The 144179-nt window shown below is 40.1% G+C and overlaps 4 protein-coding genes across 7 annotated transcripts in view; 3 read left to right on the top strand and 1 right to left on the bottom strand.

Annotated features, from left to right (window-relative positions):
* Positions 1-40985, bottom strand: part of adam19a (ADAM metallopeptidase domain 19a) — a 240780-nt gene extending 199795 nt beyond the window's left edge. For both annotated transcript variants that reach the window (XM_028564941.1, XM_028564942.1), the window contains exons 1-2: positions 40780-40985; positions 6940-7019 (exon numbers count right to left, since the gene is read on the bottom strand). In XM_028564941.1, coding sequence (XP_028420742.1) covers positions 6940-7019; positions 40780-40909 — 210 coding nt within the window. In that variant the 5' untranslated portion in view covers positions 40910-40985. The remainder of the gene's footprint in view (positions 1-6939; positions 7020-40779) is intronic.
* Positions 40986-79012: 38027 nt separating this feature from the next.
* On the top strand, positions 79013-81612 carry LOC114545456 (macrophage mannose receptor 1-like). Its single transcript, XM_028563723.1, has 4 exons — positions 79013-79046; positions 79258-79647; positions 80616-80849; positions 81269-81612. The coding sequence occupies exons 1-4, from the start codon at positions 79013-79015 to the stop codon at positions 81610-81612; spliced, it is 1002 nt and encodes a 333-aa protein (XP_028419524.1).
* A 13087-nt stretch (positions 81613-94699) lies between these two features.
* On the top strand, positions 94700-98586 carry rwdd (RWD domain containing 4). Its single transcript, XM_028564313.1, has 8 exons — positions 94700-94914; positions 95649-95729; positions 95953-96062; positions 96674-96824; positions 97057-97156; positions 97463-97512; positions 97645-97647; positions 97736-98586. Exons 1-8 carry the CDS (start codon positions 94891-94893, stop codon positions 97772-97774), a joined length of 558 nt encoding a protein of 185 aa, XP_028420114.1. The 5' UTR covers positions 94700-94890; the 3' UTR covers positions 97775-98586.
* A 743-nt stretch (positions 98587-99329) lies between these two features.
* Positions 99330-137948, top strand: LOC114573893 (uncharacterized). 3 transcript variants are annotated; one of them, XM_028606105.1, is made up of 31 exons: positions 99330-99406; positions 99985-100044; positions 101685-101795; positions 101956-102286; positions 103806-104005; positions 104111-104526; positions 106429-106583; positions 108686-108900; positions 109678-109811; positions 109902-110012; positions 111089-111247; positions 111350-111473; positions 111543-111746; positions 112295-112639; positions 114536-115056; positions 118074-118213; positions 118397-118525; positions 118923-119131; positions 120327-120452; positions 120799-120932; positions 124031-124159; positions 125371-125618; positions 126403-126568; positions 128904-129105; positions 129745-129800; positions 130159-130295; positions 131321-131469; positions 131706-131912; positions 132609-132703; positions 133615-133739; positions 137060-137948. In XM_028606105.1, the coding sequence occupies exons 1-31, from the start codon at positions 99353-99355 to the stop codon at positions 137305-137307; spliced, it is 5640 nt and encodes a 1879-aa protein (XP_028461906.1). In that variant the 5' UTR covers positions 99330-99352; the 3' UTR covers positions 137308-137948. The 3 variants fall into 3 exon arrangements, with proteins under 3 accessions (XP_028461906.1, XP_028461905.1, XP_028461907.1); XM_028606104.1 differs by having other exon boundaries at positions 129667-129800; XM_028606106.1 differs by lacking the exon at positions 120327-120452 and having other exon boundaries at positions 129667-129800.
* Positions 137949-144179: the final 6231 nt, after the last annotated feature.

Below are 144179 nucleotides of genomic sequence, written 5' to 3'. Positions count from 1 at the left end.
GTTTTTGAAACTCCCGTTTATGCAAAATTGTACACCCCACCATTAAGACATTAAGACTAAAAGAGTACTATATAAATGCAGACCATTTACATTTTTTTAAATGCTGACATTCAAGCATCAATATTCACTCGTTAACATGCAGATTTGCGCCAGGACTCTGGTATGCAGATGAATGCATGGGTTATGTTTCTCAGCAGGGTTCCACTTTCTCATTATCATAAACGCCTCCACTGATCACCGTCAATTACATGGTGCCCATCAGGGGAGCTGGCCTGAGCCTGTCAGTAAATCATCAACAGGAAGATGAGGATGAACTGGCTACGGCCTGATGTGCTGCCAGAGTTAGATTAGACGCTTTCAGGTTTGTGCTTCAACCCATAGCTCCAGTCATTTCACTGTCCTTTCTGTGTCAGGCAAGCAATTATGAAATCAATAAACTTTTTCTTCCAAACACTTTGCTGCAAACCTATGTTATCTCCTAATTAAATAGTGATAGATAAACTACTTACCTTTGAGCAAATATGTAAGGAGTATAGTATACCAAAAAAGCATTTTTTCAAATATTTACAACTGAAACATTTTATATCATCAATAAACAAAGATCTAATGTCTGAGCCACCTTTGACAAATCTTGAAAACCTAATCATTACAAATCTGGCTAAACGGGTCTAGTATCTCTGTTTTATATTATATATTATTACTATAAGACAGATGAGAAGCATGGAAAATCGATATTGGAGAGAATATACCGGAAGAAGAATGGGAAGTGGCATGCTTAAAGACACAGCTAAATACAATTAATACAAGGTTGAAATTGCTCCAATATCAATGGCTAATGCAAATTTATATCACCTCAGTAAAGCTGAATAAAATCCTAATATTCCAGATATTTGTTGTAAGTGTTTAGAGGAAAAAGGGCACTGTTCCACTGTGTTTGGGAATGCTCCAAAGTACAACTATTTTGGCAGAGAGTGATGGGGGCCATTTCCCAGATAGTAGCTAAGAATGTTCCCCTGCAAGCGAAACCTTGTATCCTGGGTATATACCCTGAAAATTTGGTCGTCAATTCTAAACAATCAGTGTTGATTGATTTTGGGCTTCTTCAAGCTAGAAGACTGATCGCTCTTTTCTGGAAAAATATACAGTTGCCCTCTGTAAAGTTGTGGTTGAAGGAGATTGCAACATACCTTTCACTGGAAAGACTTGTATATATTGTTAAAGGGAAAAGAAAACAGTTTGTTAAAATGTGGAAACCTTTTTTGGAATTTTTGGAGGATGAGAATGTATTACTGCTGCTTTTTCAGTTATTTATTTTTTTATTTACTTGTTGTTTTATTTGTACAATTTTTTAATTTGTTTTGCATCTTTTGATTGTTTTGTTGTATTGCACACTTGATACATTATTTGTATTGCTGTGGTCATTTTTATTTGTATGTTTTCTATATGTGAAAAACTTAATAAAGTATTGTTTAAAAAATAAAAAATAAATAGCCATAGACGACAAGAAAGCAGGAAGAGAGATGCACCTGGGATCCATGGTCAGTTCCCCTAACCCCTAAACCACAATGGAGCCAAGCTTTGGCTACAGTCTCTCTTTTCCTCCTGCCGCCTTCAATCCCTCCCCAACTTTTCCTCTCTAGCCAAGGCAACCATCTGTCCCTGCATGGCTCAGTGCCTTGATGGAGCCATGTTTCCATGCTTAGCTGGACAAGTCCAGCCGATTCAATTCCATGTAAACAATACCAAATATCAATGATGTCTTTTCCTTCCACCAAACTTAGGTCCTCTACCAGAGGCTTGGGGGCCTGAGGATTGTGTGCAGTACAGGTATCTTAGCTGTTACTAGGACCGCGCTCTTCTGGACAGAGATCTCAGATGTTGTTCCTGGAATTTGCTGGAGCCACTGTCCCAGTTTGCGGGTTACAGCCCTGAGTGCTCTGAGTACAATTGGAACTCACTTTCCACATCTTTAATAGCTCCTCTCTAAGCCCTTACAGTATTGCACATCCAATGTTTGGGTCAGGTAGATCAATTTTGACCCTCATAAATACACATGTTGTGTGTGTATTGAACAAACAAATATGTACTTGGTTATTGTTTGGGGGTGGTAGTAGCTCAAATGTGAATTTCCCCTTGCGGGATAAATAAAGGCATGCCACATCACTCTCAGAATTGCACTACACTTCTATGCGGAAGCAACTACACCATGCTATTCTAACTCTGCCATTTCGGGCTTCCGGTTATGACGTGCAGCTGATAAGTCGCACGAGTTGGGCTCGCAGCTAAATACTTACAAAAATCCTCAGAAAGACCACCAGAACTCGTATAAAAGTATTAAAAATCACTTAAAAGTTTTGCGAGACGAGATGCCACCATAAACCATCAAATCTGGACACCATTCGAAGCCGTCTGTGCAGATGGAGGAGGAAAGCGTGGCGCTAGCAAGCAAAAAGCTAACCGAGGCACAGGTCGGATTTAATGCGGCTACAAACGATGACATCCTCAGCGCAATCCAGTCTCTGAAAGATGACTTTACAAAACAATCTGCTGACATGCTCGATGCAATAAATGGCATTAAAACAGACTTACTGTCACAGTCGCAAAGAATAGGAGAGCCAGAAGAGAGAATCGCACAAACGGTCTCAGCCCTTCAACACAAAGTTAAAAAACTTGAAGAAACAACTGATTTTCTACGGAACAAAGTGCAAGATCTGGAGGACCGCGGAAGGCGTTCTAACCTGAGATTAGTAGGCCTGCCCGAGAAATCAGAAGGATCTAACATGCGCTTTCATGGAAGGCCTGCTCTCCAAGGTTCTGAACGACACATTCAGTTCCACACCAGTCATCGAACGAGCGCATCAGGTTGGACAAGTTAACCCAAATCGCCCGACGACTTCAAGAGCAATCGTGATGAAGTTCTTGAACTACCAGGATAACGAGAAAGCTTTGAGAGCAGCATTAGGAAAATGAAGGAATTACGATATGAAGGACAACGGATCAGCTTGTTCCCGGATCTATCAGCTGAAACGCGTCAGCGCCAGCGGCAGTTTGATGGAGTGAAGGCTCAACTTAGAGGCATGGAAATCCGCTACGGTATGCTCTACCCAGCGCACCTGATAGTTACACACTCCGACCAACGCCACATTTTTAAATCGGTCTCGGAGGCAGAGGACTTCATTCGGTCATTGCGTAGGCCTACCACAGCTTAAACGCTGTAGAAAAGAGGGGACTTGTTAACAGGACTTAATTCCTGTGTTTATTTAGCAAAGGTAAAGTTTTGAGTTTTCTTAATTTATTTGACAACAGTTATAGTAGCTCATTGTCCACTTCACTAGGCCTATATGTTTGTCAGTAGCCTACTTAAGTTTAAAAATAACTGGACATCAAAATTAAGTTTTGCCTATGTTCTATTAGGGTTGAAATTATATTTGAATAATGTTAGTGGTCAAGTTTTGTTCAGTATCTGGTTGCGAGCCCTGAGTGGTGAATAATGATAGAGAGCTTGCAAAATGTTGCTCCATGTTATATGGATCAAAAACCAGGATTAAAACCAGGCACAGCCCCCAATGAAAAATCATCTTAATGGCCCATATCTTTAATGTCATGCGATAAAAAAATTCTCTGTAAGGTCCTAGCTAAGAGAATTGAAGGATTTATATCGAACCTTATTATGAATGATCAAAATGGGTTTGTGCTTGGAAGACAAGCCCTCCATAACATACGTAGAGTCCTAAATATATTATATAAAAAACAAAATGAAAAACAAAAACAATGCAGTCCTGTCATTGGACACAGAAAAAGCCTTTGACAGGATTGATTGGGGATACCTTTTTGAGGTGCTTAAGAGATTTGGCCTGGGTGATGGGTATATTAAATGGATTAGGCTACTTTATAATGATCCACTGACAGAAATAATAACAAATAACCAAATATCAAAACCCTTTCATTTAAGTAGAGGTACACGACAAGGATGTCCATTGTTCCCTCTGTTATTTTTATTTGCAGTAGAACCTCTCGCAATGGCAATCCGGAGTAGTCCTGAAATCAAGGGCATAACAATAGGTGAGAGGGATCGAGGGATCACTTATCCTTGTTTGCAGATGATATTGTGGTGTTTATTATAAATCTAGACCCTTCTATTCAAGCACTCAATAATATATTAACTGTATTTGGAGAGTTTTCAGGTTACAAAGTTAATAATAATAAAAGTGCCTTGCTATTATTGAATGGGGATGAAAGGAGAAACTGTCTGACCTTCAGGCAATTTGCCAGCTCCCCTGAAGGTTTTACATATTTAGGAATTAAGATAACCCCAAATATAAAATAAATTATTCCAATTAATTACAACCCATTAATAAAGAAAGTTATAGACTCACTTGAGAGATGGAATGCATTGCCAATTTCTACTATAGGACGTATAAATATTTTAAAAATGTCAATTCTACCAAAATTTGTATACCTTTTCCAATCAATTCCACTTCCTCTTCCAGCTACCTTCTTTGCTATACTCAAGAAAACATTCACAAGATTTATATGGAACAACAAACGTCCTTGATTACGTCTGTCCTTACTCTATCTACCATACGAACGGGGAGGGCTTAAAGTACCAAATATAAAACTTTACTATTGGGCAGCTCAACTTTGTTATAAACTTTGAATAACAATTCCATTACAGATGTATCTTTACTCATCTTCAATTAAAATGCTCAAAAAAGCTACGCATAATCCTTTCCTTAGGAATACAATTTCTGTATGGTATGAAGCCCATACGTTTTTAGATGAAGAAATTACATTGTCAGGTTTGTCACCTATTTGGGGTAATACAAATTTTGTGCCGGGGAGAAGTGATCAGGGATTTAAAAATTGGATGTATAAAGGAATAAGTCAAGATTTATACGAGGAAGGTATAATGTTGTCTTTCCAGCAACTGATGAGAAAATATGATATCCCTCAGAAACATTTTTTTAAATATTTACAAATAAGAAGTTTTATACACTCTAAAATAAAAAATTATTTAGAACCCCCTTTGTCAATTATAGAAAATCACACTTTTAAACATTTAAAGGATAAAGGCAATCTGTCATTCTTTTATAATATACTTTTAGAGGGATCAAAAGAGAGTTCGTTGTCCTATTTAACAGCATGGAAGAATGATCTTCAGGAAGACATTTCTAAAGAAGAATGGATGGAATCTTGTTTATTTGCCCAAAATCACAGCATCAATACTAGGTGTAAATTGCTGCAATATAAATGGCTTATGCGGACCTACATTACCCCAGTCAAACTACATAAATTTAATCCAAATATTCCAGATAACTGTTTAAAATGCAAACAAGAAATCATTGTATTTGGGAGTGTAATGAGATTCAAGGATTTTGGAAGGAGATTATTTTTATGATTGGTAAATTGGTTGAAGGAAATGTCCCTCTTGTACCTAAATTGTGTTTGTTTCATTTATACCCAGTAAATCTTGAGGTGAATGCAAGAAAGCGCAAACTAATTGATTTTAGTTTGCTTCAGGCCAAGCGTGCTATTGCTTTAAAATGGAAAGAGACCCAAGGACCCACTCCTAGTCAGTGGTTTAAAGAAATGACCAGCAACCTTGCCTTGGAAAAACTGACTTATGTTGTTAAAGGGAAACTAAAAGACTTTTACAAAATTTGGACTCCCTTTTTGCACTAATGTAACCAAATTGATCAGACAACATCGGATGACTGAAATAGCAAATTAAACCACACAATGTATGGCTGTGAACTGTGATATCCAAATGTATAATTTATTTATTTTATGGTTTAGTTTTGTTTTGGATGTCCTGTAATGTTTTTATTTATTTTTTATTATTTTATTTTTTGTCTATTTGTTTATATTATTGTTATATTATATGTTCAAACAAAAGCCAATAAACATTTTATTGAAAAAAAAAAAAAAATCTCTGCCATTTCCAAGCTGCTGCTGCGCTCCACCTGATACAAAACCTTACTAAACCTTCTATTGCAAATGTCCTGCAGTTAATCTTTTTGGAATATGCTGTGCTAAGTTAAAACGATCTGTTATTTTGCTGCTGGTGCAAAACTGGTGAGGAACTCCTCATCATTTTTCTAATGGGCACATTAGTTTTTTAATGTGCTTGTCCTCCCACCTACGTGTGCATGTACAGTACAGACAGTGTGTGTGTGTGTGTGTGTGTGTGTGTGTGTGTGTGTGTGTGTGTGTGTGTGTGTGTGTGTGTGTGTGTGTGTGAGCGTGCGTGCGTGCTTGCGTGCGTGCATGTGCAGCTGCATGTTGACCAGTGAGAGGGTTGTGGATGATGAGGTGGTATGTGGGCTGAAAATGAGGGCGGTAAAAAGCTTCCACATCAATAATCATACCACAGAGTCAAGCGTCCCCTCAGGATAGAAGAACAGAACCACAAAAACAGACGTCCTTCATTCATCCATAAAACCAGACAGTGACTAAAGTGTGTTTCTTTTCTTTAAAGCGTCTTGTAGTCCTCTGTGATGATAAACTATGTAAGCTACCAAGGCCATAGACATTCTGACAGATAGTGTAATTAGACATTTGATTCATTATGTAAGCAAATGTTTAGACACACTCCAGAGTATGTATGAACCCGTTTGATGTTCATGCCCCCATGGCCTTTCCACCCACAACTCTACATTTGAGGTACTAACCGGTGAGGCTCTAGCTATAGGAAAAATGACTGTTTTGCTGGCTTTTTACAACACTTTAATCTTGTTAGATGTAATAAGCACTGCTAGCTCTTGGGGCCACGAGCAGACTTTAGACTTTTATTAGTTACCAGCCAGATATATTGGTGTAATCATAAACTGTTAAACCAATGGCCAAAGGCAAGGCAGTTGTAGTGTTTGGTTGCTTTTGATGTAGCAAGACCAGTGTCAGGGAAAGAAAGACCAGAGAAAGGTTGATGAGATATCTGACCTGTGTTGAGGTTCCGGCCTCCCTCTTGCTTCGGCTTTGAGAGAGCCACTGCGCCACCACTGTCTTTCCCCCCCGCAGCCCTGCAGGACACAAAGCAGGGAAATGTAGGCTGGGACATTAAAGGCAGGTCAACACAGATGGGAAACGCTCACAGGTAAAAGGTTAAACAGAGCAGGGAAATCAACAGGGTACACTTATTGCGCAGTGTTGTGTCACTTTGTCACTGAGAAAAAAATAATAGAAATGTCCAAAATGGCCTAGTTTTAATGTAAAAAGACTGGGGGCATTACAATGTACCTGTTGTATAAAGTCCAGGGGAACCCACACTGTTATAGAGTGGATGCACCCCACTTCGCCTGAATAAAGAGAAGAAATTGCTTAAAATAATATTATGCTTTAGGGAAAATTAACAGTGGTATTACATCACACACAAAAAGGCCACATATTGTTATGAGAGAGGCAGCTGTTTAGACCATCATGTAGTAACTACATTACTACAATGATAACAAGAAAAATAGATAAGTACTGTAGGTGACTGATCAATCACATTGTCCGTTCACTTTATACTTGATCAGAAGAGCATGCTGCAATGTCAGGGAAAACAAAGCTTCCCAGTTAGGATCACAGTTGGTCACAATCAGGAGCCGATGTGTCTTACCACTTTGCTAACCAATGTCCTGGGGAAAACCTTGAACTCCATTGGCCAGACGCATAAAATCATGTGTAGACAGAAATAATCTTACTGCAGACAGAAGAAAATAAAACCTCTGATGGAAATAAAAAGAATGATAAAATTGATCACAACTATTAATCAAATTCAAAACTGCAATAACAGATTTTTTTTGGCCACTTAAAGGCAGAGGAAACAAGTTCACCTTTTAGGTAAATAAGGTAGTAAAGTTTTGTTTCTATAGCACCTTTCAAAACCTAGCTTACAAAGTGCTTTACAAAAGATAGAAAGGTGACTTCCGCCTACGTCATGGCCGAGAACTGTAGGTAGACTCCTCAGCTCCGACAGACCCATTAAAAATAGTGGGTCTGTCTGGAGAGGGGGTGGGCTTGTATTTGATCTTGGCCTTTGGACGGTCTGAATGCAACCACAAGTTTGCCTGGAAGATCGTCTCCACTGCACAATGTGCACTTTACCCGGAGAGCAAGTGCTCTCTGCCCAATGGACACCAGGAGTGGGATGCCCTTTACTTGTTCTTCAGTTGTTCTTATTTCAAGGGTTAACCACTGGTTTTCTGGAAGTTTATAAAGATTTGTTCATCATAGCTATTCACACTGTTATTATCTCTGTTCTCTTTGTTTCAGCACTCGGCAATATCATGTATGGTGATATTTGTTTTCTATCTCTAAAAACATGGTATGAGTAATCTCAATGTGGTTAGTTATAACATAAATGGTATCAATCATCCCATCAAAAGGAAAAAAATGTTGTCCCAACTAAAAAAACTAAATTGTTCAATTGCTTTACTTCAAGAAACCCATCTTGATGATAAAGAGCACCAAAAGTTACGGAGGGAATGGGTAGGACAGGTTTTTAGTTAAAGTTAGTTAAAGAGGGAAGAAAACGAGGGGTTGCCATATTAGTGCATAAAGCTCTGGGCCTCACCGTTGAGAAAACGCATGCGGACAAAGCAGGTCGGTACATTTTGATTGTTGGAACAGTAGGAGAGATAAAAATATCCATTTTAAATTTGTATGCCCCAAACGAAGACGACATTGCTTTTTTCAAAGACATCTCAGTCGTTCTAACCTCATTAGTTGAAGGGTTGCTCATATTGGGTGGGGATTTCAACTGCGTGTCTGCTGGTCCAATATCAAGAAAAACAAGGGTACTGCGGAGTATGATGGAAGAGATGGGTTTAGTAGATGTATGGCGCCAAAAACATCCTAAAGAACGAGATTACACATTTTTCTCTAAAGTACATGGTAGCTACTCCAGAATAGATATGTTATGTATGTTAAAAGGAGATGTTTACAAAGCGACCAGCTGCCATATTGAATCAATAACAATCTCGGATCATGCTCCGTTAGTCCTTTTGTTGGTTCTGGATAAAAGTAGCAGTTTAAAACAGTGGCGGTTAAATGTTTCCCTCCTTAATAATTTGAGTGTTGTACAAAGGATTAAGCAAGAATGGTAGATCATAATGAGCAGCGGGTGTGGGAGAAGTTTGGAGAAGACATGGAGAAGGACTTTCGGTCGGCACCAAGGTGCTTCTGGAAACTTGTTTGCCACCTCAGGAGGGGGAAGCAGGGAACCATCCAAGCTGTGTACAGTAAGGATGGGACACTGTTGACCTCAACTGAGGAGGTAATAGGGCAGTGGAAGGAGCACTTTGAGGAACTCCTGAATCCGACTAATACGCCCTCTATGTTAGAGGCAGAGCTGGAGGATGATGGGGGATCATTGTCAATTTCCCAGGTGGAAGTCACTGATGTAGTCAAACAACTCCACAGTGGCAAAGCCCCTGGGATTGATGAGATCCGTCCAGAAATTCTCAAGGCTCTGGGTGTGGAGGGTCTGTCCTGGTTGACACGCCTCTTCAACATTGCGTGGAAGTCTGGGACAGTGCCAAAGGAGTGGCAGACCGGGGTGTGTGCCAATTACAGGGGTATCACACTTCTCAGCCTCCCTGGTAAAGTCTACTCCAAGGTGCTGGAAAGGAGGGTTCGGCCGATAGTCGAACCTCGGGTTGAAGAGGAACAATGCGGATTCCGTCCTGGTCGTGGAACAACGGACCAGCTCTTCACTCTCGCAAGGATCCTGGAGGGAGCCTGGGAGTATGCCCAACCGGTCTACATGTGTTTTGTGGATCTGGAAAAGGCGTATGACCGGGTCCCCCGCGAGATACTGTGGGATGTGCTGCGGGAGTATGGGGTGAGGGGGTCTCTTCTCAGGGCCATCCAATCTCTGTACGACCAAAGTGAGAGCTGTGTCCGGGTTCTCTGCAGTAAGTCGGACTCGTTTCAGGTGAGGGTTGGCCTCCACCAGGGCTGCGCTTGGTCACCAATCCTGTTTGTAACATTTATGGACAGGATATCGAGGCATAGTCGGGGTGGGGAGGGGTTGCGGTTTGGTGGGCTGGGGATCTCATCGCTGCTCTTTGCAGATGATGTGGTCCTGATGGCATCATCGGCCTGCGACCTTCAGCACTCACTAGATCGGTTCACAGCCGAGAGTGAAGCAGTTGGGATGAGGATTAGCACCTCTAAATCTGAGGCCATGGTTCTCAGCAGGAAACCGATGGAGTGCCTACTCCAGGTAGGGAATGAGTCCTTACCCCAAGTGAAGGAGTTCAAGAAACTTGGGATTTTGTTCGCGAGTGAGGGGACAATGGAGCGGGAGATTGGTCGGAGAATCGGTGCAGTGGGTGCGGTATTACATTCAATCTATCGCACCGTTGTGACGAAAAGAGAGCTGAGCCAGAAGGCAAAGCTCTCGATCTACCAGTCAGTTTTCGTTTCTACCCTCACCTATGGTCATGAAGGCTGGGTCATGACCGAAAGAACGAGATCCAGGGTACAAGCAGCTGTGAGTGCAGAAAACCAAATAAACTCAGATCAAATTTTCACCCCTGTTTTCTTATGCCTACACCCTTTAACTAACAATCTATCAAAAGATCATTAAAAAAAGAAAGTAAATATGCCACAATCATTGGAAAACTGTTATTTTCTCTGGATTTGAGTCAATGCACCAGTTCTGTAGAATAATGACTCCCATTTTCACTGACCGAGGATCTCAACAGGATGACTAGATTAGCTCAGATGAATCATGAGCCCACTTCAAATTGACAAAAACACTTCTCGGGACAGTGAATTTAAAAGAGAGTGATTTATACACATTTTGAACAGAACAGGCAGAGGGGTTTTAGAACTTCATTTTAACTTTGGGGAACATTTATATGATATCATCTGGAAGACAGAACAAGATGCAATTACACTGTAATGGACTTATAAAGACCTCAGTCTGCTGTTTATCAAGCATTTGAATCAAACACATGCACAGAACACACAGCTGGCCAAGCACAGAAGACAGGAAGAGAAGGTTTTGTATTGATGTCCCTCTCCATGTTTATCAAAATAGGGAAGGTTTTAAAACCAGGAGCCAACATGAAACATCTGGGAAATGAGAATAATGAGTTTACTTTCCCAAAGTCAATAAAGAGAATCAATAATCAGCTAGAAGGACTACAGACATGGTTATTAACCGTTATTAACCCAACAGCAGGAGAGGACAGCAGTAGTAGCATGTTGTGTATCATATGTCTTAATTGTCCCTCCATGGAACAATATATCCTCCCATCTCCAACTTTTGACTGCCACATAGAATTCAATCAACCCGCCCATAGTAGGTAACGAGGTGCCAGACACAGAAAGATGGAGATTATCTGCACTGTGCATGACATAAATGATAAAATAAACTATTTAGTTTAGTTTGGTACCTGAGAGATTTTGGTGGGGCGTCAGGAACATGATGGAAGAATTGATCCAAACATTATTCCGAATGTGCTGATCAAAGACAGATGATTCTATTTTTCATATCCATGTGGGTGAAAATACATTTTGTTAAGCTGAGAGTCAAATCTTTTATCAAACCTGTTAATATCTCCTCACTCTCTTTGTTAGCAATGTACAAAGTAAATTGGCAGTCATCAAAGGTGCTATAAGTGATGTGACGCGTATTTTAGGCTACAACATTTTTCGTCACATACAGCAAACATATCCTCACTATCTGCTAGCTGCCTGTCCCCTGAACACACTGTAAAAAACGCGGTCTCTGAAGACAGCTCAGGCTCCACAAACAGCAACAAAAACAAACTGCGCCAACCTGCACCACGAGCCATAACAAACAGTGTTCCAGCCAATAACCGACAAGAAGCAGTTGGTTGAGCCATCACTGCAGCAGTGTTAGCACATGGGCTACTTCCACAATGCGTATTCATGACTCAACCAACTGCTTCTTTTTGGTTATTGGCAGGAACACTGTTTGTTATGGTTCGTGATGCAGGTTGGCGCAGTTTGTTTTTGTTGCCAACCACAGTGTCTAGACTCTCGCTTAAGGTGTGCCCAATATAAATAATTTCTTACATTTACACACAAATTTTCACCTAGCTATGCATTAAAACACTTACACTGTGGTAAAGAAGAGCTACATTGGCAGGCTGACGTGACAAAACAGTAGTCTCAAAAGGATCGAATTCTCATTTATTTTAGTTGATACGATCCATTAAAATATTCCCGGATCAGCCCTGATACTGATCCTTAGGATCAATCTGGGACATCTATTTACAACTTCCCTTTTGTAAAATAGTGGAAAGCTTAACCTATATACGTATGTTCAAAGGATTCTGATTTGATAAGCAGATTCAACACTGGATTCAGATTAAATAAATGCTAGAGAACCCCCAATTATATTGGCATTACAACTATTTCGGCTATCACTGATGCATGCCAAGGTTACATACATTGTTAGGGCAAACATTGGTATAAATAAAGTTTTTATTGATTTGCATGGGATTAAGATAACAGACGACCTCCGTAATTATTACAAATTACTAGAAGGCCCCAGGTAATACTAGTCCTGTGCGAATTGGGCTCTGCATTTCAGACAATTAATTAAATGGCACTGAGAGTCAAACTCCCTGATCTATAGCCATTCACCCTTTGAGCCTGCATCTAACTGGCTAAGAGCCCACTGAGAAAGTCCATCACACTGCTTTATCAATTGTGCCTGGCAGGGGCGCCTCACAAGTCACCACAGGCCTCTGCCATGTTGAATTCCCACAGGGCTCTAAAAGGCACTCGTCACTCTCTCTGTTGGTACAGTAATCCATTAAGCTCTCTCATTGTCAAGTGCGCTTTGTGTATTGTGCAATCTGCATAGCTAAATAACACCTCCACAAAGGGAATGTAGAAAGCCATAGAAACTGCTGTGGTATGTGCTTGATATTAAAAAAGCATCCCAAGGTGAATTTGACTTTGAATCGAATGCTGAGCATTGTTTCTTCGGGTTGGGGTAGATCAAATGCTTTACCCCCCAAGCAAAGGTCACCATTAATCGCTGATAACACTGAAAGGAATCCAATAAATGTCAGCAGCACTTGGCCTGGAATTGCTACGGACAGGGAGGGGGAAACATTTCTGTGACATTTGAGAATTTCAGAAAAGGGACAACCAAAAAATGAGTTGAGCAGAGTGGAAAGGAAAGAAGTGGATGTCTGTGGTTGCTTGAGATGTTGATCTCAATTTTTTTTCCACTCTGGAGTGGTACTAGTGCACATGTTGGTGTGTCATGCAGGGCTCATATGTATTTCCACTGCATCCCTACATCAGGAGGCGACCCAGCTGACCAACACTGGTGCCAGTCCTCAACAATGAAGTGAGGACATTAAGTAAAGTGACTTACCAGCACGTGGTCACGCATGTAACTAGAAAGATGCAGTTGAAGCGATATATAGAAAATCAAAGATCACAATATTTTTGACCAAATACTTCTATCAATACAGCGGCAATATTGTAATGTTGACAAGTGGTGCTTTCACAAAATATTTACACAGGAGTCACGTGACCGTCGCGAGGGATGTAGAAGGTTTCGACATCACCGCGGGCACATGATGCCTACAGTGGGTCTGAGCTCGTCACCGTCATGACGTCTTGTATCAGAGAAATGTCTTTGCCTTTCATACCGTGTATTACGGTAGGACAGGCAAAGACATTTCTCCGTTCTCAGCTGAGTTAGACACATTAATTAGCTTAACAAGCTGCAGTGTTTACCACTGCACATTAGCCTAGCAGCTAGCGGAGTTTCCTTCTGTTTATAGCTTTATCCCGATAAAACGGCACAGTTGAATTTCAGCCTGCATGTTTTGTAGCCTAAAACAGAGCGGCTTATATTGGTAAAGAGAGCAACAAGTTAGCGAACTGCCGAGATGCCCTCTCTGCTCTCTGTCTGCTCAGCTGCTAAACTATTTTATTTATATTTTACTTTATTGACAAAAGAGCTTTCTGAACTGTCTGTGGAATGGATCAACAGAGATGAGAGAAACCATTGTGGCCCTAAATGACAGCAAAACTCAGTAAAGACTCTCACACTGAGCTGTCCTGCAATTTTTTACACAGTCTATGGCTGCAACATATGTAGTCTAATAAAGAGGAACACAGACAGAAATAAATTAGGATTACAATCTGAAATATTATCGGTGGATTAGTTTCTGTTGTACGTTTAAGCCAATGTTTTTTTTGGGGGAAAGCCATTCACTTTACCAGCAGTATTGACAATAGATAAAGCCATGTCTTGAGAAGCTCTAGCTTGTTGTTTTATTGCATACTTTTAACTCACTTTACATCAACTTTGCTAACTTTTTTTCCTCTCACTTTTCCTCACAGCGGCACTCATCCGCTACTCTCCGTTACCGCTTGCTCTCCTTGCGCGACCACACAGGCACTGACGTCAACCCACTTAAGGCACCCTGCCACAACTTAAAGTGGTTACACACCAACCAGATGGCCGATCCTCGGCAGAAAAGCCAGTGGAAATGATCAGTCGGGTCCCCGAGGTCCAAAAAACTGCCTCGGGACACACTGAGGCGACACCGACTTGAGAAACGTAATACGTCTTCATAGCAGCAGGCGGTGCTACTCTGTATTGTTGCCCAAGAAATGACAACCGGCAGCTGATTGGACAAACGCACATGTGTTTGTTTTCTCCGGAAATTCAAAGCCAGATTGTCATGGCGGCCGTTCAGAATACGATCTCATATTGTACTAAAATAGTTCACTGAAACGTGTTTCTGAAAACATTTTAAGCGACGACGGCACGGGACACACCGAACAGATTCAAGTCACTGACCTCGCCAGACTGTCCAACGGCCGATAATCGGCCCTGTGTGTCCTGGGCTTTACGCTACTCTCGTAAGGGGGTTGCGGTATACCACAGGAATCTTTTGCTTTTCAACCGCGGTAAGAAAAAATCCATACCACCCCAGCCCTACTCCGCAGTATGTCCCCCGCGCTACATTTTAAAAGTTCCTGTCAACGGTTTCTAATAGTATTTAACACACTATGATGGTGGCGAACTCAAGAAAGGCGGCGGGTAAAGTGCCGGTAACTTCTGCTGTTCGGTAGCTGAGCTAGTTAAGATAACAGTTTCTGAAGCTATCAAGGAGCCTATCCCTGCACTTGTTGAAGACGTGGTGGCTCAGCTGACAAGCAAGAAACAGGCTCTGGTGGTCGCCATACAGACTGATGTTTCAAAGTGTATAGATTATGTGGAGAAGAGTGAGACTCGTTTGGCGGAGATAGACACCTGGCTTTTTGCATCTGAGAAAAGGCTTACTGCGTATCATGCCCTGCTGGAAGACAAAATAGCGGACATGGAGGACAGATCACAGAGAGATAACATTTGTGTGCACGGGATCCCTGAAAACGCATAGACATTTATCCCAAGCTGCAACTTCTGGACCTACAAAGTGAAGCCAATGCTTCAACCCGCATTCTATCTAATTTCCATTGGCTCCAAATAGAAGTCTGATTACATAGAAGTCTAGGAGAAAATTAATTATTATGTCTCACTTGATTTATTACCTCAGTAAAGATTTTCCTAATGAGTTTATGGTCTCAATCGCAACATTCAAATCTTCGTCAATACATGACGAAGTTCATTTTGTAAATTTGAATATCTCTGGTTCTGCTGCATCAATTTTGATGTTTTTTTGTGTGAGTCTGACAAGTATTCTATTAAGAGCTTTAGGCAAAAAGCATTTGGTGCAGTTTGGGTGAACTCAAATTGTCAACACGGCATCACAGTAAGCAACACCTTCTACTATGCTGTTACTGCTGTTGGAAACATCACAAGCTCTGAATGCGGTTGCTTACAGTGCAGCACGGTAAAGATATTACAATTTAATGGAATTTCAACATTTGTAGCTTCACTCTCCTCCCCCAGTCACCTCTGCATATAGCTCAGAGTACAAGGATGCCCACTCATTCCTCTTGAGTTTATATGGAAAATGATGGTGATTGCAGTGTTCCCTTTGAGCTTATAAAAGTACTCTAATGGCAGAGATATGGTATTAATCTGAAACTAAGAAAATAAGGGAGCTTTGTTCAGATACAGTGGTCTATGCTAGTTCCTACTTACAGTGGCTGTTGTAACTTTGCTTTTCACCTTTAATGAAAGGAGTACATGTCACCTGATAAATCCCAGTGACATATTTTCCAAGCTTTCTGCGCTTCAGAACATTTCAAATCTCACTTTAGCTGCATTTTTCAAATAGGGTCAGGAGAGTCTTCGTGGTAGTGCCCGTGATGTGGCCCAGAAAACATGAGCATCTGTATTCAATATTTATTTACTGCCAAAATCAACAAATGACACATTGGTCTGGAGTCTCTGTCATTATGGCATGCTCTCTGCAGAAACCATTAAGGCGGGCTAATAGCTTCAGCAGAGGCATCAGAGTTTAGAGGGGAAGAGGCTCTCCATCACGCCACTCCTGCTGAATGATCGACTGCGACTCAACGAGGCTTTGGGGCGCTTAATAAACACCAGGCAGATGCGATACCCAACCTCTGAGTCAACAAATCACTGCTGTTCTTTGCTTCACTTTTCCTGGCTGCAACACTTCCAGAGTCTCTTGTGAAGCTTTTCAATTACAAAATCCCTTTGTGTGACAGTGTGTGTGTGTGTGTGTGAGAGTGTGTCTGTCAGGTGGTACAGTACATAAGTGCTGGGTAAGCCGATCCCCTTCATTCTGCAAGGGAGAATAAAGCGGTGGTGGATGGATGGATGGACGGATGGGTGGATGGAAGAGGATAAGGAAAGGCAAAAAGGATGACCAAGAACCTAAACCTCATTCCCCAGTTTAGCAAAGAGCTCATTGGATACACCGTCTTATCCGCCTGCTCAAACGCCAACCTCGGGGCATCCGTTCATAGTCAGAGACAGAGCTCTCTATGGTAAATGATATTTTGAATGCTTCCTTTCATGTCTTGTTCCTCTCCGTTCATCTCCGTCTTGTCTCCTATTACAGCTCTGTTAGTACTGCAGGACAGTTTTACGTCTGCTCTTGTGGAAAGGCGGAGGCCGCAGAGCAGCAAGAATCTTCAAAGTTTCACAGCGCTCTGACCTCTAAAACCACTCTAAGGCAGGAGAATGATGAGTTGGACAAAGTTGAAACTTGGCAGTTCAGCATGTCTTCCAAAACAGCTGCCCCTGGGTCCAAACAAAATCAATTTATATCTAAGAAGGTGCTATACTCCATACACTGAGTTTTTTCAGCTCTTCTATAAGTTGCTAGCTCCATAAACTAAAAATCTCATGATAGAAAAGGGTTAAGAGGTGACGCTCAGCCTCTCACAGCTCCCTAGAGAACAGCAGCTCACTTTTTTAGATTTAAAATCCACATTTCTTGTGGAGCAGACTCAAAGCCAGTTTAAAGACAACACTGACAAAACCGGAGGGCTCTGACAAATTGTACCACATGATGTAATCCACATTGGAGTTTGGGGAGTTATTAAAGAAAGTGTGCCACTGATTATGGGGGATGCCGTTGCTTTTACACCCATTTCTAACTAAAACTGAGGGGTGACGTAAGGTGGAAGTTATTCCTCCATCATCATTATGGGCCTGTGAGCTCCTCTCACCTTTTCTGCTCCATCTAACAACACAGCACTGATGGTGGTGGCGTTTCTGCACTGCCATTCCTAGTGATCACCTGTCCAACTGCATGGCCAGTGCTGTGTTAGATTTGTCTCTGGATTTTCTGTTTGCGCTATGAGTTTCGGGTTGCATTTCTCTTTACAGTCACAGTGGCTTTCCCTATTCTAACTAGCTACTTCTAAATGACAGAAGTCATTGTGAAGAACAATAAAAGAGAGCTTGAGAGAGAAGTTTAACCCTTGCTACTTTCTCACTTCCAAACATCTGGCCCATCACTGTGTGAAATTGGCCCTTTTGTCAGATTGTCAGTTTAACATAGTAACTAGCATTTTCGGACGCAGACACCCAAATCTCACCCTGGAAGTTCGAACACAGTCCCCCAAATCTCACCCCAGAAAGGTGTGGGGTCCAACCAATGCATCGGCAGGCCGATATTATCGTTAACAATACTGTATCTTCAGCATCAATTCTTTCATTGCCACATTCAAGGAATTTTTATCAAAAATATGTATTCATTTTATGCTAAAAAATAAATATCAGCCAATATGTACAGTACAGGCCAAAAGTTTGGACACACCTTCTCATTCAATGTGTTTCTTTATTTTCATGACTATTTACATTGTAGATTCTCACTGAAGGCATCAAAACTATGAATGAACACATATGGAATTATGTACTTAACAAAAAAGTGTAAAATAACTGAAAACATATACATATAACATATACAATATATTTTAGATTCTTCAAAGCAGCCATCCTTTGCTTTTTTTGATAACTCTGCAAACCCTTGGTGTTCTCTCAATGAGCTTCATGAGGTAGTCACCTGAAATGGTTTTCACTTCACAGGTGTGCTTTGTCAGGGTTAATTAGTGGAATTATTTCCCTTATTAATAAAAAAGCAAAGGGTGGCTACTTTGAAGAATCTAAAATATAAGACATGTTTTCAGTTATTTCACACTTTTTTGTTAAGTACATAATTCCATATGTGTTCATTCATAGTTTTGATGCTTTCAGTGATAATCTACAATGTAAATAGTCATGAAAATAAAAAGGAAACGCATTGAATGAGAAGGTGTGTCCAAACTTTTGGCCTGTACTGTATGAGCTTAAACACCTGGTGTCAGTTATAGAGCTGCCACCTCTTAGTCGATTAGTCGACTAATCGGTCGTTTTGGTCTTAGTCGACTAAGATTTCTTTAGTCGATTAGTCATTTTTTATGCTTATTCATGCTTAATTACTCATTTCCAAGAAACGTCTGAGCACATTTATGGTAAACACAAGATTTAAAGTGGTGCTTTTGCAGGATTAATTGTGGAGAAACTCAGTTTTACAGATGGTTAATTAACTACATTTATATTGTGCTTTTCTAGTCTTAACCACCTCTCAAAGCGCACAGCTCTGTCAATTAAATCAACTAATCGATTAGTCGACAAAATCCTATAAGTGTTAGTCGACTAAGAATTTAGTCGAGGACAGCCCTAGTCAGTTAGCCTCTTTTGACACTTGTGTCTCTCGCAGGTTCCCATAATAAAGACTAAATCAGTTAAGCTTTAAGACATTCTTTTGGGATTACTGGGCTGGTGTGTAAATGTAAAGTATCAGCTTCAAGGCCAGACCAGGACTTTTAATGGCATGCTATCACCCTGTCTGTCCCAGTTTTCCCTGCATCTTTGTACCATGATCTTAAAAAAACACCAATATGATCTAAAAACACTGTCTTCTTCTTTCAATATAAGTCTGTAATTGAGATAATGTCTTTGTTCATTCTGAACTTTCTGTATGCTACTGTAATGCAATGCAATTACATGAAATGACTTTAAATGGCCATTACCACTTTGGAAAGACAGCCAAAGTGACATTTTATTACCTTACCAATGTGAAATCAAGGTTGAGTGATTATTTGCTTTCAGGAGCCACATCTGTCTAAGTACACAATAATAACTTTAAATAATGTATCACATGGTGATAATGTGTTTTGTCTTTCACGTAGTTGACACAAGGTAATCATTTCATTTCTACAAGCTTACATAATGTTTTTAGTTTAAAAAATGTGACATAGAGAAGTAACAATAGGTAATTAGAATAGAACATTGAAAAAACAGCAGCAGATATGTCAAATGAAGGGTATAGGCAGCGGAGAAATGTGCCATCACTGCTGCAAAGACAGTCACAGCATGTCTTTCTTGATGCTTAATTGTAGAATCCACCTTTAATTGCCGCAAGGGTTACAACTCATGTTCTCTTACCTACAGTAAATGAGACACCTCAGTGACCCATGAGAACGTTGTGAAACTTATAACTCCACAAGAGTGAAATGCTCTGAGAAAAAAAAATCCCATTATTTCTATACTAAGGCTTTTACATTGTTTCAACTGTTTTTTCAAGCTGGCGTATCGCCTGCTCTTTTTTGTATGGGTAATTTAGTCCAAGTGATTATCCCTGATTCTAAGATGCTTAAGCGCAAAATCAGTTGCATCCAGACTTTCTATGTTACTTGGAGGCTTAATAGTGGCCAAGAATTAGAGAACACAAAATTAAGTTAAAATTAATTTATATTTCCAAAGGCCAAAATTGCATTGATTTAGCTATAAATAGGCTAAATACAATTCAATTGTAGCCATATGCTAATGCTGGTGAGTAATGTGAGGGTAAGGCTATGTTGTCGAGGCCACAGCACACAAGGTTTGTGCTTGTAAAGGGTTCACCAATAGCAGAGTGATTCTCTGCAGCACTAGCCTTAGAAAAATAAATAAATAAATAATAATAAATACTATAAATTCTGGGAAGCAGGCATTCTAAGCTGTATCCCTGAGGAAAACACTTCCCATCATTACTTGTGCTGACTGAATGGACCTGGACAGTGCTGACCGTTAACTGTGACGTTGAGTTTTAGGAAGCATGAAATGGGCTGACTGAACAGCTGCTGCAGCCTGAATGCTAGGCTCTGACAGCCTTCCCACATCAGATGTGACTGAGCATGGCTGGAGTCACTTTTCTCTCATACTGAAAGTCGCATCAGTTTAGCAGGGAAGCATTCTTTCACCAAATTACACAAACACTTACTTTGCCAAAGTTATCAGATACTCATCTCTTAGATTTCTGCCTCCAACACAATACAAAGTGGATTAAGGGAATTTCAGTTCAGGTAATTTGATTAGAAATTAGAAAATACATATAAAAAAAATCAAACATTGTCTTTTCAAAAACAGTATCCATGTCATGCAACTGCTAAATTAAGAGTACTGGCACCTTTTTTGGTCCAATTCAGGCACTGGATCCACACACTGAAAATTAAACAGGTTTCAATAGAGAATATAGTAAGTAAGGGCTTTTTGCCAAGCCCAAAAGATGGATTAATTGGAACAAATCCCAATTAATATTTAGAACACGTGCATGTGTCGTCACTCTCCCCCTCCCCCATAAATGTCCTTGTTTTACACTCTCTCTTTGTGAAGTCATTCAAGTATTAACACCTTGTCCTTCTCCATGCCAAATACACACTCCTTTCCTACTGATCTTATTTATTTAATTATTTTCCTCTTTTCCTTTTCCTCTGTGGACTCTCAGCCTAAACACGGCACTCGCCCGGCAAGCTATCACTGCATGGTGCTGGGGGAAAACAATGAGAGGCGTGATCTATATCTGACAGCGGCAGATATCTACTCCAGCAGCTGAAAGATAGAGTGAGGGAGGATGGGGAACAGGGGTGGGCATAAAAAGGAGGAATAATACACGGCAAATACTTTATCTTCTTGAGAAATGACTGTGTGGATTCACTTTGTAAAGGCAGTAGAGAGGGCTCTCTAGGGAGACAAAAAAGAGAAGAGATAAAGTGGGTAATTTCAATGGAGGGGGACAATCAGCTGCTTTATGTTACTGGATTCAAACCCACCTCTATTTGGACCATTACCATCCTTACTTGTGCTGTTTCTGACAACAGACGGCGCCTGTAATGACAACTCTGGCCTGTTTGCATAGCTGCTGCGTTAATGTTTCATAATGTGCTGAATCCCTTCTTCTTTTTCTTATTCTTCTTTCTCCTGGGGTTAATGCCCAGGGTGGAACTACAGAGAACTGAGATGGCATAGAATATGCTTCCCCTGCCATCCAGTGCCAGATTCAATGTGAATGGATAATGCTTTTTTTAACCAACTTTGGGGACTTTTTGTGAAACTGGGGATGGTCTTGAGAAGCTTGTATGACATGAGGCAAAGTTATGTATAATGGAGAGACAGGGAGGGGTGCAAGTTTTCCCGAAACTGAGATTTTACACTCTGAGAAGATCATTCAAATGTATTCACAATCCCGCAGTACAAACATCAAGCACTAAAAGTTGGCAGTGTAGGACAGTGTACCCACTTCCTTTTCATTGGGCTTTAAGGAAACTAACTTCTTATGCAGCCAACAGCCTCATTAAAAGAAAATGGAACTCATTTTTGTGATCTCTGTCTTCTGAAGCGTGACCCAAGGGGCTGGTAGAATGACAACAGTCGCAGCAAGATCTACCTCTCCTGTCCTATCCAGTAAGAATCTGTCCAAGTCTTTTATACATTTGTCTAACTTTGCTTTTAGTGTATTCTGTTTTCACTGACCAAACTTCAACATTTGAATTATCATCATGAATAATACATCATCATTGTGCATGAATACTTATCTAAAAGGCAATTTCTAAAAGTCAGAAACATGACGAGAGTCAGAAAAATAGCAGTGACTCAGGTCATAATTTCAGGAAGATTTGACTTACTGATATTTGTCTAGATTCAGGCAAAATCTCAAGTACTTGATCTTTGTGCTGCCTTTTTTTACAGGGTTGACCATATACTACAAGACAGACTGGAAAACTGGGCTGACTCTCAGACACAGTCCTCAGGCGCCAGATTCCATTGAGAGAAGTCATTTTACCTCACCGATCATCATAAAACACACAACACAAACGCAAAGCTGGTTGAAAATCGGAAAAGATTCCCTTTAAATTCCTGTGTTAGATGTAACGTAGGAAAGCTTTTTTGCACACCTCTTTTGTCGGGTAGGTGCGTGACAGTGTGTGTCTGTTGTCCTGCTAGGCACCCTGCTATGCCCTGCTACACCCTGCTATACCCTGCAGTGCCCTGCTATGCCGCGCAGTACCCTGCCATGTCCAGCTACGCCCTGCAATGCCCTGCTATGCCCTGCTATGCCCTGCTACGTCATGCTATGTCCTGCTACACCCTGCTACGCCCTGCAGTGCCCTGCTACTAGAGGTGTTGAAATTAGCAAACCCATTTTAACGGCGTACATTTTTTTAATCGCAAGATTAACGTTCTTTTTGGTCTAGCAAACTTTGTAGTTGTTTTCACATACTGTTGCAACAACTAGTAACGTTAGAAAACTACAACACCGGATCTAGCTAGACCGGAAACAAAACAACAGGCACACACTTGTTTGGGCTTGCGAGCCGACCAAAGAGTAGCAGGCTAACACTACGTTTTGAGTGGATGGCGAGCGCGAGACGCCGAAATACATGCCAATAAGATTCTGAATGGTAAGTTTACTTTTAAAAATGGTTCCATTGACAAGACCAAAGTGAGCTGTGTGTTTTGTCGTTATGATCTGAGCTATCATCGCAGCACGTCCAGTCTGAAATACCACTTGAAGCACACAGCTGATGCGAATTCTCCGCCCTGTCAAAGCCAGGCGACAAAAGCACAAAGCAAGCCGATCCACTTTTCCATGTTGATAAGAGCATTAAAATGAGAAAAAAATAATGGGACAAAAAGAAATCAAGGGACATTTAGAATAGATAAAAATTTGCGATTAATTGCGAGTTAACTATGACATTAATGCGATTAATCGCGATTAAATATTGTAATCATTTGATAGCACTAGCTGAAATTAATCAAATAATCGATGCATCGGGATGTGGACATGGACGATGCTGCATCGATGCAGTGGCCGACCATAATCGATTATAACGCAATGACGTTTTCCGGCCGCAGCATAAACATTCAAATGAAAAATAACATTCTCAGTAGCCTAACCCGTTTTTTACACACACACACACACACACACACACACACACACACACACACACACACACACACAGACAGACAGACAGACGGAGACAGGCAGGCAGACATGCACACAGACTGACAGACACACAAACAAACAGACACACACACCTGCAAAACGGCTGAGCGGAGACAGGAGGACAGTGGAGAGAATTGCAAATCGAGAAGAGGAAAGAAAACACTGAGAAACATCGAGAGACACTAGAATAGTTAGCTTGGATGCTTGGCTCTCCGTGTCCCGCTGGAGCTCCGACTGCAGGTCGAGGTCGGCAGCAAAGCTTTCTGGCAATAATAGCAATGTTGCTACGCTGGCCGATCCCCACTGGTGACGGTCCGTCTGCGGCTGCAGGACCTGGAGCTCACCGCCAGTGTTTCAGTTTGACTGTTAAAAAGTGTTGTGATAATTAAAAGGTATTTATTTAAGCAGGCTAGTTGGTTAGTTAGCTAACGCTAGCTTGCTATTCCACCAGGCTTCCATGCTACATAACTAAATAAGCCGGACAGAGTTGTCCCTCATCTGGCGATAGAAACCCTGCTTTCCCCGTTCGGTTGGCTCATAGCTCCACAGCCGTAGTCCACAGGTAGGCTACAGATTAGTTTTGCACCAAATGTATCGCATCAAGTGTTGCAAAAGTCGAGGCGCAGATCAATACTCAAGACCAATAATCACTTATATAATTACAATTTTGCATATCTAAAAAAAATCAACAATTACCATCAACAGTCATACCCCTTAGGACCTTAGCTAATGTTAGCAATTAATTCCAGTTAAACAAAGAAACCGTGATTACGTAAAATATTGCGATTAGAAAATGATGTAATAATTGTTACAGGTCTAGTCTATTTATCTGTCAATGGAACCAAAATACATCTCTGACTTTCCATTTAACGCTCCTGACTTCTCTAGGTAGCTGCTAACGGTGACTTTCAACCAATTCAAACATGAGAAGAGAAGAAGCATTTAGTTACTCGGTACCACAGAGCTTTATCCAGAATATACAAGACCTGACCCAACTTTGACAACCTTAGAACTTGTTAAGAATTTATATTCTCCACTGCTTTTGACTAAACTGTAAGCACTCATCATTATCTTGCACATGGCAACATGGTTTCATTATTTTGACAAGCACTTGTTTTGTTCTTAAGATCCAATTATACCACTGTAACCCACATCAAACTGTAAAAGCACCATACAAATCAATAGTTCCCTGAACACATCACTTATGCTATCAACATGTGTAAGTAATGCCTCCAGAGTATGCTTCTTTACCGTCAGGTTAAGACTGTTTTCCCAAAGCACCATTCTCATTTAAAAGCAAAATGACTGCTTAACTATTCCAAAGAGCAAGGCACTCACATTCACTTTGCTGGTTCACTCAGTAAAAATGCACTATGTCTGAAATTTAATCATAAAAAAATAATTATTAAGTCTACTGTATGTTGTTCACTTTATATCTGTGGTATTAAACAACGTAAATTGAGAGGAAGGAAGACTTGTGTTCAGGAGAGTTTTATACACATTTATAACAATGCAGCAGGGAAGCAATATGGGTTGTCATTGACATATTGTCATTCTGAGACCATTTTCATCTAAGATAATGATAATGGCATAATAATGCAGGTACACCTTTTCAAAGATCAATAAACTTTTATTTCTAAAGAATAGTTAACACTGGAACTGGAAGACATTTTAAATATCCACAATAAATGAACAAAACAACCAAAAACAATAAATAAAATGGACTCAACAAAAAATGCAATGGAATAAAAACCAAACACAACCAAAAACAATAAGTAAAATGGAATTTTTTCCAGCCCCGATAATTTCCATTTAAAAATTATCGAGCTCATTTTTATTTATCATGCGATTAATTGATTTATTGCATATTGCGACAGGCCTATTTGATACTATGAATAAAAGTGACTTGAATTGATTGAGTTGAGGACATGGGTTTCCGTTGTCCGGTAATTACCCGTCATTGAAAGGAAAAAAATGACGAGGACTGAAAATTCTAAATGTCTCTGGTCAAAATGGCCGGTGGAAATAATTCCCTCTGCACAATTTGAATTGTGTTAAACTAGGCTACAATGATTTTCATATCTTTCATTTTATTAAAACAATGAACAATCATATATTTTAATTTAGAAATGACTAGACTGTAGTGTATGCGAAAAACTACATGTCACATTCTTGCTCTGACTGAATGCAGAAGACTACCGTAGATTTACAACAAACGGCAACAAGCAAGCAGTAAGTCAAAGCCCAATTCCTGGCGAAACAGGGTAATATTGTGAATTAGCCTATTTTATAACACCAAGCACCGGCCGGTCTAAGGTACTTAAATGTAATTTATGTAACCTTGTCTATCTTTCCTGTTTGTTTTAGTTTTACAAGAGAAAAGACTTCAAGGATAAGGCCCCCGTCGTTGGTCTGGCAGATGTACATTGCATTGTTTTCTCCACTTCTAATAAGATGAAGCTCACAGTCACTTTTCAATAGAAAACATCTGGATCTGTCTCTCATGCAATGTGGGGAGTCCCAAACAGGGCTAGCAGTGCACCGATACCAGGGACAACAGAACACCGGTTTAAATCTGAGCAGGACGTTTAACCAACTGCAAAGCTGAGCTCAAAGAACACCAGGTTTAAAAAGCCACTGGGTCCATGTGACAGATTCAGGCAGTAGGACCTGGCAGTGATGAACTAGTGCTCTCCACATAAGTATTGGAGTGCCATAGCAGCCCAATCCCCCTATAACAGCTTACTCTTAAATTTCCTGTATCCTAAATCCCCACAGACCTCATCTCTTCACCTCACTCCTTATCACTCTCTCTCTCAGTTGAAGTATTCCAGAGCTCGTCCCAGTTTAAATGAGACGCTCTGTGAAGGAGTGTCCTTCCATTCTCACTCTTCCTTCATAGTTATTCCGCAGAACTGAAGTAGTGGGACAGATCAGTATGAGTGCCGCGAGGGGAAAGTGGTTCCCTATCTGCACTGATGATTGGAGCGTTCACCTTCCCTCTCATCTGGCAGAGTAAGAGCTGCCCTTTAGAATGCGTGTGAGACAGAATAATAACCAGATCCAATGACACGCTGCAAATTATTCCTGCAATTCCTGAAAAGCTGTAACATTTACATATAAATAACTGTGGGTTTTGCTCATCTTTATCACCAAATGATTCGACACAGCAGTCTTTCAGACGGGTACTACCTTGCACTAGCCGTTTCCCGGTGTTTCTCTTGGTTGTATGTTTTTAACTTAAGTTTTATGTCAAGGAGGAAAATAACAAAAGCATTTTAAGGGTCAGTCGGGATCGCTCAAATGTTTCAAAGCCTTCTGGTAATAACCCATGGCCTGTATCATAGTAACATAGGTCACACTTGTTTGTCATCTTAATATCCTAAACCATGTGTCCACTGATCTACTGTACATTCAAGTTGTCATGCTGCAATGTCCTTGTCATTTATCAAAGAATGTTCCTTGATACATTTTTTAGGAGAGACAAATGGTGGCAGAACATCAGGAAAAATTCTCTGGTTCACGGAAGGTTTTTTGTATCTGGATTACAAGAAATCAAAAGTACAATTCAATAGTCAGTATGAATGAGCCTTGCAGAGAAGAATCAACACTCTGGGCTAGATTTACTAACACTAGCGCAGTTTACGCTGCGTCTGTTTATGCGAGTTCGGTAATAGCACACGCTATGCTTCCACATTTTGCGTAGTATTTATCAACCCTGACACCCATCAGGCAATCAGCGTCTTTCTCCGCCCACTATACCGTAAATTGCACTGTAGCGAAGCGGTACTTGTGCTATGATATGGCTGAGTGCAGACTGCGATATTCCCACTGCTGATGCTATGACTGTTTGAAATGATCCTGCTGCCAATATTTGTAATGTAGCGAGGAGTTTAACAACTGCTGGAATGGAATGTGAACGCTGGGAGTGGGAGATTCAATGTCATCTTTGATTTCTTCCAGTAACTCTAATATCGCATGGCTGCTTGATCTGTAACGCTAAATGATGTTGTGTTCACTGACAAAGTGTGATTCTTGTGTTACAAATATTTTCAGCCTCGCCTATGTCTTCGTCTTGCTCAAATTACTGTTGCCATTTCACCAGCGGCATAAAGGTCTACGAGGAAACTCGATTGCGGCTGGTTTAGACCTGCTTTTAAGAGGCGGAGAATTTCCCCCGCAGAATAACTGACAGTCTTTGTAAATACCACAGAATATATAATTAGGCGCACTTTGCGCTTATCCTCCCACCTTTTTGGGTGGAACTCCCACTTTCCCCACGACCCTCCCACGAACGCATATTGAAAGCGCAACTTGTCTCTTCTCGCTCATGTGGCAGACAATCTGCGGTTTTACCCAAGTGCGCCCTGTTGGTAAATAGCCCGCATCGGTTACGTCTGTCTTTGCAACCAAATAGCGCCTGGAAACAGGCGCAAACGGCTTGATAAATCTAGCCCTCTGTTGGTCTTGCTGAACTACAAAAACACACGGTCCAGTAGGGCTGGACGATTAATCGAAAATTCATCAACATTGAAATTCTAAAGCTCTTATCAACATATTTTTCCCATGACGATAATTTCAATAATGTATTCCTGTTAATAGGCCTACTTTCTCCTTAGAAACATTCTGTAGTCACGTGACTTGAGCAACTTGTGCCCAAACAAAAACGCAGCGTCCGTCGTCTTGAAACATTTTGGCTTCAAAAAAAGATGATTTTAAAACAACGTGATTAATTATCGTTCATTTATCACTATGGAGGTAGAATGCGCAATTAATCCTGATTTTGATTTAAGGTCATATCGTGCAGCCCACAGTCCAGCCTTGATCATACAGTATGAACACGGACAACTGTGGAGTTGCACATGGACGGCAGACGTGCATGTGCTTCTTGCACGTTCCATATCTGTGAACTAAAAAAACATGATGGCGGCCTCCTGACACCTGTTAGCTGTATTTAGCTGAAGAACATGACAGACACAAAAACCATGAATAGCCTTTAGAGTGGTGGTTTAATATATTTTTCATTTACATGAGTTGCAGCTGTATACTTTTTTAAACAGTGAAGAAAAGCCTGTCTTTGCGTTTTGTTTTGATTGTCTGATTTAATAAAAGTGCTTGTGACAGCTCACATGTGGCTTTGACTTACATCTTAACATTTAGCCCACTTTGTAGAAAACACCCAGGTATATATTGAGGTATATATACGCCATTCAGCCGAAAAATAACATATTTTTTGTTCTTTATTGCCCAGCCCTAATTAGTAGACGTAGGAATCCAGGTATTCTGCCAACCGGATAGAAGATCCTATATGGAACCCAACCATATCCCTGATTTTGATAATCTATTAAACATTCAAATAATTTCTAAAGCAAAGGGCAAAACATTTGATGTTCTTAACTTCTCAAATGTGAGGATTTACTTCACTGTAGTTAAGGGGTCATGGTCATTTCTTACTATTTTCTGACATTTAATAGATGAAACAGTTAATTGAAAAACAAATCAAGGGATTAATCGATAATAAAAAATAATGATTAGTTACAGCCCGTTTTGTAATGTCTATCATCCACATACAACAAAGCTCAGCGACATTTGGTTTGTAACTACGTTTGGAAAACTTAATTACAGTAAAAAGAATAATCCACAGATCTCACTGTGTGGTTTCATTGAGAACTATTTTCTACCACAGTACACCTGCCAACTGTCTATCTCCACACAGTAGGAAGAGTGTGCCAGTACTCACGGATTAGTGATTCACACGTGACGACACAGAATTGGATGCAAACAGCATTCCTCTGAGCTGAGCTACAGTACAGCGATGTTGTGTTTATCATTAGAAGTGTGTAATAATTTAAATAGCATCTGACACTTGCTCTCAGTTATGTTATTTTCAGTTCATCCTGAAAGGGGTCAAAAACTTCACGTTTTACAGATGAACTACATTACACTGTTCTGGCATGGAGACTGATAGCATTAGATTGGAACAGGAAACTCTCAGAAACAGCACTCTCTGGCAGACTCTCACCTACACACCACAGACCAACAAAGCATAAACATAACACTTGGAAAATGAATAATGACTAAAAGAAGCCCACACAGCTGACCAGAAAGGACCTTGCACAGTATTTCTGTGGATGTTACAAATAACAACCATGCGATCTTGTTAGTTTTCACACAAAAATATTCTTAATGGGTGCAACCTTGCCATCGAGGTGTGAAAAGGTGAGCTGGGCATTGTCGGGGAACGTGTCGCTAATGAAAGTTTGCCTGTTTAGAGGTCGAGCCACAACAGTTCTGCCGACAGCGCAACCAGTCCCTGCTTACCTCCCTGGAAATAACAGCCCACGCTTTCAAGAGCTCTCAGATCATTCCATACAGATTCCTCTGGGGCTCAGAGAACTGGCCTTGCATTGCAAAAGCATGTGGAGTGCAGTGTGCTCAGTGCCTGGTAAATGGGCCGTGTTGCAGGCAGATATTGTAGAGGGAACTGCTGAGCACGGAGTTTATTTGAATCCCAGCAGAGCAAAAGTGCATTAAGAGTTCGCAGGGCTTTTTTTTTACCTTTTGATGACATGTCTGCGATTGAGAGAGTGTGAGAAAACTGACAAGAAGAGCAATCAGGAAGGGTGCAGAGCATGTTGATAACAGAAAGCAGCATTGAGTGAGGTAACAATCCTACGAGCTGCAGAGAACAATGTATACATATGTGCAAACCTACACATTAACCCAACTAGAGACTATACCTGAGATCAGGGAACGTATTACGACCATGAGAAGTCACATAAAATCAGCAGTGGACATATAGCAACCAGGGAGCAATTTGGGGTTCATTGTCTGACATGTGGCTGGAGGAGCCTGGGATCAAACCACCAATCTAGTGTGTGAGGGCCAACTCGCTTTTCCTCTGAGCCACTATTCAGGGTTCGACATTAGCAATGACCTGATGGCCCAGGGCCAGTACAACAGTACGTCGGGCATGTTGATTGGCCACAGTTGTCGGCCCGTTCGAGCCAATGATATTGTCTGTGCCAATCAAAGTCACGACTCAGTTCCTTGTAATTTGTGACGGCGCGGCATGTGATGGCTGGGTTCAATATTAAACTAGTCAAAATAAAATGTATGAACTATTCATTGAAAACAATGACTACATAACATTAACAGACAATTTAGAGAGAAATAACTATGTAACATATTAAACTAATTACTGTATAATAACTAGGAATTATTTCACTGCAAATCCAACTAAATTGACTAAACTCATATTTGTAGATGCAAAATAGGTTTTTAGTTTGTTCTTTAGATGAATCATTACAATGTAGGCTATATAAGATTAATAAATAAAAAAAATTGGAAAAGTGTTTTTTCCCCTTTTTTCCGGGTCAGTAAAAATACACAAGGGGCCAATAAAATCTATGGGGGAAAATGTTGTTAGACACTGCTATTGATCAGCCAACTGATCTAAAATACATTGGGTCATGATGTCACAAAATCAGGCTGTGACATCAGGTTTTGATGCTTTTGCGCTCTCTCTCCTGCAGTGTGCGCAAGCGTGTGTGTGTGTGTGTGTGTGTGTGTGTGTGTGTGGCTGTGACACTGTTTGTGCCAGTGTGTATGTGAACCATCATGTGGCACATGTGTGATACTCTGCACATTGTTTAGGTAGTGCGCAAAAACAACTGAAATGTCCTGACATTAGGTTAGGATGATGGGACTTTACCATCATTAATGAGCTACCTGATCTAAATGTTTCATGGTGGAAGTCCAGGATGTGATTGGATTTGTAGCAATCAAAAATCCTTTCAATTGCATTTGTGACTGATTGAGAATGCCATCTAAAATGAACTCAACAAAACATGTCTACAATGCAAACTCCACCCACACATTAGTCTAACTGGGCCAGAATGACACAGTTCTGCTAACGTAAAACATGCTGCCCACTGCAGCATGTGTACAGAATTTACCTTGAGTCAAGAAACACTGGTGTAAAACATCTCAAAAGAATGCGTCAGCAGGTTAGATTTGTGTCTGAGGTTAAGTAGTTAACGTGTGCCTGAACAAAACACAACATGCACAAAGAACAAATAAATAACAGCAACTCAGAAGTATCAATTTGTATTAGCTGCGTTTCTGTGAGAGGGTCACACAGATCTGCCTGATAATATCAGAGAGTTCCACATTTTGAGATACATCAGCAAGAGCCTATGAGTAAGGGGAATATAACTGAATTGTGATTAATGAAGAGTCCTTGAAACAATCTTCCTCTCAGCTATCTGTGCACACTTATCTGTCTGCACTGGACTGCGGGCCCTGGCATGCACTGAATTTCTCAGCCAATACCGATTTGTGTAGAATTTTAATTTTTTTGAGCCAGGTAAACAAATAAATCTCATAAAAGATTTGAAGACATTTCCCATCATTAGCGAGTTACCTGAAGGCACCACAGAGGGGACCCCCGTTTCAGAAAGCAGGTTTAGTTTGTTTAGTGACTGAACAAATGCAGTACAGTCATATTGTTCATGTTGTGGAAACAAGTAAAATCATCCACTTCAACCACCTTTAACCGAATTCTGTCTTTTTCATTTACAACCTTAGTGTCCATTTCTAGACCAGCTTTTTTTAAATTTTGTTCTAAGTAAACCTTGTACAGCTGTTTCAAAGGGAGCTATAGGAACACACAATTGCATAGAATTTCACAGTGCCAGGGCTTCTAAATTTCACTGTAAGTCATCAGCCAATGCTGAAAATCTTACAAGAGCTAAATTGGTCTGTGGAAGTGGATTGCCCATCTTGCTCGTAATCCCCAGCATTGCTCTGTTTTATCAAGTTTTATCATGGAACACCATCAGTTAGACTATTATTTGTAATGGCCTCTCTGTATCTTTCCTTGTGGTAGCTGACAATGCGTCTTCATCATCCATTAAATATATGTTCATAAGCATTCATTAATATTTCTAACTCTATTGGGGAGAAGTAGGAGGTTCAAGCTTTTTTGTCCTGTTGCAATGATGCATCATGTTATCTGCATTCCACTGATGAGGGCTTTTTATATGCTCGTGCACGCCTTTTACCCAGGGTTAACTTAACTCAGAGTTGAGTGACCTAATTCTTATTACCTGTTCTGAAACCAGAAACTCTGAGTTTGACAGATCACAGTAAGTCAACCCAGAGTTCAGGTTGGAACTCAAAGTTTGTTAAACCTGCTTTCTGAAATACCTCTCCGGTCGGAGCCCACATGCTTCATTGTTTGTTTACATAATTCACTCACGGGGAAGGCAAAATGTTGCTACACGGTGACATCAGGGAAGCAGGAGGATTTTCTGTTGTTTTTCCATCATCTAACAATACCGTTCCAGTCCGTAAGCTACAATGTCCGCCGCGGGGATTTCACCTTCTTGAATGTTGTGGTTAACATGGCTGAGTCATTCTGTCGCTCTGTGCTCTCTTGGCCTCCAGGGGCCCGTTTCAAGAAGGACGTTTAACAAAATCTGAGTCTAACCCTGAACTCTTGATTTACCTTGAGATGGGAAACTCTTTAAGTTTTCGGTTCCAGAACAGCTTATTTTAGTTGGTTCAATCAACTCAGAGTAGGTTGACTCAGAGTTAAGCATGTGTACCACCACAATAAAAAGGCAGCATGAATGGAGCCATGGTACTACGATTTAACATGGCAACAACCACAAACAAATTGGTCGGCATACTTTATCCCTCTGGAACTGGAACTACTCATGCGTACATACAGCGAGTTTGAACGTATATTTTTTTTTTTTTCAAAAAAAGCAGCATGGCTGCTGCTGCAAAATAATAAGGATTGGTGTGGAAGAAAATTGCTTCTGGAGTCAATGTGTAAGCTGTAATATAGTGTATTCATTTCATATTTAATCACAGGTAGCCTATAATATTACTGGTGAAAACTGGAATGGTTTTACACCTATAATTTCATTTAGCGCCTGCGGGCGAAAAAGTAAACTACTACTAATCCCATTCTGAAGTTGCAGCACCATGTCATTAACAGAAATATAATTCACAATCATGTCTTTCTTTTTAATGGCTCTCACTGGTTTGTGTCCAGGGAACACTACAAAAACATTTTAAAAAACGTTTCAGAGCGAGGCACACTTTTCTGACGGCTCTGCATACAGTGGCTTTATGCTGCACATCACCAATGTGATGAAAAGAAAACTGCCATTTGCAAAAAACATAATGCGACACAAAGAATCTGCTGTGATGTAAGAGCATGTCCACAATGGGTGACGTTAGTGATATAAGAACAGATAAGGTATCTACATATCTAATGGACTGTGGAGAAAAACAATACCGTTCAAATAGGTAGTTATCTGGAAATGAAAATACATGTAGTCGGGGCCTCAATATCATCTCCCGACGTGTGTTTAATTCTCTGCGAAGAAATAGAGCTTCTTCATCAACGTGCCATGTTTTGAGAAAAAAACGTTTTACAATCTGCCTAACATAGTTAATAAACCAACACTGTTTTTTTATTCATGCAGATAACAAACTGCGCTAAAATGTGCCTGATACGGACTGAATGAATGAATGAGGAAATGAAAGAGCACTGTGTCAGAGCGAGGAGACTTTATTGCTCCCAACCAGGTTAGGTTCACAGACTCAGTTACCATAGTAACTGACTCTGAGGTTAAGTTACCGGTACCTTCCTTTCTGAAACGGGCTGGAGTAACCATTCCTTCTCAGGTTTAAATAACCTCCCTTTAGGAAACGGAAAACCCACAGTTTCCCTCATCTCAAGGTTAACAAACTCAGAGTTTTCACTAAACCTGCTTTCTGAAACAAGCCCCATGTCATTTCAGGTAATCGTTGTACACTTGAAATGTCACAGGAACATTCTTTTTCAAAGCTGGATAGGCTACTGTTGTATGAGTCAGCGCAATTAACACAACATTAAGGCAGCGCAAAAATAAACATTGGCTATTGCCATCCGAGATGTCTAGCTGATGCACCAGTGCATCCTTAAGAAATGCCAGAGATATGTTTGAAATTGTTTGGAAACAGTCATAAGATCACAGTTTGTCTACCACAGTTTATCTTTTTTTTTTTTATATGTCCTGCACATTACATATCCTCACAATTCTTTAAATACATTTTTTGTTTATTTTTTGTTATCTAAAGAAATAGCTAAATTATTTCCCCTGTGATAGTTTATTCTCTTGTCTTCAGATGATCAGAGGCTGTGTTCAGAGATGAACTAATTTGGCTGATGGATGATTTGATGGTTGATGACAGTGGTTCTGCTGACTGCTGCAAATTTGCTCCCAGCTTTAATGGCACACAATCACCACTTTCCTGATGTATTGTTTTTTTGGAGAGGATTTTCAAGCAGGCAATTGGAACAGAGGAACAGCCAATTATCACTGTTCTATTTAGAGTGTTTTCTGGCCAGTTGTGATCTGCAGCCAATTAACTGGTGCATTACTGGTTGACACCATGCTGCAAAAGGAAACGCTGATACAAAGTAATGGATTGACCAAAAATGAAACAATATGGTAAAACATAAAGGGAGGAGGAGGACAGACTGCTTGGGAAGCAAAGAGGAAAAGTGGCAGTCCTCTTCTGTTGGACCTGCTGCCAGGTTCCAGCAAGCGTTACTTAAGTGAATACAGCGTGTAGTTCCTTTTAGCAACAGTTTGCTTTATTTGCATTTGTTTTTTTCAAAAGTATCATCGTCTTACAATTTCATGTCAGGATATAATGTTAGTGTCCTTTCTCTCACAGATAGTCTTTGGATCTGAATAAAATAAAATGTTTTACTACTGAGTCCGTTCAGCTTCACAGATATCACACTTACATAGCTAATGAACAACGGGAACTAACATTAGCTTGTTGTCTCATCTGGGGTCTGATAAACAGTAAATTTATCAAATTCAGTGTCCATAACGCTATTTTCCAAGCCACATAGCTGTCACAGCTTAGGCGCATGCTTGGTTCTTTTGGTCAATGATTGTAAAGATTTACAAAGAGTAGTTTTAAGACATTTACTCTTTAACTGGGACTTTTAGGGACCGATTGATGGGATTGCTGTGGACGAAGTACACATGGAGATACACTGGGAAGCGCAAATTACATTTTACCATGTATCCAGCTAATTTATATAGCTCAAGTTACTGTATTGTGTGAACAGTTATCTTCATTTTAATATTCTAAGTGGCATTTTCTTTTTGCATGGTGCAATAAACTATTTCCCTTTCCAAGACTATTTTGCAGAGCCACCATCTACTTTCCGGAGCTTATCGCCGCCAAAAAGAGTTGTGATTGGTTTAAATGCAAGAAACTAGGGCTGCAGCTATCGATTATTTTAGTAATCGAGTATTCTACCGATTATTCCATTGATTAATCGAGTAATCGGATAAGAAACACTTTTGTTTTATTGAAGAGCAATAATATACAATAGTTTGGGTTAATTTTGGGAAAAAGCAACATTTGTATTGCCTACATTGCTTACAATATAATTTATCAATAAACTAAACACGTTAGGTGCATTTAAGTGCCATATTAGATTGTTTTTAAAGAAAACATTTTCCAAAATGCAATAACAACCTCAAACTAAGGCAGACATTAAACATACAATTCAATTTTATTTATTTATAGTATCAAATTATAACAAGAGTTATCTCGAGACAATTTACAAATAGAGTAGGTCTAGACCACACTCTATAATTTACAAAGCCCCAACAATAATTAATTCCCCCAAGAGCAAGCAGTGCGACAGTGGCGAGGAAAAACTCCCTATTAGGCAGAGGAACATACATAAACATTACCTTAAGTTGTGCAACTTAACTTTCAGAACTAAAAGTTTCAACCTGAGACTGATCTGTATATAGGCCTATATGTAAATATTAGTTATACTCAACCTATTTTCATTTGTATATTTGATTACAATGTCACACAGCTCTGTTACACTTATGCTAGTAGATCGTTGATCAACTGTTTCTCCAATCAGCTGTTTTTCCAACGGATAGTCAGCAAGTCGGCTCTTTAAATCAGATTGTGGATTTTCTTGTCTTTGTTTTTGGTAGTTGTTGTGTTTGGTGTAGTTTCATCATCCATACGTCTCTGTGATTTACTTTTGTCTGGTCCGCTTCGTGGAATGGATAATTAAGTTAGACTCAATAGTGTTAGATTGCATCTGACAGTACAACAAGTGTTCGTGTTATTGGATATTTTAAACATAACTAGATTAATGCTCTCTGGGGGATATGCCCTAAAAAAAATCCCTTTCTTCACAAAAATCCAATTTAAGATTTTAATCGATTTCACTTTATGAGGTTTTTTAACTTTAATATGAGTTCCCCCAGCCTACCTATTGTCCCCCAGTGGCTAGAAATGGCGATAGGTGTAAACCAAGCCTTGGGTATCCTGCTCTGCCTTTGAGAAAATGAAAGCTCAGATGGGCCGATCTGGAATCTTCCCTATATGACGTCATAAGGGGAAAGGCATAGACCGTATATAAAGTGGACCAACAGATCCCGTTGCTCTGGACGGAGACCAGTGAAGGATATTAGAAGCCCTATTCCGGTGAGCGCTGAGCGTTACTGCGCAGCCTCCAACTGAGAGAGACAACGTTAGCAACCTGTCTGAAAGTTGGAAGTCTTCTGGTAGCTGTGCCGAGAGAAATCTCAATCATTCCCAATCTTGCAGAGACGGAGAGCATAGGTATATGTAAGGAGATAACATAGGCACAGGCTAATTATTGCTAACTAAAATGCTAGTTAACATTAGTAATTAAACTTAAACCGCTAATGTAAGTCGAAACTGCCTGCAAGCTTCTCCTGACTATACGGTAATTCCTCTACTATGCAACAGTAAGTGGCGTGGCACGTGGTAACATTAATAAAGTTGCCTTGCCTTACAAGCTCAGCCTGTCAGTCATCAGGGCAGAGAAACCACCGTTGTGCCTGCTTGTCTAAGAGGAAGTGTAACGTCAACAGCACCGCAACCGCTTTCGGCTCGCCATTAATATCATATCGCTTAAGTTTTAAAAAACTGTAACTACACTTGAAACCACTTTATCGGCATTGCTGTGACTCACTGGGACTTCAACAAAACTACAGAGCCAACGACGTAGTTTACTCCGTCCGCACCTCTCCGTGTGTGTGTGTGTGTAGGCTTACCCCCTTGGGGAAAGGTTACCTCCCCTTTCTCTGCTTTGCCCGCCCAGAGAATTTGGCCTGCCTATGAGCAAAGGTGGGTAGAGTAGCCAAAAATTGTACTCAAGTAAAAGTACTGTTACTTCAGAATAATATGACTCAAGTAAAAGTAAAAAGTAGTCATCAAAATAATTACTTGAGTACTGAGTAACTGTTGAGTAACGTTTGGTTTATTTTTTAACACAAGCATTCAATCAGACGGACAAAAATACAAAATAATCATATTTAGGCAAATTATAGTTCATCCAATCAATTAAATAAATTTAAATTAATTAATTAATTACAAAATAGATAAAAAATTTAAATAATCCAGGTAAATTCATGTACTTAAAAAATAAAATAATAATACATAAAAAATAAATAAGCATAAGTAACACAAATTTCCAAACCTTTACACTTTTTTTTAAACAGGCTCTGCAGGCAGAACTAGAACAAGGTAATGTAGCTGCTGTTTGGCACTTTTACTAAGGTAAACATGCTTTCAATCACAAAAGTGGATCACTTGTTATCGGGTTCAATCGCCGTGGTAACTTATGCTGGATGCCTAACCTGGTCGGGAGCAGGTTAAGTTGGAGATCAGAGATCAACTGGTGTAAAAGCATCGCCTACTGACCAATCAATACTCCACTGATAACGGCTTCACCGTTCTTAGAAGATCAGGTGGAGCTTGGTGCGCGGAGAGAGAGAGGAGGAGAGAGAAAAAGAGAGGGGTGTGCTCGTACAAAAAACATTTTGTGACCGACGGCCCCGTTAACATTCCCTGATGGGTATATTTGCCGTGTGTAATACGCACAGCGGTTTGAATTATGTTTTTTATATTTTTTATTTGCTCTCACGATCGCTTCCACTGCCAGGGTTGCAACTGAAATAAAAGGCTGCAACGGCAGTTTATGGAAAGTACAAGTGTAATTATGGTCAGATCTGATGGGGAAGTGATATTGATAAGAGTAATTTACGCATCTACAGCGTCGGCTATTTTTTTTTTTGCCAGGTGTCCTCCTGTTTTAGGAAGCAGCAACTGTATTGCGTTTTGTCTGTAAAACCGTGTCTGTGTTCTTCGTATTTATGTAGAATTATAGTTTGCTCTTCTTATGTAAAATATGTGCAAACATCACCTCTTTTATGTGAACACGCGCCGCTGGATTGGGAAACCCTGGGTTGATTGAACTAGTTAACCAAATCACTGTCGTGGCACAGCTTGCAGGACCGCGGTGGTTAGGTTAGGTGAAGCCGGGTAACTGAAAGAAATCCAGGGCATGTTGATCTGGCCCCCCTCTCTCCTCCTCAATAACTACAGACACAGAAATGGTACAGCCTAAGGAAAGCTCATTGTGGGACTGGCTCTAGTGGCTGCAATTCTGCATCAAGGCTGAATTTCGGGAAAGAGACTTCAGATACAGTATTAGGGGACCACTAAGGCCTATATAAAAGCATCCAAAAAGCAGCATGTAATAGGACCTTTAACGAGAAAACCAAAGATTTTCATTTAAACAAATTGAGTTAACTACACATTCGACTTAATCAATAAAATCGATTTATCGCCCAGCCCTATGTTCTCTCTCTGAAAACTTGACTGTGTGTTGAAGTTAGTGCAGCAGCCACACACACACACACACACACACACACACACACACACACACACACACACACACACACACACACACACGGGTGGTTAACTACATTAACTTGGAACATCCTTCCTGAATAGAGGATAGTGTTTAAATCGAATTTTTCCTTGAGTAAGTTCAGTTCACATGACTGGACAGGGTGATGCATCTTCATACCAGCCTCTTTCACACACGCTGGCCTTTTTGTGGATGGCTGAGAATGGGAACGTGCTGAATACATTCAAGTTTTTTAGTTAATTTCGTGACGTTTCAAATAACTGACAGGACTCCCAGCCAAGTCAGATCCTTAACAGTGGGAAATAGAGTCCAAAGGTACAGTTTACATAGTGGTGGTTCCACCCATAAAGTCCAGAAAAACGGACTTTCTGTGACATAATTGGACTACTCTACTGCACCGGTCTGCTGGATTCCAGCATTTCTCTACTCTGCTGCCTTTTAAGGACAACGCACAAAGAGGACCGGGCTGACTCTGTAGTTTGGTTGACAAAAACTATTGTAATTTTTTTTTACTACTGACAATTCGTGGCTAAGCCTAACTACATTTTAAACTTTTGTTCTGCTACAATACAAAACTGAACAAACGTCTATAATAAATCTTAAATAAAAAAAGATGTGGTTAACGGACAGCCGCTCCCTTCGATACGTGCTTGGATTAAGAGACGCTGGCCCGAAACACGTTTAATAACTCTAAAATTTAATGTTCCCTTGCATACAGTGAAATATCAACATATGATAAAACATATTGTACCTTGTTTTTAAAACAACCAACGTCTTCCGTTAAATTCGGCATGAAAGTCACAACTCAACAATGTCAACTTTTATCATTTGACCTTATTCCACCCCCCAAGAACCCACCACCAATTTCAGGAGGAAGAAGTTGTGGGAGTAACGTTAACGAGAGAGCCGGTGACAAAAGTAGAGATGTTATCACACCGTTATTCATTGGTTATGTGTTGGTGTTTTGGATCCAGACCATGGCAACATGAAGAATACATCTATACTATTCAGAAAAGATCTAGTAGGTCATGTGTGTCTTGTGCCTTTGCCTTATAAGCAAAGGGGCATTAAATTGCCAGATTTATATATGGAATTTGGCGTGCGCTGCCCCGAGATTTATATAGCGGCTAATAACTCGTAAAGTAAAGTTTCAGTGGTATCACGTCAAACAAATACGGCTTCAATTAAAACCCGTAATGTCACCACATTTTAAACATTTTATACGTGTTTATCTATTGTGCTTCAATGTCTCAACACGCAACTGGTAGATGCTAAAAGAAGTTTTACAGCATGTCCGCTCTTTTTTTTTACCTTGTTCTCCGGTGTTTCCGCTGGCTCTGTCCAGTGTGCCGTTCAGCAACAGAAAAGAAAGAAAAACGAGCAAACGTCCACATTTTGCCGGTGATATTTGGGCATTTTTCTGCCTGTGTTTACTGTACATCCCTGTGACCCTCGGTACCGCCGACCGTCCTCCCTTACCTCGCCGTGTTCAACTCTGACTCCTCCGTGAGTCAAATTGTCAAAGACTGCAAAGTAAAATACAGCACTTCCTGTCTAAACCATCAAAATAAAACCGTAGCCTACTAAACTAATAGCCTACTAATAAAAACTACAAGTGAACCTTTTAACAATTAAGGGATCAAAAGGCTAATTTATTAGATTATTATTATTATTATAACGATTATTTATTCATTTAGAATGCTCGTTTCACAAAGTCATAGGTCGGTGTTTACCATGTGATGCTTGCACAATGAGACAGTTCTCATTGGCTGACATAATTCGAAGCACGGCACTCGTGCACACTGGTGCACACACTCAAGATACACTCAATATTTAAAAAGCACGAGTCTAAGAGCAGTTAATGCTCAAAACGGAATTTTTCAATATCACAATTCTATGAAGGACTTAAAGGACTAAAGATATCATGACGAAGGTGGAAAACGAAATGCATTCTACTATGGCCAGTGGATAACACATATCTGCCAGGTGTTTTTTACCAGCTACATATATAGAGAGACGAAGTCACGCCCCTTCCGGTGGACCTCATGGGATCTTAATTTGGAAAAAATATGAACGAGAGTCAATGGAGCGATAATAATTATTTTTTAATTACAAATATAACGTTCGTCAATTTTAAAGATAATTTTTCAACCGAAGAAAGTCTCAGATAGTTGTAGGTTTGTCATACCACTTAGTTTTGTGTGAAACCGCTCAGTGAACTACATTTCTTGTCTCACACAATTTTATGTCACCTAGTTTGATGCTCAACTTGCTCGCTAGCTAGCTAGCTTAGCTCTGTTCCACAACACATGTAACGTTATCTTACCTGATGTGTTTTATCCAGTGAAGTGTTTTCAGCAGATAGGCAAAAGAACAAGCAAGATCCTCTGCTCATTTGAGTAACGTTACATCCCCAGTACGATACACAGAGACATCGTAGCTTCAGCGAGACGTCATCCATACAACATTTAAGTGTGTAGTCTTTGTAATTACGTATATTAACAGTCTTACACTTCAACAGTTTAACAACAAACCAAGACTTTCTTTGGTTGAAAAATTACAAACATCATATTTGTAATCCATGGCTCAATTCAAACAGGATAAAAAAATTATTATTATCTCTCCATTGACTCTCGTTCATATTTTTTCGAAAGATAGGTCCCATTGGCCTGAAGTAGAAGGGCGTGACTTTGGCTGAAGTCACGCCCTTCTACATCCGGGCCATGGGACCTATCTTTAAAAAAAAAAAATTGCGCAATTGAGGAAGTTTAATGGAATTTCGCCATTCCCTTGTAGATTTCTAATGCAATTTTTCAAAATGTACACAAAAATACATAAATGGAAACACGGCTAATGTATGCACTGAAATATGTATTAGCCTACTAAAATGGGATACTCTACACATGCTGGTATCAATACATTTCCTGCGTTACAACTCACTGGTCACCTGTCTTGAGTGACTCCTGCTGAAAATGCTCTATAGGCTTCATCAAACTCTCAAAGTAGAGTAAAAAGTAAGTACGATACACATTAGTGTATCCTAGGTCTTTCAGTTAAAAATAACAAAGCTTTGAAAAAAATGAACACATTACATTAAATTTGCTTCAAAGTTAAAGAGCCCCCTGATTTCTTTGGCTGAGGACGTGCAGCTGTGGCAGGTGTAGCTATTGGCAGCAGGCGGGACAGCTGCAGGTTATCAGGCTGATTGTTTGACGATAAATAGCGCCAGGAAACAGGAGTTTACATTGTTTGGCTTTGCAGCAAGGTTAGAATATACATTAAAAGGACAGAAAGAACAAGTAACAAGTTAAACTTACAGGTCAACGTTTGTTCTGTGTATGCAAAGATTGTTGACTGTGTTCCTGAATAAAGCAAGTCTGTGTGTACTTTCCAGCCTTTGCCTCAAGTTTTTCCTACTGTACGAAATGTGGCCATGTTTACCCTTTTTCCTGTCAAGTGGGAAAACATAGTATAGATTCTGTATAGTAAAATTATATAGTTAACAATGTTGAGCTTTTTAATTCACAGTGAGTCACAACCAGTCGCATTGGAATACCCAGATACTTATTAGGGTCCTTCAAATGTGTGTGATCATGCGATTAAGTGATCATGTCAAGTTAATATTATGTGCAAATGTGGCTCATTCGTGGGTTCAAGTGAAAAACGTATAGACACCTTAAAACTGAAATATTAACATGCATTATTGTCTACTTAATAGCTATGACTAATCTTAAATGAAATCACTAAGTGTGGGCATACTTACAAATGTTATCTGACTTGTTCACACCACAATGTTTTTTTCCCCCCTCAGACTTTTATTTTGAAGTCAACATTACCTAACATCCGGTAATAACATCATTGTGTTGAACTTTCAACTTGAGCACATTTGGTGCTTGAGAAAACAAAGCATGGATTTGATTAATGCTGCTTTCACGTTTCCTTGTAAACTCCATCAGAATTCAGAAGATGCACTTCATGTTAGTCTCATTTTAGAAAAAAAATGGATAATTAAATACAACAAAAGCAGCAGGCAAAAGAGGTCTAACTTAATACTGTAACTAAAATAAGTATATTTAATTTATGATAGCAGTCCATCAGGACCAAAACCTCACGCCATAAAACAGTTTCTTTCCCTTAGCAGTCAGCCTCGTTAACAAGGCCCCGGACCCCCACTGACATTGAACTTTAATCCTACATCCTGTCCTCTGCACATTGTATAGATCTTGAACTTTTGCACATCCCTCTACGTCCTTCACTTACCCATACAGCCTCTGTTTTCTTTGTTAGTGTTAAATAGTTTTATGTATGTATTATTTGTTTATTTATTGTTTGTTTATTTTATATTATTGTTTTTATGTATGCACCATCAACCAAGGCAAATTCCTAGTGATTTCTGATTTCTGATTCTGATAGTATGTAGCGGCCCCTTGGATTTATTGATCAAGACGCAGAGAGTTTCAAACAGGTGTCGATTTATTTCTTCCTCTCAACGAGCACCATGCACCATAAGCACCATGAACACCGTGAAAACTACAGAATAAAACAGAAGAAATATATAATGCTTCTATGTAGTTTCACAAATAATTTGCACATAAATCATGTTTACATATTAATCATATTTACACACAATACAAATCATTTTAACATTTTAACCCTGTGTTGCCGTGCCAGATGTTTCAAGCCAAAATTGGCACATCCTGGAGACGAGGCGGCTCCAAAGAGATGAACCACCATCCTGTATTCCTGTGATTCTTTCTCCAAATCTCCACCTTTCCACCAGAGGAATTTCAGATAAATCCGGGATTCAGGAGTGACGGAGAACTGATAAAACATTCTTTCGATGTCACAGATGATCGCTATGGCTTCCTTCCTGAAGCGGCAAAGAACTCCTACTAGAGGATTGATAAGATCAGGCCCAGTAAGTAGAGTGTTGTTTCGAGAAACACCATGGAATTTGGCTGAACAGTCGAATACGACTCTCAGCTTGTCCGGTTTTCTGGGGTGATAGATGCCGTGATGCGGAAGGTACCACTCTGTCTCTCCCTCAGATGTTATAGGGGCAGGCTCTGCTTCACCCTTGTTAATTGTTTCTTCCATGATTGTTTTGTACTGATCATAATATTGTTTATTGGTCTTTAATTTCTTCTTAAGACACTGCAGGCGTACTGTGGCTAGCCTCTTGTTGTTTGGTAGGTTGGGTGGACTGTTGCCCTTGAAAGGGAGGGGCATCTCATAATGTCCATCTTTTTTCTGCGTGATGTTGTCACTGAGGAACTGTATAAAATGAACATCATTCTGGGACATATTTATCTTCATAAGTTTTCTCAATGAAGTCTGATTGTAGGGCCTTTAGAACATCTGTCGCCGATGGAACTGGCAGTTCTTTTACGGTGAGCCAATGCACAAAGCTATGACTTCCTTGTCTGTCTAGGTGGGGGTTTGATGAGCCTATGATACTCCATCCTAGTTCTGATCTCTGTGCAAACGGTTGATTTTTGTCCCCAATGATAACCTCAATAGGAGCTAGTGCTGATGGACAGTCATATCCAATCAGGAGCCCTACATCACAGTCTTGAAGGGGTGGGAGCTTATCTGCCAAATGTCTGAGATGAGCCCACAGTAATGCGGTTTCCTTCGTTGGGACGTAAGACTTGTCCACCGGGATAAAGTCACGGCTGTAGTCCTGCTGTACTTGGATGTGGTTCTTAGAGTGCAGTCCTTGAACTTGTAGACCATGGACGTTCTTGCTCGATATGATTGTGTCAATAGCTGTCATAGTACTCAATTTTAGTTTTACTGGTTGGGCATCAACATTCAGTTTGTCAAGTACATTGAGTCACTCTGTGTGTCTAATATTGCGTATGTAAGTACTTCTCTGTGTGGCTCTTGTATTGAAGACACAAGGACTGGGACAATACTTGAGGTAGCAGAAGCACGTTGTGTTGATGTATGGGATACAACCTTGTGCGTTTCCAGGCTTCCATGGTTTTCTGTGGAAGTGGAGCGATTCGTTGTTGCTTCTATAGGTCTTTGTTTCCTGTCTTTGTGCAAGCAGGTTGGGTGACGACGACTGCATATGTTGCATGTGTGTCGCCTCTTACAATCTTTGGTCATTTGACCCTTCCTCAGGCACCCAAAGCAGAGCCGATTTTCACAGATGAATGCCTTTTTGTCTTCACCACTCTTTGCTGCGAATATGGGACACTTGGTGATGTTATGAGCTTCACTTTTACAGACGGAGCAAGGTGATTTTGGTTTACTGCCATTTGTTTCTTGTTTCTCCTGAGTGAAACGCTTTGTTTGTGTATTTGTGTTGAGAGCTTTGGCTCTCTTTGGTGATCTTTCATCTGTGGCCTTGAAATTTATCAACAATGGGGAAGCAATTGGGTTGCAGGCTATCCGTGCCTCTTTGCTCAGGAACTTTGTGAAGCATGCAAGATCTGGATAGCTTCCAGATTTACCAAGTTCCTCTACAACAATTCGACTCCACTTGCATCCATTCTGGTAGTTTTTTGAGCAACTTGTGGTTTTCCTCACAATCGTTAAGGATAGCTAGTCCTTTGACGTGTGGGATTGCTTCAGTGCAGCCTTGGAGGAAGTCAGCAAACTCTTGAAGTGCTAGTGGGTCGTTTGTGTTGATCTTTGGCCATCTCATGAGCTTATCTCGGAAAGCCTTTTGTATGATGAACGGGTTCCCATATCTGTCTTGTAAGACTTTCCATGCTCCATTGTATGCGCTCTCTGAATCTCGATAAAAGAAACCTTCTACAGCTTTGCGCGCCTCTCCAGCAAGATAGTTTTTGAGGTAAAACATCTTCTCACTTTGTGGGAGGGGCTTTCTGTCAATAAGAGTCATGAATGTCATCTTCCAATCTGTAAACTGTAAAGGGTCACCACTGAACGTGGTTGGTTCAGGGACCGGCAAGCGGTTCATGCTTAGTGAGCTGGCGATTGCTTGGGCTAGACTGACAGACTCCTGGGTCATCGTCACTTCAGGAGCAGCTTGGTGAGGTTGGAATGATGCAGCATCAGGATTTAATCGAGGTTCAGTTTCCTTTCTGTCATTAATCTCCTCATCGTGGTTCTCAAAACCTTCAAAATCGTCATATGCTCTCACACGAGCTGCTGCTATGGCAACGTCTTTTGCTGTTTGTAACTGCTGCAATTTGGCTCTCTCTTGTTCCAACTGTTGTTGCATTTCCACCTCTTTTTGTTTAATTTCTGGCAACATTTTTGCCTCTTTAAGTTTCCATTCACCCTCTAACTTGTGAAGATGTGCTTGCTGTGCTTGGATTTCTTTCATGGGTTTTGACTGTTCCAGCTTGGCTGCAAGCTCTGCTTGTGCATCTAATCTACTGCTATGGGTACTGGCTGAGCTGGAGTGGTTTCTCAATCTCTCCGGTGACTCTGCTGAGCTTACTGTTTCAGTTTTGGTGTGGCCAAAGACAGACCCATATTCATCTTTGTTTAATGTTTCTCTTACTCTTTCCTTCTCGAGTTGGTCATTATAATCTTGATTAATAGTCTCTAGATGGTTACTTATGAGGTCACAAATGTCTTTTGTTAGCGTAACACAGGCATCCATTTTCTTTACAATCTCTGGTGTGGTGTTACTGTTACGTAGGATAGGTTCATACTGCTTGCCTACATCATCATGCTTTGCTTGAATGTCTTGCTGTAATTCATTAAGGTCTTCTGATGAACAGAGGGTTTTTAATTTTGTCCTAGTCTTCCTTGCTACCAGCTTCCAAGAGTCATAGGTCTTGTTAAATGCTTTCTCACGTTTTCTGGTGTCTTGGTCATGCATCTCTTGGCCTTTCTCTGTTAGCTTTCTTTCACGTGAGCTGGACCTACATGGTGTGTCTTTAATTGACATCTTGTTTGTTTTTGCTGCTGCTTTAAGTCAAGTGTAGCCTTTGATTGTCCTATGCTTGAATTTACACTTGTAAGCTGTAGTTATCTTTTACCACAGAGTAATATTTATGCCAAGCATTAACAGATTATGGACATTCATAGGGATTTTTTGCATAAAACAGTAACAACAAAATTCACCCTTCAAACCTTTTCATAAACAGACATGACACAAACACATGAGCCAGTTTCCTGAAATAGTCACCATTTTTTAGAAGCATTAGGGACTGAGAATTAGTTTGCAAGTTATTTTGACCTTATAATACCATGTTATTATTTAAGTCACTTCAGTTATGCTGTAAGCTTGCATATGTAGAAATTTCCTTTTTCAGTCTTTTTGCTCCTTAGCATCCAGTGTCTCTTTTTGCATCTCTAGTTGTACCTTAAGCATGCTGTCCATTTTAAGTCTTGCCTGGGTGCATGAGTTGGATGCAAGCGAAGTAAACTGGCTGGTATCGGGTTGGTAGTTGGACCTCGGATGTGATGGCGTCAGCTTCTCACCGCGGATGGCAGGGCTGGTGCAGCGATGAGTTTTCACTGTAGCGGACCCTTGGATTTATTGATCAAGACGCAGAGAGTTTCAAACAGGTGTCGATTTATTTCTTCCTCTCAACGAGCACCATGCACCATAAGCACCATGAACACCGTGAAAACTACAGAATAAAACAGAAGAAATATATAATGCTTCTATGTAGTTTCACAAATAATTTGCACATAAATCATGTTCACATATTAATCATATTTACACACAATACAAATCATTTTAACATTTTAACTAATAACCAATATAAAATGAAATATGTTTTTAAGCTGTTATGACAAATAAAATATCACATGCTTCCTTTGAATGAAATACAGAATATATTGCTTTTATCTTGAGGACGTGCAATTAACGCATAAACAAATTAAGTAATGACATTCTCTTTTCCAAAATCCTTTCTGATATTGATACAAACTTCACACATTTTCCTTCATACCTCATTCCGCTCTCCAAGGGCGCTAATCAAAAGAGTTTCTTCCACCAGCTAGCATGCCTCGACACACCCTCACAGTTCGGAGCTCGTTCTCTAACGATGCGTGAGCAAAACAGTGACGAGAGAGTGGCAGGAAGTTTAGCATCACAAAACATCAGAAGAAGAAGAAGACGGCGCTTTTCAAAATAAAAGCAGAACAGACTACAAGGTGGCACCGTAGAACCACAACGTCTTGTTAACACATAAATATAATATTGTGTAGGAGAATATTAATGCAATTTATCAGACATTAACATAGTATGCTTGAAATTATTGGCTTAAATACAATTATTTCTAGTCATAGTTCTATTATCCTAATTGTTACTATAATTGCCACTAAATTGAATTGAATTAAATAAACATGTTTAATATTTTTGGAAATACTATTTGCGAGAGTCAGATGGATATCAATCTCATGTGCGTTACTAGTCTTGCATCTAATCCACACAGCATTCTGGGATTGGAGAAAAATGTGCTCGGGTTTATTGGCATTTCTTTAAACCAATCGTCTTGGTTTAAAGCTAAGCTAAGCACCGGACGGAGCCCTGGTGCCGCTGCAAAATAGCCTCAGGAATGAACTTGTTTTGGTGGAACATGTGTACGTTCAAAATTAGTTTTAGTCGTGCAACAGAAAACTCAGATTGGACAGATAGTCTAGCTAGCTGTCTGGATTTACCCTGCAGAGATCTGAGGAGCAGTTAGTCTCGCTTTGCCAGACCATCCACATGCGGAGCGGAGGAAGGTCTGGCTAGTCCACACAACATTCCGGGATAGGAGAAAAACGTGCTCTGGTTTATTGGCATTTTTTAAACCAATCACAATCGTCTTGGGCGCCGGACAGAACCGCTGCAAAATAGTCGTGCGAGAGAAAATTCAGATTGGACACATAGTCTAGCTAGCTCTCTCAATTTACCCTGCAGAGATCTGAGGAACAGTCAACCATAGTCCTCATAAATCCACTGCAGTTTAAAATAAAAAAGAAAGAAAGCGGAAGGAAACGGAAATCAGTGAAAACCGGTGGAATTTCCCACGGCACCGGAACAATCCCAGAAGTGGAAAGTCAAGGATCTAGACTAATCAGTTAACCATTGTCCTCATAAATCGACCAGAGTTTAGATTTCCAACACAAAGAAAGCTGAAGGTAACGACATCCGGCTGAAAATAAGGACATCCGGCTCATGCGCTCTGGCCCCTTCCCTTTCTCCAGCCACTTCTCACTGCCCCCAGCCCGATGCATTACTCAGGAACTCTCAAGACTTTCCATTATCCATCCATCCAGCAGATGCCCCCAGACTTCTTCATTGGTCCTAGTCACCTGACTCCTACATCTACCTGCTCATCTGTACCTTATTCCCTAGTCTCGCATTTCCAGACCACAGCGCTGTGAGTAAGGTCTGGATACACCACACATACTGTACATTCCAGGATAGGAGAAAACAACAATCTGGGTTGTTTGCATTTATTTAAACCAATCACAATAGTTTTTGGGCGGCACTAAGCTCCAGGCGCAGCAACGGTGGCTCTTCCAGTCCATCTCATCTCTCATGTTTCCCAAAACCCGGGAAGGAACTTGTTTTAGTAAAACATTTGCACCCCGCAAAAGAAAACGCTGCATACAATATTAAATTAAGTTAACTATTCACACAATACTGTAAAGTGAGCTATTTAAATTAGCTGGATACATGGTTAAACATAATTTGCTCTTACCAGTGTATTGCTGTGTGTCCCACCAATCGGTCTCAAAACGTCCCAATTAGAGAGTAAATGCAGTAAACATATTCTTTGTAAATCTTAGCTTCAGCTTGTAGCCTGCTAGCTCGAAGGTTGTTGTTGTCTAAGGCACAAAGAACGGAAGGCGAGTGGCAAAAGCCTGACATCCGACAAACGCCAGGCTTTATCCTGGAAATGTTCTTCTGTTGATCCAGACTGCTCATTCCCCAATTACGCCCCGGATTATTTATTCCATCTCTCATGTTGCCCAAAACCATTTGCATCCAGCCTTCTGTACCTGTTCCTGCTTTCTTGTTACCTCTTCCTGTATTTGGATGTGTAGCCTGTTCCTGACCATTGCCTTTTAGTAAATGTACACAGCACACAAATATTAAAACTAAACTAAAACTTGCCATGTTAGGGGAAGTTACATGTTGGAACTGCATTTCCCAGTCTTGTTGCCACAGAGGTTACTGGGTTTTTATCATGCCTGTACAGAAACCAAATCGTATCTGTCAACGAGGGTTATAGCACTTCACAGATGTACTAGAGGAATGGCTGAAAATACCATTTTTCAAAACCCTGTAACAATCAAACCCCAAATGAAAAACAAATTGCCACTTGGATCTCTTAATTTCTAGCTTGAGACAATGAAGCAGCAGGAGCTCTGTCTTAATTCCAACTGTGGAAATCTTTGTGTGCTGGAGAGCCTATCATCGGTTGGAAGGTGCGTTGTCTGGTTTAAAGTGGGGGATTTCACATTGTGAGTGCCTCCCTTTGTTCTAATGTTTATGAATTATTGCTTATCAATTTGCATAAGTCATGAAAATGAGACAGAATGAATAATGCATCGCAGGGCACCACTTGCGGTTCCATTTTCAGTGCAGTTGCCGTGTGCTCACATCCAAAGATCCCATTGAATATTGTGATTGCTATCAAGGTAGGGAATGTGAGGCAACAAGGAAGGGACCCAAACACAGACAATTGAGCAGACAGGATCAGTTTAGTGATTTATTGACCAAATGGAGGTAGACTCAGCCAAGGAACCAAGGAAGAGTCATACGTCATTAGAATTTTGCATCGGTGCCACTTACATTGAAGTTAATGGCAAGACCCACTACAACCCATCGTGTCTGTGTTGTTTCACCTTTGAGGGAAATATTCTTCCACAAAATAAAAGAACACACATTGTGTTATGTTGACTGATGTTTTAATGTGCACCTCTGTTGTCCTTGTTATGATCTTCAAACAGATCATGGATCAATGAGCGCAACTCGAAACCATTTGGCCCAAGATAGCAGCTACATCATGATACATGGTACAGGTCTGACACATAAATCATGACTTTAAAGCTATAGTGCATAGTTTCTGTCGCCCCCATGAGGAATTCTAAGAAATGACAAAAACATTCACATGACGGAAGCCTTCCGTGATCGCGCACCACCCCCACCCCTCCTCCACACAGTTGCTAGTAGCGTTTAACCTGTCATATCAAGGAGGACACAGAGGATTAAAAAACGTGATGGACTCTTCAGAAGAGGAAATTATCTTATTTTTATGTTCTCTGTGTCTCCAAAGCTGAACACTGCTGTTTCCTTTCTTAGCGGTGACGTTAAACGCATCACTCGAGCGTTGCTCCGTGAATGTTGCCGGACTTCACCATTTTGTAAACCTGTTCATTCATCCTGAGCATTCTATGTAGCTGACAGGCTTAATTAGCTTCATATCAACTCATTTGGCAATGGCTTGAATGTAACATTGCTATCACCTACAAACTTTACTCCTTTCAACCCCTGTGTCAGTACCCGATCCGTTCCAACTGCACAATCCGTTCTGCGCATGCGCAAGATGTTCGCGCATGCGCTGTGGTACGATGATTTACGACACTACCCGATCTGTTCCCACACTAGCCTCCACCGGGAAGCTAACGTTAGTTTAGCTAATAGCTCATTCACGTTAGTTTAGCTAATAGCTAATTCGGGCGGACCGCTAGGTGATTATAGCAGTCTGCCGTTAGCCTCCACTGGGAAGCTAACAGTTCATTTGGCTAACTGCTAGCTGATTGTAGCGGTCTGCCATCTGTCAGCCTCCACAGTTAAGCTAACGTTAGTTTAGCTAACAGCTAATTCGGCTAACCGCTAGCTGAGACAGCATGCAAACTTTTAAAAGACCCTCAAAATAAAACTTCAAAACAAACGTTAACATATATAACAGCTGTTACGTCAGTTCTGCTTTACTTGTGCTCATTTAAAATACAATCACTCAATACTTGTCTTTATTGTTACTGTAAAGTCTTAATTTTGCTGTAGCCTGCTTTCCCCATTATGTTTGACTTAACGTTATTTTAGACTGAATCGAGCTGTCCGTTCTGCCTGCACGGTCCGTTCTGCGCGAATGCGTTATTTGTCGGCTAGCAGTTAGCCGAATTAGCTGTTAGCTAAACTAACGTTAGCTTGGGTGGAGGCTAGCGTGGAACAGATCGGGCAGGTCGTAAAACGGTATTATCATCTGCGCATGCGTGAACATCTTGTGCATGCGCATAACGGATTGTGCAGGTGGAACGGATCGGGTACTGACCTTATATACTGTCTATGGTACTGACACCCTGCTCTCCTGCCCACTGACCAACCGACCAATCAGAAATGACAACGTGTAACCGTGACAATTAAAACTCTTTTCAATCACAACTCAATTGCAACAACATAATGTATTGTGCAAATAAGATGACTTGTTGACAAAACAATCACAAACAAGATTAACTTTACAAAGATAACAAATATTTGATCAAATATAATTACTTTTAAGACTTTGGGGGCTCCATACTAATTTCTTCTTCCATCTACAGTATTTTTACATGTTTTGGCTGTTTATGAGCTTGGGTTGTACAGTATGTAGAAGGTTTGGGAACTGTAATGTAGACTACCTCTGCCAGTTTTCTTTGCCTGAGTTACCACCAGAGTTAGAGGACCTATTCAATATTAATTCAAACACAGAGCTTTACGCCTGTAGCAACACTGAATATAAACATTTTGTGCAACTCCAATTTTATCTTCTTTTCTCTCAGTGGTGTTTTCCCCCTTTCTGCCCACTGCAACTCTCTGCCTTGTGCAAAATCAAACAATCTGAACAGCTTCAGTTCTCTCATCAGCTTACTGGCTGTATTGCCCTCTGCTCTGCCATATCTAGACCAGCACAAAATAACATCCACAGCTTGGTCTAGTTCAGAAAAGCTATCTGTTTATTCCAGGGGACTCAGATCATGTGCTGGCGAGCTGCTTACTCTATAATAAGTGGATGTGTAGCACTCCAGAGCATGCTGGCAGGCCAGGATGAAGCCCAGAGTCATTGTCTATCCATTCCCCTGCTACAGCAGCGTGCTGGTGTCATGCTCACTCTATTTGACTTTGGAATTATGGCAAGGATTTAGACTTAGCTGGCAGGAGGGGTTGCTGGATAAGAAGGATTTATTTCACCTCATCTGTAAAACGTCTCCTCTGCCATACAACCACTTCAGTGACTCTTTATCCAGCCAGTGGGGTAGTGGACATTATGGCCCATTCACTGAGCCATGGCACAAATAGCTTGCTTTTTTTGGTTTGGGGGCTATTGTCCCCACCACTTGTAACACTGAAATGTCGAAAGCTTAGATGCAGACACATTCAAATCCATCATCCCATGTGGCTGCTCAGGGACTGTGTCAAACAAAGGCATCAGAGAGGGTAGAACGTAAAATTTGCTTGGCCTTCAAGGGCCAATAGCCTTTGTGTGTGTGTGTATATATATATATATATATATATATATATATATGCATACTTATTTTTATTTTTTTTTTTTTTTTTCAAGTTTAAAAAATAAATAAAATGACCACATGGGAATTTGATTGAGCTGAGTTTAGAATCAGAATAAAAAAAACTATATTATCCATCATCACAAAGCAAAAAACACAGTACACACTAATACACAGTACTAGTGAAAGCATACAGTTAGTTAAGAAGAGAGTTAAGAACAGCATGTTTGTAAAGGAAATGTTCAAATGCAAATACCTATATGCAAATTGAAATAATTCCAATGGATTCACTACAGTTAGTGAAGAATTTTGAATCATGAATTTGCGCCAGACATGAGCAAGACGTCCTGACAGTGCTAGTCTCTCTATCTCTACAGCGGTGTGTCAGCGCTGTAGGATGGTCTGGCTACAACCCCTATCTCTCTGGGATGAATAAACACAGACTGCGCAGACAGTTGAGCAATCCAATTCAAATAAGTAACGCGAGGCAAAATTGTTTTTTTTGTTTTTTGTTTTGTTTGTTTCATACAATTTTTTTCAAAGTTTTTGAACACACAGTACACATTACAACTTTTTTTCAACAAGTTCCCCAATTAGTTTTTAATATCTCTCTAATATAGCGGAAATCTCTGTATGTATATGTGTCTTTCAATTCAATTCAAAGTTTTATTGTCATATGCACAGTAAGAAAACAGGTTTTCCTCTACAATGAAAATAATAATAAACAGTGCAAATGTAAACAGTGCAAGTTATGCATGTGTAACTGAAAAAAATTTAAACGGTCGAGTAAAATAATAATAATAAACAGTGCGAATCTAAATATTTTTGAAATATCTCAAGAACTGTTCATCCAATCTACTTCACACTTGGTTTCCGTACTCAATGAACTTGGGGTTTGGAACAGTTAGGAGAGCATTCGATATTGGATATTAATAAAGAATTAAACTAAACCATCGAACAACAAAGGTTGTTACGCTGGCTCTTCTTTGTCTAACCGTTCACGATAAAAGCCCAGCTTAAAATTACTCCGAGCTTTTCGCTGAGAGGAAACCCAATAAGAAGGCATTCATGCCGACACTAGATATCAAACAAAAGCCAGACACTATATTGTATTGTTTGCTGTGAGCTGTAAATGTACCACTTCTAAACACACAGCAGAACATGACGTCATCCCGGAACTGATGGGCAAAAAGAGCTGGCTTCCTCATTCAGACTCACCCTGGTTCCGGTTGTTTAAGTGTGCTGCTAACTTAGGCTATAACACACACCCCCGCGAATCATCCACACTTCCAATCCATACTTCAACGTTAACTGTCAAGCCACTAAGCCTGTTTGGAAATAAACACCTCTGCTAAAGTGTAAATACATTAATGATAATAATGAAGAGACAGCACCGCCATCTTAAATGATGGCGGTGCTGTCTCAACTGTCAACTGTAAACATGCAAAATCGTTGACAAAAAAAGACAACACTAAAATGTAGTTAAACAAAAAAATCTCTTTTTTTGCATTGACTTCCACCTTTTCTGGCCCCCCTATCTCTCAAGGAACACACACACTCACATTTCGGAGCCGGCTGACTCCGTATTTGTGAGGAAGTTCGCTTCTGTAGGCTACTCGGGTTCTGGTGGTTGATTAACGCAGATTTTTGCTGATTGGCTCTCATAACGGCCCGGCTTGGGTCCATGAGACAAATGTCTGTGATTACTCCACATTTTAATTGTGATATTTGGTTAGTAAAATCTGAATCTGCAACGTTCTCTGTCAGGTAAATGTAGAACAATGTTTTCCTCAGAAGTAGAAGTACACAGTAAGTCAGTAGTAGACTATACAGTGTGGTTGCATAGCCCATTAAGTGCTTTGGGGTCCTTCTGTAAGTAATTTTGGGGTAGGCCTATAATGGTTCTGGAGAATGCTACAAGCAGCAATCGGTCCATTCCAAACAAGCACATGTACTAGTATATGTTAATCTATTAATAATTAATACTTAATCCAGAGCACCATTATTGGGTTGATTTTATGTCAAAGTCTTTTCAGGTTGCATACTATAGACTGTGTATGTTTCATCACTGGATTTAATATAAAGAAAATAGAAATCAGTGATTTTGTTGCCATTGACATCATTTAAATCAGGGGATTGGGGAGAAGAAAGACTAGCTGTAAGCTTTACAGAGATGCTATTGACGTCAGACACATTCTCATTTATTCTGTCCCGGCTGCTGACTGTCTATATAATATGAGAACATTTATTGAATAACATGAGTCATAATTGTTGTTAAAATGATGCAGTCAAGTCGATAATCATAGGCATTTGGAATTTACACAAAGTCTTTTCCCTTTTTGCATTTTTCCTTTATTGAATAGATGACAGAAGAGACAGGAAACAGGGAGAGAGAGGATGACATGAAACAAAGGTCTGTTCACTAGTCACAGGGACACCCAGAGATACTCTACAGTAAATGTAATGATTATGGCTTTTGAACCAGAGAATTCAGGTTTCACACAAGAAAGATATGTCACAGTATGTCACCTAAATGACAAATCAGAAAGATACTATTTATTATTTTTGCAAAATGAGAGCAAACTTGTCAAACATTGCTCGTCATATAATAAAGCCTCTTTGCAGCTTTATACATACAAGCACAGTGGAGTAGTGGTAGTTGATAAGATGGGTGTACTACTACTAAGTGGGTAAACTCTCCTTTATATTCCAATGGCTGTTTGGCTTATAGGTAGGTATATTGTCAACCAATTCAAATCAATTCAATTTTATTTATAGTATCAAATCATAACACAAGTTATCTCGAGACACTTTACAGATAGAGTATGTCTAGACCACACTCTATAATTACAAAGCCCCAACAATTACAGTAATTCCCTCAAGCGCAAGCAGTGTGACAGTGGCAAGGAAAAACTCCCTCTTGGGAAGAAACCTCTTGGGAAGAAAGTAGGCGGTGTCTGACGGTGCCGGTTGGGGATGTGATGAACAGTGGCAATAATAGTCACATTAATAAAGGAACAGTGACTTCAAATGGTAGTCGACCATAAAAAGTCGACCAATAACCACCAGAAAAAGAGGTGGGTATGCCTCATATACCTGTGTGTACACTATACTACACCACTGATTTTCACCTTTATTCTAAATAAAAAAACAAAATGATAGCTATACATCCATCACCTAGGCTCTGAGCTGGTTCCGAGCGGGTGGCAAGACTCACAAGGAGATTTTTAAAACAGCTGGCAGGTTTAATTCACAATCTCTGCAACACACCACTTTTTCAATGGAAAATACCCTAAAATAACATAGAGCTATTTTGTTTTAGGAAAATAAATTGTCTTTTGGTTTGTCTTTGAAACAAAATAGATAGTCAATCTACCCGGGTATAGTAAAGCTCATTGGGACAGCTCACCATCAAAGTTGATATGGTAGGGAACCAAACTAAATGGTACCTAACTAATGGTACCTTAATCAATTTTCTTTTATCAACAAACTATAGCTACACATTTAAAACCATAAATCATGGCTATGAGAGAACTGTTCACATCACACTATGACTACAACTATGCTCCATACAAGTCTGTTTGACTAGAAACTAAAGTTTGCATTAGCAATGCCAAAATGTGCTAGCATTTCCAAATTTCATTAAATTCTTTAAATAAAGGGTTAATTACTTTTTTTTATCTTTAAACATATGATGAACTGTAGGCTATTCCTTTTCAACAATGTGAAATGAATGCATTATTTGTCCATTAGTTTTTCAGAAAACACATTCAAACCTTGCTGAATGCTCTGTTCAGCAAAACATAAATGCCACAGAATGAGCCAATTGCAATATACTAACATTTCATAATACTCTAATATCAATCTGATTGCTTTTTGTATGCTGGGGAGGATGATGCAGCTAACCCAGTGTTGTCTATGATTTCAATGGCGCTTGCTGATTTTCAACTGGCTAGCATTATCATCCCACAGAATTTTCCCAATGGGTAAATGGACCTTGTGGCACTGTTGCTGTTCATCTGCATGTACGGCAGTACATAAAGCCGGTTGAAAATCTGCAAACTTTCCCTTAAGTTACCAGCTAACCCTAGCTAGCTAGCTTTTGGTTAGCAAAGTGCTACTGAACAAGACATTTTTAGCATGCACTATTTCAATGCACACAGGGCCATGGTTAGCATTGCTAAGCCTCTGTCCTGGTTAGAAAGGTCGGCATGAAGCCACGCCCTAAAGCTTCCCCTGCTTTATCGTCTATTTTAAAATAAATGGGACCATAATTTACAAAATGACATCATGCTGTATTGACGAAGACTTGAAACTAGCCATTGAGACCATAAGGTAAATGTTTAGTGAGGGAATAAATCATGTGTGAAGTAGTATTATCTTTCTGTATTATTATTATAATCAATATATTATTTTTATTCTATAGAAACCGGCTTCTTTTTGCAACCAATGAAAGCCCACTGGCTTCACTTTTTAGTCATAGAGGTTGACCCACCCCCAACCAGAACCCTGACCCTCACATCCTCTTACATCCTCATTCTTCCCCTTGGTACTTACTGTATATTACACACCACTTATTGCACTGGCAATGGACATTGGGATTGGATGTAAGTCATGAGGTGTGAAGGACACCAGAGTGCCAGCCGCAATCTTCCATCTAAAAAAATCTGTGCCGTAAGTTTAGAAAAATCATCAGACTACCCTTGAAGCTCAGTCATGCTGAATCTAGACCACAGTGTTTTGCTTAAGTACTCTTGAGCAGAGCAGATGCTCCAATCACGTAGTTAACCAGTCACCTCTTTGTTTTACAGGCCATGAGGTCTTCATTTGTCGAAAGTGCTGTTCCATTATCTCTGCCCTCTTCAGGTTCATTTCCTTTCACTCTTGGTTCTTGGTGGTTTTTAGCGGCTGGCTGCAGATAATTATGAAGCTAATTTAATTGATCACTCACAGGAGGATTGGTGGTGGATGAGAAGCTTCAAATGTTAATATCAAGGACATCCAGAATGTTGTGTCATATCTGCTTTACCTGGCTTTCGGTTGCACAGAGGTGAGAGTGAGAGGATTAAAAATGACCCGCTACTGCAGTTTTGCATTTGTAACCTGGCCAGAAGAGGCCTCTTCAAAATGTTATTACAGGTTAAATGTCGTCAATGCCACTTTGGGACTTTACCCAACGAATACAACTATATATTTTAGTTCAATTTCAATTTCTCACTTGCACTTGCACATGCAGGGATGTTAGAGTGGAAAACATGCATGGAACAAAAGGCAGGATGTGGGAAGTCACAGGATGATTTATAACAAGAAATACATTTTTTAGAAAACAGTTTTGTATTTTATGTGTTTCTATGTAGTTTGCTCAAACCAATCAGCGCGCAGCTCATTCTAAATATTCATGAGCATACCATATTTGGAAGAAAAGCTCTTGTTCCAATTAGAGCCATATTCACAGGGTAGTTAAGGGCCTAATAAAATAGCATTTGGGCAATTTTCAGCCCAACCAATGTTACGTACCCTTTTAGGAGACCTTAAGGAACAGTGTAAAATACCCTATATAATCATTCTATCACCCCTTTAAGACTTGTTTTTTCAGTAAGTAGGAGTGCTGAATTCTTCATATTAGCACCCCCCTGTGCTACTTCAATCAGTTTCTTTGACTTGACCTACTGAGTTTAAACTTATTCAATGAGACAGCCCAGCATTTGATTCTGAATTGAAAAAAAATAATGCAGAATTATCCCATATACTCCCTTTTCTCCCTTGTAGTTTTTCAACTTTAAAGCTAAAGTCCATTTTATTCAATTATTATTTTTTTTTTTAAAGATGATGGGCATTTTTAGGCCTTTATTTTCACAGGACAGATGAAGACACGAAAGGGAAGAGAGAGGTGGAATGCCATGCAGCAAAGGGCTGCAGGTCGGAGTTGAACCCACGGCCTTTGTGTCGAGTTGCAAACCTCTCTATATGTGCGCCTGCTCTACCAAGTGAGCTAACCCTGCCACCATTTTGTTGAATTCTGTGCTCTAGAAATGAACACACTGCAAAGGAAAGCCTGAAGCCCTTCATTAAACAGAATGTAACATAAGTAATCCTCAAAAACAAATAGAAACAATCGCAAGAATACAAAAAAACCAAAACACTTTTGCCTATAAAAGGAATGCGCATTTATAAAAAAAAAAGAAGCAAAAAAAAGCCAATACTTTTATACAGTTTAATTAAACATGGGGAAGAAGATGAAGCTGTTTCCAGGTCTGTGGGGTAAATAGACACTAGCATTACAGACAACACTGCTCTGAGCTGGTTTGTTTGCTACAAGATAAGTAGCATCTGTTCCACTGGGAGTCCTCAAGCTGTTTACCGGGGAACTCCACTCACGCTCATTTAGCAGCTATAGCTGTGGGTAAAAGAGAAACAGGAAGTAGGGGTGCTGATTTTACATGCTGGTCTATTTTGTCCAGTCCCCAAAGGAAAAAAACAACAACCCCAAATGCTTTGTTCCAACAGTAAACTAACAAACCACAATTAAGCTTTTTGTACATGAGACACAGAAGCTGGTGGAACGGATGTGATGCCAAGTCAAATCTGGGAGTGTATCAATAGCTCAGCTGTTCAATATCTTTACCACTAGCCTAGATACGTTCTTAAACCACAGAAAGGAGGTCTAAGACATGTCTCAGGTCAGGCGAGACAAGATTGCCCCCAGGTTTTTCTCCCTCTCCCCTCCCAACAAAGAAGAGGTGAATCTCACTCACTTGTCCCTCCCAGTAGAACCCTGCGCAGGACAGTTTTCCTAATCCCACACCAGCAAACATTCTGACCATGCATTCATTGCTATAGGCGACCAAGGCGATTGCCTAGGGCGTCAAATGTGTTGGGGGCGCCGTGTCGCCCTTAGGTCTACTTCTCATTAATAATAGAATTAGAACGACAAGCAAAATAAAACGTGTTTATTAAACATGATCATCCTAGGGCGCCCCCTCAGCCACACATTTACTTGTCAACCTTTCATTACGCGACGTTTCCCGTCTCAGGTCAGACTCAAACACACGGAGCTCTGAAGCAGACCTGTGCGTCGCTTACGGTAGAGTTCCACACAGCGAAACTCCTCGCGAATTTCGGCCAGCGAAAGTTTGCCTTGGGGGCGTGGTCGCGAAAACAACATGCAAGACCGCAACATGTTTTTAAATGTCCCGGGCTGTCAGAAGACAGGGCGGTAAAAATGCACAGCAGCAAACCATCGGTAAAATGTTAGCTCATAAATGCTCTGGTAACCTGGCTATGAAGCCTAGCTGCCTTGCTATGTTTACAATGAAATGGCTAGCTGAATCATTTTGAGTGTTTAAACTATCTCCAGTGGTCTATTTGGTGGTGTCAATCAGGGCGAATTTTGTCTCCATTCAACCTCAATGAGAGCAATGCGAAATTTAGCTGTGTGGAAACCTACCGTTAGTGTTCACTCTCTCTGGATAAATAGCATTGACATATATATAATGGACCAATAGACCCCGTTGCTCTGGACGGAGACCAGTGAAGGCTATTAGAAGCACTTTTCCGGTGATCTCTTGCTTTACTGCGCAGCCTCCAACTGACAGAGACAACGTAAATGTGATGTGAGCAACGTGTTTGAAAGTTGGAAGTCTTCTGGGAGCTGTGACAAGAGAAATCTCAATCATTCCCAATCTTACAGAGACAGAGAGCGTAGGTATATGTAAGGAGATAACATAAGCACAGGCTAATTATTGCTAACTTACATGCTAGTTAACATTAGTAATTAAACATAAACAGCTAATGTAAGTTGAAACTGCCTGCGAGCTTCTCCTGTACTATACGGTAATTCCTCTACTGTGCGACAGTAAGTCACTTGGTTATGACACAATCGTTAGCTTATTTTTACAAAAACGTCTGCTACGGAGGTATACATGGGTTTCTCGGCAAAGTCATCACTGCTTGCACACGCAACCGGGGGGCAGAAAGAAGACGTGTTTTGTGTAGCTCGCTAGCTAGTAGCGGCATAGCGTAAGTCAAAATGCCAAGGAGTTGTTGCGTAGTTAATTGGAGAAACAGAGCCAGTGATGGGTGCCTGATGTTTAACATACCTAGGGGGAAGCATGCCGTTGCCAAAAAACGGCGGAGGTTATGGCTTCAAGCCATAAGAGGGGCAGATTGGGGTCATATGCAAGAGTCAGGCTTCCATTGTATCAATCAGAAAAGTTGCAGCTTGTGGTTGTTCAGCTAAGTGATATCTACCTGTCAGGGCTGTGGTACTCGAGTCCGGACCATAGACAATTAAAGGTCCGGACTCAAGACAAGTTTAGACAGCTAGCTAAAGCTACGCCGATGTTTTGCTAACGTTAGCGCAACAGTGTTAGCCTAGCCTACTAGGTAAATATTACGACTGCCTTCGGAGTTTACTATATCTGCGTCCACGTTGCCAACATAGGACCTGTGGCGTTAGTGCTCCTTTTGTACATAACTTTATTGAATGAAATATTAAGCGTCGCTCCTCTGAGATGGGTGTTTTTTTTTTACGTGACATACAAAGCTAACTGGCTATAGTTAGCCTACATTAGCTAGCGGACATTAGCTAACGTTGCCGAGACAGTGGCAGTAGAGCTTCGGCGAGCTAACCAAGACAGTGTTGTCGCCCTCTCGCCCACAATCAACCTCTGCTGCGAAAAACAATCAACCTGCAGTGATGTTTTGAAACTAACATATCGTACCTTTTCCCAGAAATCCTGGCCATTATTTTAAGGCATAAACCAACCATAAGGGTACACTCAGGAGTAACCCTGCTGCTAACACGGGCTATTACATTAGCCTAAAATGATAATTATAGCCATACATATATATCACAGTAACACTGCAAAATTAAAGACCGACAAACAGATCCAACTAAAATCATGTTTAATTGAGTCAGCAGGTATATACAAACAATAAGGAAAGCTTAAAGGAATACGCCACCGGAATGCATGTCGAAATTCTAGCAGCGATGTTTCCCCATTGGAATGAATGGCAAACAGAGAACTTTTCATAACGAGAGCTCTCCAGCTCACAAAAAATGATTAAATTGTAATCGGTCAAAAACGTTAGCTTTGTAAGACCATAGAGTATGTGTTATATAAATACCATGACGAAATTCAAAGTGTAAATATATGCAATGTATGTCGAAAGTCTAGCCGCGAGGTTTGCCTATTGGAATGAATGGCAAACAGAGCTATAGCTATAGCTTCTCATAACGAGAGCTCTCCAGCTCCCAAAAAATGATTAAATTGTAATTGGTCAAAAACGTTAGCTTTGTAAGAACATAGAGTATGTGTTATATAAATGCCATGACGAAATGAAGGGACTAAGACAATGTGCACTGAGACAAAAATGCGTTTGCATTATCGGACCAGCTCACCAATCTGACTTTCTGCCCCTGGTATGCGCACGCACCCTGTAAGGTTTGTAAACAGGAAACCCGTCTATAACGTGAGGTACACGGTAATGGAGCCTTTTATACATTATCGTGTTTCTTTAGAATTAAACAACGGACAAATAGAGTCTTTAAACGCTTCAGATGTAAAGTTATTCGCTGTCAAGTGACGTAAAAAAAAATGGCGGTCAGTGTAATTCTAACAAGAGGTGATCGCTTTGTAGCAACAAAATGGCGCCATCGGAGGTTCGCGTTCTGAACATAGACAGTATATAAGGTTCTGAAGCGAAGCTTACCCCCTTGATAAATAGAGACGAGCAGCGGCACAGACACCATGGGCATCGGACCGGGGGTAAAACCAATACTGATTACCAGGGCCCAAGGGGAGAGAGGGCCCTTGAAAAGTCTGGAATATATTTTATTTTACCTGGATATTTTTATTTCCTAATAACATTTCATAATGCATATCAGATGAAATGTAAAGTTAGTGTATTGGCTGAATAACTTGGTTGATTGACCCACTACATTTTGTATACAAAAAGGTCTCACCCCCCTTGCTAATGTGCCAAATGGTTTAGTCCATCTGCACGCATTTAGTTTATGTTAGTTGAGCATCTGGTGGAGCGCAAACTTCTGCTGTAGAAATGTCTTTCTCAAAGAAAGCCAAATCAGGCTACCAAAAAGAAAGGAAAGACAGGAGGAGGAGGAGAGAAAATGAAAGGAGGGGAAACAATTGGTAACTGACTTCTTTTCAAAGAAAGGTGAGCACTAACTAGAAAACGAAATTCATGGTGCTCAACTGCTTGAATATCTCTCTGTGACTGTTAGCGCTAAAAATGGACTGAGACAACCCATATAAAGAGCAGTGTTGGGCAAGTTACTTCCAAAATGTAATACATTATAGATTACTAGTTACTGTCATTTGAGAGTAATTAGTTATATTACAATATTACTGTCTCTGAATTGTAATGCGTTACACTACTTTTGCATTACTTTTGAGTTACTTTCACCAAAATAAAAGCGGACGTTTGACTGGGCAGCTAGCTTGTGAATTTCACCACTGGATCAATAAAGTCTCATCTTTATCCACTTTAATACATCACAGATTATTCATAATATTTTGTATAATTAATATGAATATGCAAAGTAACTAAAGCTATAAAAAATAGGTAAGTAAAACGTACAATTGGCAAGTAGGAGAAATTAAAAATACTCAAAAGTACCATACAGTTGTATTGAAGTATGGCATTGTTGTCAAATTTGTTTAAAGCACTTGAATAAGAAATTCATGTTGTTTAGTTTAAAACAGTCTAAAGGAAATTGTCAATTATAGTGTGATTAAAACTCACTAGTTACATTATTTACAGTACTTGATATACAGCTGATATGTGAAAAGGTACACAACCTTATTTGTTCAACAGTAATTTAGTTTTACTGCGAACCGTCACAGGAAGTGCTTTTATTTTGAAGTAGCCTACACAGAAGTTGTCTGTTGTGTACCTTGTGTACTCTTGCTAGCTTACTGAGATGTAACTGTTATGCATGTTGTTGATGCAACAAATACTGTCTATGGATGCAACATGTCCGTCAAGCTAAGTTGCTCACTTTCTTGTTTGTAAAACTGCAACTGTAATAATTATTACCGTTCATGACGGAAACATATTGAACAGTAAATGGTCACAGTAAAAGACAAGCATTTTTGGTCGCCAAGCCATTCCACTACAGAGTTATTCTCTACGGCTGATAAACTGCAATGATTTACGTGTAAGCAAGCCTAAACATTAATTCCCGACATGTTTAAATCTGTCAGCGGCTCGGACACACTGCTGTCCGAGCTGACGTACTGTCACCTGTTGGGACACAGATGTTATGAAATAGGCTAATACTCACGGCTTTTTTTTCCTGTGAACAAATGCTTCGCGGTGTTGGGAAATTCTTAAAAAATGTTGCGTTAAAATGCGTTGTAACTCGCATTACTGAGATTGTAACGGGTAATAATATTACCAAAATTTAATTAGTAATGCGTTATATTACTGCGTTACAGCAAAAAGGAATACATTACTGTAATTGCGTTACCTTTGTAACGCGTTACTCCCAACACTGATAAAGAGCAGAACATGCACTTGATCATTTGGTTATACATGTAATCTGAGGTAAAGACTAAATACATAAACACTAACAATGCTGTTTGCATACAACACACCATTGTAATAGCCTCATTTAAAACATGTTTAATTTTAAATTAATAGGCTATAATGTCTATAATTAGCAGTAATAGGCTAATCAGTGTCATAGGTAGCTTGGTAGCTCATCGGTAGATACATATCATGTCAACATTATAGTTATGTCACATTTAGTAGAAGCAGATGTTAACATTGTGGAACACATGGCCCTCAGTTTCAGAAACTGTCGGCACCAGGGAGTGGAGTAGCAACAGACCCCTCATCATCCTCTTTGGATTTGAGACAAGGTGAGCTTATATCAAAATTAAAGCAAACCATGTTTAGCTATTTTGACTGAAAGGTGTTTAGTAACACTAACATGTTAGTGTGTTTTATTATATTAGGTTACAATTAGGATAAGAGGTTAATATCAGATGTATCCTTCATAGAGAAAGATGATGGAGAATATGTGATTGAGGATGATGGGAGTGAAGACAGCAGGGAGCTCTGAGCACAGTGTGGAAATGAGAGATGAGGAACTGGAAAGTAGGCAGAGCAGTGCAGACCAGTTTTTGCCAGAGGATCCAGGACTATGGACGCGCTCTGCTGTGGGCATGCTGCAGCAGATGTGTCCCTATTTCTGCGTAGTTTTGTGTTTCCACCTCCGATGTAGAGCAGCGTACAGTCACTTCCCTAAACTGTCTCATTCAGAGACCAGCGTCCCAAACAGGGCTCTGAGTCTGTCAGGAGGTCTGACATCTACCGTCTCAGCAGAGCAATCACGTACTGCACAGCAGACTATGGTGCAGGTGGATTATTTTCTGAAATATAGTGACTTTATTCTTGTAATAGCTTATTGTATTATCACTTTATTTTTCTCAAAATATCACGACTCCTCCAAACCTCAGAGAACACAGATGAGATATACTGTATTTTGAATGTGCACAAAGTTTTGAACATGAGCAGAAATCTTGCTCAAACACATCTGAAATATTACAGTCCAGGAGTTTATTAATTCATTAAAATGAATTAATGTATCATTCAGGTGAATCATTTTAATATGCACATTTAAGGAGGTTACTTCCTCAACAAAAGAAGCAAAATTTGGAAGAGTAAATGATGCCTAGGCTACATGTGTTGTGACTCAGATATATTTAGAAAAGTCGATCTACAGGAGAATAAATAGTTAAAAGCAATACAGAATGCCTGAGAGCCTTACTGCAAAATATTCCATTATGTTTTATATTTGGATTGTAATCTATGTTTCCTTTTAGATAAAGATATTTCTAGTATAAATTGTTTCAGAAAAAGGTAAACAAAAATTAGTGCATAAAAATTCACCAGAATGCAGAAAATTGGAGGGGGGGGGGGAGGTCAGGGGGTGGACCCCCAGACCACCGCCCCATCATAAGTCACCATGCACACAAATCTGGAAACAAAACACTGGCCTCTGGGTTGCCAGACCAGTTATGATTAGACCAAATGTTGGTGCCGTCTAACTTACATGGAAGCTAGAAACTCAAATGAACATGCATTGCTACTGTATCGCTTACACAGCGCTGTGGAGATCTGGCAATGCAAGAATAGTAGGGGGGGGCAAAACTCAATCTCGCCTAGGACAACCAAAGGGCTAGAACCGGCCCTGCACTTAGGCATGCATTATTGGAAAAAAGACTTGAATGCTTCAGGCCGCGTTTACGCCTATGAGACGGGGTTCACAGTTTCCCAGCTGTTGTTGCCAGCAGGAAGAATACATCATTGGCTATAAGCTGTAGCCACCATCACAGGGTTTCCAGTTCAACCACTGACACAAAGCTGTTTGATGAATGTAGCCTGGAGAAAATGCTCTTTCCCCACCAAATGACTTATTTATACATGCCATATGGTTTCTCAGTGCTATGTGTATTTGCTTTGTTGCCTCTGAAGAGGAATCAAATGTGCGAGTGACATCCTGTGTGTGAAAGATAGTCAAACGTTTCCTTCCTCTCTACTAATGGTATTAGCAGACCTGTCTGGGGAGCGTGACACACTTCTCACAACACAGGCCCCATTTTATCACTCAGGGCTTAGCTGGATCCCCAAATGTCAGAAACTCTGCCTAAAGTTTACCCCTCCTCTGCTAAAACAAAAGAACAAAGCTCTCCTACTTACTCTTACCTCAGTGCAGAGCACAAAAACAGAGAGTTATTCTGAGGTTCCCTGGTGAGAGAGATGTTTATTTGGATTATCACACGTCAAGAGGAAGCATGCCTCCCTTAGCCAATTTAGAGCGTGCCCTATAGGCCATAAATCTTTTGCTGAGTGGATAAGTTAATTAAGAACAGTGAAGGGATGATAACGGCCTTGTATTCTGCTCCTGCTGTACAATAATTGCATTTCATTCTCAGTATTTGTGGCAGGGGGTCATTGTGTATCGGAGGACCGCACTTTAAGAAGATAAAAACACCTCATTATTGTACAAGGCCAGAGTGGAACCGAGCCAATTGACTGACACATCTCTGAAATGTCTCTGTCTCTGAAGCAGATGGGCCCAAAATATTTATTAACTGTGACTATAATTTGGTCTGAAGGAAATGGCATAGAATAGACTATCAAAACTGTCAGTATGAAATCATAGCAGAATGAGGCTTATATTGGCTTACAAATAGTTTGCCTTGATTTTGGAGTTTGGAAATTTCATAATTTATTAAGTATGAAACATCTAAAGTGCATGCTAATTTTAAATAATTTTGGACTATAATTTAGATTATATTTAATTTCTAGAATAATTTATTTGACTATTTTATGTGCAACAATTGTTTTTAATTGTGCGGGCTAATGTAATTCCATATCCCAGAGTCTCCCTTAATGCCTTAAAATGTTATGCTGAATTCGCTCAGTATGTCCTCTGTGTTATCTGTAAATGAGAAAGTTTGTGACCAAGTTGAGCCAAAACCAAGCACCACCGAACGGCCGAAGCAAACTTTCTTATTTCACAGCTAAACAGTACAATAAAATATGTTTCTGAAGACACTGAACCCCAAGTCAAGTTGCTCCCTGGCAGCTCCGCCACCAATGGTGTATATGTGTGTATGTGTGTGTGTGTGTGTGTGTGTGTGTGTGTGTGTGTGTGTGTGTGTGTGTGTGTGTGTGTGTGTGTGTGTGTGTGTGTGTGTGTGTGTGTATGTGTAGAGGACAGATCTTATTATGAAAATCAAAAGACCCTATATAAATTCAGTCCATTTACCATTTACCACCGACACCACCATAATTTACACCATTGGGAAAAGGGGGGTTTGTTAGTCATCAGGCCTTTTTTTGTATTTTGTTCGAAATAAAGAAATCCTTAATTCATGAATTCTTTCATTCATCTGACCATTTTTTTGTTTGAAGTATACTAAAACCTTTTAGTTGGGAGGCATATTTACATGTGTAAATAATGTGCTCCAAAGTTTACACGATTTCTATATTGTAGACATATGCTAGTACAATACAAACATATCGACATCATGTGTGTGCGTGTCTGTATGTGCGTGCGTGCATGCGTGTGTTTGTGTGTGTGTGCAGAGGACAGATCTTATTATAGAAATCAACACGTAGCAAGCCCTGAGCTTCCATTGCTATTGGCAGTACAAGCACATTAGTATGGAGAGGATGGAGGACCAAAGTTATTCTGTCTCGCTATCTGCTTCAGGAAAAAAAAACGACTAGCTTTCTCTTCAATTACCTCTTCCAGTGAATTCAAACGGACTGAAATTGACATAAGAGCTGGCTCCATATCTTCTCTCATGCAAATGTTAATATTTAGGAGTAAAGCGAGGCACTCAGGCTTGCTGAGCTTGAATTGCTCTGACCAAACCAATCGATCTCAACTGAGGGAGGTAGCAGCAGTGACTGACTCTGCTTTTCTGTGGCCGCAACCTCAGAAGATTACTCAAACACTGCATACATATACTTATACCTCAGTATTGTTTACCAAAAGCAGAATGATGGTAAGGAGCTTTTCACATTAAAACATTGATGGTTAAACATGTAAAACATATTACAAATTAAAGTGCCCAAATCATTTTTTCTGGGATTTGGGGTGTTATTTTGTGTCTCTGGTGCTCCACACGCATACAAACTTGGAAAAAAAAACATCCATGCTGTTTTGAGTGAGATACGGGTTTCTGAATGTGTCCTGCCTTCAGTCTCCGGGGGAGCTGTTCAAAATCTGCACGGCTATCTACGTCACTAGCCGAAACGAGGGGGCTAACCGTAGCATGCTAACGCTAGCATGCTAGCTCGTTCTGAATGGCAAACACTGCTACAACACACACTAGTTCACCATAATCTACAAAAGAACTACTTACATGTCCCTGTTCTGCAGTTTTCCACGCAAAGTTGGAAGTGCGCCCTCGTTTAGAAGAAGTCTCCCAGCTAATCCTGCCTTGTACTGACTGTTGTAAAAAAACAGCTATCTGATTGTGATTACCTAGCTACTGCGCATGCGTCTCCCAACAAAGATGGAATAGAAGTGCGATGCCTCACTCTGTAGCTAAAACAGAGACCTGAACACACAGGGTGAAAAGAGGATCTGCAGCAATGTGCAGTACAACAAAAATATGGTGTTTTTTGCATATGAAACCATGTAAACCTATTATGGTACAACCTCAAAATACAATTATGAACCTGAAATGAGCATAATATGGTCACTTTAAAGCTGCACCCTAAAATATTTTGATTTTAACATTGGATCAAATAACTATTTGCCCTGTGAAAGGTGTCATTGGTAGTCACAAACCCACAAAGAATTATCACCAACATTGCTTTTCACTCCTGTTCTATTGAGCTTTTTAGCCTTTTTTGTTCATTGTTTTGGTTTTCTGTCCCACAATCTCCACTTTCATCATTGTAATTTCTAGCAACAGCACTAGCAGCTGTTTTCGGCTAAAATATGCTCTAATAAAAACACTGTACACTACCTTTCCAGCACCAAACAGCAGTCAGTGGGCTTGTAGTCTATATCAGTGACGATTCATTTACGCAATTGTTCTGGTGCCGCTGGAAGATACGCCGGATGTCCCTCATTTTTGGCCTGATGTCCCTTACAGTGTTGTAGTACTTGAGACCTGTTTTGGTCTCAAGACCACTTTTTAAAGGTCTCGGTCTCGTCTCGGAATTGACCACATTTTTACCTTTATCTCGGGTTAAGAGGACTGCAGGGATATCATTAAATTGCCTGTGTGTCGTATGATTTATGTGTTAACAGCATTACTAATCACGAAACACTTTGTCAACTAATGTCTGTTTATTGAGTGTAAAAGCTAATAGAGGGTGTCTTACCAGCATTTTTTCACGTGCATGACAGCGTAAATGCTACACTTCAGGCTCAGAGGCTATAGCTAGTTAGTAGTTGTGTGCTTCTGGTTGTTTTGCCATGGGATTAACGCTGTGAAAGCGTCCCAAATGTCATTAATCAGAGTCTGGATGTTAACCCTCTCCGCGGCAGTCTCTTTCGCTCCATATCTTTATAGCGCCGCTAACTGGAGCTGTGGGTGTGTGTGAGTTAATATGACAGGGCTGTGTGGGAACCTCAGACCAGAAAATTTTAAAGCACTGATCTACATTTTATGTTATTGACCGACCGGTATATTACAGACATGCCTTAATAGTTGTGTTAATCATAATACCGTTGTGTTTTTTGAATTACAATAGCATATCTACTTGTGTAACTACCATCATCCTTCACAAGCAATCTAATGTTAGTGCAGCATGGATAAAGTCTATGCATCCAACATGTCATCCGAACACACCTAAAATGTCACAATACAGCCACATGTAAGAAGTTTGTAATACTGGTCACACAGTTATCGTGTTTTATTAACGTTAATTCTGTTGCAGGCCTGTAACGGTACGGTGGTCATGGTCCAGGTTAGCACGACAAGTTGATTAGCAGTGATAAAGCTGAATCAAATTCAGTTCAATTCAACTCAATTTAATTTATAGTTTCAAATAATAACAGGAGTTATATCAGGAGACTTTACAGATAGAGTAGGTCTGGACCACACTATAATTTATAAAGACCCAACAATTGAAGCTTCATGAACCATTTCAATCAGGAGAGACTTCGTTTGCAGATATGCAAAGATATTTATTGTACAACTGTATGATATTGAATGTACAAAGTCTTTTGGAGGTTGGACTCCATCGAAATAATCTTCTTAAAGGGGTAGGGAATAGGAACATAACCACCCGATGGAGCCCAGACACTGGTGGCGGCGGTGAAGAGACCAGAGACCGGACCGAAGAGGTAACGGAGCGGTCAGCCGGAGAAACACAACTACCGGAGGAGGCAGGGGAGGAGGAGGGTCGAGCGCTTTGCCTGAAACGACAGCTGACAGCAAAAGGAGAGAACAGATTTAAAGCAGAGTTGTAAGGCTGTGATTGGCCCTTGAATCTCGTGGCCGAGTCTGATTGGTTTTAACTGACACGTCACTTCTTGAACAGCTGATTTGATTTAAGAATGAGTAGTGATTGGGGTAATGACGTCTTCCTGAAAGAATTTGAGCTTCATTAGTTGTATTTATGTATGTATGTATGACTCAACTACATGGGGCTCTTGTTTGCAATTTTTTCCAATTGCTTAAACACTTTTGCGGAATGTTGCTCTTCACACAAGCCAAATAAGACAATCAAAATGTAACAATCCTTTTTCAAAATGGCATTTTTGCAACAAAATGATCGACACATGCACACAATTACCTTTTCAAAGCGGCAACAACACACTGATGTACTTTATACAAAACACTGCTCTCATACAGACTCCTGTGAAAGATTGTTCCAGTACAGAACAACTACTTACATTTCAATAAATGCAATAATAAAAAGGCATCAGAAAAAAACATTTACAGTTTATTATTTCCAATTGCAGGTTTTTACACACAAAGATATGTTGCTTTAAACAAACAATACTGTAAAAGTAATTGCAGTAAAATTACAGTGCAACAAAAAACGGTTTTGTAAAGGATGGAGTAGATGGTTTATGGATCCCACCTTATGTTAGAGTCTGGCCACATCACCTCATTCAGATCACAAGCAACATTATCCCTGGCCAGGCAATGGGGGAAATATCGCATTGGGTGCCATATTCAACCCTGGACTGACCCCACCTCAATGTCTTTGCATGCCTCTTTGAGATTTGAAATGACCGAAAACGTGATAAGTTATGGACATCAAGTGGATAAATCTTGGATGTAAGAGTTTGGATTTATTGCTGAACAACTCCGAAAAGAGGCACACGTTCCAGGATGGATAGAAAACCTTCTGTAAAGGCTACAAAGACACAAAAGCCACCCCCGTGATGGGTAACTCCTTAGCTTTTAGCAGGAAAAGTCGGTTATCAGCTACATTAAACCATACACCATACACCATACATTAAATTATATAAATATTAATCAGAGGTGCAGTTTCTCTTCGTGGACGATGCCTTAGGGCTCTGATCAGATTGCGAACTCGGGAGTAAAGGGCCAAGTACAACTGTGAAGTTACAGTTTTGTGGTTGGTGAACCAGTCCCGGACCAGAGCAGCCTGCTGGAAACTAACATTATCCCAGATGACAACAAACCTGTGCCGCTGTGGTCCGTCCTGTACAACTACAGTATGTAGTGCATTCTAAAATGTGATTATGTGTGCAGTATTGTAGGGACTTAGAGTGGCATGGTCTCCTTGCAGACTAATGGCGGCACAGAAGGTGATCATGTGAATGGGTGTGTTGCCAATTTCAGATAGTGTTTTGCATTTTGAAGACAAGTGTTTTCCCAGTTACTGCAAGAGTTGTGTCAAAGTGTCTAATGTAAGAAACAGTGGGTAGTGTGTTGCAGAATTGCAAACAAAGTGTAAAGCAGAAAACGTGTTTGTACTTTTGATGCCTTTGTTTAAGGCATGGTTGCAAAAGTTTGGGTTTTTGATGCTTTTGTCCAAGCATTCACTTTTAGTTTGTAAGTAATCGGCAAAAACTGTAATAAAAAAGACTGGAAGATGGCAATTCAGTGTGCTTTCAACCCTCTAACCGTGTGAATGTGATCAGGGCATTCCTGCAAAAGAGAGGCTTCCTCTCAGTGAACCTTTCATGAATAAAGGTAATACAAATAAAAATATGGAAGGTACCCACAATTTACCATAGTAATTGAGTACATTTACTGAGTTATTTCCCTAATTTAAGATAAGATAAGATACACCTTTATTGATCCCCAAGAAAGTTACACAGATAAATAGTAAGGAGTTATCTATATACACCGCGGCATTTATTAAAAAAATAATGTCGGTATTGACCTACATCAGCATCACAGCTGGTATTTTTAACATATCTTTTTCTGTAACTGGTTCAGATTGATATGTAGACGTTTATTGTTGGCATAAAGACAATGGGTCTATATGGCATAAGTAAAGGTAGCTCCTATTTTTGACACAACAAATGAATTATGTCATTGTAGCAAATGGAACTACTTTAATGTTTTTTGCGCATATATGACATATTTGGTGTATTTAAATACTTTTGGGATCTTGAATTTGGTTTAGAATTTAGAAGAACCTTTTGTAGGTTTGATCAATGCTTGTTCACAACAATTTGTAATGATGGTTAGAGGTTCTGTGAGCATGAAAATATTCAACTGAGACATAACACTGCAAGATCAGGCAGTCAGTCCTCCGAACTGTGTGTACACATTCTGAAAATTAGGCTCTGGCCGCCCTCTTGTGTCACTAAATGGTACTTTCCTATAAAGGCAGAAGATGGTACATTCCCTCCCATACAGACAGACAGACTGTATCTGCCTTCCTTCCAAATGAAGGTACAAAATATTAAATATAATACAGTCCAATACAAACTGCAGCCTCAAAACTGACAATAGAGTCAAACCAAAACCTCTCAGTTTCTACATAAAACAGTGGGAACACAATTATATTACAAAATCCACGCTGACATTGTGATGGTACTAAGCATTTTATATTCAGTACCATGTCAGGTTTCTGAGACACATATTCCAGGGATTTAGGAAGCTTTCTCTCCCACAGACAGCACTTTTTCTCAACTGCCTAAAAACGGCTTGCCCACATTCCTGTTTGAAATTCCTTAGTGATGTCATTAATTGAAAAAACAGCTTTGTTTTTCATATGTGCTACCCGTAAGCGCTGTCTGTGCAAGCACAGCCTGCACAGTGGCTTGTTTAAATTTGGTTGACCAATCAAAACAGACTGGGCTTTTGGGAAGGCGTGCCAAAAGAGGATTTCAGACATGAGCTGCATTTTGGAAAAGCTTTTGGACGTTTCTGGGAAACAAATCTACATAGTTTTATGTCTGTGTTAGTTACAGTGTTTGTTTTTGTTTTCCCCAATTGCCAAGACTTCGAGAACAATTTCAAAGAGCCAAAAGTCTTTTAAACAAGAAGTCTACAGTTTTGTTTACTTTTGTCTTTATAGTCATATAACAATTGATACATTCATGTGCCATCCCTGCATTATATATATGTATCCTGATAGCCCAGTTTGTATAGAAAGAAGTTATACAGACATTATTACACAAGGAGACCAGGCACTACAAAGATTGAAGGTTCTGGATGGACTATAATTGCATGGAGGACCTTGTTGAAATCAAACATTTCTCTGCTTCTAAATCAAAGAGTAAGTCTATGCATGGTTTTGAAAATATTGAATATGACATAAAAGGTATGGCCGATGTGGTGTACACCAGCAGCCTCGTACCAGTGCCCAAAATAGGACGCCCGGTGGAGATGAATGACTACAGGCCAGTGGTGTAACATCCCACATCATGAAGACTGGAGCGGCTGCTTCTCCGACACATAAAACCACAGGTTGCTCAGGAATTAGACCCCCTTCAGTTAGCCTACCAGGAATATATAGAGTGGAGGATGCGGCCCTCTTCATGTTGCACCGGGCCTACGCCTATCTGGATGTGCCTGGTTCCTATGTAAGGATAATTTGCAAGTCAATTTTTACCCACTAAGACACCAGGTGTGATTATTGGCTGCCATTAAAAATAATAAAATGGTTTCAAAACCATATCCTGACTAATCACTAACATATACCAGTCAGTGATTATCCACAAACATAGGTTCATCTGATCCTAACTATAATGAAAATGATTCATAATTTATGCTTATTTTACCTAAAAAATGTATTGTTTCATGTAAATGACGTTTATTCACCATAAATTCCAAAAATAAGTGTAATGAGTTGGAATGAAGTTGTTGAGAAGGTGTAAAACAGAATTGGGTGATAATTTATACTTTATGCTTTATTAATAGCCAAAACAGAGGACAAAAAGTGTGTTTATTGGCTGCCATTGAAAAAATTTAAATGGTTTCAAAACAGTATTCTGACTAAACTTTGACTTATACCAGTCTGTGATTACCCATATGTTCCTGTAGATCTCAACTGTTAGTCAAAATAATTCATAATTTTAGCTTTTTTTAACTCAGAAATTAGATATAATTTTATATAAATGCGTTTTTTGACCACATATTTAAAAAATAAGTGTAAAACTAATGGGTTGGAAAGAAGTTGGCTAAGAAGATGTAACACAGAATTGGGTGATAATTTATACTTCATGCTTTATAAACTGGCAAAACAGACCGGTCAATTTTGACCCGGGAGGACAGCAATGGTCGACGGGAGGAAAACACAAGGGATAAAATCCTAAAAATATCTTCTATCTACCTACCTATCTATCTATATTTGCATATGAGTATTTGACTGCAAAATGATGTGACACACAAGCCTTCCATGGCATACACAGGAAGTATACACAGGCAAATGCATTAATGAGATGTCAGCCCACACACTGAGCTACTGTTGTTTTTTTACTGTTTTTGAAGAAGTTCGTGACAAGGATTAAGCTGTGACATGTCTATATTTCAATTATTCAAATGGGGCCAACAATGTGACTGTGACAGATCAGTAACATTAATATAGTGCTGTGAGCAGTTTCCATCAGCACAGAGGGAGAGACATCCGAGCAGAGTGAAGCTGAGGAGAACACGACTCAGAAGATGTAAGTTAAGATGCTTTTATTTGAGTTTTCATGTTTGTGTGGATTTGCAGAGGTGGACATTATATCCACTATATTTACTTCTTGTATTCAACCTAGTGCATAAAATCTGATTTATATAATGAAATTAGTGTTTTCAGCTACACACTAAGTGTATTAACAGTTTGTCTTTATATTTAAGCAGAAAAAGTTTTTTTCTCCAAAGTTTTGTGACTTGTTTCTACATTTTGGGCTTTTTTTTGACGTTGTTGCTATTTCAGAACTTTTTAAAGCTTTTTTATTTTTTACATGTTTTTGTTGCTTTTTTCGACTTTTGTCGCTTTTCAGATGTTTGTGACACGTTATGATGTTTTAGTCACCTTTTCTCTGATGTCTTTTTTGCGACGTTTACATTTTTTTTTTGCAACATTTTCAGAAGTTTACTAACTGAGCAGCTTTGTCTGAGAGAATTTTTAAATAACAGAAAATGTTCTGTATTTCAACTGTAGCTAGACAAATAATTTTGTTTTTTAATTAAGGGGCAAAGTCCGATTAATGAGCTGCCAGAACCTATTCTGTCATTTAACAGATTTATTTCTAAGAGTGAAATAATGAAAACTAATTTTGACATTTTTTTTTTTTTCATTTTTACATTGTTTTGGACATAAGACGAAAAACAACTGGCAATATATTTCAATCAAATGCTGAACAGTTTTGTATTGCCCGAGAAATAATTTCAATCAAAATGATTAAAGAATAATTTGATTATTCCACATGAAATGGGCTCATTGCCTCTGAAAAGACATCTTCAAAATACATTTTGTAATATCATTTTATCTTAATACAGTGTTTGTGATAGTGACTGTACACACTTAGCCCATTAAAGTATCATCAACTATCTTTTAATTAGCTTTGGCCTAATCAATGCTTACACAATAGGCTCAATGTCATTTTAATAAGAGAGCATATCAGATCTGAATAATAATGGTTTCGGCTTTCCTTGAGAAAAAAATATTAAGATAGTAATCCATTCACCACAAACACCACCAATCCAATAAAAGGAAAAAGCAACCTTGATATACACACAAAAGGTACAGTTTAAAGTGACAATAAAACGTATAAGCTAGGCTACAACATGAAATAAATAGATACATTAAAAAAGGAAATCTTTGTGCAAAGATTTTTCATATGAATAAATATTATACAATATATCCATACAATTGGGAAATAATTCAATAAAAACAATTAAACGTCAGCTCAATATGATGTTATATTTCATCCTGCTTTGTTTCAAAATAATAATTTTGAGGCTTAAGCTTCAGATGTATTCACGTCCAGTGTGTGAAGGACTAATTGTTACAGCTGTAGAGGGGGACTCAGGTGCTGATACAGAGCTCAGGAGATGGAGGAACGAGGAACAGGATTTATTTGAAGCACAGATAACCAAGGCAAAGGCTGGGTGTGTTGGGTGAGCAGGAGGCAGACAAGGTGGAGATGGTGATGTCCAGGTATACAATGAAGAGTTTAAAGATCAAGGTAGAGAAAACTGATGCAGACTGATGTGGAGATCTTGAGAAAAAACGGAATAAAAAATGAGGTGTTAGTCTGGAGAGAAGCAAATCAAAGCAGCTAAAACTGGAGACTAGAGGACACTGTAAATGTGTTGGCCTGGGGTACTATACCTATACTGGTAAGCAATAATCTGCTGTCAAGTCTCTGGATGCCACATGTCATTTTGAGGGGATTATGTGAAGTCCAATAACCATATCTTCCCCACGCCCAAGACACACCCACACACAACACAGACAACAGAAAACAGCGAGAGGTGACAAAAAACTCAGAGACACACAAACAACTCTTTCATTGTACATGTGCATGTGAGTATTGTATTAAGATAGAGATAAAAAAAGAAAGTAAAATGTTAACATTTATTTGTTATCACCCTCTTCAGCACCCCAGACAGAAGACTTATTTTTTTTTCTTTTTACTAACCCTAACCCTAACCCTCGGATAAAGAGGACTCAAGATTTAATTTTAAGACCAGTCAAGCCCACAACTGCAGAGATATCAATACATTGCCTCTGCGTGTCTAATTTTATGTGTTAACATCATTACTGTGATTGGATGTAAAACTTCCTGCTTCAAATGCGACCAATAACTTTGGAAATTTGTAACTGTTAACCCCCTTTACCTTAACACTTAATGTGCATGCCCAAGAAAGTGAATGGAGTAGACAGGAGAAGCTCTGGCTGTCTGCCACTGGTCTGGTCTTGGTCTTGGTCTTGGTCTCAATACACTAGAGTGTACCGAGAACAGATCTGGTCTTGGTAATGACTTGGTCTCGGTTTAGGTGGTCTGGACTACAACACTGGTGTCCAGACACGATGCATTTTATTATCTGTATATCACTCAAATGACATATTTTCATGGGTTAAGAGGCAGTTAAATAGATAAATAATAATAGAATTGTTAAATCTTTTGGATTATGTACTTCATTCACTACACACTAAAATGTCAGTTACATCCAACAGTGCAAAGATGCAGTGGAGTCTGTTTGTGCTGATTCTGATGGGTAAGTGGATCATCTTTATCAGTTCTACAGTGTTATATACATAAACATATACAAAATACAGCTGGACAGCTTACTCTTCTTATTAATAAAAAAGTCAAATGAGTGGACTCCGGGTCCCATTTAAATTAAGAGTATGGTGTGAGTTTGATTTGATCAACAGATGCTTATCAAGCTATCAGCTCCATCACTGCATTATTATCTCTGTTATTAGGTCAGTGTTCCTTCTTTGTGTGCCAGCTCTATGACTACTACTTCATTGGAGAGAAAAAGACCTGGGATGATGCCCAGAAGTATTGCAGGAACCATTTCACTGACCTGGCCACAGTGTCTAGCATGACAGACACGAAGACACTCAAAGATGCAAATAATCAAGATGGAGCCTGGATTGGGCTGTATAGCATGTACAAAAAAAACAAAAACAATGTGTGGCGCTGGTCTCTGCCAGGGGTGGAGTTCACAAACAACTCATGGGCTCCAGGAGAGCCAAATGATGCTGGCAACGATCCTGAGAACTGTGTGGTGATAAAGACGGATGATGAGACCTTCAAGTGGATTGACGTGCATTGTAGTAATACAAAATATAAGTTTGTCTGCTACAATGGTGAGAATATGTGGCTAATAACTCTATTTAATGTACACACATATTATCCTATCTACCACTAGCTGTCTATGTGGACATATACCTTATCTTTGTTTATAAAGAATTAAGTAGATACTTGGCCAATTGGTTAAAACAAAAATATATACCTAGTATTATTTTTTCTTTTCTTTTGTGATTTTCAAGAAACATAACTGGTAACTGTGATAAAATTACACGTGTTTAATGAATGCATTCTCATTCAACTGGTTTGTATGATATTGTACAAAAACGTATGCACACCAATCTATGGTATCCTATGAAATTAGGCGCTCACTGTCACATGACAGTAAAGATTAGCGGCATTTACAGTAAAATTTAGCAAACAAAAGGTTCCTGGAAGCCGGGCACAGAGCACCGTGAGCTGTTGTCATTTCAGAGGCTGTTGCTTGTTGAGGTTAGCCGACAATAGGTGACTGTGAGCCGAAAGCTGACGGGCCTTTCAGGGGCCGTGGCAGTTCAATTTAGCCATCAAAAACTGAGAGTCATTCGGCGACAACAGTTAAGTTCAGGCTACAAAACGAGTAATTAAGATTAGAAAAAAGATCGTGGTGTAGATTAAAACATTCCTGCGACACAAGCAGGCGTTTCCTGTGTTAAAGTCTGGTGTTTTCCCCGGGATGCAAACTCTGCTCCCCGGTTTAAAAATGTTGTTTTGTACGAATGAGAACTTTCTTATGCAGCAGCAATCAATGTGTTGCATCCAGAATACATACAAAATTCAGGGCTTTACTTTTCGTAGCTATATGTATGAATGGTTCATGACAGTCTGCCTTCTTTTACCACGCACACTTTGATTAAAATATCTGAAACTGCAGTGGAATCAAGTGAATTTATATCACACTATTGTTTCACCTGTTTAAAGAAAATAAAACTTAACGGAAAATAACTTAAAAATGTATATTTCTTAAGGTTGTCTGTGTATTCCACAGATACGAAGAACTCCAGCGAAACATTTAATTTAATTCAAAATCAGATGACCTGGCTAAAGGCTCAGAACTACTGCAGAGAACAACACACCGACCTGGTCAGTGGACTCACACAGCTAGAAGACAAAGATTTCAAGAAACTCATCAAGAATGAGTCTAAATGCTTGTGGATCGGCCTGTTCAGAGATGTCTGGAAGTGGTCTGATGGGAGCAGTTTCTCTTTCAGCTACTGGGATCTGGAGTTTAAAGATGACGCCAACAAGCTATGTGCTATGACTATGTTCAATGGAAAATGGAGCTCCGATGAATGTAATAAATCAAAACCCTTCTTCTGCTATGATAGTGAGTTTTGCAAATGTAGAGATCCTTTCCATAATGTTGTCAAACATCTGAGTGTCAGTAGTAAAACGGCACTAGTGGTAATTAAACGGGAAATTGAGGGGGCACAATTCCCATTAACGTTAAATTGCAGCTTGTTTCATTGCTGCCAACTACAGCAGTCTTGGGTAATATTGGACCAATTTCAAAAATTGTTCTTAACATTTGTCACTAAGACACAAAAACATGGGAAAATAGGCTCCAGGTTAAAAAAAAAACCGAAGTTACCCTCCCATAATACAGTTGCTATTTACACTTTGTCTCCATTTCTTCCATGACAGATAAAGTGATCCTGATCAATCAGAGCAAGAACTGGGAGGACGCCTTATATTACTGCAGAGATCATCATGGTGACCTGGTCTCCATCACCAACCTGGGCGAGCAGAAATGGGTCCAAGAGAGAGCCAAGAAGGCCAACAGTCCCTACGTGTGGCTGGGACTGCGCTACACCTGCACTCTAGATTTCTGGTTCTGGGTCAGTGACGAGGTGGTCAACTACAAGAACTGGGACTCACATGAGACGGATGACTGTGACATGTCTGGAGCCATGGACAAAGGAGGACAACATAAGTGGTTCAAAAAGAATGACATGGAGGAGTTTAATTTCATCTGTTCCAAGTAAAACCCCTCTACTCACTGGTAGCAGGCGCTTTATTCATTCACTCAATTTGTTTGCTGTGGTGTGACGTTGATACTATATATATATATATATATATATATATATATATATATATATATATATATATATATATATATATGTTCAATTGGTTTATTGAATGGCATTCTGGGAAATGTAGGAATCCCAACCTAAGTGGGAGAGATATGAAATTACTATCAGACTTTTTTACAGTAGATTTTAAATTGAGACAAGATTACTAAGGATGTGATCCTGTTACAGGTTTTTCTGTCTCCTGATTCTGATTCCCCTGAATGATCACTATTTGTTATTTTCTGAAGTTTTTGTTAGATTTTCTTGAATTGTGGATCATCATCATTCATCTTTTGAGGTTGTATTTTGTTTTCTGTATGATTCAAAAGGTGTTGTTTCCCCCATATTTATGGTAGGAAAAGGAATAAATACACTGATCTACAGTAGAGTGGTTTGATTTTGCTTTCCCATATGTAATATGGAACATTTTATCTTCTTTTTTTCAAGTTTTGGTGAATATCTGGTGATGGTTTTGTTATGTAAAATCTTGGTCTTTGATGATCACATTTTTTAGAGTTTCAGAATAAACTGTTAAACCACAAAGTGGTCCTCTTTTTTCACTTAAGTGCTCTTATCCCAAATATTACTTCTCCTAAACCTAACCAAGCCTTAACTATAGAGGTGCGCCGCCCAATCAACAATTTTTTTTTAACGTAACGTTTTTGTAAATCGTTAGTGTTAATGCTAAGCTGGATTCATTTTTATACATGACATCTCTTTGAATTTATTGAGCGGTGGCCATTGAGATTGATGTTATGCATTTTTAAAGTGCCCATATTATGAAAAAAATACTTTTTCTGGGATTTGGGGTGTTCTTTTGTGTCTCTGGTGCTTCCACACACATACAAACTTTGAAAAAAAATTAATTCATGCTGTTTTGAGTGAGATACGGTTTCTGAATGTGTCCTGCCTTCAGTCTCCGGGTGATTGGTTCAAAATCGGCACGGCTTGTGACGTCACAAACCGAAACGAGCTGGCTAACTGCAACCGTTTGCTCGTGTAACTAGCATGCTACCTCGTTCTCAATAGCAAAGCACTGCTACAACACACAAAAGTTCACCATAATCTACAAAAGAACTACTTACATGTGCGTCCTCATTTAGAAGAAGTCTCCCAGCTAATCCTGACTTGTAACTGACCGAAGGTGGAGCAACAGCCTTTCTTTTACTGTCTATGGAGCTAGCTGACATGATCTACATCTGAGCTACTGAGCATGTGCGAGTGCAATCAAAGATAGTACAGAAGAAGAAGAAGAAAAGATGTCTCACTCTGTATCTAAAACAGAGACCAGGTGAAAAGAGGATCTGCAGCAGTGAGAGAGAGCTGTGCAGTACAACAAAAATATGGTGTTTTTTGAAAATTAAACCATGTAAACCTATTCTGGTACAACCTTAAAACAATTATGAACCTGAAAATGAGCATAATATGGGCACTTTAAATACAATATGTGGGAAATTGTGATCCAAATGAATTGATTTTTATTAAAAATCATTCAGCTGCATTTCCTTTCCCTGCTCTCCTCCGTCTCTCTGTCACTTGCATCTCGCTCACATACACACACACACACACACACACACACACACACACACACACACACACACACACACACACACACACACACAGAAACACAGCCCCTCCCCCCTGCACACAGTGTCTGTCTCCATCAAAACGAGAGAAGACATTCACAAGTTCACGAAAAGGTTGGTATCTCGTGAACACCTTGACACAATCACATATTAAAAAGTGCTATAAAAATATTTTAGATTCTGAATACAATGTTGTGTGTTAATGTTAGCAAACAAGCGATTCTCTCAATCATTCATACTCACTCATACTTACACTTACACCATCAAAGTCTCCGCAATTCCTCACTTTAAATGTAATTAGGTTATCAGGTTATTTTTCGGTGAGGAAGTTAGAGTTTTTAAAAGACCAAGACAGGGTCAGCACAGTTTCCTTTACACAGAGTCTAACTCTATATCTGTTGAGGACAAAAATAGGATAAACAAGTTAATCAAGAGAGCTGGTTCAGTTATTGGTCTTAACCCGGAGGTTACTGTAATGAAGAGGATTAGTTCAAAACTAAAAATTGTCCTGCTTTTTGAAGGCCATCCACTATACAATTTGTTCAAAGGACTCAGAAGCTTTTGAAGCTGTTTGACCCATTACCCTTTTCCTTTAGACCAGGGACAGTTGTAACAGGGGACGGTTGTAACACCTTGAATTCCTCCAATCAGAAACAACCTAGAGTGATGAGACTCACTGTGCTCATGCTCAGTTAGTTTCCCTACATTCTTGCTAAAAAGGGAGCCACATTTGAAAACTTCCTGACGGCTTTATCAACAAAGGGTTGTTTTTGAGGTAAAACTTTACTTTTCTTTCTGATGTACTTTTTTGGATGCTGTTATAAGATGTGGGAGAAGTTTGGAGAAGACATGGAGAAGGACTTTCGGTCGGCACCAAAGTGCTTCTGGAAAACTGTTCGCCACCTCAGGAAGGGGAAGCGGGGAACCATCCAAGCTGTGTACAGTAAGGATGGGACACTGTTGACCTCAACTGAGGAGGTAATAGGGCGGTGGAAGGAGCACTTTGAGGAACTCCTGAATCCGACTAATACGCCCTCTATGTTAGAGGCAGAGCTGGAGGATGACGGGGGATTGTCGTCGATTTCCCAGGCGGAAGTCACTGATGTAGTCAAACAACTCCACAGTGGCAAAGCCCCTGAGATTGATGAGATCCGTCCAGAAATGCTCAAGGCTCTGGGTGTGGAGGGGCTGTCCTGGTTGACACGAATCTTCAACATTGCGTGGAAGTCTGGAACAGTGCCAAAGGAGTGGCAGACCGGGGTGGTGGTTCCCCTTTTTAAAAAGGGGGACCAGAGGGTGTCTGCCAATTACAGGGGTATCACACTTCTCAGCCTCCCTGGTAAAGTCTACTCCAAGGTGCTGGAAAGGAGGGTTCGGCCGATAGTCGAACCTCGGGTTGAGGAGGAACAATGCGGATTCCGTCCTGGTCGTCTAACAACGGACCAGCTCTTCACTCTCGCAAGGATCCTGGAGGGAGCCTGGGAGTATGCCCAACCGGTCTACATGTGTTTTGTGGATCTGGAGAAGGCGTATGACCGGGTCCCCCGGGAGATACTGTGGGAGGTGCTGCGGGAGTATGGGGTGAGGGGGTCTCTTCTCAGGGCCATCCAATCTCTGTACGACCAAAGTGAGAGCTGTGTCCGGGTTCTCGGCAGTAAGTTGGACTCGTTTCAGGTGAGGGTTGGCCTCCGCCAGGGCTGCGCTTTGTCACCAATCCTGTTTGTAATATTTATGGACAGGATATCGAGGCGTAGTCGGGGTGGGGAGGGGTTGCAGTTTGGTGGGCTGGGGATCTCATCGCTGCTCTTTGCAGATGATGTGGTCCTGATGGCATCGTCGGCCTGTGACCTTCAGCACTCACTGGATCGGTTTGCAGCCGAATGTGAAGCGTTTGGGATGAGGATCAGCACCTCTAAATCGGAGGTCATGGTTCTCAGCAGGAAACCGATGGAATGCCTTCTCCAGGTAGGGAATGAGTCCTTACCCCAAGTGAAGGAGTTCAAGTACCTTGGGGTTTTGTTCGCGAGTGAGGGGACAATGGAGCGGGAGATTGGTCGGAGAATCGGCGCAGCGGGTGCGGTATTGCATTCAATCTATCGCACCGTTGTGACGAAAAGAGAGCTTAGCCAGAAGGCAAAGCTCTCGATCTACCGGTCAGTTTTCGTTCCTACCCTCACCTATGGTCATGAAGGCTGGGTCATGACCGAAAGAACGAGATCCAGGGTACAAGCGGCCGAAATAGGTTTCCTCAGGAGGGTGGCTGGCGTCTCCCTTAGAGATAGGGTGAGAAGCTCAGTCATCCGTGAGGAGCTCGGAGTAGAGCCGCTGCTCCTTTGCGTCGAAAGGAGCCAGTTGAGGTGGTTCGGGCATCTGGTAAGGATGCCCCCTGGGCGCCTCCCTAGGGAGGTGTTCCAGGCATGTCCAGCTGGGAGGAGGCCTCGGGGAAGACCCAGGACTAGGTGGAGGGATTATATCTCCAACCTGGCCTGGGAACGCCTCGGGATCCCCCAGTCGGAGCTGGTTAATGTTGCTCGGGAAAGGGAAGTTTGGGGTCCCCTGCTGGAGCTGCTCCCCCAGCGACCCGACATCGGATAAGCGGACGAAGATGGATGGATGGATGGTTATAAGATCAAATGTCTATGAATTCAAACAAGTATTCTTAGAATCACTGTTTTATAAGCTAAAAATAGAAATGGCTAACAATTGTCAAACTAGCAGTCAAGCTAGCTCACATGAGATGAAAAGATGGTTGGTGATACTGGGACGGTTGTAACGGGGCGTTAACAACCGTCCCAGTATCACCAAAAACTGCATAGTTTCCCTTTAATGTGTAAATTAAAAGTAAAATGATTCAAGCTTTTTTGCCCCCCACCCCCACTCTCTCTGTTGTTGAGAATGTTTGAGTTCATGTTTAAACTTTGTTGAGGTGTTATTAAATCATTAAATTGCATTATAATTTGACAGCTTCACCTCTTTTTTGTCATGTAGTATGAAAAAAAGGTAATCATTACTTAAAAACATGAAATGAATAGTCACAATAACATGACTGATAAATAATGTCTTCCATTTTGAGTATATGATTGATTTATTATGTATATATTAGACATGTTACAACCGTCCCTGACATGTGTTACAACCGTCCCTGTACACTGGGACGGTTTATTAAAATCAATTTTGCAACCTGTACATATTTCATAAAACTACTTTAATACATTGTTTCAGCAGCTGACAGATTGAAGTTTATAATATAACAAATTGGTTATTCCAGTGTAAATGGTTTTTGACGTATTTCAAAAAATTGCAAAAAGTGTTACAACTGTCCCTGGTCTCCCCTATGACTAAAGGCATTCTTAAAGCATGCGGTACTTTATACATTGGGGGATGGAATTAATCGCACAGCAGCATAGTACGTCATCTGACAGCACATGTTTGTCATCAGGCCGTTGACCTCTCTGTCTCCAGCTCCATTATAACAGATCATTGTTTATCTAGGCCCATGATCAGGCCACACGCCTCTTGTGGACTGTGGTAAACTCATTGACATAAATATAATGGACCAATAGACCCCGTTGCTCTGGACGGAGACCAGTGAAGGCTATTTATTAGAAGCACTTTTCCGGTGATCTCTTCCCTTACTGCGCAGCCTCCAACTGACAGAGACAACGTAGATGTGACGTGAGCAACGTGTCTGAAAGTTGTAAGTGTTCTGGTAGCTGTGCCAAGAGAAATCTCAATCATTCCCAATCTTACAGAGATGGAGAGTGTAGGTATATGTAAGGAGATAACATAAGCACAGGCTAATTATTGCTAACTAACATGCTAGTTAACATTCGTAATTAAACCTAAACAGCTCATGTAAGTCGAAACTGCCTGCTAGCTTCTCCTGTACTATACGGTAATTCCTCTACTGTGTGAGAGTAAGTCATTTGGTTATGACATGTTAGCGTATTTTTACAAAAACGTCTGCTACGGAGCCATAACGTGAGTTACAAGGTAATTGAGCCTTTTATACATTGTCGTGTTTCTTTAGAATAAAACAATGGACAAATAGAGTCTTTAAACGCTTCAGATGTAAAGTTATTCGCAGTCAAGTGACGTAAAAAAAAAATGGCGGTCAGTGGAATGCTAACAAGAGGTGATACCTTTGTAGCAACAAAATGGCGCCATCGGAGGTTCGTGCTCTGAAGCGAAGCTTACCCCCTTGGGTAAACTCTCTGTCCTCTTAACGGACCTGCACACATCCTGTTTCCAGAACTCAGCTGTACATTCCAGAATTATGAAACCACTTCCTGTCTGATCAACAAGGCAATCTCCTACAATGTCTATCAGGGCAAGATTGGGGAGCGAATAGGGCATCATTATTAAATGTACTGTATATAGGGCGCTTATGAGAGCAGTACTAGATTATGGTTGCATAGCATATGTATCTGCAGCAGAGACTAGTCTCAGGCTCAGGCTCTACGAATTTGAAGTAGTGCATTTAAAACATCACCAACTGCAATGCAGATTGAAATGGAGGAAATGCCATTGCGGATTTGGAGAGTTAAGCTTATGATGGCGTATTGGGTGAATTTACAAGGTCATAGAACATCTCATCCTACGAAGACCATTTTGCAGGATTGGTGGGAGCATAACAAGTCCAATTTTCATAGTTTTGGGTGGAAAGGAAATGTAAAAGCAGAAAATATAGGTTTAGGTAAATAAACTATAGTCCATCAGTCCCATCTTCAGCTATTCCTCCCTGGTTGTATATGATGCCATTAGTAGATTTAAATACCCAGCAATTGAGAAAGAAGTCTAAGCAGACATATTCTGGGAATATAGTACAGCATTATATTGAGCCGCATTTACATTACACAGAATAAGATATCATTAAGAAGAGAGCCACAGATCATTTATCAGTTTATACTGTTGAGCTTCAAGCTAATATACTAGCATTGGAATGGTTGGAAGAAAACAACAAAAGAAATGCAATAATTGCTTTGGATAGTTTGGCTGCGCTTACGGTACAAGCATAAAAACTGTGAAATCATGCAGACAAGATCAAATCTTTGAAATACCGAATTTATTATACAGAATGTACAATAAGGATGTAACGGTCTGTTTCATGTGGGTTCCTGCCCATGTAGGTGTAGATGGAAACAAGGATGCTGACATATTGGCCAAGCAATCAATTGAGGGCGAAGCAATTATTAAACATCAAATGGAAATATTATGGCAAGAATACTGGGGCATAAATGATGCAGGAAGACATTTATATAACATTCAAAGACATATTGGGTCAGGAAGAAGACTGGGCAGAAATAGAAGGGAAGAGGCAATTTTTACACCTCTCAGGATAGGACATACTGGATTAAATAAAACACCCAAAAGGAAGATGTATACAATGTGATCAGCATGAGTCTGTGCAGCATGTGCTGCTGGAATGTAGGGGCTATGAAAAGGAAAGGAAGAAACTGAGATTAGCATTAAAAGAAGCTAAAATAAGCTTTATAGTATTTCAATTCCTTTCAATTTTAATTATATAAATGTAGGCTACAGATTAAACCAACCCACAATCTTTTTAAAAACTTATCAAAGTAGTTTTGTTGCCTAAACCTAACCAAGTAGCCCTTGGCCATAGCGTGTTTGGGGCTGTGTCATGTTAAACAAAAAGGATCTTACCCTTTAACAAGAAACAACAAAACAAAACAAAAAAGTTGACCTTTCCTTTCCATTATGCTGTCAGACACTTAATAATTTCAGCATATAAATGGTAAAACAAGCACTTTTGTGGATGTAAATTGAAGGTGTGCAATTGCCCAGTAACTTACATTGTAGCTTCTTTTCCTGTTGCCGACTGCCGCGGTCTCACAGGACCAATATCAAAGATTGTTGTTACCATCAGTCACTTAGACACAAAAACATAGAAAAATAGGGATGAAAAAAACTAACTTACCCTTTAAGGATAAGTCTTGTGAACTCCTCAGCCTACAACCTCCCTGAGCTTAGCTTAGTTTTCTTTCCCCAGTAAATATGTGAAATTTTAAAGTTATTATGTATATATTATATTTTTCTTCAGGTCAAATTTGCCGTTCCAAACCAATGATGAATTGGAACTAACATAGTAGTGTGTGTGTGTGTGTGTGTGTGTGTGTGTGTGTGTGTGTGTGTGTGTGTGTGTGTGTGTGTGTGTGTGTGTGTGTGTGTGTATCAAAGCCTGATATATGTTATTATTCCTCTGTGCCATAAAGCTCTTTTGTTTTCTGTCCTGCTGTCCAAATACTCACTAAAGCATCAAAAGTGGATTGACCCGCTGCTGAAAATAGTCTCCAACAAATGAGTGTGGTTTGCTAAAAACGAAAGTGAACGAAAATTTCACTTTATGAGGTTTTTTAACATTAATATGAGTCCCCCCAGCCTGCCTATGGTCCCCCAGAGGCTAGACATGGCGATGGGTGTAAACCGAGCCCTGGGTATCCTGCTCTGCCTTTGAGAAAATGAAAGCTCAGATCTGGAAGGTTACCTCCCCTTTCTCTGCTTTGCCCACCGAGAGAATTTGGCCCACCCATGAGAGAGAGAGACATTATGGCTTTCAAACGAGCAAAGTGGCAGTTGGTCAAGGCCACACCCCCACCCTCCACCTTGCCCCCCCCTCTCTCCTCCTCAATAGCTACAGACACAGAAATGGCATATACTAAGGAAAGCTCATTGTGGGACTGGCTCTAGTGGCTGGAATTCTGCACCAAGGCTGAATTTCGTGAGAGAGACTTCAGATACAGTATTAGGGGACCACTAAGGTCTATATAAAAGAGTCTTCAGATACAGTATTAGGGGACCACTAAGGTCTATATAAAAGAGACTTCAGATACAGTATTAGGGGACCACTAAGGCCTATATAAAAGAGACTTCAGATACAGTATTAGGGGACCACTAAGGCCTATATAAAAGAGACTTCAGATACAGTATTAGGGGACCACTAAGGTCTTTATAAAAGAGACTTCAGATACAGTATTAGGGGACCACTAAGGTATATATAAAAGAGACTTCAGATACAGTATTAGGGGACCACTAAGGTCTTTATAAAAGAGACTTCAGATACAGTATTAGGGTACCACTAAGGTCTATATAAAAGAGACTTCAGATACAGTATTAGGGGACCACTAAGGCCTATATAAAAGAGACTTCAGATACAGTATTAGGGGACCACTAAGGTCTATATAAAAGAGACTTCAGATACAGTATTAGGGGACCACTAAGGTCTTTATAAAAGAGACTTCAGAGACAGTATTAGGGGACCACTAAGGTCTATATAAAAGAGACTTCAGATACAGTATTAGGGGACCACTAAGGTCTTTATAAAAGAGACTTCAGATACAGTATTAGGGGACCACTAAGGGTTTATAAAAGAGACTTCAGATACAGTATTAGGGTACCACTAAGGTCTATATAAAAGAGACTTCAGATACAGTCTTAGGGGACCACTAAGGCCTATATAAAAGAGACTTTAGATACAGTATTAGGGGACCACTAAGGGTTTATAAAAGAGACTTCAGATACAGTATTAGGGTACCACTAAGGTCTATATAAAAGAAACTTCAGATACAGTATTAGGGGACCACTAAGGCCTATATAAAAGAGACTTCAGATACAGTATTAGGGGACCACTAAGGTCTTTATAAAAGAGACTTCAGATACAGTATTAGGGGACCACTAAGGTCTATATAAAAGAGACTTCAGATACAGTATTAGGGGACCACTAAGGTCTTTATAAAAGAGACTTCAGATACAGTATTAGGGTACCACTAAGGTCTATATAAAAGAGACTTCAGATACAGTATTAGGGGACCACTAAGGCCTATATAAAAGAGACTTCAGATACAGTATTAGGGGACCACTAAGGCCTATATAAAAGAGACTTCAGATACAGTATTAGGGGACCACTAAGGTCTTTATAAAAGAGACTTCAGATACAGTATTAGGGGACCACTAAGGTCTATATAAAAGAGACTTCAGATACAGTATTAGGGGACCACTAAGGTCTATATAAAAGAGACTTCAGATACAGTATTAGGGGACCACTAAGGTCTTTATAAAAGAGACTTCAGATACAGTATTAGGGGACCACTAAGGTCTATATAAAAGAGACTTCAGATACAGTATTAGGGGACCACTAAGGTCTATATAAAAGAGACTTCAGATACAGTATTAGGGGACCACTAAGGTCTTTATAAAAGAGACTTCAGATACAGTATTAGGGGACCACTAAGGTCTTTATAAAAGAGACTTCAGAGACAGTATTAGGGGACCACTAAGGTCTATATAAAAGAGACTTCAGATACAGTATTAGGGGACCACTAAGGTCTTTATAAAAGAGACTTCAGATACAGTATTAGGGGACCACTAAGGTCTATATAAAAGAGACTTCAGATACAGTATAAGGGGACCACTAAGGTCTATATAAAAGAGACTTCAGATACAGTATTAGGGGACCACTAAGGGTTTATAAAAGAGACTTCAGATACAGTATTAGGGGACCACTAAGGTCTATATAAACGAGACTTCAGATACAGTATTAGGGGACCACTAAGGTCTTTATAAAAGAGACTTCAGATACAGTATTAGGGGACCACTAAGGTCTATATAAAAGAGACTTCAGATACAGTATTAGGGGACCACTAAGGTCTTTATAAAAGAGACTTCAGATACAGTATTAGGGGACCACTAAGGTCTATATAAAAGAGACTTCAGATACAGTATTAGGGAACAACTAAGGCCTATATAAAAGAGACTTCAGATACAGTATTAGGGGACCACTAAGGTCTATATAAAAGAGACTTCAGATACAGTATTAGGGGACCACTAAGGTCTATATAAAAGAGACTTCAGATACAGTATTAGGGGACCACTAAGGTCTACATAAAAGAGACTTCAGATATAGTATTAGGGGACCACTAAGGTCTATATAAAAGAGACTTCAGATACAGTATTAGGGGACCACTCAGGTCTATATAAAAGCATCCAAAGAGCACCATGTCTTGGGACCTTTAAGAGATTGACTAAAACATCGTTAGTTAACATAGTTTTGGTCCTCACATGAGAATGAATAACAATCATGTCCTCAAACTAACAATGATGTGAAAAAAAAACAAGTTCACTTCAGTTTTCCAGGCTTATTTGACCAAGTATACATTTCTATCTTATCACAAGAATGCAATAACTGACTTCACTGAAAGCCGGAACCTTCTCAGCGACCTCCTCTCTCTTCACCTCTCTCGATCCTCCTCCTCCACAATGGCAGCGTTCTTCTCCGGGGGGGAAGAACTCAGAGAATCAACAAAAACACAACTCAAACACCACGTGTCATTTTCAGCTGCACAGTGGAAATCATCATTGCTTCCTCCACACTGAATAGTGCTTCTGGCATTTAACACACTCTCCTCAGTCCGTGTATTGGGTTTTGGGTTAGTACATCAAAGCTAATTCACTTTTACACAGTGGCTCTAATTTAGCAGCCTTACTGTTACTTATGCACCAACCGTTTGTGTCTGAGAACTTTGGTTACTAACACACAATTTATATTGTGTTATAGCACTTTATAGTATTAGGAACATCTGTAGATGATTTAATCTATTACATCTACATAGTACATCTTAGAAAAACTCATTACATTTTTGTCTTCCACTACAACCTTTATTATGAAGATGACCGAATAAAGTAAAAGCTGTTATTTTATTTCTCCTTCTCACTTCAGCTTCCGTTACAGCAATTTAAGATTTGATTCGATTTACAAGACGTCTGTTTAAGAAAATGTTTCTAAAGATATTAACATTCATATCATGTGTTTGTTTGTTTTTGTCTTCTTTATTGATAGAACAGTGCATACATTTGCACAACCAAAAGTGGTCATACTAAACCAAAGACTAAATAAATTAAATAAATCCAAATTAAAGAATTATATGAATATATTATTAGCTTTTGAAGATTTTGTTTTTTTTGGTCATTTTCAGCCTTTATTTTGATTGGACAGCTAAAGAAATGAAAGAGGAGAAAGAGGGGGGAATGACATGAAGCAAAGGGTTGCAGGTCACAGTTGATCCCGGGCCCGCTGCGTCGAGGAACAAACCTCTCTATCAACTGCGCCACTCCATCAACTGAGCAATCCGGGCGCCCAGCACTCTTGTTTTTAACATCTAACAGTGGTGCCATATTCAAATCATTGGCAAACAAGTGTCAAAATGTCAGTGTTGAGTCGATCCGTTTCCTTTATGTTTATAGAATGTCCCATTCAAGGAGAAAATCAAATATTTGTTCATCTGGCTGCCTGTAAATTTTTACTTAAGTCTTTCTCTTTATAAAGTGAAAAGTCCTATCCGAACATTAAGCGTGCAATGAACTAACAGATGGAAAAATTGTGTCTTACTCTTTTTTCTAAACCACAGAAAACCAAAGAAGATTATCAATATGCAGCAGGTTAAATCTCCTCAACATGTTTTCCTGGATATACCAGCACAAAATTCTAAATGAAACCCATTTTACATAACACAGTATTTCTTACCATATATGCCCTTTTAATTATTCATCATGGGTTGATCAAAACATCTTCCTTGGGGAAGAGTTGCATTTAATAGTTAGCCTACATCTCATATTATATTTCTGATATATTTATTTGACCATTTTCTTTAATAAGAATATACTATGGGCAATTCTGAAGCTGAAACGGTTATGAAACTTCTTAGAAACTGTAGTGCACGCTTATCATGAACCTTATTATTGTCATGTACCTACTAAATTTAACATAGATAACTCATTATAGGTTATTAGTAAGTGAATATGTGCATTAAAAAGTTGATCAACATAACATAACACCGTGATCAAAGCATAATGGTTGTATCTTTGTATTGAATATTCATGTTATCGAAATTACGTATTTCCACATGTGGATTGTCAATGTTTTTAGTCACATTTAAGTAAAAACTACACTGCTCCTCTGAAATAGATTGACAGTCAAAAAACTAATAACAATTTACTTTAAAGAAATAAAGAATTTGTACCATTACTTGATGCAGAAAAGACACACATCTTTGCAGAAAAAAAATCACTAATCCGCTAATGATGTGGTTCAAAGTTCAGTTCGTAGAGTGCCTAACTGCGCATGCATTATTACTAGGTTAAGACTCGGGCATTGAGGGCTTAGGAGTGGGTTGGCTCTGATTGGGAAACACCTGGATGGAAAATGTGAGTGTGGAGACTTGGAGAAAGTAAAACACATCTTGATCCAATGCAAGAACTAATGCAACAAAGGAGGAAGCTTTTCAGAGATCAGCTGGTGAAGCTGTCTTTTCGCTACGATCCATTCACGTAAAGACAATGTTGGTAACAAACAGTAGAGGGCAGCAATACGCCACTGCAGCGTCTAGTCTGTCTTAATCCAAAGAAGAAGAACTGCGCATGCGTGTAATATGGTGGCACTTAGATACTGTCTGTGGTTGTACCCGGTTGTACCAGCTTGGGAAGTTGTTACATTATTATCTTAGTAAAGTTTTAATAGGAGAAATGGGTTGTTAACTCTGGGATTTATAAACTCTACACAGAGAGTATAGCGGACCCAAACAGCAGGAAAACCATGACAGCTAACGAGGATCAAGAGGTATGAATCAATGATGATGCAGTAGTAGGCTAGCTTCTGTTAGCGGCTAACAACTTGACACTAGCGTGACTGCTAGCATAATAGTGTAGGTTAGCGAGCTTAGTTTACAGCTTTTCTGCTCGTTACCTAGCAAACAATTAAACATGTCAGTTCTTATTAAATGTGCAAGAAACTCAGGACAGAGTGTCAATTGTCTTCTTTTGAGCCCTGATAAGCGTCGTTCATGCCTGAGTAAATGTCACGCAAAACTCAATTTAAAAGTGTGCCAAATTAAGTGTGTTTTAACTCTAGGGAGGAATGCGTGTCACAAAAACCTCAAGTCAAGAGCTTTTATGAATACAAAACTTCCTTTAACCCATCCGGTGTAAATGTTAGCTGTTAAAAAGCACATTTACCAATTAAATATCGGTGTTTCACAGATATCTGCCACCATAAAACGTAGCAAACATTACAGTAATAAGTGGTAAGTTGGTGGCTTTAGCAAGTTAAAGGTTGAATTTAAAGAGTCCATTAATGTCTGGAGGATTACATGTATGCCGATTTAAAAAACATAGGTAATCATTATCTCGTAAAAAGGTCTTGACTCGTCCTATCCTGCATACCCATGCCAAGTGTAAATTACCATATTTGTAATGGTGTTTGATGCGGAAGCTATCGGGACAAGCTGCTGCTGATGTAAGGAAGTACTTAAATCTGTCTAACCTCCTGCTTCTTCCTCTCTTCTTCCACCACAGATGGAGTTGGAGGCTCTTCGCTCAATCTATGAGGGGGATGAGTGTTTCAAGGAAATCAGTTTAGTTTCCTTTCAGTTTAGGGTGAGTACTATCCCCTGTACTGTCCCTTGTACTGTCCAATCCTGCTTTAAAAAAAACCATAACCTGTGCCTCCCCAACTACATGTTTCACCAGGATATACATCAAGTTAAAGCAAAAAACTAAATATGCTTTTTCACTTGTACTTCATGACCTTTAACAAACTATTAGGATTTGTTCTGTAGCTGTACCTTCTTTTACCGTCTATTGTAATGTTATACAACAGATAGGAGACCTTGATGACACTAAAGCATTCATGCTGGACATCACATGGCCTGAGACATATCCTGAGACGGCCCCACAAATGTCCCTTGATGCCTTTTTCAACAACAGATTGTAAGTTGCGAGCACAGTGCTAAATTATTATTATGCATTAGTTTACATTGGTAACTGATGGCAGATTAGAATATGACATCAAAATGTGGAAACAATTAGCGCCTTTTGCCTCTGCAGGGTTGTAAACTGTAAGACATGTTTAACAATTAACAGATAGTTGTGTTTCAATACTGTATGTGGATGTAGCCAATTTATGGTAAATGCACCGTGTAGAATTTTTTGCCAGTATATTTTTTCTTTCAAATTATTCCGACATGATCAATTTCTGTTTCAAAATTGTTGCAGTCCATCAGGACTGTAACCACAACTTAAGAAATACTAGGGTCACGAGTCCCTCCCCCCCAACGTAACCCCCACCCCCTCAGAACATTCTGACCAGACACCAAAAACATTTAAAAAATGTGTTTATTATTATTACTTGGGTATTTTACAATTTTCAGTTGTTCAAACAGTTTAACTATTTGTTTGGATTCCTGTACATTGAATTTCTCAACATGAAAGAAATATTCAATCTCTGAGTTATTTATTGGCCTAAAAGCTGTGTTGTAGCTGGACACACACTTTATGTGATGGTCATGTTGTTTCTTTCCTTTACAATTAATTAATACCAGCTCTGCGGAGACGAAGCAGCTGATTCTTACAAAGCTGGAGGAGCAGGTGGAGGCTAACCTGGGCACTGCAATGATGTATACTCTGTTTGAGTGGGCCAAGGAGAACCAGGAGGCCCTCATGGAGAACCACAAGCCTGTAGCCACTGCTGTGGTCAGTATATTCCATTACTCTCAACTAAATACATCAGTACAGTTTCAAAATCCTTATTCGTGGGTCTATTTTTGGCACAACCCCTCTTGTCAGTCAACCATTGTAGGCGTTGTGTGGCTTCTTCCCCGGATTGGTGCTCTTTTTGTCCTCCCCCTAGATTAGGTATGAAGAGCCTTGTTGTAATTAGTCATCAGATTTGAACAAAAATAACAATTGTGTGTTGTTGTTGCAGACATCCGGCAGTGATGGGATCACCAGCTCAATAGCCAAGAAGAAGGAGAAGAAGGAGCAGCTGACTAAATCTCAGAAGAGGAGGATTATCAACAGAACAGGTACATTAGTCAGACTTTCCACAGGAAGATAGTCTTTAATTTTAAAGGACCAAATTGGTCATTTCTTATTGTGAAACCTTCTGATCAAAATTTGATCCTTTATTTACTGAACTCTACTGTGTTATGTCGCCTCAGATTGCTAGTGTTGCAGTGCATCATTTTATAAAAATCTTCTGAAGATTCAGCACTGCATATTTGATAGCTGTGAAACATTTGGATAATGGAATTTGGAATAATTTAGAGCCAGTAGCTTTAGTGTTTAAGTCAATAGACAGCAGTGCGTATCTTAACGATTTCTGCTTTCAGATCACAAAGGGGAACTGCCAAGAGGTTGGAACTGGGTTGACGTTATCAAAGTAGGTGCATTTTATCTTCTGGCCACAAGGTGGTGTACTTATTCAGCTTTAAGTTTGCAGTGACATTCATCATGAACCTGTCCATATTTGTCTTTTTCTCTCTCGTCACCTCACTCCTGCTTGATGGTCCAGCATGTGAGTAAAAAAACTTTTTAAGTTAAATCTTTGAAATCCTTCACACAATACCATGTCTTATTGTTTTTCTTTTGTTTTCATGTTGCAGTTGAGTAAAACAGGAGGAAAAGATGATGATTTGGCCTGAGGGCAGTGATCTGGTGCTGCTTTGTACAAAGAAGGGCAGTGAAGTCTGAACTCACCTGTAGTAGCCTGTTGATGCTGCTGTCCAGATACAGTCACATCCTCCATCTTCAACATTTACTCAACATGGCCGCTTTCACCCTGAGAACCAAAGCAGGCTGGGAATAGTGGACTTCAGGACACACACACACACACACACACACACACACACACACACACACACACACACACACACACACACACACACACACACACACACACACACACACACGTCCAGCTAAAGTCGGACTTTGAGCTGTGAACTATTTGAAGCCCTTGCTGTGTTTTATGTGTTTGTGTGCGATCAGGTGAAGAGGAACACATCATCAGCTTTTGCTCCTCCTATACAGTTAGCATTCAAACATTCTGCTCATGTCATCCATCAGGGTGGAGTGTGCTTGAGATACTTGCTGTCACTGCCATGTTTTCAGTCTGTGATTAGGCTCAGCTGCCAGGCACTGGAGCTATAAATGTTGGGATAGTGGTTCTAAATGGATGTGTCAAAGTGTACATTTTTAATAACACACAAAATGTCACCAGACAAATGTTTTTTTCCCCCTATAAATTTAATTCTTTTTAATAAATAAACCAGATTTGGTCTACTGCTTGTCTAAAAATGTAATTTACCATTGGGTAGAATTGTGTGAGATTTTGAGAGTATAAGAAGGCTCAAGTGATCATGGTCTAAATTGTGAAGTGTGAAGTAACAAAATTGTGCCAGAGTTACAAAGGAAGTTGAGTGATTTTGCCTTCAAAATAAAACCGAATCTGATAATTGCTGTTAGTACCAATGAGGTCCTATTTCTGGTAATTTGAGAGTTTAAATATCTGTAAAGAAGTAGAAATCTTAGTTACTCAAAAAGGCTTCCTCTGATATGACTTAGAAGACTTAATATTGTAACAAAGTCCTTGCACACTAGAACAAAACCTCTTGACTGTGGAAAGAACAACTCCTGTACAGGGTCAGTACTTATCTAATCAGGTCAAATCTATGTAGAAAAACAGCACTGGAACTATACATTGCACATAAGAACAGCCTGGAGCTGCTTTGATTGCAAGTCTTTCCCAATTAAGGTGAGGAATAACACTTGATTGACAGTGTGGGGTATTTAATGTTACTGCACAGACTAAATATGTTAAATTCTTACTGTTTTGCAGCATAACAGAAACAGATTTAAACAGCATGTGAATAAATAAAATGTGTTTTCAGTCATTTTTATAGGTTGGCCAGAAATGTGTTCGACATTTACGACAAGCTATAAATGTTAACTATAAAAACTTGACTGGCATTTGGAATAATATAAGCATATTTCATTTGGAATGAGTAGATATGACTATTAAACTGCTATATTTGAGGGGGAATCAATGTCCAGTGAAATAGTTTTCCCCTTTAAACGTTTTATTTAAAATATAAATAAATATATATATATATATTATATATATATAGATATATATTTATATATTTATATTGCGACCGGAAGTTGGGTCTTTTATTCCTTCCTACTTGACACATTGCTGTCTCATATCGGTCGGAGGGGACGGAATGTGGACCTATAACCATAACAGGGACGGGCTTTTTCCCAAAAAGAAGAAGAAAGTAAGTGTTTTACGACAAATTATATAGTTTTAATTTTCAATAATTCATACTGGATTTTAGATTGTTTGAAAACTATTAACCCTCATGTTGTCCTCGGGTCACATTTGACCCATTTTCAAAAAGTTTCTATATCAGAAATGTAGGTTTCTTTCAACCAAATTGTCAAAAGAAAAAACGCGTATGGTTCCATTCAACGCTCTTCACAAGTAAATTAAATGATCAGCTCACTACTTTCATTGAATTTGGGTGTTTTAGTACATTTTATAGCATTTGAAAAAGAAATTGATAAAAAGAACGTCAGAAAAAGTGACTAAAACGCCAAAACATTTCCAAAACATCGGGAAAAGCGACAAAAGTGTCAAAAAGACGACCAACAACATTGAAAAACAGTTTACATTTTTACACAGAAAAGCAAAGTTGCACGGTCCTGCCACTAACTGCAAAAGCCTACTGCAGCTAAAAGCTATTTAAAAAACTGTACAGTGTACTGTTTGTTATGCTCAGACTAATTGCAGTATTTCCTAAAGCTGAATTTCGGTCTCTAAAGTGTGTGATAATTTACATTTCCTGTGTTGCAGGAGGACAGAGAGGCTGTAATACTTCCATCTATAAACACTGGCCATACTGCACTATGTCAGGTGAACTGTGACTTTATGGGTATATTATGTCATAGATATGTAGGTATGCATGTATGCAGGGCTTCACATTAACTTTTATGCTCACCAGCTACTGTGGTTTCCAAAACCACTAGCCACTCAGCATTTTCACTAGCCGCTATTTTGTGGGAAATTACGTTTTATTTGAATAAAGTTGACGATGACGTGCTACAATTAACTTGAAGAACCAGATTTACAACCCTTTAAAATTTAAATAAGCATGTTAACACCCAAATCAAGAATACTTAAAATGTATAACACAGTCATCAAATATTCATCTCTCATGTGTGTAAAGCTCATTTTTGTATGAAAACATTCAAGCGAATAAGACACAGACATAAAAAGAGTAGTTTCTGATTGCACAGGCTAAGTGGTAGAAGGTGTAGGAGATTAGATGTAATGGATTTGGAGCTTGCTTGTGTTTCACTGAAAGTGAAAGTGAAGTCATATTACTCTCATTTTCAGTTTCAGAATTGTATTTAGAGGTTGTACCTGAATAGGTTTACATGGTTCATATTTTTGTTGCACTGCACATTGCTGCAACTCCTCTTTTCATCCTGTGTGTTGAGCTCTCTGTTTTAGCTACAGAGGGAGGCATCTCACTTCTATTCCATCTTTGTTGGGAGTCGGACATGCTCAATACCTAGTTAAGGACTACTAGCCAGTCAGAAGTAGAGTATGAGGGTGTGCAACATAGCAGCTAGGTGAGCATTATAATGTGTGTTACAAAGTGACCCACGTTTGTCTCTGAAGTAAAGGCTGGACTACACACAGAGACCAAATGTTTTTACCAAGTAAATTGTCCTGTTCTCTCTGTACTTCTTCTACAAACCTATCCACTATTTGTTTTTTGTTTTTAACAAAAAACAATATCAAATTTAATCTTTATGTAGAAAAGGCACCTTTTGTCCATACATTCACCACTACTTCTGACTTTAACAAAAGACATGAAGACAAACCTGCAATGATGGAGATAAAAATATAGATATTATTTTATCAGACATATATTTATTAATTCTAAATGTATTATAGTATTATACGTTTTTGACTGTATTATATAATTGCATGTTAAGTCTGTGTCACATGTCCAAATTCAGCAGAGCTGATGACATCATCAGGGTTTTTCTTTATAATTGAAAGCCTGCATTACAAACTGGGGTCATGGAGACGTGGGGCGTGGACAGAGGGTCTAAAAGATGCTATCGAATTGCATTATGGGAAATGTAGGATCCAGTGTTTTTAGGGCTTGACCCATGGTAGGACTTAAAGTGAGGATATCTCAGCCTCTGCTGCTTTGATTTTGACAATTTACAAATTAAATGTCTCTTGGAAATCCACAAACTTTATATAAGTTCAATAATAAATCACCAGAGTGCCATTTTAATTTAATTCAACATCTATTAAGTAAATAGGTGAAACAGTTACCTTAACATACTGTACGTACCCATTCTTATGTCTTCTCTGATGCTCTTATTTTTTAAGAGGACAAACAGGAATTGGCATGAAACCAAACTGAAGGCAAATTACCTCAGAGTGATTGTCTCAGGCCAACACGGAAACACTAAATGTTTTATGTTTCTGTTCATTCATTTATGGCTAAAGCAATCCCAATGTTTTTACAGCGGAGTGATCCTGTCTGTCTCCACAATCAACGACAGCTGCTGCAAACAGGCAGACCCCCAAATGGTCCATATTTAGAGAACAGAATTCTGCACAAAGCCCACTTTTTCAAGGTATGTCATTTATTTATTTATATATCATTTTATGTCAGTGAATGTGCCCATTTCATCTTTAAAATGAAATAAAAAAGACATAAAGCTGTAAGTCTGAGGCCGTTCCTTTGTCATCTTTCTTTTAATACAGAACTCAACTCATCATTTGTTTTTTGAACAGGTTAAGGCTACCAAGGCCTTACTAGACCTACATGAATATGGGAGAACAATTGAGGACTCAACAAAGTTACTGAGGAGAATGGAGCCACTCAGAAGAGAAGATGAGGGCGAAGAAGAAAGAGAGGGAACACATAAGGACAGAGAGACGGACAGTGGGACTTATCTGTCTGTTAGGTCAAACAAAGATGATGTGGACAAAGGAAGTGACGACAAACTCCCAGTGACAAACACGTTGTGTGATACAACGACCAGTGAGGTTCAGAGTAAGGAGGAGCCTCCATTTCTTGTTGAAGAGAAGAGATTCATGGTCTACATATGTGGTGGATACAAAGGTAAGAATGTTTATACTGTGGAACAGATTTGGACATTGGAGAGTTAAATGAGAAGATTAATACCACTCTCATGTCTGTAAGTTAATATGAAGTTGGAGCCAGCAGACAGTTAGCTTATCTTAGCATAAACGCAAGAAAAAACTGGTAACAGCTAGCCTGGTTGTGTCTACCTACCAAAACCTCTATAGCTCACTAACAGTCTGGAACATAACCTGTCACCCATGTGTAGGTCCGTCCAGTGCAACGCAAACTCACGAAAAACAAAACTCAGAAACTGAAAAACTGTCAAACTAGGCAGTGCAATATGAATCAAGATTCTGTTACTGTATCTCTCACCTCAAACGTTTTCAGAAACACATTTTACGGTTTAGCTGTAATCTAGAGAAATTTTGTGATTTGGCTGCCATTTTTTTCCTGCTTGAAAACAGACCAAGCACCGCCCCGACTTGCAGTGCTACGTCACACGTTTCGTTGGTCTGATTGGTTGTAGGTCTATTCAATTGCAGCCAGAGACATTTTGGTTTGCATGGTAGGTACCACCCTTTGGAAATCGAAAATCAAAAGAGAAGTTTCAGACTAATATGTATTTGCAAATGAGTCTGGTGCCAGGCTAGCGAACCCACTAATTCCACTTCAGCCTGGAATTAAGTTACTCTTTCGGGTGCTGATGTTTCAGATGCTGTTTTTAGAGTTTGCTGCCCCCAAGTTACCAAATAAAACCAATATTGCTTGTAGCCCATCCCCGCCTTGTGCAGATCAACAATCTTGTCCCTGATGTCCGTAGAAAGCTCTTTGGTCTTGCCCGTGGTGTTGATGTTGGATGCTGGTTGTTTGGGTGTTGACAGGTGTCTTTTATACAGGTAACGAGGTGAGGCAGGTGTATTTGATGTAGATAATTGGTTCGGATTGGGGCTGTGTCTTAAAGAAAGACTAACTGGCTTGTAGGAGCCAGAATACTTGCTGTTTGTCCAGGGGGTCAAATACTTGTTTTTCCTCATCAGATGGTTATCAATTTTAATAAATTCATATGATGTGATTTTCTGGAATTTTCTTTGGGATTCTGTCTTTCACTGTTAGAATGTACATATGATTAAAATTGTAGATTTTTGCATTCTTTGTAAGTGGGCAAACCTGCAAAATCAGCAAGGGGTCAAATACTTATTTCCATCCATCCATCCATCCATCTTCGTCCGCTTATCCGGTGTCGGGTCGCGGGGGGAGCAGCTCCAGCAAATACTTATTTCCCCCACTGTATATATATATATATATATATATTTATATTTAGTTATTTTATTTTTTCTCGTTTGAAGTTGTTAATATTTGTGGTTTTGTTCCACATATCACTTTCAGCTCAATCACCACATAATTCGGCAGCCATATTTATTAAATGCAAAGAAATGTCACAACAGTCTTGATCATTCAGAATTTGTCTTTCTCTGTCTTCTAAAGCAAAATCAGTCCCAATTGACATTCAGTAAAAGGAAATTGTTTTCCACATGTGCATATGTGTTTGATTCAGACACAGTTGCAGAGAGAAGTGCGCTCATGGAGAACGTTTATCCCAGACTGTATCTGTACTGTAAGCAGAGAGGCTACGACTTCAGCATGGTTGACCTCCGCTTGGGGGTTGGATCACCTGTAGCTGAACGCCACAACACTGTAGAGCTGCACGTGGAGAATCTCCAGCGATGTCAGGAAACCCAGGGTCCAAACTTTATAGTGAGATATCAGCATGTTGTTATTATGTAACAGTAAAAGTGCCGAGACAGCATCTTTGCATTTTCGATGATGAATTCATATATGTCTCTCTGTTCTGTTGGTCAGTTGTTTGTAGGACAGAAGAATGAGGTCCAGAGCCTTCCCTCCACCATCACCAGAGAGGCTTTTGAGGCCATAGTGAGAGTGGTGGAGAAAGACCAACAGCAGGCGTCCAAGTACAAACCAGTGGAGGACTTTCCTGCCTCGGGCTCCCAGTCCAGCATCACTACAGACAGCAGCTCTGGCAGTTTTGTCCAGGATTCCATTTATGGGAATTATCTGATTTTCGGAGAACAGGCTAAAGTCTCAGGACTGCTGAGCCAAAGCTCCTGCAACTCATTTTCAAAAGGAGAGGAGGCCAGACTCAGTCCTGTGGGTGCAAGGAGCCCGGGGGATTTGGACAAAGACCTTACATTACTCCAGATGTGCTACAGGCTGGACAGGAATTGCCTTGCTCCTGTTTATCGCTTACTTCCCATCAGGTGAAAACAATCTGCTGGTCACAGTTTATGGTGCAGCAGATCTAGCCAGGACATGCTCTCTCTCATAATTAAAGATTGTTTTTGGTTAACATTTTTAAGGATTGCAATGTCAGTCGGTTGGTCGGTGTAGACTAAAATATCTCAACAACTATTATGGCAGTTATCCACCGCTAGTACTAGCTCTATTCTACTCGGCACGGCTCCCCGTCCTCCTTTTTCCATTGCAGATTTAGTACCGCCGCATGCATGAGGCGAGCGTGGCTGGTCGTCATAGCGACGCCATAGGAAACTGCCATGACCTAACGCGATACACACACACACACACACACACACACACACACACACACACACACAGAACATCGAAGGTGTGTTGTTTTTGACTCTCGGCATGTGGCTGTTGCCACAACCAGAAGACAAATTTTTTTTCAAAAGAAACTGGAGGCAGCAAAAAAATAAACACTGCTGGCTAAACTATTAAAAAATGACAGGTTTGTTCAGGACACCCCCGTCAGTTGCTAGCAATGATGACGCAGTGATTCGTGACGATTCTCTCCGACCAATCAGTAGTTTGCAGGTTTTCACGTCACCTTTTGGTATCGCCTCAGCTTGGACTTCGACAGAAGCCGCTTTCCGACCTGAGGGATTTTTGCCCTTCTTAGAACATAACGTTCCTAGAACCCTTTTTTTTTCTCGTGTTCCAACTGGACCAATTTGGGCATTATTAAGTTCCTCTGGCCACAGTTTGTGTAACTCTTTCAGCTCCTACTTCAGGGCAGGGTCTTTTCCCTTTTCCGCATAGTGGTGGTTAGATGGCTGTTTTATAATAACAAAAGGTCAGTTCTTATGGCCACTTGGCCAGTGTGAATGCAAATGGAAAAAAAACGGTTTTGGGGGAGAGTAGTTAGTAGAACTGTTGAGAAGTGGACTGTTGCTATAACCACGTTCCTGTAACTACTTGGTCGGAAAGAGGCTAGAGGTGATACTAAAAAAAGTACCTGTTGTCAGGTACCAGGGACTTTTTTTCATAATGGAAAAACAAAAAAGGCTAGGCGAGTCGAGCATGTACTATGTAATGGAAAAACGGCATTAGATCTATTACCCCAGAGAATGAATCCTAATGACGATTCCCAGACATTTCCTCTGCTATCGTCATTAGAGTAGAATTTTTGGTTTTGTGTGAAATATCTCAGCAACCATTTGATTGATTTGCGTGGAATGTTGTACAGATATCCACTGTCCCAAAAGTATAACTCCCAGTGACTTGTTTATTCTCCTTATTGTCAATCACATTATTCAATGATGGATTAGTACAAAATGAGTGACAGACATTCATGGGTCCCAGAGGCTTAAGTTATCCTCAGACTTTTAATTATATTTTTGCCATGAAATTTAATACACATGTTCCCCACACAATGAATTGTAATAACTTTGATGATCCCCAATATTTTATCTAGTGTTATCATCAGATCAAAATTTCAATATGACCAATACTTTGGCTAAGATTTACATTGCCAACAGCTACTTCTGGAATTGTTGGGTCTCTGTAAATTATAGTGTGGGCTCGACCTACTGTATCTTTAAAGTGTCCTGAGATAACTCCTGTTAATATTTGACACAATAAATAAAATTGAACTGAATTGAATGACAAATAAAGATTCTTGAACCTACCTGGTGAACATCAGCATTGTCATTGTGAGTATGCTGATTTTAACATTCATTTTAACATGAATAACCAGAGCAAATTCCAAAACAATCCAGCCATAATTGTTCTTGTGTAGAAGACAGGCTCATGTCTATCAGCCCCTCTGTCATCCTGTCACAACAATCAATAGGATTCAACATCTAGAAAACATGAACATAGGTGTAACAACCTTATTCATGATCTCCTGTTGACATTCACAGCTCTCACCATTCTGACATGTTGAGCATGGAGATGGAGCGCAGGAAGCAGGCCATGAAGGACTGGAGCGCTACTTGCCGCAGACTGTGGGCGATTCTACAACGCAGCGCGGATGAGGCAGTGGGGCAAGAGGAGGCATCAATATTACTCAGGACAGGTACGGTTGAAAAACATAGTGTTATTTTTTCTTCTTCTCATATGAAGGACAGTGGTGGGAGAAGTATTTAGATTATTTGCTTAAGTAAAACGTACTAATACAACACTGTAAAAATAATCTGTCACAAGTAAAAGTCCTGCATTGAAAATGTTACTTAAAGTTTCAGTTTGGGAAAAGAAAATAGTAGTCCAATACAAACACTGAAAAGAAACAATGGAAAATGGAAGGGGGACGTAATTTAATGTTGGCTACTGATGTACAACCACATGCCGCATTGTAAAGTTATTTTATGAATTAAATAGACATATTACATACCTGAGGGCCAATTCAGGGTTGGTTTTGAATTTACAATCCCGTAATTGTCTCCATCTGTTGAAAGCCCAACTGAAGTGGACTTGCGTTTTCACCCATTGTCTTTCCTTTTCCCTTTTAGCTTTTAGTTGTTCTTTGTTTAATTTCCTTCTTTCAGCCATAACTACAACAGATAACTTCTAAAATAACATTTAAATACAATTAGGCCTAACCTATATACAGAAATCTCCTGCTTCCTTTTCCCTGGCTGGATACTCACTAACACAGGCTTTTCCGGCATTACAACGAAATCTGTGACCCATCAGAATGTGTTACTGTAGCGCCGTCTATCAGCCGCAGATCATTCTGTGACTACGCGGGAAAAATCAGACCCGGGCAGAGGCACTAATAAAAACTACGTAGAAATAGCGTTCTTCTCACTGTCAGTCTCGTTTGCTGTTACAGGTCATTTATGATCATTATATGAAAAATGACAGAGTTTTAGAAACACTAAAAAGTTACATATAGTCACTTTAAAGCTATAGTGTGTAGTTTATGGCCCCCCCATGAGGAATTTTATGTAATGACAACAAAAAGTCTTCTGTGACCACGCACCGCCCCTCCCCCCCTCCTCCTTGTAGTTGCTAGTAGCCAAGGAGGACACAGAGGATTAAAAAAAAAACATGATGCGGGAGCCATCTTGGAAACCAGTCATGACTAGTCAAAAAACGAGCGCCGTGCAAATGAGTCTGGGATTCCCATACTGTCTGTGGAGATTCCACGTTGCACGTTGTCATGACTGGTTTCCAAGATGGCTCCCGCAAGTAAACATGAACGCAACTGTCTTTATAATCTATCTTTTTAATAAACTATCTGTACACTTACAACGTTGTCAATGCTTCGGTTCACATTTAGGGACCCTCATTATGCTAACGTTAAGGTGTGGTGATATTTTTTAGCCTTTTTAGTGGTATTAAATAACGATTTAATTTGAGTGTCCCCATGCCCCAAATACTAGCATTGTAAGCTAACCAGCAGTCCGCGGTAGCCTCGTCAAAGCTCCACATTCGATTAGCATGAAAACATGTCCCAGAGAGCAACAGAGTAGGTACACATCAGTTAATAACCCCTAGGTTCGTTTTGCGCTGGAATTGTCCTTTAAAGGATTAAAAGTAAAAGTAGTCAATGCAGAAAAATCCTCACATTTTAGAAACGATGGAAATAATCAAAACACTTCTGTCAATCAACTCTAATCGTCTAATCATTTTAGCTGGATTTGTACTATATATTGGTGGGTAGTTTAATTTATAAGGAAACATCGTATTTTACAAACTACATGTCTTGTGTGCAAAAATCTTTTGCAAAGTATCTAGTAACTAAAGCTGTCAGATGAATGTAGTGGAGTAAAACTTACAATATTTTTCTCTAAGAAATGAAAAGACTCAAGTAAAGTACAAGTACCTCAAATTTGTACTTAAGTACAGTACTTGAGTACATGTACTTAGTTACATTCCACCACTGATGATAGAGGTGTCTCCTAAATCTGGCTAAAGAAATCATTCCACTGTGCTGATGGATTCAGAGGCAGTATTGCAGTGAATCTCAGTATGGACATATTATAATTTATAGCTTTAAAAAGCTGAACAGTTCCTATGGTTTAAAAACAGCACGGGAACTTATTTCTCGAGGTATATAGGTAACTTCCACGTTTTGATAAATGTCTAACTTGAAACTTTTCTAACGTCAAGTTAATGACTAATGGCACAAACAACAGATGTCACCATGATCTTTCCCCTGTTTTTTACGTGTAGTTCTTGACTGGGAGGTAGAGACGGCTCTGCAGTCTGTAAAAGATGCTCCGCCAGAGGAGCACTGCCACTGCTATAAGAGGCTTATCCCAGACCTTTACAACAACCTGAAACATAAACATGCTGCTCAGTACACCGACCTCCAGGAGGGACGGGCTCAGCTCGATCCAGTCCTCAGCACAGCACACCAGCAATTCATTGACCGGCTCCATGAAAAGGTATTTTCACTGTTACTGGCTATTAGTCTATATCCACGACGTTCCACTTCCTGGATTGCTCCATTGCCGATGGAAATTCCGCCGGATTTCATTCATTTAGGCTGGATATCCATTACCTTGGGCTTTCTTTGTGTTGGCATTTTAAACTTGGATTTGTGAGGACCATGGTTAACCTTTTCACACATCTCTGTAAATCAAGACAGAGTTTTATAAACCAGAGCACGTTTCTCTCCCATCCCGGAATGCTGTGTGGACTAGCCAGACCCTCCTCCGCAGTGCTGTGGAGGTATAGGTCTGGCAATGCGAGACTACTGGCTTCAACTGAAATCACATTTAGTCTTACTTTTTTGAGTTTAAAGCTGGTTTGGGATCAATCAGAAGTGCTCCTTTGCTCTGTCAGCTTCTGAGAAGGCGTGCTGGTCTACATGTCTGACAGTTGACAGAGGCAAAGAGACAAAAACTTTTCTCTGCTAACTGTGGCTTGCAGTACTTGGAAAGTCAGTGTTTTGTTAGAAGCAGTGTTGAAGAATTAAGATTCCTAGGAACCTGTAATTTAGCATCTAAAGTCACTGTAAGTTTTTAAACTGTTAAGTGTACTTCAGCAGACGAGCGAGCTTGCAGTATGGTGTTAGCAGTGTTTTCCCCGGGTGGATGTTTGTTTGGCTTGTTAAGCAAACCAAAGTGCAACACAAGACATGTCTTTGTGATTTTGTTCTCTTGTCTTTCGGTTCCGCCTCTGAAGTATGTTTTATTAATTTCTATGTCTACATCATCAAGCTGCGCCACACCAACATTTATGAGCGTAATGTGGGATGGGGACGGAAAGGCCTGAAACACAATCGCTCACACCAGTTCTACATCGAGCGCATCTCCTCCCACTTTCAAAGGAATGTTATCAACTCCCTCAATAAGTACAACATACACACATATGGAAACACTTTATGAACCAATGACTATCTCTGTGTTATAAGGGTTACAGCTATGTTCTTTCACTTTTTCAGAGTAATGAAGGCCACCAAAACTCAAGGCCCCTTTGACACAGTGAGGAGAGAAGCTGTCAGAGTGCAGATACAGGGTGACATACAGCGACACATTTACTATGGACTCCATCTGTGAGTGGCTCATTGTCTTTCTTGTCCATTACCAATCACAAGAGCTGAAAATACACCACACTCTGGTGTGCTTAGGTTACAGTGACTCTCATGGCTGTACTTTCACATAAAAATCGTTCCCAGTGCACCTTGAAGTTGTTGCGAATATCTCATTCACAGCCACTGTGTGTAGAATTGTTTAGTGATTATAGCAGATTTCAAATTATTCTGATGCCATAAGTTTTAGTTCGTAGTAAAATTATATAATGCTGGTGAAAATTGTCTTTGTTTTGCTTTCAGCCCATTTATCCCAGTGTCCCCCTTTTTTGATATTCTCGCCTCTATTCGCCAAAATCAGAAAAAAATTCAAATCCTTCACATGTTGGCTTTAAAATATATTAAATTGAGCTCTTTTAATGGTCCTGAAAACCTTTTTTTCTCAGTCAGTTATTACTGTGAGCAGTGGGATCCACACAACAAAAAAAAATCTGCTAGTTAGAAGATTACCTGTTTGTTGTTGTCATTGCTTTCAAAATATGATGTCACATATTTCCATGTAGTAATCAAAGTCTGCGACATTTGGCTGTCGCCTGATTACTCATGAATATTTGTTATTAGTACTTTTAAATTTAAACCCAACAAACGTTAACGGCCTGGTCACATCACCACATTTTTATAATACATTAAGAATAATATCTTACCTTATTTGCAGTCTGAGGTGTCCTGTCAACATCTTTACAGACCAATCTTTCTAGTGGTCTATGGGGAAAATGTTTCTTGGGCCGCATTTTTTGTTGCAGTACTGCGAGTGACCACCAGGACAAACTGGCAGCAAGGCCGAGAGGTGTTGCTCTTGCTACCTCAGTTAGCACTGTTAAGCAGGTTGCTATTGCACAGTGGTGTGGATTTGAAGTCCTTTCAATTGAAATGATTTGATTTTACCTAAATTAACAGAGTAATCTATAACTATCAAACTGGGCTACTCAGACTATTTAACAGAGTACAACATATTAATAATGTATAAGTATTCTTAATTGTATTTCCACACATACTAAAGTTCCAGTTTAACTCCAGTGAGATTTCCCTCCATCCATCAGGGGGAAGGGCTGTAGTTTGAGGCGGGCTTTCCTAGCTGATGTGAAGAAGGCAGTGGAGCAGTCAAAAACCAGACCCATCCTCCTACTGGGACCACCAGGCTGGGGAAAGAGCACCACCATGGCTGCAGTAGCACAGCTAGCGCCCTCTTGGCTACCGGGGTGAGATGCTGGAGATGCAGAGAATCACATGTTAGCAATAACGTTTTTTGGTGGTGGATTGCTGTTTGAACCATTCCACTTTTTTATATCCCATTTGGTCAGATGCTTGAAGATATTGGTGCACTTTATTGGCTTCACTGGAGAGAGCAGGAATATTCGACTGGTCCTGCAGAGTCTTTGTGTCCAGCTGGCTGAAGCCTACTGTACCCACACACAGCTGTCAGAGGTACTGGACCATCTCTAGTAAAAACAGCTTCACTTTTAAAGAGATACCAAGGTTTATTTGTTCCTCCAGGGCCTTTATCAGCTGATCAATGAGTTCCACTCTCTGTTGGGACTAGTGGGAGCAGAGAGGCCCCTTATGGTCCTGCTGGACGGGTTGGATGAGCTGTCTGAGGAACATGGTGCAGACCTTTCCTGGATCTCAACCCCTCTACCTCCCAATGTCTACCTCATTCTCTCTGCAACCACTGACTCCCACTGTACTCACACTCTGCAGGTCAGTATGGATCCATTGAAGTAGACAACATTATAAATTGTATTGTAACTTTAAAGCAAATAAATTAGAATGTGATAATAATTTGTGGTTTTAGAAGGTGTTATGGGCTAGAACAATTTCCTGCAGCCAGGGCAGAGTTTGGGGCTGATCACACGAGAACATTGCGATTAGCATAAGCAATATACAGGCTAATTAAAGTCTTAATGGCATCAAAACAGGAAGGAAATGGTAAACTAGTAAAGCCCACCTCTTGCTCGATATGATTGGCTCCCTGTGCCAAGTGGGACAATGACGAGCGGTGCGACTCTGCGCCTTGTGCTGAAAGGATGGGAATATTTGAACTTTTATGCATGTCTAAAATACGCTAGAAAAACACACTGCAGGGTGCAAGAAAGAAGCGCAGCTGTAAGCAATAACTATGGCTGTCCACATACATTTGACCTTGTTGTGCATATTGTTTGTTAAAATTATACATCTAGCCTTGTTACATAAACTAATCTAGTAGATATGATATTTATAGATGACAGATTGTTCTCTCTTACCAACAGTCAGCCCATCCCACAGTCCTTTCCCTCCCTCCACTCAGTCCTGATGACATCACAGCAGCTTTGGAGACCAAGTTGCAGACTGACCAGCGGTGTCTGCAGGAGCAGCAGTGGCAGCTGCTAATCCAGGCATGTCTATCCTGTCCCTGCCCTTTGTACCTGGAAGCAGCTTACTCTGAGAGCATGCTGTGGACGTCCTACTCCCCCCAGGCCAGCATCAGCCTTCCAGCTAGTCTGGGGGGCCTCTACCTCGCCGTGCTGGCTCGCCTGGAGAGAGAGCTGGGGAGGCAGCTAGTGAGACGGGCTGCATCTCTCATATCCATCTCACGTTGGGGTGTCACTGAAGAGGTGAGGAAAGCTACATTTACAGGCTGCTTGGCTTCGGTGAACAGGGATTTCTATAATTACCTTAAAACTACATTTGTCACCATTTTCAGAATAATATGCGGTTGTGCCTTAGTTCTTTGTCCTATGTTGTGACCAAGAACTGCTGCTGGCCCCTTGGCCATATTGGCCCCGTTTTCACTTGGTATTAAATCTGATCTGAGTGATCAGATCACAAGTGTACAGCTCTTAGTACAGGTGAAAATACTCTTAGGATGCATTGAGGATGCATTGAGATCCAATCATTGAGACCACATTTGGAGGTGGCCTGAGCCACCTGTGTCTGGATTCTTATAGCAGTGAGAACGGGAATGTGTCCTGGGCCACATTAACGACCGCCTACTCAACTGTGAGCGGAACTACGTAACGATACTCATTCAAAGTACTTCTCATGTCACAGAAACCACTGAGAGTGAATCATGTGTTTTAGTTGTGAATGGAATGATGTACGTTTTTATTTGCATAAAGAGCGGGGCAGTAGTATCTGTTCACAAGTGGTCACTCAGGACACATTTGGAGACACATTCTGCTGCCAGGTGGGAATACACATACATAGAGCTGTCCACTTGTGAGCGTATCACTCAGATCGGATTTTAATATCAGGAGAAAATGGCGCTATCGTTATGCTGATGACACAACGCTATATCTCTTTTAATTGCAATAACTCTATGAAGCTCAATACGATTCAAAACTGTCTTAATGCAATAAAAGAATGGATCACTCAAAACTTTCTTCTACTTGACAAAACTGATTATTATTAGGCCCAGGTACTATTATGCACAAATACTCAAATTTTATTTGCCCGCTTACCCAAAATGTTAAACACAGTGTAAAACAAATCTTGGGACTACCTCAGATCCCACTCTAGATGTTAACCTACTCCATGTAAAATCTCTGGTTCAGTCCTGCTTTTTCTAGTAATAAGTAATATCAGCCAAAAATCCGACCCCTAATTCAGCCCAAATACCGTTGATAACACAAAATCTAACCTGTTCTAATCTTTTCCGCATTACAGCTACTGCTCAAATATCAATTTTAGAAGTGATGCCTAAGATTTATTCAGCAATATTTAAAAACATGACATACCCAGAAATTACAATTTATTACAATTTGGGGCTGTAGTCAGTAATAATAACTTTCTACTCATCAAATGAAAAAAGAAGTCCAACAGGGCAAGACATAAACAGTCAGATCATCTGAAAGATTTTAAAAGAATAATTAACATCTCAGGAAATACACCCAGTCTCATGTCTCTGCACGCTGAATCTCATTCGTTCATTCACTCATTCATTCACTTGTAGGGGAACTTATGTGCTGGAGCTTTTTCTTTACAAACAGTGTATCCACCCGCTGAGTACTTGAGTGCAGTGTCTCTGGCTGTAGTGCTGGTTGCCAGATACAGTCGGTGAGCACAGGTTTTGGTTTTTGTGTATACGCGCAATGGTTCCAAACCAACCTCACTGATAACAGAGCGCTGAGCACAGTCCATGTGTTCACCAGGAAGTAGTTCCAGCATGTCACCATTTTCACATTGTGTTTGTGTTCAGATTAAACAAACGAGACACAAAATGTTAATCAGTGAGCTTTAAAGCTGTTGGCAGGTGTATCGTTGCCAGGCTAGCTGTTCCCCCTGCTCCCAGTGTTTATGCTAGTATGGGCTAACCATTCCTAGCTTCAACCTACAAACAAAAGATTGATATCTTCTCAGCATACAGTTATTCTGTATTTGGTCATTTTAATGTAACAAGTCATTTTATCTTAGTCACACCAGTATTAAAGTGACTTCCAGCACAAAAGCTTGAATATGAATGGGATCAATTGGACATTTTGAACCAATGAAATGCTTGTGTCCATCATCAGGAGTTACTGGACCTACTGGCCCAAGATGGAAAGGTGCTCCAGGAAGTGACCTCATGTCACTCCTCTTCCGGCCACCCCAGGGTGCCTTATGTCCTGTGGGCTCGACTGAAACGTGACCTCGGTCATCACCTAACTGAGGTCAGGACAGATGGGACGTGGGTGTACCGCTGGACCCATTCTGAGCTGAGGCGTGTGTGCATGAAGCATTATTTAAAAACAGATGATTCTCTCATGGCTGTGCATGCAGATTATGCCAACTACTATAGACATAAGTCACAACACACACACATATTTCAGCCACTGGCATGGACACTGGATGAGGATGGTGAAGGCATGAGTAAAAGTTACAGATTCAATCTGAGGAAGCTTCACGGGTTACCCCACCACCTGGTCCGCTCAAGTCAAATCTTGCTCTTCCTGTCCGAATGCCTTTTCAACTATGAGTTCCTGCTCCATAAGGCCTGGGGTCTGTCTGTCCTGGACATCGAGGAGGACCTGAAGAAGGCTGTGCTGCCAGACAAGTAGGTCCTTTCAGAGGACAGATAGAATGCTGTCCTGTTGTCTTAAGCTGCATATACCAATGATGACGTTCACAGTTGTCCAAAGCAAGAAGATCCTCACTTTGCATCTTGGCTTTGGTTCAGATTCATGTCACTGATTTCAACTGTTTACCTTCCAGTGTCTGCTATCCAAATACATCCAAATACATTTTTCTTTCATAACCATCATTTTACCTTGATGCAAAATGTTATAAAGTTGAAAGAAAGATGTAAGACAAATTGACAAAGTGTTGACAGAATTCAACTCAAACTACTTTGCACTTAAAGGTTCCCTGTATAGTTTCTGACCACTAGTGGTACATGGTCAACTTAACACACATTCCTGTGTTACACACTACAACTGATTGACAGTCTTTGGTGTTTTCAATTGTGTAAAAATGGAAAGTTTCAAGGCAATTTATCCAATAGTTGACACATTATCAGTCTGACCTAAAAAACATTTCAACCTCCTGGTGGTGTGAGAGGAAAGGTCAGGAGTCTCTGGTGAGTGTCTGTTGATCCAGCTGACAGTTGATCCAATAGTTGTTTGGATTTTACTCAAAACCAAAAATATCAACCTCATGGTGGCTTTAGAGACACTAAGGATTTACCCTGTGGGTACCATTACCAAACTTAATGACAATCCATCCTATAGCTGAGATACTTAGAAGTGTTTGGAGAATTCTGTGCAGAGCATACACATTAGTCCTTTGTTGAGATTGTGTACAAGTGTAAAAAGAATCTTTGTTAACCATGTGAAAAGGCAAAATGTATTGGCCCATTCTAAATGTCCGCATGAGAGGCCTGCATTCATAGCCTCTTATTGGCTGCATCCCACTGCCTCCTCAAGCTTTCCCCAAGATGTTTGTGTCTTTGTTGTCTAGATGCATTGAATCATATGAATGGGGATAAGGGCGCACATTTTTAAGACATTTGTGACAGAAGTAGTAGAAGTAGAAGTAGTAGAATGGATAAAGAGAGCTTGAGAGAGAATCTACACAACTGGTGAATTACTGCGTTCAATGGCTTTATTGTCGGTTTCAGAGAGTTAGAAAAATTGTCAGACGCTGCTTCTCCACAATTCCGTGTTCAGTAGTCTACAGTAGTATGTTTCTGATTCTAATCACAACTCACACTTGAAATCTTTGGATTTCTTCTTTTGACAGGAAGTTTTACCAAACTTTGATACTTTTTAGGCACAGACCATATTGCCTCCATATGTACTACCGGTACATACAGGTACTTCATTAAAACTCAAGGCCGCGCCCCCTTTTGGGGGATAGAAAACAGACGATCCCATAGAAGTCAATGCAATTTGACGTGTGTTTAGATCATAATTTTGCCAAATGTGTGTGCATTTTCTTCTTGTTAAACAGATGGTTTGTTATATACACATGTCTAATGTTTATTGTGTGACTTTGCCTGACTTTAATAAATTCAATTCAATTCAATTTTATTTATAGTATCAAATTATAACAGAGTTATCTCGAGACACTTTACAGATAAAGCAGGTCTAGACCACACTCTATAAATTCCAAAACCCCAACAATTACAGTAATTCCCTCAAGAGCAAGCATTAGCAGTAGCTATTGCGACAATGGCAAGGAAAAACTCCCTTTTAGGAAGAAACCTCGGCAGACCCAGACTCTTGGTAGCTGGTGTCTTGACAGGGCCGGTTGGGGGGGGGTGATGAACAGTGGCAAATAATAGTCACAAGATAATGGAACAGTGACTTTGAATAAAAACTAAGGTTGATCGCTGTCATGTCCGTCTTCCCCCATATCAGTAGATCAATGACCCAACACGTTGTTCGCATACTGCTCATGTACATAATGTAATACATATCTGATTAAATTACTATCGTTAGGCTGAGTGTCGTCTGTAATTAATCAATCTGTTATTAATAACCAACTGTTCGATCTATAAGCTGAGATTTAGTTGGAGACGACAGTCTGATGCTGCTAAACTGTTTGCAGCCTCCCACTAAAGCTAACGTTAGAATATTCACGTTTCTTATGAGCCTCATATATCAGTGGGAAAGTCTCGATTTACGTTCTATACAACAGTTTTTTGAGCATTTTCCTGTTTCTCTCCTGATGTAACAGCGCGATTCTTCCCTCTCATAGGGAGCCTCGGCGATGCCGGTCTGGTCTATAGCCTGGAGTTTGGAGCGATTTACATGACGTATTGCCGGTAGTACGTGTAGTATCGAAAGTATCGAAAAATCCCTTGTCATTCAATACCAAATTTCGATAACTGACAAGTAAATCCAATCAGTGTCAGTGAGCCAATAAGCATGCAGCATGCTTTTACTGAGATCTAATAATGTTTGTGATTGGCTGTCTTACATTACACGTCGTAGAGGCATGCAGGAATAAACTCTACGTTCCGCACAGAGACGGGGCTCACGTGTGTGTTTTTGTATTTTGAGAGGCTTGACTACAATGTTTATCACATAGGTGTTTTAAAGGATCTGAAAATGAAAAGATTTGTACCGTAGTGTGGTAATTGTTTTTGTTAAAATTATTTAGATAAAATTTGTATCGATAAAAATCGACCAGTACGGTATCGAAAGTCTTGAATCTTGAATGATAACCATCCCTATTTCCTGATACTTTTTTTTTTTAGCTATCTACTGCAGGCTGAGCAGATGTCATGTACTTCTGACTTGAGCTAAAATCCAGCTTGTGATATTTGTTGCATGTCATTCCTTTCTTTATAGCCCAGTCTATCCTCTTTCCACGGCATGCTGTCATCCCTCTATTGGAGTATGGTCTGGCTGCGCAAGTTAACATTGTGGGATAGGAATAATAGAAAACACTCTGGCTTGTTTGTATTTCTTTAAACCAATCACAACCGTCCTAGGCGGTGCTAAATCTCAGATGCAGCGACGGTGCCTTTTCAAAATAGATAGCGTAAGGGGAAGAGAATGCTGGCTGAAATAGGTGGCCAATGGCACCATCTGTGTAAATACAGTGTGTATCCCCTTCACTTCCTAGGGAGCTGGTGGATGTGAAGGTGCTCTCAGGTGCACTGGAAATGTCCCGAGCGGTGCTGCTGCAGGACCCCTGTCAGCTGGCCTCCCAGCTTATGGGTCGACTGGGACAAATTGTAATTGAGGATCGTCCTCTTGCTAAAGGTACACTGACAGAATCTACCTTTAAAGTGTGTTTGTCAATATGTATTTAGTACATTTAAATTTAAATGGGCTAACGTATGCCTAATCACTGGTATGCCCCATACTTTGTATCGGCCTTAAGTAACTCCAAAAAGTATATTATGCTCCATTATTTGGTGAATATTTGCTGTGTGTATGACCCAGGTGACCCGCTGAAGTTCAGCTACCTCCATGCTCTACTGTCTCAGTGTCGCCAGTCCTCCCTATCTGTGTTGCTGCCCTCCTCCACCTGTTTGCTCCCCCCAGGAGACCTCCAACACATTCTGCTGGCAGGTAACAGATCATACTGCCCTGCTGCACAGAGTTGTCATCCTGACAACCTCCTTGTCCATACTATAATTTTGCTGTTTTGCTCTATTCTGTCCATCCTGGAAGACGGATCCCTTCTCTGTTGCTCTTCCCAAGGTTTCTTCAATTTTTTGGCCATAACAATTTTTGGAGACAGTGGGTGTCGTATACTGTACAGATTGTAAAACCCCCTGAAGTACATTTGTGATATTGGGCTATATAAATTAAATGTAATTGTCTCAGTACTTAAGGTACATGCTTGTCCACGCCACACCTACTGTAACTAAAGTACTACATAGTGTATGAATATGTTACTACATTTTTTTGTAATATAACTGTGTAAGGAAATAATCAATTGAATAATGGTGTTTCAACTAACCAGGTCATTTGACCAATGTGACTGCCCTGGGAGAGGGAAAGAGAGGACCCTTGGCTGTCACCAGTGAATCAGATGGAAGGCTGAGGTTTTGGGATCTGGAGCAGAGGCGGATCATCAGGAGCCTGGACGCGGTCGGGGGAATTGTAGGAGATTCCATCACATTGGGTCTGGATGATAGAATGCTTATTGTCCGCATGGGACAAAGTCTGCAGGTTAGACTTAGAATGAAGAGGAAATATCATTATTCTGCCTTATCTCAGCAAGGAATATTTTAACATGGTGTTATTCAAACTACAGTTATGATAACCACTTTGTAAAAACAACTTTTGAGGATCCAAACATGAAGACAATTTGGATATGTAGCACTCGAAGACAGGCAAAATTAATTAATGAAAACTCCACTTAGAAAATACTTTCAATCATCCTTTGTATTTCCCATAGATGAAATATCTACTCACTTTGCAACAAAAAGATCCGCACGGAAAAATGCAATAGTGTCTGGGAGTCAGACATTCATGATGTACAGGAGGCTGGACACACAGATCCACCTCCCCAGGAACAAACGCAGTGTCGGGTGGACACACTCATGTGATGCGTAATTGATGATTGGTAGACTATGTAAGTGAACAAGGTGTACCCGGACCACCAAACACTGGGCCGTCTTGACTGTCTTAATTCTGCACATATTTCTGTTACTGTAGTCCTATTTACTATTTCATTATTTCATCCATGCGTGTTATACTGTGCATACTGTCACCTGCCGTGGAGATGCTGGCCTCACTAACCTCTACACTTAAATAAATGGCATTACATCAGTGAGTTCAAACTGCTTATTGTGCGTAATTTGGTAATTTGGTCACTGAGATGCATGTTGTGCACTGGTGTGGCGCTGATTTCCACTTCCACATTAGACCTTTTTTATTTTAATTTCTGCCAGGGTTTGGTGCATTCACCACCAAGTCACCATTTGCCACTCTGGGCATTTTCTTTTATTGCTTATCCGAGATGACAAAAATTCAAACAGAAAAAAAATTTCTCGCCTCCACTGCGATCAGCACCTCAACCGGGGGCGCATTTATAGTCATTTCCATATTAATTTATAGGAGGAGGCAAGGCAGGGTCGGTGGCGCATTCACGTGCGCTCAATTTCACGTTGTTTAGGATGTACTGTATAAAGGAATGGTGTGCAGGACCTGGCATACGCCTGGTTTTATACATGTGAATATTTCTGTGCGTAGGTACTTTCAAGTTTTGGCTGTACGCCATCTTTTGGTATGAAAGCTGCGTAGTCTTTTATATAAGACTAGGCAGCTTTCATACCAAAAGATGGCGAAACAAAAGAGATGGCAAAACTAGGAGTTCCAAACCACTGAAAAGACCATATACTGATATGTAACTGTGTTTCAGGTGAGAGAGGTTGAATCCGGGCGAGTTGTGTATTCAGAGAGTGACTCACTGGATGTTCCCATAGTCACCACAACTTGTGAAGGACAGCTGCTAGTGGTCTTCTATGATGGAAGTCATCGAGTCAAGGTGCAGCAAACAGCAGACATACACAGTTAGAGACTAGCTGGTGAAAATAGTGGAGCATTTAGCAGCTAAAGAGACAGATATTTTTCTCAGGAGTTGGAGGAGACCAAACCAGAGCTAAAAGAGAGTAAATATTGGACTTGTTTGCTAGACCTTTAACCATAATAACTTTATAAGGTGATTGCGTTTTCATCTTGTTCTGCTGCCCATAAATGGTGACAAAAACAATTAATGAAGCCTGAAAGTTAGTGAAACTTTACAAAGAGAGCCTTGTATGTTCATTCAATTTTATAAAAGGTTTGCGTAGGTCATGTCTGAGCTAAATGTCTGTCCCTCGTGTGTTTGTTAGGTTTTCGACCTAGCCTCCAGCTGTTCTCTGCTGCACTGTGCTGACATCTCCATGGAGCATGAGGCAATCCACAAAAACCGCTCCATTCTGCTGTCCAACAACTCCATCAGAGACTACGTCCTCTTTGCCTACAGGTAAGACAGCATGAGATTAGATCCAGGTCAGGACCAGGCTATGGACATGTCTTTTGGGATAAGTTGGACATATTAATGATGCCTTGTTATGTTATTCAGCACTTTGAAATTTGACAGATACTTATCTTAACCTAGCAAATAACTAAAAAAATGAAATTGGTCATCCTGTCTTTGTGGTTGCATTTGAAACAATGGAGGTGGTGGCAGCAACTACTTGCTGTCTGAAAGCACTTTAAGAATAAAATATAGTCCCCCGAAATCTGTTCTTTTCTTGGGAGCATTGTCCTGTTGCTGCCTTAGTTTTGATTAATGTTTTGTGTTTGTATCAGCATAAAAAAACGGCACCTGTGTATAGATTAATTTTCCTGGTTGCAGTAGTGTCTGCAGATCATCCAGTCAGACTGGGCTCAAACCAATAAGCTCCACCAGAGGTTTAGGATAGGCCAAGTCTCTCATTGCCAGACCTATGTCCACAGCGCTCTGTCCACGCTGGAGTATGGTCTGGCTGCGCAAGTTAACATTCTGGGATAGGGGAAGAAAACACTCTGGCTTGTTTGTATTTCATCAAACCATTCACAATCGTCTTTGGTGGTGATAAACCCCAGATGCAGCAACGGTGCCTTTTCAAAATAGATAGCGGAAGGGGAACAGATTGCTGGCTGAAATAGGTGGCCAATGGCAGACTTGTTACCAACAGTCTATATCTAGTGAGCCACCTGACCTAACAGACCTGAACTGCAAGGGTAAAGTAATAACTGAAGGCAACCCACGTTTATTAGTGTTTTTATCAATTTTCAAAATTCTCTCAACTGTATTATGATCACTCAAGCTGTAGTCTGGCTCAACGGATGAACATAGTGACTATCCCTTGCTGCTGCAGCAGTGTGAATTTCCCCATTGTGGGATTAATAAAGGATTAATGTTGGACAAAATGCTTGCTGGACACGTACGTTGGGCATTATTTTAGGTTAGTGTCAGGATCCCACAGTCTTCCCATTCTTCCTACTGATTTCTCATGTCTGTATCCACTTTTGTAAAATCTCAGTTTTTTGCTGAGCTTTTAGTTTGTTTGCTAGCAGACGGAATTGATGAGGAAGCACCTTAACGCAATACAAAGTCAATGGAGAGCGATGAGATGGTTTCCCTGGTGTGGGCGGGACTTAAATGGCCTCTTTCGCTATTGCTGAGATACCCTTTCACTATCTCATTTATGTATTTTGGTAATGGCACTGTTGCTGCATCTCGAACTTAGCACCGCCCAGGATGGTTGTGATTGATTTAAAGAATGACAAACAAGTCAGTATTTTTTTTTCCCCTATGCCAAATAAGATGGGCTAGACCATTCTCCAGTGTTAACACAGCGATCAACTCAAACTGTACCTGTGTAACTGTGAAAGTCCTGAGTGGGAATGACTACCTTAAACCCTGGTTGCACAGTAGGCTCAGGTCACTATGAATGTCAAATGATGGTGATCTCAACAGCAACACATTCACAAGGCATGAGTCACAAGTGTCACTACGAGTGACCTTGTTCTTAAACAATATCACATATCCCTTTGTTAACAAGCTGTGAAATCAGGCCTGCACAGTATCCAGACAAATGTCACCACTAGATTTGAAAACAGTTGTGAATTATTAAGACAGGCGACTACTCATGTGCCTCCCCAGTGTAATATAGCACCAAGAAGATCCCTTAATGCCTTTGCTCATGTCACATAGATGAATGACACTGAAGCTGATGGCCAGGTGATGACTGCAAGATGATAAAAGTTTCCACAGAGGTGTTCTTCATCCTGTTACACTCTCATTATAACTGAATTAAGAGCAGAGGCTGCTTTCAGAGTAACTAGCACAGAAGCCATACCTACACACCTGACAGGAGGAGGTATCAGATAAACAACAAACTAGGGCACTAGTGGTTGCTGGTAATACAAGACAACAGGGATGGTAATAATATGGAACGCCTCAGAGCATCAGCACATTTACATTTGGCTCTTAGTGTGTCAGAGTTTAATGAAAGCTTTCATAAAAGCCGTAATCTACAAATGTACAGTTAAGGAAGTGCTGTGAAGGAAATGACTGTTCCAATATATATCGGGTCTATCGCTCAGGAACTGGGTTATAGTTCTTGGCACTGTGTAACTTTTGAATGAAGAAATAACACAATCTCTTAGAAATGAGAAGTGGAATTTCTAATCAATAAAACAAAAACAAAAACACACAAAATGCTGACATTTTCATCTTTAAGTACATAAATAAATATGACTAAATAGCTGATTTATGAGATTGGATGTACACTATTGTCCCATGTTACAACATACAACGTAAGTGGAGAACTGCTTGCAGCTGATAAAAAGTGAAAAGATTGTACATGGTGCAACAGTTCCAGTAACATCTCACAACACCATAATTAATAATAAATGAAATAATGCATTGTCCTACCTGCAGTTCACTGGCAAGTGCTAGTCTATGTTTCAGAATATATCATTTGGAATTGGTACACAACTTTTGACATGAATTCATATATATTGAAGTTAAAAATACAGCCTGTCTGTGGTTGTTCACATCATGTGAATTACATGGCTGTCTGAGTTGGGCGAGCAGTAGGGCTGCACAATTAATCTCAATTTTATCAAAATCGCAATATAGATTAGTGCAATATCCAAATCGCAGGGGGGGCGCAATATTTGTTAAAGGCAAAATATGTGTCTAACCATTCTGAATGAGGTATTGTGGGACTGCAGAGACGTCCCGGCCTACAAATTCTATCCTACAGACTAAAGGAAAACATCTTTGTTTGGTACAGATTCTTGCAAAAATCACACTACATGACTATAGTACATTTTTATTTGTGTTTCAATTAAAATGAGAATGATGATCCAAAAAAATTGATCATTCCCCCCAATATCGTGAATCATATCACAATCGCAACATCAGTCAGAATAATCGCAATTTGACATTTTCCTCATATCATGCAGCCCAGCGAGCAGTAAACATTTGGCACTGTGTTCTAATTTGTAAATACTATTAATGGTTTAAATATATATGAAAGTTAAATCCTTTTAGGTATTTGATACTTGTTCTTCTCTGTGTTTGAGGTCTTGTGATGAGGCAGCAGTATTCAGTGCCAGAGGGGGCGCTGTGCTGTCGGTCCTGTCTGTTCAGCACGGCGCTGCCTCTATACAGGCTGTGGACATGACAGAAGACTACCTGCTGCTCTTCTGCAGGTACAATAACACTACAAACAATTCAATTAAATTTTATTAATAGTATCAAATCATAACAATAGTTATCTCAAGACACTTTAAAGATTGAGTAGGTCACTCCATAATTTACAAAGACTCAACGATTCCCCCCAAGAGCAAGCATTTAGTGCGACAGTGGAGAGGAATTACTCGGACAGACCCAGGCTCTTGGAAGGCGGTGTCTGACTGTGCCGGTTGGAGGTATGATGAACAGTTGCAATTATAGTCACAATAAAGATAATGGAACTATGACTAGAAATAATAGTAGTAGCAGTTCAGGGCGCTGAGCAGGACCACCAGCTGCAACCATGATTTAGGTGCCATCCTAATCCAAGGAAAACTGTGAGGCGAGAAAACAAGCATTTCTGGGACATGAATGCACACAGATGGAAAGAGAGAGGAGAGAGGAGCTCAGTGTGTTAAAGAAAGTCCCCCAGCAGTCTAGACCTTTAACAGCTAGCTTTTAACTAAGAGCTGGTCCAAGTTAAACCTGAGCCAGCTCTACAAAGGTTGGTTTATGAATCTGACAACTATGAAGAGAAGCAGAGAAGAGAAGGGGTGCCTTCTCCACTGCATAGTGACAGATGTACAATTCCTGTATTTGTTATAACATCCAGCAGCTCTCTGTGAGATTTGTTTGTGTCTGCTTTGCGTCTACAAAAATTTTGTTAAATTAAAAAAACAGTTCTAAAAAAGTTGATGTGTCTGAAATGAAGAAGTGAATGGGGTGCAAGGAATTGTATAATAAATAAATAAATAAAATGTTGTTGGAGGAGTAAAATACTAAGAAGGAAAATAGCAGCTGTCGCCGTGGTCATGCTGAACCCTGCTGCTTCCTGCTACGTCCATCCATGCTCTGCTGGGCCACGTTACATCCTGTAACGCCCTGCAGCTCCCTGATATGACATGAATTACTACGACTACCATGTGACTATTATTGCCACTGTTCATCATATCCCCAACCGGCCCGTCAGACACCGCCTACCAAGAGCCTGGGTCTGTCCGAGGTTTCTTCCCAAGAGGGAGTTTTTCAGTCATCGATATTATGATCTTGTATGTAAAGTAAGGATAATTAAGTAATAATATGGGTATTAAATCTAAATTTAAATCCTGCAGCAGGTCCTGTGGTACTTCCTTGAGATGAGTTGAAGCCCCTGGACTTAGTGAAACATTCTCTACTTTGTTTGTGTCAGATTTCCATACAAGAGGGGCAGTGAAATCATCCAGATCAAACTCTTCAGCACTGTGTCCTTCCTCTACCTGCGCTCTATACTGGGCTGCAGCCAGGACTGCATTTCCCAGGTCACTGTCAACCGGGCGGGGACTCACGTTGTGGCATTTTGCCCCTCCCCCTGTACTGGCATCACGGAGCTGGTCACCTGGAACCTGGAGACAGAGGACCACAAACACATCACTCGCTGCCCCGCAGTACTGACCAAAGGTTTGTTTTTTACAGGGGCTCAAAGTGGGGTGGTGCAGATACCCAGAGGGGGTTTAGGGGTTTCCAGGAATACTGACCAGATTGACTAATAACCCAGTTAGGAATGCAGATATGAGGAAAATATGTGATAACCGCCATAACGATGTTACTTGGGATAAATAAACAGATATTAAAGTGTACTCAGTTCTGCATTTCTGCTGCTTTCATTATTCGGCTAAAATACAACAATTTGCTTGTTGAATTTAAACCAAATGAAAGATAATCCTTTCCAACATTCTTTTATTCAAATTGAATATAAAATGCATCACTAAAAATAATGAGTTACATTTTAAAGTGCAGTTTTCTACTGTGTTTTTCGCCATATATTTTGCAATGTGTGCAATGACGATTAAAAAAAAACGATATATTGTGCAGCTCTAAACCAAAAAGCATTTGTCCAGTCATAGCTTAGCAACAGTGAATAGGCATGGAAAAATGGCCCACATGGAGCCCTATTAAGGGCAATACTCAATATTCAAAGAGTTGTGTGTTTTTTATTGTCTGTCCAAAAGCATAAGAGCAGAAGTGTAAAGAATGGATTTAGAGGTTGGTTTTGGCTTCATGCTCCACTGAGCAACTCCCCTAGGAAAGAATGGGGCTCCGCCTCAAACACTGTATCCAGTTGTTATTATACATCCATGGTTTAAATAGGTACATTAATTCAGGAAGTAATTTTAGGGGGCGTGTCGTGTAGTAAAGTGTGCGTGTTGCCGTGTTAGCTCTGACATTTTCCTTTCCCTTTCAGGCCTGTGTTTCGATCTGCGCTTCTGCCTGGGGGTCTGCAGTGGAGAGAAGTACCTTCGCCTGTGGGATCTGACCTCCAGGATCAGGGACCGGGCTCTTACCTATAACATCTATAAGCTCAGGAGCGAAGGCACAGAGGAGGTCGTCCCTATGGGGAAAACCCAGAGGTAGGTACTGAGATGTAGTCACTTTGTACTTTCATCTCATGGTGCTTCTGATCCAGAAAAGGCAGATATTAGTCAATATCATTAACATTTGTTATAGTGGTTGTTTGATTCAGTTTTTATCCATGAGATGAACAGATTTATTCAACACACCAGTAACGTCATAACTTTTCTAATGAACCTACTGTAGGTCATTCTACGTGGACAGCAACTAACGATTACAATCTAATACCATGTTACAAATTACATGGGGCCAGCAAATTGAAATGCAATAGGTAAATAAAGTTTCTTACTAAACTTAACCCAACATTTACTTTCGTGCGGCATGTTATTGTGTAGTATGACGCCAACTTGGCAAGTCTGTGTGTGTCTTTCTGACTTCTTGTTCCTAATTTTAAGGGACATTTGTGTGAATTTTCCTAGTCAGGAACTCATTTTTCGATTATTCTGACACCAAGTGAATGCAACAATAAAACTTCCTTTGCTGGGATTGGCTGACCCTAAATCTAAACACACCCAACTTTAAGCACAGCCAACCCACTGACCAATCAGATTATATGAGAGAGATGACATGGACAAAAATACTGATTTACAATAAATGGATTAGAGCCAAGTTTAGTTTTTTTTTTAAGTAGGCTACTTTAATAATTATCTTGATAATTATGTCACAGATAGAATACATGTGTTTTGCACAACCATGTGTCCACTCTGGGTTTTAAACAGTACTTCAAAGTGCTCATATTATGCTTTTTGGCTTTTCCCCTTTCCTTTATTTTTTTATATATCTTTTTTGTGCATGTTATAGGTTTATAAAGGGAAAAAGCCCAAAGTCCCCCCCAAAGGGACTTACCATCTCCAACAGAAAACACTGTTTACAAACTGCTCCAAACAGCTCTATTGTAGTCCAGCCTTTACTTCAGAGACAAACGTGGTCACTTTGTAACACCTTATAATGCTCGCCTAGCTGCTAGCATGGCACGCCCTCATACTCTGCTTCTGACTGGCGAGCTCAACACACAGTGTGAAAAGAGGAGCTGCAGCAATGTGCAGTACAACAAAAATATGGTGTTTTTTGAAAATTAAATCATGTAAACCTATTCTGATATAACCTCTAAATACAGTTATGAACCTGAAAATGAGCATAATATGAGCACATAAAAAAAAAAAAAAACTCCAATAACAGACTAGTGAATGGTGATTATAATCGCATATTAATTGCACTCTGTTGTGCACACTGTTAATTAACTCACTAAATCAAGGCAAGATCTCAGTCTGGTAGACCTGGTCAGGTATTTATTTATTTGGACTATCTGTACTTTTCTTATGCTATGACAGCAGGAGGGCTGGTTAATATATCGGTATTATATCGACATCGATATATGAGGCTAGATATCGGCTTAAACTTTGGATATCGTAATATCCCGTAAGTATTGTCTTTTCCTGGTTTTAAAGGCTGTATTACAGTAACATTATGTCATTTTCTTAACTAACCAGACTAACTAGCTGTTCTATTATTTGCCTTTACCCTCTTAGTCATTGTATCCACATTATTGGTTATTGTTAATGTTTTGTGAAAGCCCCAATAGTCAACCCTACAATATCGCTGCAATATCGCCATCAATGTTTTTGGTCAAAAATATCATGATATTTGATTTTCTCCATATCGCCCAGCTCTAGACAGCATTTTTTTTTTTTTTTTACAATTTTTTGGGGCATTTTTCAACCTTTATTTCGATAGGACAGCAGAAGACACAAAAGGGGAAAGAGAGAGGGGGAATGACATGCAGCAAAGGGCCGAAGGTCGGAGTCGAACCCGGGCCCGCTGCGTTTTTTGAAAAAAAAATCAAAATATACAATGCCTCTATTTAGTTCTACAGTTTGCAGTGTGTCCCACAATATATTTCAAAAAACATATTGATTTTAAAATGCAGAAGTACTACACAAGTTAACAGTTTTCTATTTCTAATTCTTAATAATAATAGGTTATGTTCCCACTGCAATGGAAGCATGATAAGACTTCATTTGATGAGTTAAATCATGACGTCATGCTGTTGTTATTTCAAAGAGATGCAGGCCATATTTCAATATTATTCCAGGACCCAAGACTGAATCATTTGTCCATTAATTCAATGAATTGTGTCTGTCCCAAAACTGACACCAAACTTACTGTGTGTGCTTGGTTTTAGTGGGGAATTAGAATTGTGTGTCATCTTATTAACATTTGGCAGTCTTGTCCACCCTGAGGAGAATAGATTATGGGGCAAACACTGAGCACTTCCCATCAAAACTGACACTTCATCATCCTCCTTTGATGGAGTCTGGCTCCGTCTGCTGGCAGGTATGCTGTGTGCCGCTCCATCAGAGCTGGGACAGTATATGTGTGGAACTTGACCAGACGGCGTTTCGCCTGCCGACCTGTCAGAGCGGAGCACGGCCTCTACAGCAGCACTGATGTGGTGCTCGCCCATGACTTCAAACTTTACATCTTTACAGACAGAAGCAGAAACAGCAGCGTAGACGCCGCTTCATGTCCATTCCAGGTCAGACTCTCCATGATGTCCTTTTGATATTTTCGTCTGCTCATTTTGAGTTTAGTTTTTGGTCTACACTGTATACTTGTGTACTCAGATTTATCCTCAATTATGTCCAGACTGCACTCCTTTAAGTTCATGTTTTCTCTTTGTTGTGGACTACTTAGTATAGTAACTTACTTACTATATCCACAATTCCGGTATTGCTCCGTTGCCACTGAAACTTTCGCCGGATTTAACTCTTTTCGGCATTTTAAACTCTGGTGGATTTGTGAGGACTATGGTTAACTACTCCTCAGATCTCTGCAGGGTAAATCCAGACAGCTAGCTAGACTATCTGTCCAATCTAAGTTTTCTGTTGCACGACTAAAACATCTTTTGAACGTACTCATGTTCCACCAAAACAAGTTCCTTCCTGAGGCTATTTTGCAGAGGCACCGTGGCTCTGCCCGGTGCTTAGCGCCGCCCAAGACGATTGTGATTGGTTTGAAGGTCTGAGCGAGACTATGAACTACTGAACTAAACATTCCTGCTGTCATTATAACCTTTCTGTCATGTCTGACCTCCCAGACTCTTCTGGTGTATGATTTGATAAAGCGGAGCTATGTGAGGAGACAGACTGGGATCACAGTTTATTCCTGTCCTCAGCACGAGTACCGTGTTCTGGGGAATGGACGGACTCTTCTTGGCCTATCAGAGACCAGGTGAGAGTGAATATGTGAAATACATGGAGTATGAGAAGTCTGCAATGATAGGGATACTTCACACCACATAAGATTAAGAAAAGAAACTGAGCTCCAAATGAATTGATGGGTTCCACGTATGACAAGCAGTTATTTAATTTGAGGCTACCCTATGATCCAGACACTCTACATGTCTGTATTCCTTTTACAGTTTTCATTGAAATGCAAATCATGTTCACATGAATTGAACTGAATTAAAAATCAAAGTAATCAAACAAGGTAATAAAGTTGTTCTTACTTTGTATCTATCATATTGAACTGCAAAAAGCAATTTCAGCAGAACCCCAGTTTATTTCCTGTCTGATGTGTGTCGTTGCAGAGACCGTCTGATCCTTTGGGATCTAGACTCTGGCTCTATCAAACATGAGATCAAGCTCTCCCACAGAGAATCGCTCCTGTGCAGCTGCCCAGTCCAAGACCTGCAGCCCAATGTGACCCCACGTAGAGAGAAAACATGTGAGCTGCCTGATCCTCCCGCTGTAAACACATATTTGTCATCATCATCTTTTCCATGATGATCTGACTTTTCAACATTTACATTTTACTGTGTGCGTGTGTGTGTGTGTGTGTGTGTGTGTGTGTGTGTGTGTGTGTGTGTGTGTGTGTGTGTGTGTGTGTAGCTGATGCACAAATCCAAACCAATTTACATAGTGTAATATCAGTATTAACATCAGTTCCTAGATCACTTTAATAGCAAGCAGTTAGGTCTGTGATAATTTTCCTTCCACTTGTAAGTTGGAGCCAGCTGAGGAGACTAAAATGTTTGTTGGAGAGTATAGGAGTAGAGTAGGTGTAATCTTTTCCAGAAAAGAGTTTATTTACATGACACTCTGTGGTAAAGATAGATTTTAGTTAGTTTAGGTAGATTTTAATATTTACACTAACCTAATCTTAATTCTTTTCTTACCTATAAATCCAAATTCCATCCTTGACTGTCTTCTTAAAGCCACTTTGTGTAGGATTTTATGCTACATTTCAAAGTATTTTGATGTCCTGAGTATTAGGAGAAACATGAGACCATCCTGATAAATAATGGTGCCCTAAAGACCCTCTCTAGCGGTAAAATATACCTGCTTCGATGATACCACTTGTCTGGATAGGCCTGTAGTTACCTCCACCAAAGAGGTCATGTTTTTGGCTGTTTTTCTTTTTGTTTGTTTGGGAAAAACTACTGGCTCGAGTTTTTGACTTGGTGGAAGGGTGTAACATGGGCCAAGGAAGTACTCCTTACATTTCCGAGTGGATCCAAATCACGGGGCGGATCCACAAATTATTTTTCACTTTCGTTAGCATTTGCAAGATAGGGCATTTGTGCTGCTTTCATGTGGCGTTGGAATAATCTGAAAAATGTGTTCCCGACTGGGAAAAGTCACGGAATTGCCCCCTCAAGTCGGAACATTAGCTGCAAATAGGGCATGCCTTGAAGGAGGTCGGAACTCTCCGAGTGTCTTTCTAGTTTAAGTTTTCTTGCATTGCTACAGTGATGCCATGGGACATCCGAACAGAGAGCCAGTCCGCAAAGAAAAGGAGGCTGGAGAGAGAGGCACAGAGGGAGAGAGAGGCGAAAAGCAGGTTGGAGAGAGAGAAATACAACTTGATAGACCAGTACCTTCTCAGTGGCGATGAACAGGTACACAGCAAAAAAGCAATGCACTGTACAAGGGCAGGATAAGCCATCCAAATCTACATTTTTGTCTGCAATGTTTAAGGCACTGTGTATTTTGTACACAAGGAGTTTTAAATTGTTTCAGGTCTTTTTTATTTTATATAATATCAGCACTGTGGGCAAAACAATGTTACTGTTTCACTACATTGTCAGTAGTTGTTGCATCACTGACCTCTACATTCCACACCTTTATTTTGTAGGTGGTGGTGTGCTCTTATTTTGCTCACCACCTCAATGTCTTCAGCGTGGTTTCGCAGGAACACCTGCACAGCCTGGGGGAGAAAACATCACTGCTGAGCCTCCACACTGCAGCTATTACCTACACTGGCAGTCACCTGGTGCTGACCAGCTACAACCATGAGCACAGGACGCCCCACATCACCCTGTGGGACCTGCACACAGGAGCGGTGGGTTCCCACCGCTTGTACTAAGCTCTTAAATGTTCCGTGTTAAGTTTATTTAAAGCTTTTAAACAATTATTTGGCAATTTGTGATTGCTTTGTGGCAGGGGCGGAGCAAGACATAAACTCAGCCCAAACCTAGCGGGCGTCCATTTATGGCCGCTACTTGCACTATTTTTCAAGAAATTTGATAATAGAATGCCTAAAAATCTGTACATCATTTGAGAAAAACATGATAGACAACATCCTGTTAGGTATCGAATTGTTCTCCAACTGTGTTCATCGTTCTGAAACCTAAACACAACAAATGTTGAGGATGACTCACTTCACTCCAGCCACCTAAAAAGAGGCAAAAACTGTCTGATGTTACTAGTTTAAAGTTACATAATATACAGTACCAGTCAAACCAGATACACTTTCCCATTCACTTGAATGAGAAAGTGTGTCCAAACTTTGGACTGGTGCTGTAGGTAGGGTAGGAATTTGGTGTAAACAGCATTACTAATCTTGAAATGAAGGCGATATTACCGAAGTAACAGAACTTTTGCTCCATTGACTTTGCGGTCCAGTCAGAGAGACTGAGGGGAAATGACACAAGGTCGAAGTTATTTTAAAAACCTAAAACATTCAGGGCTGGAGCCCCAGACCCCCTCCTTTGATTTTATATTGCCCTCATGTTATGCTTTGTATATATTCTTGTAGGTGAGGAAAAGACTGCGGAATGAAGCTGGAGTTTGCTGCGTAGATATCACAGACAACGCAGAAAGAGTTGTCTTTGGGGTCAGAGGAAGCAACAAGTAAATGTTTTCAGATTTCTTGAGTGACATGACCACGTGTACTGTATATTCATTCACCACTTTAACACTGTACCATTGTTACGCAGATGAACACTGATAAGACTAAACCTCGGACCACTGACATCTAACTTAAAACACTCAGCCAGACAATTATGAGTTGTTTTCGCCAAAACCAGTGCCTCAAACACTGTTGAAAAACGTAATGTTGAAAATGTCAATAAGGCTGGGGACGGTCTTGCTTGCCAATTTAATATCTGAACAAACGTCAAAACTGTAGGATTTTCATTCTACACCATGAAAAAGTAAAAACCATATTAACTCAAGGTCCACTTACTAGCTTTTTCTGGAGCATTTGACTACTTCTTACAGTCTTCCTCAATGACAACTTAGCTATCTTCGAAACAAGTAAGCAAACTCCACTCGCCAATGAAGTAAAGCTTCTTGCTTCCATGAGCTTATACCATACACATAGTAAGCTGTAGTAATTTGGTTAACTGATTATTATATATATTCTTACATTTTAAATCTTGACGGTGTGTTTATCCTGTGTTCGTCCTGTGTCAAAAAATATTTTTTTTACAATAGTTATGTAGTGCATATTCATTAATACATTTGCATTCGATCAACCTATGACCTACTACTTTGGAGAACAAGAGAGGGGTGAGGGCTCCCTACTGGGTTTATTCAGCCCTGCTGTCAGCCTTCACTTTCTGTAACTTTTCGCACCACAGTCAAAACACCTACAGTTGTCTGACATGCTAATAATGCTAACCATGCTGCCATTGGGTTCCGCTAGCATTTTGCTCGCAAGACAAATCCCATAGTGAATTCTGTACTAAGTTTTAAATGTGTGGATGAAAACATGCTATCACATTTTGAATGAGTAGTGTTATGCATGTTTGCTTTGACAGACTGAAGGTGTGGGACCCCTTCAAGAGAATTTATAGGAGCATCTGTGGCTATGGGAACCTCATGATAGAATACTCCAGTAAGCTTCACGTGACAGAGGGAGGAACCAGAGCCATCCTGCTGTCAGGTAGGTAGTCTTGCATTGCCAGACCTATTTCCACAGCGCTGTGCAGTAAAGTCTGGCTGCACCACAGATACATTCTGGGATAGGAAGAAAAAAAAATGGGTTGTTTGCATTTCTTTAAACCAATTACAATCGTCTTGGGCGGCGCTAAGCTCTGGACGCAGCGACGGTGTCTCTGCAAAATGGTCTCAGGAAGGAAATTTGAAAACGCCACATAAAATATTAAATGAAGTTAACTGTTCACACAATTCAGTAACGTGACCTATATAAATTAGCTGATACATGGTTAAACCTCATTTGCTCTTCCCAGTGTATCGCCGTGTGTACTTCGTCCACAGCAATCCCACCAATTGGTCCCAAAACATAAAAACATTCTTTGTAAATCTTTACAATCATTCCCCGAAAGAACCGAGCAGTTTCTTCAAAACTTGACATTTTCGGCAAGTACCAGTCAACTGCAAGTTTGTTGTTGTTTCCCAAAATGAACAGATTTTTAGAAAGGCCACATGCAGGTGGCGGCAGATGTCAGTCAATTATCCTGGAAATGTGCTTTCGTTGATCCAGTTATTATTCAATGTATTCATTCAACTTTATTCATAGTGTCAAATCACAAAAGAAGTTATCTCAGGACACATGAGTCTAGAGCCGACATTCCCCCATGAGCAACTGGGGCAAGAAAAAACTCCCCTATAAAAGCTCCTATAAAGGAATGGAAGGATTTATTAGGGCTTCAGTCTCATGACTGTGTGTGTGTATGTGTGTGTGTGTGTGTGTGTGTGTGTGTGTGTGTGTGTGTGTGTGTGTGTGTGTGTGTGTGTGTGTGTGTGTGTGTGTGTGTGTGTGTGTGTGTGTGTGTGTGTGTGTGTGTGTGTGCTCAAGACTCTTTCACCTTAAGGTGCCATATTACAGCATGTTTTCACACTTTCAAGTAAGTGAAATCGGTGCAGTCCCAGGTACAAAAGGGTTGGATTAAAGGAGGCTGACATTCATTTTGATTTAATCAAGCTGCCTACAGTCTATTTATGTGCTATGATGATTTATTATTTTTGACAGTGTTTAACACGCAAAGAGCTTTATCCACACTCCTGATCATGTCACTAGAATCTGTTCAATTCAATTCATTCTTAACCCTCCTGTTGTCCTCGGGTCAAATTTAACCCCTTTTTCAAAAAATGTGAATTTAAAAAAAAATAAAAAAATTAAATTAATCAAAATTAATCAAAATTAAAATGTTTCAGTTCACTACTTTCATTGAATTTGGGTGTTTCATTAAATTTTATAGCATTTGGAAAAAAAAGACAAAAAAGCTCTGAAAAAATCAACAAAGACATTGACAAAGTGACAAAACAAATTGGAAAAAAGTGACAAAAACGTCAGGAAAAGTCACAAAAATAGATACAAATATTTGATTTGAAATTTTGACCCAGAAAAACAAAAAGTTGCTTGTTCGACGGGAAGACAACACAAGGGTTAATTGCCTCTATATAAAGTTATTTAATAGTTGCTGGCAGAGTCCGCCACTCCCACACCGAATTCAAATTGTGATTATTTGCTCTTTTTATTTTTTTTTACCAATATTGCAATTGTGATTATCTTCCATTAGGTTAAAATCCAGGCCTGTATTTGTGGTCTTAATAGTTTCAAACAAGATACAAATGTACCAACCATAATTAAAAATGAATCAACCAGACAGTCAGATTTCCAATCATTCAATCAATACATTTAGGTATATATAGCTAATATCACTAATCACAAATTGTGATACATTAGTGGTATACTGAACATATTTGTCCAGTGATGGTGATAATTACAAACTGCTGCAGCTCTAGTGTAGCTGGTTAAGCTAACCTTAGTGTTAGCTTCACAGACAAACTGCTTCACAGCTCTGAATCTAGGAGGTCCCAATTCAAAAATCATAATTTTAAGCTAATTACCTTAAAAGCTTAAAGGTAATTTTAAGCTAATTACCTTAAAAGCTTAAAGGTAATTTTAAGCTAATTACCTTAAAAGCTTGAAGGTGGTTATATGCCAATTTTCAGTTACACACGGCAACCTCTGGGTTAGCTGCTAATGTCTGAAATTGCTGTCTGAAATTGATGTGACTCAATCGTTTGTCTGCCACCACTCTGTTGGTATTTTTGAACCGCAAAAGCCCACGGTCTGTTTTTCTAAAAATCAAAGTGGCATGTCTTCTTCAAGTAAACCATTTGGGGCCAAGTGTAATACACACTGCACAGAGAATATTTTCAAACTACTTTCAAATATAGCTCAACAGTGTCGTTCCGGTAGTAAATCCATTCATTTTCTCCATAAGGATTTCGATTATCAGCCATAATTGTCTACACCATCCAAGGTAGACTGACCACAAGCTACAAGATTGTGAAATGAAGGTTTATGCCCCTGTAGAAGCTACAAGTCTGTATGAAATAAAACACGTTTTAAGAAAAACGTGTTTTATTCGCGATTTCATGGAAACGTACAACACTGCCCACAATTCTAACCCCTATTTTCCACCAGGCGCATCTGCTCTGCGTTCTGGATGCGCCCTGACCCCCGTTCAAGTCAATGTTTGATATTCCACCAGCCGCGCCAGAAGCACGTCTGAAGTGGCTCTTGGCCTCGCTCCACTAAAGATACTCGCCAGATGTATTTTCCCGCGAGCCGTGGGCTGTTTGGACAGCCGGCAGCAAGTTAAAAAGCAAGAACATCCAGTCAATTTACCAAAAGACCCTCCCAATATCGTATATGTCTCCTCTACAACACCATAGATGTGATGATGCGATGAGAGATTCATTTTGGAGGTGGAAAAACAGGAGTGCCTGGAGTGGAAGGTAGATACTAGCTTATTAAACACGTGATTGTTCTGTAAAGTACTCGTAGAGACAATATAATCTGCGAGTTGGCATGGCCGCGGGAACGTATTTTGAGTTGGGGGTGCTGACAAATGTTTGAGAGTGACATTTTCAGCCAAAGTCAACCACCACACACCACACTGCATCCATCACAACGCTCCACAAGCAGAAAAACCAAAACAAGAATGAAATCCAAAAGCCAAGACAGGGCAAAACTAGGAACGGGTAGCGCAGGATATACTGTAGGCACAAAGCTACAATGGTACCCAATAGGCGAGTTGGGCTTACCATGGAAATGTTTACCAAACCCACAAACAGTTATAGCAAGCTGCTACCATTGAAGTCTATAATCACTTCTGTACACAGTTAGAACCCAACTATGCACATAACTACCTGTTTTACTGTCATATCATACACAGCAGAATGACTCCATGTGCAACTGTGACTTTTTATGTTGCTATGATATTCCAGGACAGCTGAGCTTGTGGGACCTGGAGGCGGGCAGCGTCCTGTCTGTGCTCTCCCTGGATGCACATGTCCGCTGTATGAAGCTGCTTCTTGGGTGCCAGACTTCTGTCCTGCTCGGCCTCAGCCACAGCCCTGCCCTCATCAGTGTCAGGTTAACATCCAGTACTGTCAGCTCAGCAACTCAAGTCTCCCAACACGGAGACCTGTTTGGAGAGTCCAGCAGCAGCGAGGAAGAGGATGGGAACTCGTGAAAATTCAGGGTTGTACAGCTCTTTCTTCGTAATGATTGTGTATAGGAAAAGGTCTTTTTGCGCCAGTGGATGTCATATGACTTGCAGCCATGCCCTTGCCAACTTTCTATCTCATCTAGAACACTGCTATTCAGGCACCATAAATACATTAGCGGGACTTGACTGTTGGTGAGGTAAGAAAGGGAGAGTGGGAATGGTTGTTAACAAAGGGATGGTGGGAAATGTTATCACGTCAGTTCCTTCAATTTGTGCATTAAACAGTGTAAAAAGAATATGTATGATGAGGGGGGGAGGCAGTCTAAGGCAGTGTCCACATTTAGGATACACATTTAGGAGCCTTAGGGTAGAAGCTCCTTTCTGAGCCTCTCAGTGCTGGCCTGGTGTAACCGGTACCTTTTTCCTAACCTCAACAGATAGAAAAGACTGTTACCCAGGTCATTTGGACATGTAATAATTCTCTTAGCATTATTCTTGCAGCGCCTGGTGTAAGTATCCCTTAGGCAGGGTAGGGCACTGCCTATTGCATGTTCAGCCGAGTTTCAGTACCAGGAGTAGAAATTCCTCAGAATTTGAGGGGATACCTGGAATTTCCTCAGACGTTTAAAGGAGAATTCCGGTCGATTTCAACCCGTAGCTCTGTTGTTTGTAAATCAGGAGTACTGTCAGTAGCGAGAAAAATGAAAACAAACGGTGCCGCCTACACCGAGTTATCCTCCTGCTAGATTTTGCACCCAACAGTCTTAAACAAGGCTTAAACAGGGCAAGTTTTAAACGTGTTTTTAGCCTCTAAACGTGTTCGAAATGCCATTACTAGTGCTTAGCCATGTGCAGTTATTCCTTACGAGTGAACACAGCGAATTTGACTGCAGTAGATGAGACAGAAAGGCATAAAAGTTGTGTTAATCCTTACCTCTGTTTATGTACTGCTTTCCGGTCAAGTCCTCAACAATCGAGTGCCAATCTCATACAATCCAATAATCCAAAATGTATTTTATCCACAAAAAAACGATTTGCCGAGGTACTGTCCATAGTAATGAGCATGTATCAACAGGCTGGAACCTGACACCGCAGTGAAGCAGAGCTGACCTACAGTTCAAGAGTTCAGGAGCTCATTTGCATAGGTAACCTAGCAACGGCGGAGCCTGCCTGTCGGCAGAAGCAGGGAGGAGCTCACAAAGCTGACAGACGGAGCTTGGAGTTAGATCAGGACTAATATGAGAAAATGCTTCGAGTTTGTGCCTTTCCAAATTGCGGCAACCAAATGAAGAGATATTTGAGATTGTGCTTTCACCGTCTACAACCTCCGCAGCCGGGAGATTTTACCGTTATGGCTGGTTGCACTTGATGCGGGTACATGGTGGTGCTCGTGTGGATACTGTATCGCAATGACCACCGAGGAAGAAAGCCTGTGCTGTAAGGATCCAGCCTGGTCTGGACGGGTCAACGGACATTGTTTCGCCCATACAGAGAGGTTTCCCCATCTGATCTATAAGGATGATCTAACCGGACAGACCTGACGGCCAGCTGTCTAATGAGTGAGTACAACAGGCTTTCGTGACTCTGTCTAGCTTAGGTACATTTGTTTTTAGTTGTAAATACACATTCAAAACACTAATCAAAACACACCTCTTCACATTAGCTTTCCACATACAATAATCTTACATTTCTCACCTGATAGTTACTGTTTTTATTGTTTTTAATTGCTTCTAAATATGCTTGTTGTATGTGTTGGTTTTATTGCTTATCTGTTTTTAATGTGATGTATGTGCTGGTTTTTACTGTAAAGTGTCTTTGAGTATGATGAAAAGACCTTATTTATTATAAATAAATGCCTCACTTCTTTAGTGAAATAACCAAAGCTCTCCCTCTCCCCCCCCCTCCCAGCCAATGCAGACTCGTGGCCTACCGGGTGATTCTGGAGTGGGTTCTGAGAGGAGAGTGCCTTGGCCGGGGCACCAGAAGAACATTGCCTACTTGTGTTATAGCAGCAATCAGACAAGAGTACCCCTCCCCAACTGGAAGTTACACAGGATTCAAAGAGGCAGAGGACATTTTCTGAGTCAAAAACTATCATTACTAGTAATACTTGGTATGGCCATTAGGAATAAATAAAGCAATTGCACAGTTATATTAGGAAAACGTAAGAATATGTATATTGTACAAGTAAAGTTGAATAAGTAAATTGTAAGAATAAATAAATTGTAAGAATAAGTACATTGTACAGTTCTATACTGCACTTGTCTGTTATAGTGGTTTTATAATATAACAATACACATTACATTTATGCTTTTGTGTATTTGAGCTTTTATGTCTTTACATAAAAAAAAAAGGAAATAACAATATCACAATCTAGACACAATTAATGTAAAGTATGTACAGTGTGTGGTTTTATACATAATCATGCTGCAGCATAGTCTGAAGTGTACAAAGAAAAAATAGTTCAGTACTCTTTTCCTAGGCCTAGAACATGCTCTTATAATGTGACCTGGCTTGAGCAACCAGTTCAATCTTATCCAGCAGAGGAACTGGGGCTATGTTACAAAGCAGTCGCCTTCTTCTCAGTCCATGACGGGGTAAGGGCTTTTTTCTTCTGTGGACTTGAAATAACTATTTTGAAACTGGCTGGATGACCAGCTGGACGCCTTCTTGGGAGTTGACTGTGGCACTGCAGCTATTCTGTCTCTATGTCACTGGATGGTGTCCCCTAAATAAGTAAGAAGGAGAAAGAGCATTGTAGTCAGACTCAATGGCCAAAACAGTAACATTGAGGATGCATCTATCATAATCAGTGTTGGGTGTAAGGCAATTACAGTAATATATACATTTTTGCTGTAACGCAGTAATATAATTCATTACTAATTACATGTCGGTAATATCATACACGGGTCTCAGTAACGGGAGTTACAACATTTAGTGTTTTTTTTTTTTTCTTCAAGAATTCACCAACACCGTGAAACATTTCTTCACAGAAAAAAAAGTGAGAATTACAATAGCCTTGGAAAGTATAAAGCATAAAGACGTTACCTCCAATTTGTCTGCAGCAGGTCTTTTCGCTTTAGGAATGGCATTTTCCTTCAGATACCGGGACTTGACGCTCTTTTTGGTGAAGTCAATGTTTGCTGCAAACACGGTAATCTCTCTCATGTAGCTAATGTTATCAAGGGAGCTGAAGTGCAACCAGCCATAACGGTAAAATCTCCCGGCTGCGGAGGTTGTAGACGGTGAAAGCACAATCTCAAATATCTCTTCATTTGGTTGCCGCAATTTGGAAAGGCACAAACTCAAAGCATTTTCTCATATTAGTCCTGATCTAACTCCAAGCTCTGTCTGTCAGCTTTGTGAGCTCCTCCCTGCTTCTGCCGACAGGCAGGCTCCGCCGTTGCTAGGTTACCTATGCAAATGAGCTCCTGAACTCTTGAACTGTAGGTCAGCTCTGCTTCACTGCGGTGTCAGGTTCCAGCCTGTTGATACATGCTCATTACTATGGACAGGACCTCGGCAAATCGTTTTTTTGTGTAAAAAATACATTTTGGATTATTGGATTGTATGAGATTGGCACTCGATTGTTGAGGACTTGACCGGAAAGCAGTACATAAACAGAGGTAAGGATTAACACAACTTTTATGCCTTTCTGTCACATCTACTGCCGTCAAATTTGCTGTGTTCCCTCGTAAGGAATAACTGCACATGGCTAAGCACTAGTAATGGCATTTCGAACACGTTTAGAGGCTAAAAACACGTTTAAAACTTGCCCTGTTTAAGCCTTGTTTAAGACTGTTGGGTGCAAAATCTAGCAGGAGGATAACTCGGTGTAGGCGGCACCGTTTGTTTTCGTTTTTCTCGCTACTGACAGTACTCCTGATTTACAAACAACAGAGCTACGGGTTGAAATCGACCGGAATTCTCCTTTAAGGTGAAGCTGTCTCCATGTGAAAAGGCTGCCTTTCTCCCTTTTCACTAGGCCCTGTTCCCAACTTTAACTGTGTTTTGTGTCTGCTTGATTCTTCATTACAGTACAATGCTTCAGTATATTTAATAAATTATCATTTGATGTGTGTAAATTACACAGGTCCGTTTAGTTGGTTTACGAGTTCATAGTATTTTTGTTCTGGTTCTGAGTGTGATGTGTGTGTGTGTGTGTGTGTGTGGGGGGATCAGCTGCTCCCCAGCTCATCAAGGAGAGTGCATGCATGTTTGCCTGATTAGATCAGGCTCGTTGGAGATGAGCTGCGTCTCGCCTGAGAGCAGGCAGCAGCAGCAGGGGGCGGTGACAAAAATCCACGGTCAAGTCGGACAGTTTCCAGCCGTTTCCAGCCGCCTTCAGGCTGGACAGGAAGTCACAGAAACACTCACATCCTGTTAGGTCAGATTCAGATTTTATAAAATGTTATCAGACCCATATATCAGCTTGTACACAGTCTCCAGTTGGTTTTATTCAGACAGAGTAGCTGTCAAAATGCTCTACATGCGATCTGTTGCTGATGTTAATAAACAGACTGTAGATGATCCGTAATTTGAACGGATGTAGTCGCTCTGATTTCTAAACGTAACTATCAGCCACACACGTGTTCTGTACAGAATAAGCCTTTAAATCAGACAAATAGCAATTATAATCCCTCCAATTCAAAAACAATAAAAAGTTAATATAAAACGTCATCATGTTGAATCGATTCTGAACCAATCAGCTGTTAGATCATTTGAGAGGCCGGCGTTTCCCAGCATGCCCTGGGTCCGCCTGGGTCTTGCAGTCAGTGGAAAGCAACTGCGCTGCCTGCGTCTCAAACCTGTGGCCGCCTTGATCTCGTGAGGTTACTGTTGACCACGTATGCATGACGTCAGAGCATGTCGGGATAAAGTCGGACACAAATCTAACCGGCATGCATTGGGCGGCGATCGACTGCACAGGCCTGGCTCATCTCGAGCCTACTCTCTCAGCAGGGAGGGGTAGGAGAAAAGGTAAAATAGTTCTGTAGTAAATTACATTTTTATAATATTTGGGGTGCTTATTCTTATGGGTGCTAATTATATATACATATATATATATAATTAATAATAAATGGTAAATAGTAAATATATGGTAATGTCAGCAGTATAGCTCACCCTATAGTTACCTGTGCAGGTGGTAGGTTCCAGGTGTGAGATGTGAAAGTGCCTACACTAGAAGGTAGAAAGAAAAAGGAGTTGGCAGCCTGCTGTGAGATTGTTTTGTTTGATGTTATTTTGCCTCAGTTTCATTCAGTTTCATTGTAATTCCGGGTTTCATTTTGTACCCTTTGTTTGAGTTTTTTTTTTTATTTGTTAATAAATGCCACAATAGACTTCGGTGACATCATTGTGAGAGAATGTTCTGTTTAAAAAAATATATATTGTGGAATTTGTTCTGGATGTTTGAATGATAAATGGTGTTAATAACAATAACAAAAATGTATAAAAAAATTGAGATAAGGTATTGGCATATCACAGGATGAAAAATGTCACTTTTTCAAATCCTGGTGAAATATGGTCTAAATGTGAATGTTTAAACAACTGTTACAAAGGCTAAGCTAACCTGGACTTGAATAACCAAGAAACACAGCTACTAAAGGCTAACCTAGCGTGTAACATTAATGGTATTGTCTCCTCTCCCTGTGTGATGCATTTAACATGAGAGTGAGTCCTAAACTTGCCTGGATGAGTGCATGTCTTTCCTACACTGTGTTCGTGTCTGTAGTCGGGCCTGCTGGCAGGTGGCCGCCATTCTGGATTCACTGCGCCGCGTCCTCTCCTTCATCGGCGTCCTCCCCCAGCCAGCCCTGCTCTTCCTTGTTGTTGTAGTTCAGGTTTTAAACGGTGTATTTACAAAATATTGTGTTATGGGAAAACAAGAATACTCTTTCAGCGTCTTTGTCTTCAGTAGTGTTCTCTGTGTAGAAAACGTGTAGTTTGCAGCCGTCCGCTTGAGGCTCTTCGCGACTCCTTCCTGCCGGAAACAATCGTCTCCATGAATCTCCTTCACAAACAAATCTGGGTTATCAGAGCCACACAAACATGCCCCCTCATGTAACGTGTCAGCATTTTCCTTATCAAAAGGCTGCTCCACAAAAAACATCTTGTAATAGTCAGTTAGTGAAAAAAACTTTCACTTTTGAACAAGTTTTGAACGTCTTTTCACTGGTGGCCATAGTCATTTTTTTAAACGTCTTTCAATGGAAAAATGCTTACTGGGTAACATGAAACATATTGTGGTTTTAGCTGGTTAATGTTAGCTTGCTTATTGCTAAAATAATCCAACTGATTATGTGGGAAACACCGGCTATTTCATTAGAATGACATGACAAATAAACGTTACTGGATGTAAAGTGAATTCAACTTGAATACATTATATATTACATGGTGCTCTTGGTTTAAAGAAAAAGGCTCAAGGAATGTAGGAGTGTGCTTTCAACCCTTTGTTAAACAGAGAGCGCCATCTATTGGACTCAAAAACTAAAGAAAATGCTTTAAGGAGCTTCATTTGGACATCACTAGGGATTTGATCCTGCACGGCATGGAGGATGTTCAGGTGAGTCAATGGGACAGCATGAAATATTATTTTCTAGTTCCATATTGTGATTTTCTTTTAAGGATTTTGGAATCTGTTTACTAGATAAGTCTTTTAAGTCAAGGGAATATGCCACCGCTTATTATTATGTTACAATGAATTGAATATTATCTCAACAGACATGGAATTTATGAATGGTAATCACAAATTTAACCCTTCATAGACTATTTGACAATCAGCCAAAACAAACATATGATTCAGGTATAACATTAGCCTACAAATGTTTGTATGCCAAAATAGAAAAACTTATTGGCAACCATTTCTTAGTTTGGAAAGCAGTTAGAAAATGCTG

The sequence above is a fragment of the Perca flavescens genome, chromosome 19 (assembly GCF_004354835.1).
Source record: "Perca flavescens isolate YP-PL-M2 chromosome 19, PFLA_1.0, whole genome shotgun sequence".
Classification (NCBI taxonomy): Eukaryota; Metazoa; Chordata; class Actinopteri; order Perciformes; family Percidae; genus Perca; species Perca flavescens.
Note: the sequence above shows the minus strand (reverse complement) of the source record. Positions and strands in the feature narration are given on the sequence as shown.

Bases quoted from the DNA above. Each gene is read 5' to 3' on its own strand.
- LOC114545456 (XM_028563723.1), top strand. From the start codon at position 79,013: ATGCAGTGGAGTCTGTTTGTGCTGATTCTGATGG. The intron at 79,648-80,615 runs GTGAGAATATGT...TGTATTCCACAG, and splicing joins TAAGTTTGTCTGCTACAATG to ATACGAAGAACTCCAGCGAA. The intron at 80,850-81,268 runs TGGAGTTTAAAG...TTTCTTCCATGA, and splicing joins CTCTTTCAGCTACTGGGATC to CAGATAAAGTGATCCTGATC.
- LOC114573893 (XM_028606104.1), top strand. From the start codon at position 99,353: ATGTGGACCTATAACCATAACAGGGACGGGCTTTTTCCCAAAAAGAAG. The intron at 101,796-101,955 runs GTATGTCATTTA...TTTTTTGAACAG, and splicing joins ACAAAGCCCACTTTTTCAAG to GTTAAGGCTACCAAGGCCTT. The intron at 108,901-109,677 runs GTATTTTCACTG...TACATCATCAAG, and splicing joins TTGACCGGCTCCATGAAAAG to CTGCGCCACACCAACATTTA.
- rwdd (XM_028564313.1), top strand. From the start codon at position 94,891: ATGACAGCTAACGAGGATCAAGAG. The intron at 96,063-96,673 runs GTAAGTTGCGAG...AATTAATACCAG, and splicing joins GCCTTTTTCAACAACAGATT to CTCTGCGGAGACGAAGCAGC. The intron at 97,157-97,462 runs GTACATTAGTCA...TTCTGCTTTCAG, and splicing joins GAGGATTATCAACAGAACAG to ATCACAAAGGGGAACTGCCA.